Source organism: Pinus tabuliformis, chromosome 3_2 (assembly GCF_031772625.1).
Source record: "Pinus tabuliformis cultivar Carrire ecotype Pingquan chromosome 3_2, CPIR1, whole genome shotgun sequence".
NCBI classification, from domain to species: Eukaryota; Viridiplantae; Streptophyta; class Pinopsida; order Pinales; family Pinaceae; genus Pinus; species Pinus tabuliformis.
In genome coordinates this window covers 136,838,633-136,982,811 of record NC_142302.1, presented here as the reverse complement: position 1 = coordinate 136,982,811, position 144,179 = coordinate 136,838,633, and the positions used below count along the sequence as shown (strand labels likewise).

General features: G+C 38.0%; 1 protein-coding gene across 1 annotated transcript; it reads left to right on the top strand.

Moving 5' to 3' along the window:
* The first annotated feature begins 30,439 nt into the window (after window positions 1–30,439).
* LOC149180198 (uncharacterized) lies at window positions 30,440–101,836 on the top strand. The gene is made up of 9 exons (XM_089415944.1): window positions 30,440–30,771; window positions 30,903–31,045; window positions 70,771–70,792; window positions 75,391–75,447; window positions 75,576–75,657; window positions 100,466–100,561; window positions 100,729–100,853; window positions 101,048–101,066; window positions 101,165–101,836. The coding sequence occupies exons 2-9, from the start codon at window positions 30,946–30,948 to the stop codon at window positions 101,432–101,434; spliced, it is 771 nt and encodes a 256-aa protein (XP_089272070.1). The 5' UTR covers window positions 30,440–30,771; window positions 30,903–30,945; the 3' UTR covers window positions 101,435–101,836.
* The last annotated feature ends 42,343 nt before the right edge of the window (window positions 101,837–144,179 follow it).

The following is a 144,179-nucleotide window of genomic DNA, read 5'->3' as shown; positions in this document are numbered from 1 at the left end:
TATATAACATGGTAACAAATTTGGTTCCCATACTTTAGGGATTGGGTAGACTTGATACTTTTAAATAAAGTTCAATATTTTAAAAAAATATTTTTATTAAAAAAATAATTTATATATATTTTATAAAATTAAATTTCATTTAAAATAAAAACTATTAAAAATAACTCAAAGACATTCATAAAAGCCTCAGAGACAATTCATCCTTTATAAATGGAAAGGGTTAGATGGAATGATATTTAAAGGAATATATTTGTCAAGGCAAGGATAAAATTGAAGGTGGAAAATTTTAAAGAAAATTTGCAACTTTTAAAGGTGTTAGGAAAAAGTTACAACAAGAGGTTTGTATGCTTGTATTTGATAAAATTGAGTCATGTCATATGATTGCAGATAACATGGATAAATGCTCCACCTCATGAGCATGATCAAGAGAAAGGGATCTCCTCCCTTGGAAGGATGCATAAAGGCATAGTTCATATATTGACTAGATGAAATGAACATAATGAGTCCTCATATGGAATATGAGGTGGTTGATAAAAATGAAGGAACTATGAATGGAAGTTTCTGAGAAGAAATATGTGAAGAAAGTGAGGAGAGATCGTGAAAGATGCAACTATTGTCACATAGAAAAGGAAATCGACTTCTAATAACTAGAAGAATTGACCATGACATCTCCATGGAAAAGGTATGAGGACTCTGAAGAAGTCTGGAAAGGAAGATGACCCTTGACATTTAATATCTTTTTGGAGATGTGTCAATATGAATGCAGGATGTTGATACAACAAGAAAATGTCATCTACAAATGATACTCATGTGGTGGGATGATAAGATCCTGAAGAAAACATGATGTGGAGAAGGTAGTTGTAAGAAGGAAAGCTAGATATGGATTAGTGAATCACTTTCTGATGAAAGAAAGGATGACATGACTGATGTGATTCATGAATGAAAGTGATGGATGGTCGATTCCCTACGAAGAAGTCCCAAAAGACGTAGGCTCCAAAACAAAGAATAAATTCATGACATCGAAAGAGGAAGTCCTACAAGCAGCTGGTTGTCCCATGATCTCCACCTAGAGAGCTGTTGGAAGCAAGCCCCTAGTTGAGGGGGGGGGGGGGCTTGGTCAAGCCCCTGGTTAAGAGAGAGCTTGAGTACATTCCTTTTATAGGAATGGATCCATTCCTTCATTGGAATGGGTATTACTCCCTAGTTGAGAGGGAGAGGTGGACACATTATTATTGTCTTCACTTGGGAAGAAAGAATGGAGGATTAGGTAAGCATCTGACATATGATACTCTTTTGAGGATGTGGTAGGGCATCCAAGATAAGAGTATTTGTATAAGACCAATATTCTTTTAGGATTGGGAATCCAAGATAAGAATAGTCTTGGTGGAACATACTCTGAGAGAACCCAAGTGGGATATGTTCCGAGAGAGACAATGATGAGGGTGTCTATAAATCATTGGTCTAGCCAAACTTGTGATCTGACCTTGTGGAGAGATAGAGCTGTTAGTCAAGGCTTTACTGTGTGAAAATGTTGGATGATATGATGCTATACAGATGGGTTACCAATCTGATTCTTCTTATGAGAATTCTTCATATTGAAAATATCCAAGTACCTTGTATGGATTATGAATACCTCCTTAGTTAAGAGGGAGTGTTGAAATATGTCACTAGGTTCGGTCTTCATAATGGAAAATGTAATCATGATTTTATGTATTTAATGAAAAGAGAAAATTAAATTTATTATTTGTGTTCTTGAGGCATGGGTTTCATGCTCAAGGGAAATTTATTTTTAAGTCAAGCACCCATTGAGTGCTTCTACATTTGTCATAAAGTCAATTGAATCATTGCCATGTATCGAAGACCCATTTGGGCATGTTACATATTGTAAAGAAAAAATTATTGAGTCAAAATAGAGTCAAAATACCCTCCAAGACCTTGACATGGCACAAAGATCAAATCGAACTACATGAAGGGACAGGTTGGCCTCAAGATAGCAATTTGTACCCCTCACAAGCCTATAAATAAGAATGAGTTTGACCTCATTTGTATACTAACTCAAGCAATTTCGATCTCCTCAAGATAGAAGGTGGAAAAGGATGAAGAAAAAGAAGAAGATCAAGATTGAAGTTTTTGGGCCTCTCTCTCTCTCTCTTTCGTTAGGGTTTCTACAGTTCCTAGGCTAAAAGAAATTTTAAAGTTGCATCAAAGTTGTGAAGTTGTAAGGTTGAAGTTGTGAAGCTATATCGAAGTTGTGAAGCGACATCGAAGTTGTGAAGTTGTAAGGTCGAAGTTATGAAGCTGCAAGCTCGAAGTTGTGAAGCTGCCTCTAGATCGAAGTCGTGAAGTTGCTAGGTCAAAGTTGTTGAAGTTGCATCAAGGTCTAAGTTGTGAAGCTGCTAGGTCAAAGTTGTTGACGCTGCTAGGTCGAAGTTGTGGAAATTTTTGCTAGGGTCGAAGTTGTTGGAAGGTCGAAGTTTGTTGTTGGAAAGAAATCTCATCAAGAAGGAAGGATGACTTAGTCTTGGAGGGTCTTGGTCAAGGGTCATAGGCCTTGGAATTCGTCAATTGAAGTTCTATAAGAAGAGAAGGATTCTGGTGGGGTTTCCTCTTAGTTGGAAAGGTTTTGGCCCTAGTTGATTTCCTATATCTTGTGTCCTATTGTGTCATTGTTCTTTATGATTTGGTATTTTTTTGATGATATAGAACACTAATAATAATAAAGGAAAGAAGAAGTTAATCAAGTAAAGTAAAAATACATCACAAGCAGTTATCAAAGTAAGAGAAATCACCTACATTTGTTGCTCCCTAGAACTCTCAACATGAATAACCAGAAAATAACCAACATATAAACCATGGTAGATTAGCCATAAGATTACCATCATAATCAATACATATACTCATAGATCACCATAGGAAATGTCTAATATTAACATGTGAAAATATCAACCATGTCAGGGACTTCCATGTACCACTGAACCATAGATTGGGCCAAACCAAATCTCTCTTTCAGCCAATCACACCCGTGCCATATTCCAAGCATGAATGTGGGATCTCACTGAATAATCAAAACAAAACCAAACCAAGGCTTCCGAAGGCCACACCACCTCAACCCTTAACCACAGTGATTCCACCTCCACGGTTGGACATCACTAACACTAACCATATCAGTTTCTACCTAGATTTTTCAAGGCTCCAAGAACTACAAACTCAACCCACAACCTTTTAGGACTCCAAAGAATTTGTCCAACCCGACTCCAGGGACTGGTAACTAAACCCACCAAGGGCTCCAGAGCGTTTGTCCCAACCTAAGCTCCAAGACTAGTAACTCAACCCAATTTGTTCTAGGGCTTCCAAAGCGTTTGTTCTCACCCACAACCATAAGGAATTATGAGAACCAATCAGAAAACAAACAAATGGAAAAACACACACAAACCACACAGCTATCCAGGAAATGACAAGGCAAGGCTAAAACCACTATCAATATAGGAAAAGCTCCATGCAAATTACAACACATAACCAGAAAATCACATGCATATATCATGCATCCATAAACCAACAAGGAAATCACACATGCAACATGTTACCTGCAATGCAATCCAACTGTAGTTGTTGATCCACTTGTTCCCTTGTACTTTCCTACTTTCCTATGCCTTCTTTCTCCAAATCCAATGTATGCCAAAGTGATCCAAGTACACTCTAAGTGTGCAAGAGTATGAGAGAACGAGAGAATAAAGGAGAGCTCAAACACTGAATTGTCAACAAGGTTAACAATTGATCCTCATAAGCCTTTTTATCATTGAGGCCTCTATTTTCTTCATTTTCTTTCATTTTTCCTTCAATTTTACTCTCATGCAAATATATGTCTCTTCACCTTCCTTTTCTCCTACTTTCCTTTATTTTCATAAATAAAATGCTAATTAATGCCACTTTACCTTTGCCAATGTCGTTTCTAATTTCCATAGCCATTAATCATTATTAGTGATACCCATCACTCTGTTTTGCCCAACATTCAACTTGGAATACGTGTCCCATGATGTTAATTTTAGGCAACAATGGTATGTTCTATGCTTTAGAGCAATTTTACTTTAATTTCTTTATTAGGCCAATATCAATATCCAGTTTAGCAATCACATCAACATGATAGTAAAATGTAGATAGAACATTAAACATAAACAGTAGAAGCCAAGCCAAGACAAGAGGACACAAGATGTGGCACCAACTAGGGACAAAACCTAATGTGGGGAAACCCTTGATCAATTCTTTGTATAGTCTTCAATAGTTCAGCAAAGAGAGATAGTATAATTTACAAATATGATAATTTATAATAGCAGCAAAGAGCCCTAACCAGAAAAGTCAATATTGATCAATTGGGCAGATTTGACCCTCAACAAATCAGTCAACTTTAGCCTCCAAACAATAAGATAAAATAGTCAAATTCAGCTCAGTCAAAGTCTAGTCAAACAGACCACCTGTGGTCAGCCCTAGCTGCAGTCAACGCTTGGTCAAACTATCCAGAAATTCAGTCTCCTGAAATTTCAGCCTCCTAAAATTTCACTCTCCTGAAATTTCAAACGTGTGGAGAGAGAGAGATCCAGAAATCCGTACCCAATCAATGAGGGGAGAGAGAGAGAGAAGTGTGAAGATGAGTGTGTCCAAATGAGACTAAGTCACCTTCTATTTATATGCAATGTTGAGGGTGAATAGACGTGACTGTTGGGCTTCTGAGCCTACATAAGTTTGTTGGTTGACCCTGACAATTTGTCCATAACATAAATAAATTCATATCTTCATTTGTACATGCCAGAATCGAATGATCTTTAGATCAATCCTACACCTCTCGGAGAGAGGAATCCAAGAAAAATATCAGCTATCATAAATAAGATGACCCATGTGGAGTTTGGCCCTAGTTGCCAATTTTAACACTCCCTCTCAACTAGGAAGAACTCCACCTACTAATCCATCTGCCAATCTATACTATCTATGCCATCAATGCACTGCTCTACACTGCTCTACTCTGCTCTATTGAACTATGAAGAAGAAGAAGTGATCGAGAATGTTTCATACCATTCTCTACTGACTTGAAGTCAGTCCCAATCAAAAGAGAGTGCCTCATACCACTCTTACTGACCTGAAGCTAGTTCCAATCAAAAGAGAGTGTCTCATACCACTCTTATTGACCTGAAGTCAGTTCCCATTGATCCTAGATCAATATCGGTTATCCTAGCATAGGGAGTACGGTAGTACACAATGCATCCATCGGTAATACTCTGGTCCCTATCTTCATTTCCCTACTCATTGGCTAGATGAGAGGTACTTCCCATGAGTCCCAAAATGCATGGGTAGGATGTCTCAGCAGGAGAAAGATGAATCACTCATCCTTCCTACATGTCGCCAAGGGGTATCACAGGGGAAGGCTGAACCACTCACCCTATATGCAACAAACCATTAGGGGAAGGCTAAACCACTCACCCTATGGTTGCTTATCGCTCGAAGAAGTACCCCAAGCCCCCAGAGCTCTGAGAGCTTAATGTCCATCTCATACAGGACCCTCATAAAAGGGTCTCTCCACGACTCGAAGTCGTTCTCGAAAGGCCAAGAACTTTACCTTCCCCAGGGGCTTTGTCAGAGTGTCAGTGACCTGCTCATTAGTCTCAATGTGATGGAGCCTTATTACTCCTTGTTGTACCATGTCCCAGATAAAGTGGTACCTGATATTTATATGCTTGGAGCGATCAGGAAACACGAGATTCTCTGATAATCAGGTCCCACTCTAGTTGTCGCAGAGGATCACGGTGGTATCAAACACATGTCCAAACAGCTCAATGAAGAGCTTCCTCAACCAGACAACTTCATAGGAGGCCATACTAGCAGCTATGTATTCAGCCTCGGCGGTGCTCAAGGAAACCAATTTCTGCCTCGTGATCATCTAGGATATCAAAGCAGAACCCAAAGAAAAACAACATCCAAAACTTCTCTTGCGATCCACCACACAACCAGACCAATCAACATCAGAATAACCATGCAACGTCACATCTCTAGCAGTGTATCTTAGTCCATGAGTGATTGTGCCTTACAGATATCTTAGAAGATTCTTAGTACCAATCCAATGTATATGATGAGGCTCGGCCATATATTGGCTCAATGTGTTAACTGCAAAACATATGTTCGGACAGGAGTTCAACAAGAAAATCAATTCTCCTATAAGCTTATGACACTCAGAAGCATTTCCCAATTCAGGTCGAACAGGACTACCACATAACTTCTTAAAGTTAAGTTCCATCGAAGTAGTCATAGGCTTGCAGTTCACCATCCCAAATCTTTCCAATATCTTCATAACATATTTTCCTTAAGAGAGGAAAATTTCACTTGGATTTTGCCAGACCTCCAATCCTAGGAAATAGTGCATCTGTCCAAAGTCCTTCATCTGAAATTCAGAAGCCAACTCCCTCTTACATTTTTGAATGAGAAGTTCTACACCTGTCAGAAACAGGTCGTCCACATAAAGTACTAGAATGAGAGGTTTATCATTTTCAACCTTAAAGTAAAGGTCTGGATCGGCTTCACTTCTAGTGAATCCCAGCTTCATCAGATGGCTATCAATCCTCTCATACCAAGCCCAAGGTGCTTGCTTCAATCCATATAGAACTTTCTTCAACCTACATACATGATATTCCTGATCATGAACCTCAAACCCCTCGGGTTGTTCCACATAGACTTCCTTTTTTATTGAACCATGCAAGAAAGCAGTCTTGACATCCATCTGATGTAAGTTCCATCCTTGCGAGGCACCAAGGACTATGATCGAGCAGATGGTGGTGTATCGGGAAATAGGTTCAAATATATCATCATAATTTACACCTTCCTTTTGAGAGAAGCCTCGAGCAACAAAGCGAGCTTTGAACTTTTCTGCACTTCCATCAACTCCATGCTTGATTTTGTAGAGCCACTTAGAGGTGACAACCGATTTGTCCTGGGGTCTAGGGACAACATCCTAGACATCATTCCTCACAATTGACTCATATTCTCCATTCATAGCATCCTTCCATACTTGATACTTCATGACTTCTTCGAATGATGAAGGCTCATTTTGAATGATAGTGCTCATGGCAGTCAAATATCCTTTATACATGTTCGGCTTCTTACTTTCACAGAAAGTCCCCCTTGGTGAAATGTATCTCTTGGCATCTTTGAGAGTATCCCTAAGCCATGGAGGAGGAGGGCTCATGAGGAGGAGGATCAATAAGATCCATAGGTTCATCAACATCAGGCATCGTTTCGTCTTCTTTTGCACCTTGATTTCTGGTGTCAGCTTCTTTGTCCTTCCTTAGGATAGGAAGGTTGTTGATATTCCTAAGGGCCATATCTTTTTCGAAGGTGACATCAGACTTTGACCAGCCACGTAAATTCTATATCCCTTAGAATTTTCACTATAGCCCACAAAGATTCCTTTCTTCCCAGATGCACCCAATTTGCTTCTTTTCTCTTTCGGCGCACGAAAATATACGTGACTTCCAAAAATTCTAAAATGAGAGACATCAGGTTTCTTACCAGTGAACATTTCTTCAGGAGTCTTGGAGTCCAATGCTTGATGAGGGCATATGTTTTGAACATACACAACGATATTTGCAACGTCATCCGATAAGAACTTTGGAAGGTCTTGATCATGAAGTATGGCACATACAACTTCTACAATAGAGCGATTCTTCCTTTCAACGACACCATTCTTCTTGGGAGTGTATTGTAGTCTCCCTCTTAATGCTAGCTTCTCTACTTCATTTAGCACATCTGGATATACACCTATGTGCTCTACTTTGAACTTGGGCATACCTGTCACCATCTGTCTCGCATTAGTTAGGGCCTTATAATGAAGATGGGAAAACCTCTGGTGCCATATTCAAATTGTAGAGATGTGTCGCAAGACATGGCTCCCAATGGACTTCCTCCAACTTGATACAAACTGTCAACCCTGAACTCAAGAGTAAAAGTATTTAAAATTTATTTTCCAAACACGTACCTTTCCATCGATGAATGCCACCTTGAATCCTTTGTCCTCCATGGCTGAAATGGACACCAGGTTCTTCTTGAGATCAGGTACATATAGTACTTCTTGCAAATGAATAGTGTTACCTTGATTCAATTGAAGGGTAACATTCCCTACTCCCTTTATGGGATAGGTGGCATCATATCCAAGGATGATCTCCAATTTTGTCTCCTTTTCTATCAGATTAGAGAGGTTTCCTTCTATTTGGTGAAGTCCCTTGAGGCACCATTATCAATCAACTAATTTCCCAAAGTGTTCAGAGGAGAGGCAGTGGAGAGGGATGATATAAAATAGTACTCTTTTTGCTTATTGTTAACAGCATTTTATTCTTCATGCCTAGAGTTCCTTGATTTCTTTGAGGGTCAACCATTTCCTTGATGTCCCGCATTCCTTTTTCCTTTGCCATTGGACCTGCCATTCCTTTGATCGTTGTTGTTGAAGTTTCCCCTGGAGTTGTTATGATAGTCATCATCTCGAGGTGTATCCATTCTATTAGGAAACTCCCTTTCATAGTGGCCAAACTTATTGCAAACAAAGCATCTTCCCTTCCTTCCATTTTTGAATCTCGATCTTCCTTGACTTTTCTTCTTTGAACCTACATTGTTCTTCCTCTTTGCATGAGCGAAGAACGTAGTGGGGTTGCTTCTATTACAATGAATTTATTTCTCCACCATTCTTGTTTCTTCGTGAATGCATCTCGACATCAATTCTTCAAACCCTGGAATTCAATCATTGTTGAGTATAGTGGTTCTGAACACATACCACTTAGGTGGGAGTCCTACAAGGGTGGTGAGAGTAAGTTCCCTATCAGGAATGACTTCTCCAATCGAGAGTAGATCATTCTTGATCTCAGTAATCCTCAAGAAATAGGATTGAATGTCCTCATTCTCACCCTTATTAATATCCTTCAACTTATTCTTGAGAAATAGAATTTGGTTAACATTACTAACCTTGAGCATGCCGACTAACCTGTCATAGATCTCCTTGGAGGTCTTCAATTCGGAGATGTAGGCCACCATACGCTTGTCACCGGAATCCTTAATAATCTTCTTCACTTTGACTTCAGCCCTATTGTACTTAGTCTTTGCAACAACCGATGCATTTGAAGGAGGCTCGAGGATTTTACCCTGCACATAATCCATCACTTCTTTTTCTTCCAAGGTCAAATCAAGAGACGTCTTCCATCCATGATAGTCAGATTTATCATGGAGCTTGTCTTCAGCCGGGAAGTAGGATGAGGAACCCATTGAACCTTTTGTCCTTGTCCAACTGTCTTTGGTGATTGCTCTTTCACTCTTGCTTGGGCTTTGTCTTCACCTCAGCATTGATACCATGTTAATTTTATGCAGCAATGGCATGTTCTATGCTTTAGAGCAATCTTACTTCAATTTCTTTATTAGACCAATATCAATATCCAGTTTAGCAATCACATCAACATGATAGTAAAATACATATAGAACATTAAACATAAACAGTAGAAGATAAGCCAAGACAAGAGGACACAAGATGTGGCACTAGCCAGGGACAAACCCCAATGTGGGGAAACCCTTGATCAATTCTTCTTATAGTCTTCAGTAGTTCAGTAGAGAGAGATAATACAATTTACAAATTTGATCATTTATAACAGCAACAAAAGAGCCCTAACCAAAGTCAACGTTTTCCAACAGAGCAGATTTGACCCTCAACAAATCGGCCAACTTCAGCCTCCAAACAACAAGATAAAACAACTCTCAAAATAGTGAAATTCAGCCCAATCAAAGTTTGTTCAAACATCCCACCTGCCGTCAGCCCTAGCTGCAGTCAACGCTTGGTCAAACTGTCCAGAAATTCAGTCTCTTGAAATTTTAGCCTCCTGAAATTTTTCTCTCCTGAAATTTTGGCCTCCTGAAATTTCAGCCTCCTGAAATTTTGGCCTCCTAAAATTTCACTCTCCTGAAATTTCGGCCTCGTGAAATTTCAGACGTGTGGAGAGAGAGAGAGGCCCAAAAATCCGTACCCAACCAATGAGAAGAGAGAGATAAAGAGAGAGAGAGAGAGAGAGAGAGAGAGAGAGAGAAGTGTGAAGATTAGTGTGTCCAAATGAGTCTAAGTCACTTTCTATTTATATGCAACGTTGAAGATGAATAGACGTGACTGTTGGGCTTCTGAGCCTACGTAAGTTTGTTGGCTGAACTTGAAAATTTGTCCATAACATAAATAAATTCATATATTCATTTGTACATGTCAAAATAGGATTATCTTTAGATTAATCCTACACCTCTCGGAGAGAGGAATCTAAGAAAAATATCAACTGTCATAAATAAGATAACCCATGTGGAGTTTGGCCCTAGTTTCCAATTTTAACACATGACCTTGGTCTTATTTTATTTACACAAATCAACCAGAGGTTGTTATAACAAACCCCTCCCCCTTGGGAGAACACCATCCTCTGTGTTCAGTGACACCTATAACCAGAAAACCACTGAAAACAAAACATACAACCCATGGAGCTTTATAACATATCTCAATGCAGTATTTACATTGACATTTTGCAAACCATGACCAACATAACAAACATGACAATCATACCGCTTATTGGAGAATTATAACAAAGCTCATTGTGGTATTTACAATCAACATCCATATACATACACATATACCAAAATCTCATTTGCTCGATAGCAAATAATGAAAGATATAAAGTCTGCATCTGATCAACCATCTCCCATGTAGCTTCATCGGGCCCAAAGTGCTTCCACTGCACTTTAACCTACTCGATTTCTCTGTTCGAGACCATGAGCTATTTCCGCTGCAATATGCATTATGGTTATGGCTGAAATTCTCCCTCTGGTTCCACCTATAATATAGACAAGCAATCACATGATCAACATCCTGCACATATCTCTTAAGCAATGAATCATGGATAACATCGTGGACTTTTACTGTCAGAGGCAGTGCAAGTTTGTAGGCCATTAGTTCAATCCTATGAAGGATCTCAAAAGGTCTGCAATAACAAGGTGCTAGCTTGGCACATGATCCAATCCTCAAGGAGATCTTCTTGGGCTTGATGTGAAAGTGTTATAAAATTATATATTACGGAGCAATGGAACACATAAAATATTGCAGAAATATAAACACAAAAAACGCATAAAACAAGAGAGACATAGATATACGTGGTTCACCCAGTTTGGGTTACGTCCACCCCGAACAACCAATCCTTCCTTTCTATTATCCAGCAAAATGAAGAGACACAACCTATAGCAGATCCGCTATAATATCCTCTATTTTCTCTCACAGTCTCACCTCTCTGTTTCTCGCTCAGAGAATACACTTCTATTACACAGCCTCAAATACAATACCCTCATACAAAGAGAGGGGTTGCCTTCTAGGGCAAAAAACCCTAAACTAAACATAAGTTCTACCATCAGATCATTCGCCTAATGAACATCCCAGATTGACTAGAAAATAAAATACTTTTACAAGGCAATTTTACATCTAATTTTATCTTCGGGGGCACTGCCCCTGAGCCCCCACCGGGGGACCGCTGGCCCTCGTACCCCCCAGCCAGGGGGGGATCGGCCCCCCCGGACCCCCGCGAGGGGGACAAGTCCCCCCCCGCACCCCCCTGCGTGGAGGGGTGTACAAACTTCCTGGGGTATACAACCGGCTAAAACAAAGACCTCTGAATAATCATGCTCCACACACAACAGAAAGTACACATGTTCCCCAACCTGAAACTCCTTAAATACCCTGTGTTGATCTGCATAACTCTTCTGCTTGTCATGTGTTGCTTTCAAATTCCTCTTGATAACCTACATTTCATGTTCCATCTCTACTAAAATATTTGGTCCAATCAATACCCTATTCACTAGATCACTCCAGTTGATAGGGGTATTACAACTCCACCCATAAAGCACCTCAAATATACTCATATTCAAGTATTCCTGATACCCATTATTATACACAAACTCTACTAGTGGAAGATACTCTTCCCACTTCCATTGTTGATGCATGGCATACATCCTCGACATATCCTCAATAATCATGTTAATCATTTTTGTCTGTCCATATGTCTGTGGATGATAAGTTGTACTAAAAGCTAACTCTCTCCTCAAACCTGCAAACAACTCCTTCCAAAACCTGGAAGTGAACTAGGCATCTCTGTCGGATACAATCTTCTTAAGAATACCATGCAAACTCACTATCTCCCTGATGAAAATTTGAGCTACCTCAATAGCTAAATTTGTAGACTTAACTGCAATGAAGTGAGCTACCTTACTTAACCTATCAACCACAACCATGATAGAACCGTGTTGCTTAGATGATCTTTTATGGGTCCACTGCTATACCTTCCATGGAAACAACATGTCCCAAGTAATGAACTTTAGTCTGAAAGAAACTGCATTTGCTATACTTGGCATACAACTGATGCTCTCTCAACAATATTAACATTGTTGTCAGATGTTCTGCATGCTCTCCCTTATTTTTAGAATATATTAGTATGTCATCAATGAATACTATCACAAACTTGTCCAGATAAGGACGCAACACACTATTCATCAAACACATGAAAGTAGCTGGAGCATTAGTAGGACCAAAAGGAATTACTACAAAGTCATAATGCCCATACCTGGTACAAAATGCGGTTTTGTAGATGTCCTCTTCTTTGATGTGTACCTTATGATATCTTGATCTCAAGTCAATCTTCAAACATTGTTGCACCCAGGCCTTTTCATGCATGCAGTTGGGGGTCTAGGTCAGTGAAAAAGAGCCCCCGCTTAGGGTTTGGTCATCTGGGGTGGTCCTTTGGCCCCTGAGTGTCCTATAGGCCTAAGGGATGTTGTAAGTTGCCAATTTGTGGTCAGTTATAGGCCCCACTTCCTTAACTGGAGCATGGAGCTCGAGCGATGTTATAGTAACGCTTCATCTTATGTTTACCTTGTTAGGCCAGTGAATTTGGGTAAATGTGTGAGGGGTGGTTACAGGGTTGCATTAGAGTGAGGTTGCAACACTGGACCTCGGTGTAGATGTGAATGTTATGTATGCATGTCTGATTGTTTATGTATATGTCATGCATGCATGTCGGTTATTTCTTGTGATAGTCATTGTTGCAGTTGTGTCGTCATGTAGAGGTTGATGATGTTGGTATGTTATGATGATTGATATGTTGACGTTATATATATGCATATATGTTGTGCTAATTCATATTCCTTGTGTAGATGATATAGCATCCCCTGAACTTCACTAAGGTATGTTGTATTATGTGCATATTTGGTTTATCTAACATGGTATGTTTGCAGGAAGTAGAAGATCATAGATGATAAGCAAAGTGGTGGATTATAGTTCACTTGACTCTCCTTATAGATCATATGAGCAACATAAAGATGAGTATTATCTTGACATAGAAAATACCTTGAGAAGTTTAAAGGCAGAGATCAAAAGTTGTAAGGTGGATAATGATAGGATCATTCAGTCATAGGAAAAACTTCCTAGAGCACAGGGAAAGCAAGCAGAGGTCAATGTAGTGATCCTTTAGATTTTGTCAAATTTACAACGACATGGACAACCACAAATCAATTATGAATAGGAGGGAATGAAAAATGAGGCATAGGGTAGTAGGTCTCATGGAGGACACATGTCAGACAAGGATGACAAAATCAGAGGTGGTAGATGGATGGAAACACCTGACATGAGAGGTAGTGGTTATGGGTTATATTCTAGTTCTGGATCAAAGAGACAAAATGGTCATCATCGTTATCATCCTTACAGGTAAAGTGAGTAGAAATACTTGTTGAATGAGTTCAAGAAAGCCAAGCCTCCTACCTTCGATGGAGAGTTAAAGAAACCAGAACATGCAGAAGCATGGTTACTTGGGATGAAGAAGTTTTTCGAGTTGCATGATTATACAAAGAATATGAAAGCGATGATAGTTATTTTCAATCTCAAGGGAAAGCACACATCTGGTGGGAAGATGTGAAGCGTGTCATAGGTATCATGTTAGAGGAATTGAGTTGGCATGAGTTCAAAAGTCTTTTCAAGAAGAATTATTTGTTATAGAGATATTATGAAGGTAAGGCTAAGGAGTTCTACGAATTGAAGATGTGATCGATGAAACATGAATAATCCACAACTTCGAGTTGTCGAGGTATGTGCCATATCTTAAGGATGAGAAAACGAAGGTTCAAATATTTATTAGTGGATTAACATTAAAATTTAAGGATCGGGTTGAATAAGATGAGCCTCAAACATTGGAGGAAGTAATTGGGAAGTTGAAACATTGTTATGAGTATACTAAACGTAAATCTAAACCTAAGCAGGGTCAAAAAGGTAATGACAAGTGATCCAGGTCTGGGTGTGACAAAGGACCCTTCCAAGACCTTTTACTTTCATGATGTGTTAAATTGCATTATTAAAAGAACATAAATGATTACATGTGCATATTGTAAAGACGAAGGAACATGACAATCATCAACACATGAAAACATAAGCCGTTGATAATAGAGTTCGTCCAGGAGGGACTACGTCTCCGGGCCCCGATGTCAAGATGGTGTAGGCCGCTACATTAAGTGTTGTCAATAGTGATGATGTACATAAGAGGTTATGTCGCTATCATATAAGGAAAATTCCCTCACGTAGGAGTGGCACCAAGAGATGTTCTGCTACAGGAACTCTTAGTCAAAGGACTCCTATCAATATGACACAAACTCATGCATGATGATAATGAGCATCCTGTCAACATGGCATAAAAGGGATCTCAATGCAAACATACATGGTGACACATGAGTATCCCATCAACATACAACAAAGGGATCTCAAACAAAACATGACGAATCACGACAACAAGTACATCACACAGATGATTCCGCGTCACAGCAAGCAGGAATCATGAAACAAGTACGAAAACAAGGTCCCACATCAAACATCAAACAGGGATCTGTACAACACAACGTATAGAAAAAGAATTACATGAACATACTGCATATACCTCAGATCCAGCGGCCATCTGAAGAAGAGGATGTCAAGCTGTTGACGCTGTTCAGACCATCGATCTCACAACATCGAGTCGCATGGAAATGACTGCTCACAAATGAATGCTGACACCTACACTCCACTTAGAAAAGTGGTAAATGAAATGAGAAAATAGAAAATCTGAACACACCATCAGATTTGTGGCATCGAATAGTACAAAATTGACTGTCAAATTTCTGAATTTTGAGAAAGTGGAAATCTGGGGCTCAAGGAATCTTTTAGATTCCCCCTAGATTCCTTGAATATTCCCTCCTCTTGGTCCTCTGCAAATTTGTTGCGCAAATAAGGAAACTGACTGCGCCATTGGGTTTGTGTCGCTGAGAGGTGTAAGATCGACATAAAATTTGTCCAATTTGGACAATGCAAAAATTTCACTCCTCCTGTAAATTTTGCTCAGTCATGGTTCCACCTGCATTAAAAATTAATTAAAAAAATGTCGCCTTGAATTCTATGCCCACTCCTGGTTCTTCCATCTTCCTGGGTGCACTGTGCAAATGGATGTTTATATTAATTCTCGGGCGGATTTAACCAAGAAGTAGTTTAGGTGGATTGGTAATATTAGGCATTAGTTGAGGAAGGGTCGGGTGGTCAAACCCTGCCCCTCCCATTTTTAATATGTAATGCTTTTTAAACAACAACAAACATTATTGTTGGGGGTCGGGTCTACATTGGGCGATCCGCCCCCATAACCTCTGTAATGCCATTGGCGCGCGGTGCTGAGTTATTAAAATGACGCATTTAAATGTTGAGGTAATGTATCATATGGGAGGCGCATTAAGCGTGTTTGGATCCGTATTAAGTGGTGTGAGGTTGGTGAGGGTGCCCAGGAGGCGGGCCAGCCATGCTGGCTGATGAGGTTCAAGCCTCGCCACCCTCGGCTTATCGTTATGCATTGGTGGTGTTTTGGGGGGTGTGCCCACCCCATTTAATGTTATGTATTTCAATATGGAGGCTGCAGTTGGAGGGTTGGCCAACGGGGGTCATGGCCCGTCGGCCTTTTATTGATTCAATGTGTAATGTGGTTTGGGGTGGTGGGGTGGTGGCCTGCCACCTCACACACACACACACACACATATATATATAATTCCATTTTTAAATATTCGGATTTTAGGCCGAAGGAGACAAATTAATCAGGCCACAAATTCGCTCGGAATCTGGCCCAGGTTGGTTGGAATCCGGTGGCCGAATTTTGTCCAAATCACAGCCTCCTTAAGCCTGCCCAATCACCAAAGTCAACCTGAACTTTAATTGCTCCTAACTTTTGCATACGGACTCGGTTTGACGAACCATTCACACCGTCGTGATTAGGACGACGAGATCTACGCTCTAGTCCTGGTTCGAAATCATTCTGATCACTTTGATTTTTGAGCTTTCATAAGCCCTCTTTGTCATGTGTGTGTCTCTGGAGCCACCTGGATCAATCCTCTCCACTGAGGAGCTTTTGGTCCTCCAAAAGCATGAAAAATAATCTGCAACTTCTCTGTACCTTGTCTGCATCACAAGCATCCTGAAAGGTCTCATTTCCATCTCCTTCACCTTTGTTCTTCGGAGCCTTAAGCGATGAGCCGACACCTGCAACCTCTACAACCTGTAGTACACTGTTTTGCAAATTACATGCTTGACTTTCATGACCAATGAATGACCCAAGCATCCCACACTTGCCACGAGTTTATAACACATACTCAGTGGTCAAGTTTACATCAAGATGGACACAATACCCCAGCTACGACAACCAAGCCAACATACCATTGTTGCTTCAACAAGTGATGGAAAACACATCATCACTACAGCACATGATTTACAAACATAAGGCCAAACACTATTGTTTTCTTTGACAAGAAAACACGACATCACTTTCAAAGTGTAAAATGCAACACAAAATAAGACCAGACATCATTGTTGCTTAATAAGTGATGGAAAACACATCATCACTTTTACATTTTAAAATGCAACAAATGATATACAAAAGCATGACCATGAGATGCTAACATATCTAGAAACCATTTTTCACTTATCAATGTGAATGGGTCGCTTCCTTGTAGCGGTTTTTCTTGTCGAACAATCGTTTCACCTGGTTCATGCACCGACACTTTGTCTTTAAGGCGTTGTTCTCGATGGAGCCTCCAACAAGTGGCTCTTTGATGGCCATTTTTGTCGCAATGACTGTAATAAATCTTCTTTCTCCAGATATGTTTAACCTACTATTGAGAGGGTCTTTCACACCTCATCCTTTTGTGTGTTGCCATTCTTTTCCAACACTTAGAAAATGTATGGTTATGTAATCCACAAAAGGTACATTTTTTCGATTCCATGTTTTACGTTCATCTTTATCAACATTATTATAATCGAAATGAAAATTCGAATGTCGAGAGTGGTTATACCTTTCCTTGTCATCTCTGGTGTAAGTATGGCAATGAGAGTTGGCCTTAGCTCTTTCCTTGCAATGGAAACTGGCATGGGATGATGGGGATGTTTTCCCATCATTCTCTTTCCTTGACGATTTTGACGATGCCTCAAAAGAATCTAACACCTTCAAGCATTCTCCTTTGGTGTATCTCGAGCCTGCAAATTGATGTCTTTGCACAACCTCCAATGGTTGAGTTATGCCTTGGTTATTAACACCAAGTTCTTTTTCCTCCTCGTGCCTCGTCCTGGTAAGGAGCCTCATGTTTGTCCCTGTAATCGGGATCTCCACATCTCCAACATAAATCATACTATGTGACGACGAAACCTAAAGGAAATCGACATCTCTTACCTCTTCTGTCGATTTGGAAAGAATTGATGAGGACTGCTCATCATCTGTTGTTGGTGGATCGCTAGTTGTCTCAGTGCATTCCCCAACTTCCTTTCTGACATACCCAAGTCTTGTTCGACACGACAATTCTTCTACTTTGATGGGGTTGACAATGCCTTGACCATTAACACCCAAGCCTTTTCCTTCATACCCCATTTTCTTCAACAGTTTGGAGCCAATTCCTGTGGTATGATTTTCAAAAACAGCGAAATCATCATCAAGAAACATACATGAATTTGGAGAACTACTTTTTACCTCACATGGGTCACGTTGCAGCTTTTCCAAGGCCTCGTCCTTTGCTTGTAACTGTCGTAGCAAACTTTGTTTTTCCTCTTTCTCTTCATGTAGACGCATCTTTAATTCAACGTTCTCTGTTTGGAGATTATGTTTGTTGTGCTTCAGTTTTTCCATGGCCTCTTCTATGGCTTGTAACTGAAGCTGCAATCACTCCTTTTCCTCTGTCTCTTTCTGTAGAGTTTCATACATTATTTCCACTCTTTTGGAAATTTTGAGCATGGTCTCGTACATCACTTTTTCATCCTTTGTCGCTGCACGTTCCATTGTTCACGCTGCAATTCACATCCACGCAAAGACCACTCTGATACCACTTGATCCAGATCCAGGTGTGACAAAGGACCCTTCCAAGACCTTTTACTTTTGTGATGTCTTATATTGCATTTTTAAAAGAACATAAATGAATACATGTGCATACTATAAAGACGAAGGAACATGACAATCATCAACACATGAAAACATAAGCTGTTGATAACAGAGTTCGTCCAGGAGGGACTACGTCTCCAGGCCCCAACGTCAAGATGGTGTAGGCCTCTACATTAAGTATTTTCAATAATGATGATGTACATAAGAGGTGATGTCGCTATCATACAAGGAAAATGCCCTCATGCAGGAGCGACGCCAAGAGATGTTCTGCTATAGGAACTCTCAGTCAAAGGACTCCTATCAGTATGACACAAACTCATGCATGATGATAATGAGCATCTCGCCAACATGGCCTAAAAGGGATCTCAATGCAAACATACATGGTGACACATGAGTATCCCATCAACATACAACAAAGGGATCACAAACAAAACATGACAAATCATGACAACAAGTACATCACACAAATGATTCCGCGTCACAACAAGCAGGAATCATGAAACAAGTACGAAAACAAGATCCCACATCAAACATCAAACATGGATCTGTACAATACAATGCATAGCAAAAGAAGTACATGAACATACTGCATATACCTCACATCCAGGGGCCATCTGAAGAAGAGGATGCCAAGTTGTTGAAGTTGTTCAGACCATCGATCTCACGACATCGAGTCGCATGGAAATGATTGCTCGCACATGAATTCTAACACCTGCACTCCACTTAGAAAAGTGGTCGAAAAATGAAATGAGCAAATAGAAAATCTGAACGCACCATCAGATTTGTGGCGTCAAATAGTGCAAAATTGACTCTCAAATTTATGAATTCTAAGAAAGTAGAAATCTCGAGCTCAAGGAATCTTTTAGATTCCCCCTAAATTCCTCAAAGATTCCCTCCTCCAGGTCCTCTGCAAATCTGTTGCTCAGATCAGGAAACTGACTGCACCATTGAGTTCGTGTCGCGGAGTGGTGTAAGATCGACATAAAATTTGTCCAATTTGGACACTACAAAAATTTCACCCCTCTTGGAAATTTTGCTCAGTCATGGTTCCACCTGCATTAAAAATTAATTAAAAAAAAATGTTGCCTCGAATTCTATGCTCGCTCTTGGTTCCTCCATCTTCCCAGGTGCACTGTGCAAATGAATGTTTATATTAATTCTCGGGCGGATTTAACCAAGAAGTAGTTCAGGCAGATTGGTAATATTAGGCATTAGTTGAGGAGGGGTAGGGTGGTCAAACGCCCCTCCCATTTTAATATGTTATGGTTTTTAAACAACGACAAACATTATTGTTGGGGGTCGGGTCCGCATTGGGCGGCCCGCCCCCATAACCTCCGTAATGCCATTGGCTTGCAGTGCTGAGTTATTAAAATGGCGCATTTAAATGTTGAGGCATCGTATCATATGGGAGGCGCATTAAGTGTGTTTGGAGTCGTATTAAGTGGTGTGAGGTTGGTGAGGGTGCCCGGGAGGCGAGCCGGCCACACTAGCTGAGAAGGTGTTGAAAATAGCAACAATAAATGATAAAAATAGAATCCATATATTCCAATTTTAACTTGTCCTTTAATTAAAATTGTGATTTAAAATTGAATTTAGTCTCACGAGCTGTTAGGAAATAATTAATTAATTCATTATGGATTAATTAGTTGAAATTCAAGTTAGAAGTCTTTCTAAAATCATGCAAGATTTATCCCTTAACTTAAGGAGATTATGCCTTAATTAAGGAGATAAGATTGAGTTATATTTGAGTTGTAATTAGTTAGCTCAGTTTACTAAGTTAAGTCCAATTAAATTAGTTCCAAACTGTTTGAGGAACTAATTGTGAGTTATCAATGAGTTGATGCATGCATGCACTCAACCAGTGTACTCTAGATAACAGAAGATTCCATCATTAGAAACTCATGCATGTCTATTTTGAGAAAGACCCAGTTGAGCTAAATATCAAGGACAGTGTACTATCAGTTGCATGTGTTTTCCTATAAAGGAAACTCATGCATGCAATCAAGGTAAGGTTCCTTGAGGATTGTGCAGTTTTACAGTGTGTAAGAGAAGTCTTCCACTTGGTGAGGTGAGAATCATCCACTAGGAACAGTGCAAGGAAATAGGAGCTTGGAGGGCATAGAGGAGAAGGCTTGTGAGAAGCTTTGATTACCTGTAAGCATCCAAGAGGATTGTACTCAGAGCTAACTAGCTAAGAGAGCTAAGGCTTTGTATAATTCTTATGTATTTCCACCTTGTATGATAATACAGATAGTGGGGATTTTTGCGGAGGCTTTCCCCAAAGTATTTTCATGTGTATTGTGCATTGATTCTTCTTCTTCTGGTTATATGTGTTCAACTCGATCTTGCTCAATCTTTAAGCTTCTGCAAATTGATAGTAGAAGTAGGTTATAGTATTTTGCTTTGGTATATTGCATTATCAGGTTAATCTATAGTCAGATTTTCTACATAGGCCTCAGAGCGAGATTTGTAGAGAATTTGCGGAATTTCTACATGGTATCAGAGCTAGCTGATCTATAGAGAAATTTCTACGATGGGTTCAAGCCTCACCACCCTCGGCTTATCGTTATGCATTGGTGGCGTTTTGAGTGACCTTGGATTTACCTATAGTTATATTAGTCCTGACTTGGTGGATAAGTGTTGCTTGAATAAATAAGTGCATGCAGAGTCTTGGTTGGTGCAGTTGGCTACAGGTACCAAGAAAAACATTCATCATTGGGTGAGATCTTGTGCATTTGAGCTTAATGGTATGTCTACAACAACTCATCTAAGTGTACTTCTGTTGGGATCGTACAATATGTTGTTGGGTATGAATTGGTTGTACATTCACATGACTAAGGTAGATTGATATGACTGTTGAAATATGGCAACAAGAATATTCCAATTTAATTTGTCCTTGAATTCAAATCGAATTTAGTCTTAACAACTACTTGGAAATAATTAATTAATTAATTTTAAATTAATTAGTTGAGAAATTCAAGTTAGAAGTCCTTTTGAAGTCATGCAAGAGTTATCCTTAAATTAAGGAGATAGGATTGAGCTATATTTGAGTTGTAATTAGTTAACTCAGTGAACCGAGTTAAGTCCAGTTAAATTTGTTCCAAACTGTTTGAGGATCTATTAGTGAGTTAATAGTCAGTTGATGCATTAATGCACTCAACTAGTGCTACTCCAGTTAACTGAAGATTCCCTCATCAGAAACTCATGCATGTCTATTATGAGAAAGACCTAGTTGAGATTAATGTTCAAAGACAATGTACTATCAGTTGCACATGTTTTCTCATGGAGAAAACTCATGCATGCAGTCAAGGATTTATCCTTGAGGATTGTGCAGTTTTGAAGGTGAATCATCCACAAAGAACAACGCAAGGAAATAGGAGCTTGGAGGGCAAAGAGGAAGGCAAGAGAGAAGCCAAGATTGCCTGTGAGCATCTGTGAGGATTGTACTGAGAGCTGGAAAGCTGTGAGAACTAAGGCTTTGTATAATTCCTATGTATTTCCACCATGTATGATAATACAATAGTGTAGGGTTTTTAGCTGAGGCTTTCTCCAAAATATTTTCATGTGTATTGTGCCATTGATTATTCTTCTTCTGGTTATATTGTTCAGCTCAATCTTTAAGCTTCCGCAAATTGATAGTAGAAGTAGCTTATAGTATTCTGCTTTGTTTTATATTGCATTATCGGTTTAACCTATCATCATATTTTCTACAATGACAAGGCTATTGAGTGTCTGGATGATGATGGAGAGAGAAGAATATTGCAAGGTAAGAAGAAGCCTACATCGGTGAGAATTGTTACAACTATGCGGGCAAAGCGCAATAGTAGGAAATAGTGTGTATTGTTTGCAGTTCATATTTCTAGTGACAAAGGAAAGGATGTTGAGGATGTTGAAATCTTGAAGAGGCATATGGTTTTGCAGTAGTTTCAGGTTGTGTTTCCAATAGAGATTTCAAATTTACTACCTCATAGGGAAGTGGACTTTTCTACTGAGTTGAAGTCGGGAAAAACACCAACATCTAAGGCACCGTACATGATGAGCACTCCATAGTTGGTGGAATTGAAGTTGTAGCTTAAGGAAATGCTTGATAAGGGATACATTAGGCCAAGTGTATCACCTTGGGGTGCACCAATGTTGTTTGTAAAGAAGAAGGATGGTACTATCACATTATGTATTGATTACAGGCAGTTGAACAAGGTGACGATCAAGAATATGTATCCTTTATCATCGATTTATGACTTGTTTAATCAGTTGAAGGGAGCAACAATGTTCTCGAAGATCAACTTGAGATCAATATATCATCAGGTATGCATCAAAGAAGAGGACATTTGCAAAACCACATTATGTACCAGCTATGAGCATATGAGTTTGTAATAGTTCATTTTGGTCTTACTAATGCTCCAACTACTTTCATGTGTTTGATGAATAGTGTGTTGCGTCCTTATCTAGACAAGTTTGTGACAATATTGATTGATGACATAATGGCATATTCTAAGAATGAGGAAAAGCATGCATAACATCTAACAACAATGTTAATATTGGAATAGATGTCTTTCGGATTAATCACATAATCAGAATTTGGACGACATTTCAAACCAACTAATGTGGTCCATCCTCAGGACAAGGTGAAGAATCAATCGATGTCAAGGAATAAATAGTGTGGATGCATCATTGCCCAGAACTAGTCGTTGATAAATTAGTTACTAAGGTAAGTCAAATATATAAAAATAATAAAATATATTTGGTTAAAAACTAGTTGTTAGGAAGAAATAAATATAAATTATCAAAAATATAAAATAAAACAATTACCATATTATATATTTCTTTAGAAACTAGCCATTAGGACTAACTAAATATTATATTAATTTAATAATTAACTAAAGTGTTTGAATATTATATATTTAGACACAGTCGATCCTGTTCATCAGCCCTAGCTGAGCACACAGAGAGAACAAAACACCATGTATGCATAGAGGAGTCCAAAGTCATTGCCAGGGTTGATCATTTCCACCATAGGAAGCTTCGGGAATCTATTGAGATTGAAAGGCATGCCAAAAATCTTAATAGGGATGACGATTGGAAATTAAGTAAGAGTTGGATTCCGGATCTCATGTCTTGATTCCTCCCGCTCCTCTTCAGGGTTATTTTTATTTCTATTGTTTTCATGAATCTTTTTTGTGTTTTCTCCTTTTCTTTCGTTTTATATATCTACCTTGCTCCCCTCTTAACCTTCATTTTTCTAAATTTTATAACTTCTGAGTCTTTTCTTTTATTAGGTCTCTTATTATTTCTAATAAATATATATAACTTTTTACACTTAATTTTAATTAGCAACCTCCTTTTAATCATTTCATTCTGACTGCTATAGCTTGAGTTCTCTTCCTTGATCTTAATTATATAGTTGGATTAAGTTAACCCCGTATAATTTATTTTTTTTATATCCAATTAATTATTAAAGCATTAAAATAGAATATTTTCTCAAAAATGGATTTAAAGTCTTCAATATAATTTTTCACTTACCTTGAAATAGTGGATATAAATATTTTATAGCAGTTAGCTTTAAATATATACTATTCAAACACTTTAATTAATTATTAAATTAATATAATATTTAGTTAGTCCTAACGGCTAGTTTCTAAACAAATATATAATATGGTAATTATTTTATTTTATATTTTTAATAATCTATATTTATTTCTTCCTAACGGCTAGTTTTTTAACCAAATATATTTTATTATTTTTATATATTTGACTTAGCTTAGTAACTAATTTAACTAATTTACCAACGGCTAGTTCTGGACAATGATGCATTCACACTATTTATTCCTTGAGATCGATTGATACTTCACCTTGTCCTGAGGATAGACCACATTAGTTGGTTCGAAACATCGACCAAATTCTAATTATGTGATTAATCGGAAAGACATCTATTCCACACTATGGATCACAAAAGTCTTAGATCTAACAGTGTTAAGATTGTTGGGAGAGCGTTAGTTGTATGCCAAGCTTAGCAAATGTTGTTTCTTTTAGAAAAAGGTTCATTACTTAGGACATGTTTCCAAGGAAGGTGTAGCAGTGGACCCGGAAAAGACCAAAGCTATCATGGAGTGGGCAACTCCTAGGAATGTGGATGAGTTAAGATCATTTATGGGACTAGCATGTTATTACAGGCAATTCATCGGGAACTTTTCGTGGATTGCCTATCATATTACATCTTTGCAACAAAAAGGGAAGAAGTTTTAATGGACTGAGGAGTGTGTAGCTAGTTTTGAGTAATTAAAGCATTTGCTTACAAATGCTATGGTTTTGAAGATTGTGGATCCATATATAGAGCTTATGGTATGTACAAATTCTTGCAAGACTGGACTTGGTGGAGTCCCGATGCAGGAAGGATAGATAGTATGCTATGAGTCAAGGAAGTTGAATGAGCACGAATAGAACTATGTGACTCATGATCTTGGGTTGGCCGCTATAATTCATGCATTGAAGACATGGAGACACTATCTTCTTGGCAAGAGGTTCATTCCGATGAGCTATCACAGTGGACTAAGGTACTTATTTGATCAGCGTAATCTGAATGCCAGACAAACTAGATGGTTGGGTACTCTCAATGAGTTTGATTTCGAGATTAGGTACATTAAGGGAAAGGAGAACAAGGTAACATATGCTCTTAGAAGAGTATAGGTGAATCACATTGCAACAATAAGTTCTTATGGGGCAGACTTGCAGGAGCAGATATTGCAGGTAGGACAACATGATGATAGGTACCAATAATTGAGGCACAGGTTACAACAACATAATACAAGTGATCAGGATGTGGATTATCATCTCAAGACAGATGACTTGGTCAGATTCAGGAACATGATTTATGTGTCGGATGACAGTGAGCTCAAGAAGCTTATCTTGAGGGAATTTCATGTCAAGCCGTATTCAAGTCACCCGAGATATCAAAAGACATTGACAGTAGTTAAGAAATTCTATCATTAATTGAACTTGAAGAAAGAGCTGGCTGAGTTTGTTGCAAGTTGTTTGGACTATCAGTAGATAAAAGCAAAGTGTAAGCATCCAGGTGGTTTATTACAACTGATTTTGATTCCTGAGTGGAAACGGGAGGTCATTTCCATGGACTTCATTACAGGTTTTCCAAGGACATCTAAGCGATATGATTCTATCATGGTTGTGGTTGATAGGTTAAGTAAGGTAGCTCACTTCATTGCAGTTAAATCTACGAATTCAGCTAGTGAGGTAGCTTAGTTTTTCATCACAAAGATAGTGAGATTGCATGGTGTCCCTAAGAAGATTGTATTTGACAGAGATTCCAAGTTCACTTCTAGGTTTTGGAAGGAGTTGTTTGCAGGTTTTGGGACAAAGTTAGCTTTCAGTACAACTTATCATCCGCATATAGATGGACAAACAAAAAGGGTTAACAATGTTCTTGATGATATGTTGAGGATGCAGAGGATGCATGTCATGCATCAATAACGGAAGTGGGAAGAGTTTGCGTATAATAATGGGTATAAAGAATCCTTGAATATGGGTCCATTTGAGGCGCTTTATGGTAAAAGTTGTAATACTCCTATCAGCTGGAGTGATCCAATGAACAAGGCATTGATTGGACCAGATATGTTGGCAGAGATGGAACAAGAAATGCAGGTTATCAAGAGGAATTTGAAGGCAACACATGATAGACAAATAAATTATGTAGATCAACACAGGGTATTTAAGGAGTTTCAGGTTGAGGAACATGTGTACTTGTGCATCAAGTCCAAGAAAAGCTACTTGAGGATTAGATCATGAGCCAAGCTAACACCTCGGTATTGCGGTCCTTTTGAGATCCTTGAGAGGATTGGACCAATGGCCTATAGACTTGCACTGCCTCTGACATTGAAAGTCCACGATGCTTTCAATGTTTCATTGCTTAAGATATATGTGCATGATGTTGATCATGTGGTTGAATGGTCTGTAATGCAGGTGGAACCAGAGGGTGAATTCTAGTGATAACTACAATGCATATTGCAATGGAAATAACACATGCTTTGGAATAGAGCAATCGAATAGGTTAAAGTGTAGTGGAAGCACTTTGGGCTCGATGAAGCTACATGGGAGATGGATGATCAGATGCAGCCTTTATATCCTTCATTATTTGTTGGTTAAAGCAAATGATCTTTTAGTATGTATATGGATGTTGTTGTAAATTCCGTAATGAGCTGTGTTATAAAGCTCCAATAAGCGATATGATTGTCATGTTTGTTATGTTGGTCGTGGTTTGCAGGATGTCATTGTAAATATTGCATCAAGATATGTTATAAAGCTCCATGGGCAATATGTTTTGATTTCAACGATTTGCTGGTCATATGTGTCATTGAACATTTAGGACAATGTTCTCCCAAGGGGAAAGGGTTTGTAACAACCCCTGGTTTATTTTCTATGTAAATAAAATAATACTAAGGTCATGGGACATGTATTCCAAGCGGAATGTTGGGAAAAACATAATGATGGTTATCGCTGGTAATTAATTAATGGCTATGGAAATTAGCAAAGGCATTGACAAAGACAAAGTGACATTAATTGACATTTTATTTATGAAAATAAAGGAAAACAAGAGAAAAGAAAGGTGGAGAGACACAAATTTGAATGAGAGATGAAATTGAAGGAAAAACGAAGGAAAATGCAGAAAATAGAGGCCTTAATGATAAAAGGCTTATGAGGATTAGTTGCTAGATTTTTGACAATTTAGTGTTGGAGCTCTCTTCTATTCTCTCATTCTCTCATAATCTTGCACACTTAGAGTGTTCTTGGAGCTTGGAGCATTCTTGGAGCACCTTCGAATACATTGGATTTGGAGAAAGAAGGCAAAGGAAAGTAGGAAAGCGCAAGGGAACAGGTGGATCAACAATTACTGCTGGATTGCGTTGCAGGTAACAGGTTGCATGTGTGATTTCCTTGTTGGTTTATGGATGCATGGTATATGCATGTGATTTTCTAGTTATGTGCTTTCATTGGCATGGAGATTTGCCTAGATTGAAAGTGGTTTTAGCGTTGCCTTACCATTTCCTAGATAACCATGGTGCCGTGGGTTTTCCACTTAATTGTTTTCTGATTGGTGCTCATAATTCCTTATGGTTGTGGGTTGGAACAAATGCTCTAGAAGCCCTAGAACAACTTGGGTTGAGTTACTAGTCCTAGAGCCTAGGTTGGGACAATTTCTCTAGAGCCCTTAGTGAGTTGAGTTACTAGTCACTAGAGTTAGGTTGGATAAATGCTCTGGAGCCTTAAAGGCCGTGGGTTGAGTTACGAGTCACTGGAGTTAGGTTGGACAAATGCTCTAGAGTCTTGAAGGCTGTGGGTTGAGTTATTAGTTCTTGGAGCCCTGAACAACTTGGGTAGAGACCTATTTGGTTGGTGTTAGTGATGTCCGATCGTGGAGGTCGAATCACTGTGGTTGAGGTGGTATAGCCTTTGGAAGCCTTGGTTCAGTTTTGTTTCGGTCATTTCATGAGATCCCACATTCATGCTTGGAATATGGCGCGAGAGGGATTGGCTGAAAGAGAGATTTGGTTCAAGCCAATCTATGGTCGGGTGGTACGTGGAAGTCCTTGACTTGGTTGATATTTTCACATGTTAATATGAGACATTTCTTATGGTGATCTATGAGTATATGTGTTGATTATGATGGTAATCTTATGGTTGTTCTGCCATGGTTTATATGTTGGTTATTTTCTGGTTATTTGTTGGTTACATGATGTATGTTATTTATGTCTCTTATCATGAATGGTTTAGCTATTGATTGGTTGATGATTGTATGGACTAACAAGTGTTGTTGCAACTATGTGGAGAGGGCACATGACTTTCTTGGTCATTCTCAGATGAATGTTAGACTATTATGATCATATATGCATTCATGACCTGTAGCTTACATGTTTTCCATGTGTTTGACAAAATGTCTAATGTGTCCTAGGTAGTCTAGGTCAATTTCTTGATTCGAGTTTGAATATTTGGCTTTGTTGTCATGTATATTATGACTTTGGAAAGTCTCAGGCAGTTATGGGTAGAGGTTTGGAGGCTGGCTTGGAATTGTAGCTTATATCTCGGGATTACATCCTCTGAACTGGGCAAATTGGGTCACAACCGCACTCAGGCAGTGTTGTGCATGCAGTTGGAGGCCTTCAACCGCACCCAAGCCTTGTCATGCATGCGGTTGGGGGTCTAGGTCAGTGAAAAAGAGCCCCAACTTAGGGTTTGGTCACCTGGGGTGGTCCTTTGGCCCATGAGTGTCATGTAGCCCTGAGAGATGTTATGAGTTGTTAGTTTGTGGTTAGTTATAGGCTCCACTTACTTAACTGGGGCTTGGAGGTTGGGTCATGTCATAATAAATCTTCATCTCATGTTTACCCTAATAGGTCGGTGAATTTGAATAAATGTGGGAAGGCATTCTTGTTCGATAGTTTAAAATTGAAAATTTCCTTAAGCAAAATTTAGGTTCACCAAGTTTGAATAATTTTGCAATACTTTTTGGAGTTTATCTATTAGGCATAAAATGGAGATTCACCTATACATTACTCCTAGAACTTACTTGGTTTGATTCATACATGGAGATTTGATACAAGAAGGGATTGCTCACTCAGTAAAATCTACCAATGACTAGTTTTGTAGCTCAAGCCTCTTATTTGGTATGTTTAGCCTTAATATTTACTAAATCTTGTCCAGTGTTTCATTACTAATATGCAATTATAATAGTTTTTATTTTGTTGTATCAACATAATTGATAGACTTGTCACTTATCACCGAAGAGGTCTGAGGCCAAGTCAGAGGCACTGCCCCTATACTCTTGAGCCCAACATAACCACCCACAAGCCGCACTAGGCATGTTAAGTTTTGAACTTAGGAAAGACCCCAATATTGGTTAGCAAATGTTTTCCGATGCACGATGTCCATTGTTCAACTGGCTTGATGGGTTATATGATTACAATAGTTCACCTCTTATTATCTACCTTGAACAAGTCTCTATAAAAGAATCAGTGGGAGATATCTATTGCCATTTGCACATAAACATAACAATAAAGCGATGTAGCATGTTGAAAACACATACGTTTAGGAAAGACATGAAAAATTGATACGATAAGATAAGACCTTGAAAAATTGATACGATTTTGTGCTTAATTTTTTGTAGATGTGTTCTTCTAAATTTCCCATATTACTTAATCAACAACTAGAATTGAAACTAGATTTTGATATGAAATGTATATTCTTGAAAATAATCTTTGGAATTGCAATGATGAGTAGATTTTGATATAAAATATATATTCTTGAAAATAATCTTTGGAATTGCAATGATGAGTAAATTACATGGGTGATTGAAAAAAAAAGTGTATTAATTTAAAAATTACATGTAAAAGATCGCTACTCAATTCAAAATTTGTTATCATTTGTAATCTCAAACCTAAATTAGAATACCTCCTCGACAAAATCAATCAAGTAATATTAAAATAAAGACTAACAAAATAAAGACAAATATCACCTCATTTGAAAATAATAACATAAATAAATTAAATTTTGTAATGTGCAATGTGCAACACTCATTAAAAAAAAATGCAATACAATATATGTCACTTCATTATGAAGTGAAATCACTTAAAAAAACATAAGACCAAAAAAGTCACATCTTATATCTTAGTGAAACATAACTTAAAAATCAAACGTATAAAAATAATTAATTTTGATGGATTAACATTGCTGGATTAAATGTGAAGGCCTGATATAAATATTAGGATGTCATGGGCATGGCACATGCTGTGAGCAAAACGGCGAAAGGCAGCTAAGATGTGGGCCAATGGCAAGAAAGAGTGAGAGTGATTTGTGGCCCAACCAACAACTTGTGGTTCGAAAATCTTATAATAATAGCTCAATCAAATGTCAATTCAATTTTTATTATGGTCTCTGTTATTTTTAATTTGCCGCATTTTCCGCGAGGCGCCCAAGGTTCGAACCTCATCCCCGATTCCTGAGTTTCAAAATCAGTACATATCCGTCGTTTTCGTTTCCAACTCATCCATGATCCATCACTAGTGACAGACACCAGGAAGCTTCCCCCTTTTCTAGTTCCTCTCCCTTAGACCGAGTAAACACAGATAGCGGATCTATTTTCTTGCCGTTCGCCTGCAGTTGAAAAGTCAATTGGCCCGGGTTCAAGTCTGCCACGAAGAGCCACTAAGCCAGAAGGATACGAAGCTCCTCCGGTCAATATTCTTTGGTGGACTTGACTTTGGAGGTAACTATTTCTTCTTTTCTTTTGCTTTAAATTAAAACCCTGGTTTTAATTTGCATTGTAGATCAGATGCGCAGGCCTTGGATTAGATCCACAATTTCCTACTTTAAATTTCTCTGGGAATTGGTATACAGGAAATTTAACAGGGCATTCATTGTTAACTTCACATCGGCCAAGATGGTGTCGAATGAGTATGTGGAGAAGATGCAACAACGCCAGCAATATCGCAACCTCTGGCACACAGATCTCTTGAGCACAATCACAGCGGATACACCCTGTACGTTTAAAAATTTGAAGTACTTTATCTGATCTTCAAGAATTACGTGTTTAAGACCCTTACATTTCGTTTTTTTGGACAATAAATGCTGAATTCATGGTTTCTCTACAGATTCTGTAAGGTAGAGCCATTTATTGGTATGAACATGAATTGCTGGAAATATATACTATATATGTATGCATGTTCTGTGTTTACCCGTGCAGTAGTGCTGAGCTTCTTTATCTTGTTTCGGCTTTGGCAATCTCCGGGGAATTACTATCATTCTGGTCGCCTTTTTGAATTCTCTTCGTCCTCCCGAGAGCTTTGCATATGGCGGTCTTGTAAATTACTTTCAAGAAAATAATCTTTAGGAATTGGCTAAATACTGGTAGTGACATATTTATGAAAATTAGAGGGTTTAACGAATGAAGGATGTCCCCGAGAGGAGATCGGCTGAAAAGTGTGTGACACAGTTGCGGGGATCAAATCTGAAGTACAGGTTCGTCCTGTAGATTGCCTGCTGAAATTGTCAAAGTTAATCAACCAGTCTTATAAAATTAGGTGATGGTCAAGATCGTGCCCTTCTCTTTTATTGTGAAATTTTGCTCACTAATCTGAAAGCTTGCGACATGTGTGAGTTTCTCAACACTCGCTTTGTTATCCTATGCTGTGCGTGCGTATTAATCAATAAACAATCACTGTAGGAAGTGAGTGCCAGATATATCCTCTTTCCGTAAGAAGTTAAAATAGTTGGGTTTCGGCTTTATTCCCCTCGGAACAGTTGCAAGCAGGGGAGTTCAGACACATCATTGACAAGGAAGGGATAGGAAGGGCACTGTCTTGATTCCTTGGATTGTCTCTTCCATCATAGGAAGTGGAACCAGTTGTCACAATGTTGTTGGGCATTTGATTAGTTTTGTACAGGTAGGTGCCAGGTCTGAATCTTCCTCCGTTAGGTGCACTAGTATATGCTGATGCATTTGAATCTTCCTTGATTAGGTGCACTAGTCTATGCTGATGGGTTTGAATCTTCCTCAGTTAGGTGCACTAGTCTATTCTGATTGGTCTACTAGAGATGCCATTCATGGGGAGGCATCCCTTGGGTTTCCCTGAAATATTTTCTTTGGAAAAGAGGTAGTGGACAAGATCCATTTGCTCGATGTTATTAGATGACTGTTCTGCATGGTGGAATAGTGTGGGGCGTTCTTTCATGTATACCTTGAATGATATACCTGAATGATGGGTTTAGTAGCGATGTCATTCATGATTATGGGGAAGCATTCCTTGGGTTTTCCAGAGAGGTTTTCTTGGAAAAAAAGGTAGTGGACAAGATCCATTTGCTTGATGTTATTAGATGGTTGTTCTACTTGTTGGAATAGTCTGGGGCTTATGTTTTAGGTACATCGTGAATGATCCTATGCCACGAATTCTGCATGGCAATGAATGTCCCAGTTCTTTCCACTCACCAGTCCCTCTCACTCCTTGAGTATATTAATAGATTTGCTTTTAATACATTCAAGTGGGATGGTGAGAGAGTTGGGAGGATATCTAGTATATTTGTGCCCACTAAAAAACAAATGTGGCCATACCTTAAAGTTTGTTTTGGCGATATCAAACATTAACTCAAATTGTTAAACCATGAGCCTTTTGAAGCACCTACGTGGTAGACTTGGTTCAATTGCCAAAAGGAATTGAGTAGAATTAAGCTTGATGTGACAAATTATATATAAAATCACTAATGGCTACTTTCACAATCAGATCTAAAATCTTTGTTTTAGTGGACTAAAAAATAGTTTAAAACGACTTGTCCATCCTTACCACTATAGTACTTGGTGTGAGTTTGGCCATCCATCAAAGCTCTCTTATAAGTCGAATGTTAGCATAGGAAGGAAATGATTTTTGCAGTTGGAGACAAGGTGTGGTTGTACCTCAATAAAGAAATGCTTTAAGGATAAGAAAGTGAGTTGAAAACCATGAAGCATGGACCATTTGAAGTGTTTAACAAAGTGGGCAATGATGCCTCTTTATATGCATATCTATATAGCCATTACTAATACCTCTAGTTGTGCCCGTCATTGAGTTATAGAGGCTACTTGTCTACTTTAGTAAGTTTGTATCTGAATAGGCCACCTCATTTTGTTTAGATACTCTCTTGACACCTTTGGTCATGTAAGGTTCTAGGGAAATTTTTTGCCCTATAGTGTTATTAGACTACGGGGGTTTCAATAATCTTTCTTTTTGTTCAATTAATGGCAATCAACTTTGACTTTTTGTACTCTCTCTCTTTGTTGAACATTTGATATAATAATAAGAAGAATTGATCAAAGGGTTTCTCTACATTGGGGTTTTCCCCCAGCATCTGCCAAATCTCGTGTCCTCTTGTCTTGGCTTGTCTTTTGCATTTTTGTTATTCATGTTCTATCTATAGTTATTGTCAATGTGATTTACGGTTAATGTGATTGCTATTGGAAAACTAAATTGAAATTGTCATTAGGCTGCTAAAGGAACATTGAAGTAATTGTGCTAAGCATAGAACATACCATTGTTAACAAAATTAACATGGTTTCAGAGCACAGGTGAAGACAAAGGCCAAGCAAGAGAGAGAAAAGCAATAACTAAGGGAGATCTGTTAGACAAGATTATTGGACTAGTCTCAATGGCTACTACATTTTACTTCAAATTTGAGGATAAGCTCAAGGACAAATCTGACTATCATGCATGGAATATGACTTTGGATTTGACTTTGGAAGAGCATGATGCCATGGACTATGTGCAGGAAAGAGTGGTGGAGCCTCCTTCAAATGCACCTACTGTTGTAAAGACAAAGTACAAGAAAGGTAAGGTCAAAGCTAAGAGAATTATCATAGACTCCATTCAAAAGCATTTGGTTGCCTATATTTCTGATTTGGGAACATTTGGTTCAAAGCAAACAACACAAATCAAATCCTCTTTCTCAAGAACAAGTTGATGGACATCAAGATGGATAAAAGGGAGTCTATCGAATCCTACTTTATGAGAATAACACAAATCAAGAATGACCTACTATCTATTGGAGAAGTTATTGCTGACAGGGAGCTCACTCTCATTGCACTTGGAGGTCTTTCAAGAGCATGGGATGTGTTTAACACCACCATTCTCAACAATGACAAGATTCCTAGTTTCGATGAATTATTGGCTAGATGCACTCAAGAGGAGATGAGGATGATGGAGAGAGACAAGCCTTCAAATGGAAATGAACCTATTGCTTTCTTCGCTCATGCTAAGAGGAAAAATAATGCTGGTCCAAGGAGATAGGGTCAAGGATTCAAGCAGGGATTCAAAGAAGGAAGAAAAGGAAGGTGCTACAATTGTAACAGGTTCGACCCCTATGCTAGAGGGTGCCCACAAGAAGAATTCCCCAAGGGAGGACAACAACAAAAACAATTTCAAAGGCAATGGCAATCAAAGGAACAATAGATTCAACAATAAATGAAAGAGGAATGCTCTCGCTGCTCGATATGGAGATGGTTGACCTCCCAAAAGGACGAGAAATTCCAGGTATGAGGAAAGTAATGTTGTAGAAAAACAAAAAGAGTTTTATCTTATTTCCGCTCTATCTACTGCCTCTCCTTCGGATACTTTGGAACATTGGTTGATTGATAGTGGAGCCTCAAGGCACTTCACTAAGTACAAAGAGATCCTCTCAAATTTGATTGAAAAGAAGACTAATTTGGAGATCATACTTAGAGATAATGCCACCTACCTCGTGAAAGGGATAGATGTTATCACTCTTGACTTGAATCAAGGTCAAACCATTAATCTACAAGAAGTATTGTATGTGCCCGATTTGAAGAAGAACTTGATGTCTATTTCTGTGATGGAAGATAAAGGCTTCAAGGTGGCATTCATTGATGGCAAGGTACGTATTTGGCAAAGAAACCCTAAAGATGCATTCATACTTGGATTTAGGGTTGATGGTCTCTATCAAGTTGGAGGAAGTCCTTTGGGAGTCTTGACTTGCGATATTTCTCTTCAATCTGAATTATGGCACCAAGATTTGTCCACCTTCATTACAAAGCCTTATCCGGGGTAAGGAAGATGGTCACAAGTATGATCGATTTCAACATGAATCATGAAGGAGTTTGTCAGGGTTGTGTAGCTGGGAAACTTACAAGGGAACCATTCCCTTCAAGTGAAAGCTAAACTACATATATTCTTCAATTGGTCCATTCTAACTTATCTGGTATGTTGCCTATAACATCATTCAGAGGATACTTATACTATGCAATTTTTGTGGATGACTTCTCTCGCAAAACATGGATCTATTTCTTGAAGAAGAAGGATGAAGTTTTCAAATGGTTCCGTTCTTTCAAAACCTCGGTGGAGAATTAAACAGGGAAGAAGATCAAAATATTAAGGACCGATAGTGGAACTAAATATGAATCAAATGAATTCAATGACTTCTGTAGAGAGGCATCAAGAGGGAGACAACTGTTCCATACACTCCTGAGCAAAATGGAGTTGCTGAAAGAAAGAATCAAACAATCATGGAAGCCACCCTTGCGATGCTCCATGATCAATGTCTACTGAAGTTCTTATGGGTAGAAGCTGTAACACTACCGTGTATGTTCAAAATAGGAGCTGCATCAAGCACTGGATTTCAAGACATCTGAAGAAGTTTTCAATGGTAAGAAACCCGATGTTTCTCATTTTAGAATATTTGGTTGTCCCGTGTATTTTCATGTGCCTAAAGAGAAAAGAAACAAGTTGGAAGCATCTGGGAAGAAAGGTACATTTGTGGGCTACAATGAAAATTCAAAGGCATATAGAATCTATGTGCTTAGTCAAAGAAATGTGGAAGTAAGCCATGATGTCACCTTCGATAAAGACACTGCCCTTGGAAAAGCCAAGATCTCCCCATTCCAAGGAAGGATAATGATGATGCTACAGTAATGCAGGATGAACCTCCGACAAATGAACCTATGCCCGATGTTGAAGGCTCGGTGGATCCCATTGATCCACCTCCTATTGATTCCTCTGCCTCAAGGAAAAGACATTTGTGGCTCAAAGATACTCTTGAAGATATTGAAAGACATATTGCTCCAAGAGGGACATTCCGCGAAAGTAAGAAGCCAAACAGGTATCAAGGGTACTTAGGTACTATGAGTACTATTGTTCAAATCGAGCCATGTACGTCCGAAGAAGTCGTAAAGAACCAAGTCTGGAAGGATGTGATGAATGAGGAATATGAATCTGTAATGAAGAATGATGTCTAGGACGTGGTGCCTAGACCCAAGGACAACTCTGTGGTCACCTCAAATGGCTATACAAAATAAAACATGGAGCAGTTGGGACTGCTGAGAAATATAAGGCCAGGTTTGTTGCTCGAGGCTTCTCTCCAAAGGAAGGAGTGGACTATGACGAGATATTTGCATCGGTTGCACGATATACCACTATCTGATCTATTATTGCTCTTGCTGCCACTCAAGGATGGAGTCTACATCAAATGGACGTTAAAACTGTTTTCTTGCATGCTCACTTAAGGAGGAAGTCTACTTGGAACGACCTCAGGGGTGCGAAGTGCAAGAACAAAGGACACACGTATGCAGGTTGAAGAAAGCTCTCTATGGGTTGAAGCAATCCTTTAGGGCTTGGTATGAGAGGATTGATAGCTATCTTATGAAGTTGGGATTTACAAGGAGTGATGCTGATCCTAACCTATACTTCAAGGTTGAAAAGGACATGCCTCTCATTTTGGTCATTTGTGTAGTGTTCTCTTTCTGACAGGTTCAGACCCTCTCATTTATTAATGCAAGAGGGAGTTGGCTTCCAAGTTCGAGATGAAAGACCTAGGAATGATGCACCACTTCCTAGGCCTGGAGGTCTGGTAAAGGCCAGGTGAGATTTTCCTTTCTCAAGAAAAATACATTGTGAAGTTGCTCGAGAGATGTGGGATGGTGGATTACAAGTTTGTGTCTACTCCGATGGAATTCAACTTCAGGAAGCTATGTGGAAGTGCTGCTGGGCCCAAATTTCCAAACCCTTCCAAATACATAAAACTTGTGGGGACCTTGATGTTCTTGGTGAACTCCTGTCCAGACATATGTTTCGTTGTAAATACGTTGCGTCAATTTATGATTGAGCCTCATCACATACATTGGATTGTTGCTAATAATCTCTTCAGATATCTTTGTGGCACAATCAACTATGGACTAGAGATACACTGTCGAGAATTTGAGGCTACATGGATATACTGATGCTAATTGGGTTGGCAGTGTGGTGGATTGTAAAAGCACATCTGGATGTTGCTTCCTATTGGGGTTTGATTCAATTTCTCGGATAAGCAGGAAGCAAAAATCGGTTGCTCTAAGCATCCTCGAGGCCGAATACATTGCAACTAATATGGCTTGTTGTGAGGTTGTTTGGCTGAGGAAGCTCTTTAGTAAGCTATTTGAGCATGTGTTGGATACCGCCGTGATCTTCTACGACAATCAAAGTGGGATTTGCCTTTCAGAGAATCCTTTGTTCCACTATTGCTCCAAGCACATTGATGTTAGGTACCACTTTATCCAGGATATGGTACAATAGGGAGCAATAAGGCTCTAACACATCAGGATCGATGAGCAGGTTGCAGACATCCTCATGAAGCCCTTAGGGAAGGTCAAATTCTTAGCCTTCCGAGAGAGACTTGGAGTCGTGGAAAGACCCTCCCATGAGGGTCCCGCTTGAGTTAGACAATGAGTCATGGGAGCTCCTGGGGGCTTGGGGTACTTCTGGAAGCTATGAGCGACCATAGGGTGAATGGTTCACTTTCCCTTATTGGTGCGCTGTGTACAGGGTGAGTGGTTCACCTTTCCCTACGATTGACATATGCATTGGATGAGTCGTTCACCTTCTCTTATGGCATATGAGCAAGATGAGTGGTTCACCTTCTCCTGCTGATGCCCCCACATACATCCTACCCATGTAGTTCGAGACTCATGCGAAGTACCTCTCATCTGGCCAATAAGTTGGGAAAAGTGGATAGGGACCATAACACTACTGATGGACGCATCGTGTATTGTCGTACTCCTTGTTGAAGAATCTAGGGCAATTAGAGTTAATAAGATTTTTCTTAGCATGATAACTATTTGTGAGGTTTTCTTATCAGTACAATCTTTCCTTATTATTAGAGTGTGCCTTCTTTAGTTCATCAAATAGCTACCAAAACAAAGAGACAAGAACACAAGATGTTTGGCTTTCTGCCAGGGCCAAAACCTCTCCCTCTTGGAGAGGAAAACCCGCACAAAATTCTTCTTATAGAGATTCCAATTGATGAATACCAAGACCATGACCCTTGACCTATGAGGCCACTCCAAGACCAAGACACCAATCCTCTTCTTTGACATTGTTGAGATCATCATCATTGCTGCACCATTACCAAGGTCTTCATCAATGAGATCTTCATATTGAGATATGTATAGGAGAGCTGCATGTAGATCCACCGATATTATGACAGTCTCATCATGACTGTTCCTTCACCGAGATCATAACCTTTGTGACTGTGTCTTCATCAAGAACGAGATTGTGACTGCACCTTAATGTATGCCGAGATAGTGTGTCACTATGAGATCCTTCTCTCATAATCATGCCGAGACTGTGTGTGGTATTGTAGTATTCTTGAGATCATACTTATCACTAAGGTTATGACAACACTGAGATCTTTACCGAGAATGAGATTGTGTTCTCTTGACACCTAGTCACTGTTATGCCGAGAATACCTCACTGTATTACCCATCCGAAATCATAGTGATACCTCTCCATCCGAGGTACTTAACTGCTGCCTTGATCCGAGATTCCTGCACCTCCTGTACCCATTCGAAGTTCAGAGTAGAATCCGAGTTTCTTGCTTTTCTGTGGTGACCCTAACTGCGTATATATAGTAGTTATGTCTCTGTATTTGAGCCGACATGACAGTGTGAAGTGTTGTGTCCTTTTATTGAGCCGACATGACTTTCTTTAGTTTATTTAATTCAATTTGAGGCCGACATGACTGCTCTCTTCATCGTTTTGCTTGCTGCCTTCTTCAAGAGGATTGTGCTTGTCTTGGAGGGTTGTTCTAGACCTTGTATACATTACATATAGGCTCAAGAAGAGCATGACATTGACTCTTTGACATCCTAAGGCTCTCAATGGGAGCTACTAAATAAATAAACCTCTTGCTCATGAAACCCATGCAACAAGGAATAATAATAAATTCATTTTTCTTATTTACAAAAATCATAATTACAATGTCATGAAGATCGATCCTAGTTACACTTTCTTCAACACTCCTTATGTCTAGGATGCATGGTGTTCAACAACTTGATCTGGCATCAAGTCAGATTGAGGTTCTACCTTTGGACTGACTTTTGTTAGTGGAGAGTGGTAAGGTCTTGTGACTCACTCTCGATCGATTCTTCTTTTCATATTAGTGTTCAACAGGGCAAAGATGAGATGAGATACAACGACGGTACATGATGACAGGATGGCATGATGATTGATGATGATGGATGGATTGGCAGGTGGAATTCCACTTTGGACAACTCATTTGATGGAGATGATGATTGCATTGAATTCCTCTTTTCGAGAGGATCAAAATTAATCTAACGATCATCAAATTTGGACAAGTAGAAATGTGTTTTTGAATTTATGCGCACATGTGTAAATTGCTCAGGTTGGCCACATCATCATGTAGCCTCATGAAGCCCAAAAGACATTTCACTTCACCCTCAACGACTTGTATAAATACAAGTGTCCTCTCACCTCATTTGGTATCATCATCACTAATTATTTTGTCTCCTTCTCTCATTGGTTTGTACAACTATGGGGCATATTCTCTCACTCACAGATGTGGCAGAGGAGGACGAATTTCAGACAAAATTATAGGGCCGAAAATTTTAGATTTTCTTGCAGTTTGACTAGTGTTGACTGTAGGCCATACACCTTGGCATAGAAACCGAGGCATTCTGGGCACTTTGACTGCAACAAAAAATTGTAGGTTGATTGCAGACTTCAGTGCATAAGGTTGACCAAGTTTGACCATTGACTTTGGGACTGTTTGGGCTGATTTTGACCTCCTATTCAGGCCGAGTTTGACTGGGTTTGACCAAGCTTCAAAGGAGACATTTTGCTGCTGTTTTGACCACCGTTGACTTTCTAGTTAGGGTTGAATTTCATTGCAGTTGATTGCAGATTTGACAGGGTTGTTTTGACTTTGATTTGGCAAGTCAACTTTGACATTTTGTACTCTCTCTCTCTGCTGAACATTTGATATAATAATAAGAAGATTTCATTAAAGGGTTTTCCCCACATTGGGATTTTTCCTTGGCATCTGCCAAATTTGGTGTCATCTTGTCTTGGCTTGTCTTCTGCATTTTTGTTATTCATGTTCTATCTATAGTTACTGTCAATGTAATTGCTATCAGAAAACTAAATTGAAATTGTCATTGGGCTGCTAAAGGAACATTGAAGTAATTGTGCTAAGCATAGAACATGCCATTGTTAACCAAAATTAACAGTGAGCCTTCCATGCTTGATGAGTAGGAAGAAGAGTGGCATGTACTTTCTTAAATGGAAGACTTGGCACTATAATCACAAGAAGAGTTGGAGGATAGTGTTCTTATTCAAAAGGTATTAGACCTACTAGGAGGGGACAGCAAGAATCATGGTTGATTGGAATTCAAAGTCAACTTCCAAGATAAGCCAAATGGTATATTGTATGCCAAGAGGAGGATGGTGGAGTTGTTTCTTCATCTTCTTCCAAGTAAGCTTGCTTTTGGGAACCAAAAGATTTATAGAAAGGGGAGGTATGATCCATAAAGAGTTGAGCAATTTTCTAGTTTGTTCTATGGAATTTCCATTGCTGAATGAGCTTGAGGTGCAATTATTGGGATTCTAGAATCAACCCATATTTGAGAATAAAAATGTGTAACTTGAAACATTTCATTTCTTTTGGTAAGTGGAGGAAATCAATAACTAAGAGAGGGTCAAAAAAATTGTAGAGCAAAGTATTAGTGATCACTATAGGAGGGAGAATTTGTTGAAAATAGTACCAAGGAGAGGTGTTAGGATTTTATCCCTTTAGCCTAGTGAGCACATTAATGGCTTTTGTCTTGATGATGTTTATGAGTTATATTAATGTCATGGTGGGAAAAGGTACTTAGAAGTGTTGTACCATGTACTTTTTCTAATATTAAAGTCACTTGTACTTTATAAAGTGACTTTATGTTTAAAAGTACTAAGTGTACTTTTCTAATATTAAAGTGAGGAGAAAAATCACTTTATGAGAGAAATTAAAAAGGTACACAACTTAAAAAAGGTACTAGGAGACTTTTAAGTGATGGGGCCAATGTATGAGGGGGGTCATTTGGGAGAAATGATCTCAACCACACATCTTGAGATTTGAGGATGAAATCTCAGCCATTGGATCCTAGGTTTAGGGATTCAATCTTTTCCAAGGAGACAAAAGAGGAAAAGGGAAGCTCATTCTTCACTTCACACTTGAGAGAGCATGAGGAGAAGAGAAGAGAGGAGAAAACTTCAAGGAGAGGAGGAGAAATTGCAGCAGTAAAAGAGGGGCTCGAATCCCAAGGAGAACCGTACAACAACATGAATTTCAAGGAGAAACAGACATGATTTTTTAGGAAAACCACAATTTATTAGCACAAAATTCGAGGCAGTTAGGGCACACATTTCGAGGATGGGACTGTGCTGTTCTGGCCTAAAATTTGAGGCACGAATTTCGGGATTTTGCTTGTTATAGACCATGAAAATCAAGGGAGATTTTAGTAGTTCTCTGGCACAAAATACGAGGCAGTATAGTCAGCTATTGGGCACACAGTTTGAGGTAGATCTGAGCACAATTTTCAAGGTTGTTTTTGTGCACAGATTTCGAGGAGCTGGGCAGAGAAGAAATGCAATCCACTTTCTCAGTGGGCACAAATTTCCAGAATGTGTGCATTTAATGCTAGAACAAAAGGGCGATAAGTACTGTGTATTTTTTATGTACTTATTTATAGTTACTCAAGCAATAAAATCCTCCTTTGAAGACTGGTTTTCCCCAAGAGGCTGTGGGGTTTTTCTAGGGTCAGATTGACCAAAAATAATTGTCTCATGTGTTGTGAATGCTTGCATTTAATGTGCTTTTAATTATCATTTGTTAGGAAAGAGAAAAAGAGTAGAAGCACTCTTTATGTTTGCAATTAATGCATTCTGATTTTATATCAGCATGACAAAACATGTGGGTTTTGCCTAAACAAACATATGTAAACAGGCTCAAGGGTGCAGGGCATATAAATTTTCTACAGAATTTGTCTTCCATGGTGGTCCATTAGCTTCATTGAAGAGACAAACTTTGTAATTTGCCTTGGACATGACCACAAGTTGATCGACATAAAGAAACATATGACAATCTATTTCCATGTAGGGTTTTTTTGAAATTGCTTTTCTCTTGGGTAATATAATGTCTTTTGATGTGGTTGCTTGTGTTTCATGATTCATTTGTAATTTCTTTATCATTCTGTTGTTGTACTTTGAATTTAATCCATTGGAATAGGGAAATGTGTGCTTTCTTGCTATAAATAAGCATAGTCTTAGTATAGTAATAGGAAAGCAAGTCAACCATTTTATTCATCAAAAGGTTTGAGTTGGTGAACTATAATTAGCATAACTAGTGAAATTCTATATCAGGTGTTCTTTGAAATATGTTGCTCTATGATGAAGCTAATTTGTTTTGGTGAATAATCTTGGCAAAATGTGCTCCAATTTTAGGGCCTTTTCTTAGGTCAAGATATTGTCAAAACTATGTAGGAGCTTAATGGATCTCCATTTGGTAACTCACCAAGTTTGGGAGCAAAATAGATAATTCTTTTGTTGATTATGGTTCACAATGATTTCTTTTCACAGTTTCCTTGTAAACATGGAGTAGGTTTAGGGTAACAAAATTGCACGTCACCTTGTAAAATTCTCATGGGAATCCATTTAATGTAGGGAATAAGGCAATTGTAAGCTCTTCTAAGGTTGGTGACTGCTTGCTCAACCTTGTCTAGGTTTTAAAAAGTATATGCCTGAACACATTCATGCAAATTTGCAAGGACACTTAGCATTTTGTTGATAAGTTCATAAGATTGAAAAGCCATTTTGTAATGAGCAACAAACTCTTTTCATTATCCTCTTACTATGTAAGTCTCACATTTGGTGTTTTGGTGGCATAAATTATCTCCATTTTGAAGCTAGAGCATTGAAAAAGTATTTTTTTGATTGATCTTCAATATCGCACCAATGAAGCTTGCATGGCATTGAGCCCCCTTGGAACTTTGGAATGGTGTCGAAGGTTGTTCGCCATAGTGATATAAACACACAATGCCAATGCACATAATCATGTATAAGAACAAAAACCCAAGAGATCAAGCATGCGAATAGAGAGAGGAGATTATTGTGATGTACACATATGGTACTCTTGTAATTGTATTATCTATTTATAAAAGTACAAAAACGGTGGAGTGATCATCTTTGATCAAGTGTCTTAGGGTTACAATTAAAACATACTTACCTTTGTGGTTGATGAAGTACAACCAAGCTTCGTATGAATCATTTACAATGACATGGAAATGCAAAAGATAGGGAAAAATTCAATTTTCAATTAGAAAACATAGTTGAACTAAGTCCACTAGGAACTTAGGGACCATGCCTCACCAATTCTTTCTTATTGAGAGGAAATTTATCACCAATTTTGTTGTAAGTGGGGTATGCCCCTTTCAACAAAATACAAAATAATGCTTTGGCCTTGTATAGTTGGGGTTTTGGTACAAACCTGTTCCCATGCTAAAAATGGAGTGCTTGAACCAATGGAAAGATGCTTTGTCAAAGAAGGTTTATGGAGGAAAACCATGGGATGTCCTCCTTGCTTGAGAACAAACTTAATAAAACTATGCTGGAAATTAGGTGGGGGAAGCGTTGATGCAAAATATAGTGTTTTTGTGTAACTACAAAAGGAACTACAAAACTAGTGTTGTAAAGTGTGGAAGTTACTCATGTGTAGGTCCCATGAGCTATTTCTCATTTTGTTAGAGAGAATAAAAGATTGTGAATGAAAGGAGAGATTTTTGTTGAAGGCAAGAATACTTCACAAGATTGCGTGGAGACAACTTCTTGTTTATTCTTCAACATGATAAGCTCGTCATGCAATGGAGTTGTAAAAATGTTGTTTGGCTTAATTGTTTGGGCAACTAGATAAGATAAGATATGATAAATATATTAATGGCCATCCAATGACCACAAAAGTAGGTGAATGGGATTGTGATAGGTGCAATAACGTCAATACACAATGGGAGCGTTAGAGTGGCTCTTAGAGAATTTGATAATGAAGTTTGTTGTGGAAAGTAGTGGGCATAAGAATGAGTTGTAGTTGAGGTTGCCTTGGCTCATGAGATGCTTCATGTGTTCTTACATTTGTAAGAGGATAGTTAAACAGAACAATAAATGTTGGAGCATGATGATCAATATGGATATTGTAAGAGGAAGGGACATTGTTTCAAAAGGAGAGGTGAAAATTGTTAAATAGGTGAAAACCTCTTGATTTTAGACCCATGGTTGTTGGTGAACCGGTTGTAAGATTTGGAACATGGCCTTGACATCTTTAATCATTTTGGTTTGAAACTCTTGTTGCTAGCACTTGTAGCAAGGATATGAGGGTTACATATGTAGAATATGGGCGACTCTAGAAAATTTTGCAAGTGTTTAAACCTTTCCATGGGTTTTTTCCTTTGAAGTAGGGGTACACGAACCTAGGCGTGGGCTTCGCACACCTGTACCCGATTTGCACACCCAAGCACCATAAACGGGTTCAGGTTCTTCTCAAATGCACCCATCCAAAACTGGTTCAGGCATGGAGAACCCGATACTCTAAAATTTAAAAATGGGGTCTTTCTTTGTGACAAGTACTTGGTACCCCGTAAAAGGGTGCGTGGTTTCCTCGAAAATGGGTACGCCATGGTAAAATAAAATCATGACTATAGAATATTCATTAAATTCCCCGTCTCTCCCATGAGGTAATTGATTGGGATACTATGTGTGGGAATTAGGAAATCACCCCTGCTACCATGGAAGTAACAAAAACAAAGGAATTGCTGTGTTGAGGCAAATCATGACAAAATATACCCATTGAAGGAGTACATACAAATACCAAACGTCTGCTATGTGATCTGGACGCCATCCAAGAAAACAAATCGCCACATATCATTTACGTCACCACTGCCTGTATTAATCCTTTCATTTTATGTGGCTATCTTGGGTGAATGCACCGCCACAATTTCCTAATTACCAATGTGACCATTTTAAATTGCCTAATTAGAGGGAGTAAACTTTGTTTCGAAAGGATTGGAGGTGCATAAATTAAATCCAAGTGTCCTAGTTTAATATATTTAACAAACACAATTGTGGTTTATTATTTATTAGCAAAATCAAAAGGAAAGAAAAAAGGTAGTTTCTGTTAAAGTAAAAAAATAATTATTATAAAAAGGAAGGTCTAATAATTTAGAAGGGTGGAAGAATAACATTACAAAGAAGAAAGAAATAGTATAAGAGGTAACAAATATACATTTGGTATTGTCAAGAGATATAAAAAGAAGATAATAGAGATATTCTAAAAAACCTAATTAAGAAGCACAAAGCACAAAAGTGAAGGGAGTCATTTCAAGTGAAAATATTCAAGGAGTTATAAGAAAGCAAAACAGAGCAAAGGTAATTGTGGATTTCAATTAAGGAGTTATAAGAAAGCAAAGAAGAGCAAATGGAATTATGGATTCCATACCATTTTGACGAGAAGAGCAAAGGGAATTATGGATTTCATACTATTTTCACGACGAGATGACTTTTTGTGCAAAGGAGTCATATGTAAAGAGTCATTTAAAATCACATTTTCTCAAAATTATGAGAGACCCCCTTGTCAAAGTGACAAAAAGGAACATGTGGCTCAAGAATCACATTTCAAAATTGAAAATTCATAATTTGAATTTCATATATATATATATATTAATTTATACCTTTGACGAACCCACACACCTTGTTTCAAAAAGTGATGTACCCATCCCCATCCCCGTACCTGTACTTGTACCAGAACCCACGTTTCTTGGCAACTTAGGATTTTTCAACAAAACTGACAAAACATACCTTCGAGTAGGAAAAAAAACCCAACCGAATGGACAAAAAAAGTGGAATGGGCCTAAGAGAAGTAGTTGCTTGAAGAATTCCAAACGAGACTTGTTAATGTCATGGAAATAAATAGGGGGAAAACCTAAATAAGGAGGGCATCTAGAGCAAAAATATGTTACGCTTGTGCCGATTGTTCAAGGAATAGGAATTGGTGCTGTTGACACACGTACAAATTTCTCTAACCTCGGTTAAAGGAGAATCTTGGGCATGAAGAAAATACCTAAACATGATAAAATTGTGGTGCCCTTGAAAGTATCTAATATTAAGTTTTTGATACTAATTGATATGAGCATGAAACAATAAGGCACATGATGTCCCCACTGTATGAATTTTGATGCCATACTGTGGTGCTTTGGTTAACGTCCTAATTGTCAAGGTTATGGGCTCACATACAAGAATAGAAAACCCAAGAGAATCAAGCATGGCAGTAGATAAGGATATCGTTGCAATGTACATATATTATTATTGATTATTGATGTACCCTTCATTGTATTATTGATCTATAAATGTACAAAGTAGCCTACCTTAGCACCTCTACTGACTTACACATTTTAGTAGCTCCACATGGGATGTATAAATAGATAGCTTGGTAGTTTGAGAAAGTAGCATACCCTTATAGTTGGGTCTATTCAACTTTTCCGCAATTAAAGCAAGAATATATTTTTCTTATAGAGTTTGGCACTATCAAATCTTTTAAGGACTTGCTCATTGCTTTTGTGGAAATTCAATTAGGTTCAACTAGAGCTCCTTTAACTCATTCCTCCTAAATTGTTTGGGTCGTACAAACCTTGTCGGCTTTTAGGAGTAGATAAGGATTCCTTCTCTTGTTGGGTGTGTTTGATTAGAAGCATGCCATCTTTGTCCTCTTGAGTGTCAACTGTATTGAAATCCCAACAAACAAGCCAATGACTTTCTAGAAGTTTAACCATCTTCTTCCATAAGTTTTCTTTTTCTTTTGCATTATTGGTTACATAAATATTTGTTAATTTTTTAACCCTCACCTAGTACCATCAAGATTAAGGTTAATTTGCACTAATCTCTAACGTGGCTATGCCCTAACTCTTAATAGGAGTAATAAGCTCAAGAGAGATGGGAGTCACAACACAATTTTTCCTTGATCATGGGTGGAAGTAGAAATGTTTACATTTGACCAAATGAAGATTAGTGAACTTTTCAGAAGAAGAACCAAAATCTAAAATTCTGCAAACAAAAGACATTTAGATTTTGAAACATGGTTCTAAGCTTCTAACCCTTCTAACCACAACTTATTTTTAAGGATCAATAAGCCACCGTATGTTCCATGATGCAACTTTCTTCAGGTTATAATAATGGAGCCTATATTACCCATCTCAACATTATCATCAAATATAGCTAGAGCATCGAATGTGTTTGAGGGATTTGGAGAACATGAGAAAAGTAGTTGTGCTTGGTGCAACTTTTAGGTTTCCTCTGCGCCTCCTTATGGTTGCTAGGGTATTGCGAGCTCCAAAGGGGAAGTCTAGGGAGCACTTCTATATTGGGGGTCATGTAGGTTCCTTAACCATGATATAGGTCATTGGCTTGCTAGTAGCTAGTACAATCGAGAGTGAAGCTTTACTAGCCTAAGCCTTTTGGGCCATTGCAATCTTATTGGTTATGTTGCACGAGTTTTTGGAAGTATGGGTATGGGTGTCCAAAATGGCGAGAGGTGTCACCCAAATATGTGGGAAACAATAGGGTGAGAATGGAAATAATATATATTAAAACACAAAAATAGGGGAAAGAAGTGAATTAGGTGCATTAGGAAGTTCTTTCTAATGCTCTTAAAACAAATGTGACTCGTAAGACCTACTAATATTAATATGCATTAACTAAAGCATCCCTGGGGAGCTCACTTGCCAAGCTTGTGAAAATGTAAAGTAAATGTGTGTACAAGGTCCCATGTTGAAATCCGGCGCATGCTAGGGGACAATGCTGTTCACCCAGCGGTTATAGTGGTAGTAGTCGGAATCAACCTTGTGTCACGTGAATACGTGATCAACTAGTTGCCAATTCCTCTCAACATTTAAAAAATTAAAAAAAATGCATAAAACGAATAATACTAAACATTGTATGTATAATATTGATATTGTAAGACAAAATTCGAGCAAATAGTGAGTTCCTTTTTAGTTTTTTTCCTTCATTTTTTTTTTCCATGGAAAATGTCCTCAAGAAAACCCTGCATGAGCTTCCTCACTTTTTGTGAATGCTATTGGAGTGCATATACTCCTCTTAACGACTTGAACCATCCATCTTTAACATGATTGCTAGCTTGAATAACTAATTGGACTTGATAAGCTCAAGTCCCCAGTTGGGTTGAGGTTGAGTAAGGTCAAGTTTGGATATCAAAGGGTAATTTTGAATCTTATGGTGTGAGATTTGGCATCTAAAATACATGTTTTACATATTGACATAGCTCATAGGTTGTTTAAACCAAATTTATCATAACTGGATCTGGTATGCCCCTAAATTATGAGTTGGATGGGAATTGACCAAAGGAGCTGCATAAAAATCAATTGAACAAAAGGTACATAAAATATTTGTTGGAATGTCTAAGTTTAACCCGTTAGAAATTCTTCCTGCGCTATCTGATTTATTTCTTCCTACTTGTTCAATTACTTAACAAGTTATTTATCATGTAAATACTGAAAATAAATACAAGCACAGTATCAACACATATAGATCAACAACTGAAAGTAAACAAGCACACAAGTGACACTGTTGTTTTTGGACTAATGTCCCCGGAAAAACCCAATGCAGGAAAATCAGTGCAACTATTTAGAGGGTTTTATTATTATGTAGTTTCAGAAAACAACCTGGGTGCCAGAAATGGCTGACCCAACAAAGAATGCCCTCGGCAGTATTACCTCTCAGTTGGAGACAGATATTCCGGCTAAATCACCGGATAAACATTCCCACAACAATAATGCAGTGTTTGTTGCTCTACGTCACTCTGATAGGGAATGCGTCACCATATCTAGATCTCCAGCTCCTAGTCTGTCCCACAAAATTCTCCCAATGCTACCTCTAGGCTCTATGTTAGCCTCTCTGGCCTAGCATCAGCTTCTTTGGGCTCTGCGTCAGCCTCTGGAGCCTCTGCGTCTCACATGCTGGCCCTTTCTAGCTCTGCACAGCTCTTGGCTGCCTTTGCGTGGCCTTTGGCTACCTCTGCGTCAACCTCTCCCGGCTTTTGCGCTGATCCTCCAAGTACTAACTCTACCTCTCTGCTATGTATTCACTGCCCCTCAGCTGCAACTCAGATCACTGACTCAATTTCCTTAGCAAACCCTGCCCCAGAAAATCGAGTTCTTGATCTCTCTTGGTGTGTACTCCATCTGATCCTCAAGCCTCCTCTTATACTTTTCTCGTTGGTCCATCAACGACCGAGATTAAATCTCTAATCAATGTCTAAGATTAGATTTGGCTTGATCCATGACTTTTGGACCATTCTAACCTAGTTTTTTATAAACAGTGTAGCATAGCTATCTTTTGATGCATGTGGTGACACAGGTTCAAGATTTTGATCAACAATAGGAGTGAGCCTTCAAGCAGGTTTTGATACCATGTTTGACAAAACAAGGCATTTCAACATAGGGTGAACACCTTAAATAATCACTCGCACAATCATCTCAAAGATCAATACATTAGTGTTTTACGTGCGCCAATTAAGGCAAATGTGTTAATGCAAAATAAAAATTTGTGCAAAAGAGTTTCTCACATTTGATCTTTAGCAAATGACCCTCCATGCTCTTTAAATATATATCATGGATCAATTGAGTGTCAAGCCATGGATCAATATAGTTGTAGGTATTAAGGAGAATACGAGTAACTACAAATGCATACTGAACAAAAACACTAAAGAAACATACTTTTATTTAGTGACACATTAGACCAAGACCTTGAGTGTCTGAATATCCAACTAGAATTTGGATTAGATTATTTGCTTTTGGGTTTTGATTGAGTCATCAAAATCTCTTAGAGGCCTTGTAGCAGGAAGTGTGGCAATGATGGTGAGCACAAGCTTGCTAATTAACGTGGCGACTAGCAAATGCAAGAAAACGATTATGGCTGCAAGAAAACACATGCACCATAAACACCTCAAGCTCCTCTCCTTTCCACTTTAGGTTATTTTAGGACATAGTATTTTGTGAATAGGTTTCCTTTAACAATGGCATTATTTGAGTTAGTTCTTGGAAGCACCTGTTCTAAACCTTTGTAAGCTACTTTGGAAGGAAAGTGACACAATGAATAATACAAGTGACCTATTGCTAAAATTTTGTCCACAACTATATTGTGCCCATCAAGTGGCAAATTGAGAAGAGACCAAGCTAGAAGTTTCTCTTCAAATTTCCCCATGTTCTATCTCCATCAATTTGCTAGAGAAACCTATGTGCAAAAGGGGATGCCCAATTACTAAATGATCGCTCCATGTTTGATACACTTCTAATTCAAATTTAACTAGTTGTAGGAATCTTTCTTTGCACAATTAGAAGAATATCTCTTTTGTCCTCACTAATGACTGCGTCAATGACTTCGACTATAGTATCCAAACATAACAACATGCCCTCTAAAGAATGTTGGGTTAGTTAAACTGTAAGTGTTGACTCATTTGCAGAGTGGATATTAAGAAGATGATTACCATTAGGCAAGTAGATACCTTTGATTTTGCATTGCATTTGTGTTGCCTCCAAAAAAATATCTAAGAGCATTGACTACGACATAGATATATGGCATCAATACACATCCCTATCGGATGGAGTGTTGCAACATAAAAGGCGTTGAAAAGCACATTGTACACATTAATGCATGTAGAAGCTTGCATTAGGAGCATTGCTACAAATTGATGATACATAAAGTGAAATGTTAGCCAATCCAACACGTGGAGGATGAATTCCCCTTCAATTTTGTCATAGCTTTTATCCAAATTGGTCCTTGTAAGGAGATCCTTTTTACTCAAATTCTCAAGCTTGTTGAAGCCCTACCCAAGCGGATTAGTTTATCTATAATGAATCTTCCATTTATGGAACCTACTTGTTCCTTACGAAAAATCCAATCCACAAATGTTTGAATTTCTTTTGACAAATATGTTATAGGAGACATTCAATAGAGTGATAGGTCTCCAACCACCCACCAAATCCCGTATACCATCTTTAGGAATGAATATGAAGACCCCAACTTTACCCAACTCCCATACCACCTCCCTTGATATCTTTGTAGCACAACTTTAGTTAAGTAGGGCCCAACACATGTCACATTTTCTTATAGATTTCATTTGATAATCCATCAGGACTAGGGATTTCACATTCTTGAGATTCTTCACGATAAAATTTATCCAATGTAAGCTCACTAAAGAGAAAGGTCCTAAGGGTCTTAACCTGTTGGTGGTCAACTTGATGAACAAGCTTCATGGTACCCTCTCATGGAGGATCAACACCAACAAAACTAAAATGAAAATGATTTTCAAAGTTCTTTTGTATCTCCACTTCATCTTTTGTAAGGTTATCACTAAAGTCTTGTAAGGCAAGGATCCTCTTCGATTTGTGTTGTGGCTTGAAGCTGAAAATAACAAGTAGGTGCATCGCCTTCAACCAACTAGTGCACACACCCCTTGATCTTGGCCCTTTTGCCTTTAAACTCTTCAAAACCATGTGTCTACAATTCCATCTCTGCGACCTCTTGTTGACATTGCTCATTAAAAGGGTCCAATTCCAACTGTTGTTGCATAACTTGAAGGTGAGTATGGACTTGGGTTTCATGACCATCATAAGTTGTACAACCATCTTGCCTCAACCCCGAAGGACACAGCTATGTGGAGAATAGTTGCCAACCACTAAGAAATCAAACCACACTCTCCAACGAGGGCGGGAACCAAAAGCTAGACCTGTGTAACTCTAAGACACATGACACAAGACATGGAGGACACAAATATGAGTGTTTGACACGAGACCCAACGATTGTGGAAACAAGACACACAAGACACATTATATATGTGTATGTGTGTGTAACAAATTAGTGAATTATCACATACAAAAATGAAATATGGAGAGATTTAAATCTCTTTAGAATTTAAAAACTAAAACATTTACAACTTTACATGATGATGATACAAATTCATTCCTACAACTAGTGCATATAACCAAATTAGCAACAAATGCAATCTATCTCTGAACCGAAAATACAACAACAAAGAAGCTCTAAATGGCCTCTAGAGTCCAAAAAATCATGCCACAATAAATAAATAGTACTATGTATCATTAAAATCGTTGCCTATATTGGGATCCCCATCATCAATATCAACCTCTAAGCATTAAAATAAGATAGAAAAAGCTTAACATGTCAAATCGAGATTTTGTTTGAGTGATGGTACAATTTTACTAGGGCCATGATAGAGGAGTTCAACTATCACTGCCACCAACATTGAGGTATATAGAGGGTTTGGTGCTCTTGATTAAATGCTAGTTCGATACCCTCATACGTGACAATTGAATGCAAATGTTACAACCCCCCAAATCTTGAAATTCCGAGAACTATTAGTCTGCTCGATTTTGAGTGGGATCTAAAAGTCTACTTTCTCCATATCAAATCTAATGGGGTTGGAGCCACTCTCAAACATATTGAAACACTTAATGGTAATGTTAAAAATTTATGTAAAAGTGACATTCTCCTTGGGAGAATCTCACTTTTACTTTAAGAAATTAACATTACCATTAATTACATAACATTAATAGGGCCTGGACAAATCCACTTCCCAACATTTGAAATCCCTTCTAATGCTTCTTAATCACCCTTAGCTGCACTCCAAAACCTTTGAGAGCTCTAAACTAGTGACTGAATTGTGTAAGAATGAGGCAAAATATCGATTTTAAGAAGTTGTGGGCTACTTTTTCGCTAGACATGTATCCAAATTTTAGGACACGAGTAGGGCTCGTGTTTGACATGAGTAAACTTGTGTTGGACACATGTCGCACGCATGTCATGTCCGACTTATGAAAGTCGTGACACGAAGGGGGTAAGAATGTGTCAGGTAACTTTGGTGTAACTATAACCCTATACTTGACAGTCTAAAGCAAAGAGATATTGAGCTTCATAAGGGCAGTGACTACCAGTATCTATCCAAATGGAGATGCGGAAGTGATCAAATCAAGTATTAGTCAAGTCAACATACACTAAATGTTTGCTCATGGAAGAAAGAGTGGAGACATGCGAATTTACAGAAAACTTGTCCAACTTAGCGTATATGTTGTGAGTACCACAACGCTGATTAGACCATGTGTACCACCTTGTTAGTGCAAGATTGTTCCAACTACGAACAATATTTGGGACACCCAACTATCTTTCGCAATCAGTCCAGGCTTGCTACTTATCACCACTGGTCCCTGTATCACATCCTTCAACATGGCCATCATCCCACTCAACCATATTAAAATCTCTCCAAGTGACCCACTCAGCTGATGGGGGAGACTATGCCAACCAATGCTACCAGTTGGTGTGGCCAGTGGGATCATTGGCAACATAAACTGAACAAACATCATGGTCACCTAGCAACAATGAGACATGTTGGAAAATCGGGAGGCTTGTAGTTTAAATTTAGATTTTCCTTTCCATAGTAATTGCTTGTGAATTTAGTTTACTTCTTTGTTAATCTTTATTCTGATTCTTTCATCAAACGATTACCATAATGAACATGAAGATCATAGAAACAAAAGAACACAAGATATGGGCTCCAAGCTAGGGCAAAACCCCTCCAAGGGGAAAACCTAGAAAATCTCTTCTTATAGAATCAGATCAAATGAGATATCCAAAACCCATGACCACAAAAATCTTGACCCTCTAGATGCCAAGTCAGACCTTCCTTCTTCCCAGCAGATCCATCAGCAAGAGACCAACGATAAGAGATGTACCAAGGTAAATCTTCCACAAATTCTAGCTCAAGAAGATATCCTTCCTTTCAAACTTCAACCCTCCACTTCTTCTCTACCCTCTCTGCGATATTGTAGATCACAAATCATCAAGTGTGTGTCCAAATGAGCTCCATCTTCCCTCTATTTATATAGTTCAGAGGGGTTGTGAATAGACACGTCCATTGGGGCAGGGCCGATTTGGCACCTAGAGGAGTTTCTGACCCAAACTACATATTTAAAAGTTCTCTTCTTCTTTTTCTTTTACAATAGGTCCAAATAGGACTTTGACTCAAAAACCTAGAAGCATGAAGAACATGCTTATATAGAATAATAATAATACTTTTCCTTTATCTTTTCTTTTGCATTTTACATAAAATACATAAGGTACAAATTATGAAGACCGAAACTAGTTACATTCTCCAACACTCCCTCTTAACTACAGAGGTATTCATAATTGTACTCCCAGTACATGGATACTCTCAAATTGAAATATTATCATAAGAAGAGTCAGATTGATGAGCCATCTTTAAGCATTGACATCATAGCCAACATTGCCTTCATAGTAATGCCTTTAATTGACAAGGTCTATTTACATCAAAGCATAATGCTAGGAGGCTTTACGTGAGATGCCACACTACCTCTGAAGGCACATAACCCATGTGGATGTTCACTAGGTATGTCCTTTTTGGACTATTCTTATCTTGGATTTCCATCCTCAAAGAATTCATGTCCTCTTCGACCACTTTTATCTTTGATACCTGTCTAATCCTCAAAGAGGGTCAATCCACTTCCTGTCTTGATTTCATTTCTTAAGGAGTATCAATCTCATATGCTTATCCAATCATTCGGATTCCATTCTCCCTTCATGGCCTTCACTAGACGTCAATGTTTCAAATCTTGGACTCAGAGTCAGAACCGGCCTAGGGTCAACTTTGACTCGCACTTCGACTCGATATCGACTTAGACTAGTTGATTCCAATGACACGGTCTTTGTCAAAAGTACATTAAATATTTTTTTTAATGAAAAAACATATTACATATTTTTAAAGCTTTTCATTGATGTTTCCAAACTCAGCGTTAAAATAATAGAGAGAAGACAACATATGATCAAAGTATGCTCATGAATATATTTATTATATCAAAATTGCACCCTATGCAATGTCCAATACATGTAATATACAAAGATCAAAACGAAAACACATAAGCAAGGAGCCTCTAAATGGCCTCTACAACAAAACAACACAACCACAAGACTACAAGTCACTAATATAGAATATTATCTAGTGATCACTATTTCTAGACAAGGCAACAACATCTGGCTCAGACTCTGAATCAGAGTCAAATGGGGAAATCCATGGCTCCTTTTCATCAAGATATCCAACTGCAGCTGTAGAAGTAGTAGCACTAGCACTAATTGCACACTGAGATAAACGAGCTATGCACCTCCGTCGTGGCTGAGTAGAGGAAGTGCCTGCAACTGGAGGATTTGGGGCTGGTACTAGTGGATTTGCATCTAACTGATCAATCCCTAATGCATCCAACTCCATATCAACATCAAGATCAATATCCTTGTCAGGGTCAAACTCTGTTGGTTGAGTCTCCACTACCCAATCTGAGGTTGGATCAATATCTTCCAACACAATGGGATCTGTATTAGGTCTTTTGTTCAACAATTGGTTGCGTCTTAGCCAGAGGTTGTATTGGACGAAGACTAGATCATTTAACCGTTTTTGTTCTAAACAATTTCTCTTGTTCATGTGAATCCTTTAAAAAATAGACGAATTGCGCTCACACCAAAAGCACTGCAAGTTTGACTTAAAATTTAGATTGCAAACTTATGCAATTGAGGACAGTGGCTACCAAATGCCTCCCACCGGTGTGTTGCAAAAAACATAGTTGCGTAATGAGTTAGTTCAACAAATTATAACCAACTTTAAAATTATAAACAATTTAACAAAATAAGAATTTGAAAATTGAAATTGTTTACTTGGCTCATCTGCTTCCCTTGCAATCCTTGCTAGGTTTTTGCCAAAGGTACTTGTGGCGCACGTGGCTCTACTGAAACAAGTGATCTATTGGTGTATCTTCAATTGCTCACCCTCATCAGGGACCATGCGCTCAAGGCACCCATACAATCCATCTTTCAATTCCCCGGTCAAATTTTCTTCTAGCTGAGCTTTATAATGATACCTTGAGTTTAGGAAATACCCAATTGCATGTATAGGGCGATGGAGTTGATTGTTCCATCTTTGATCAATGATCTCCCAAATAGGCCCATACTTAGCCACTCTATCCTTGTATGCTACCTTTATTTGCTCTTTTGCCTAATCCATAACCTCATAAATGAAACCCATAACCAATCTTTCCCCATCCACCAATTGCAACACCTTAACTAGTGGCTCAACAATTTTCACAATCTTTGCTACCTTTTTCCAAAATGTGTCATTGTTAACTTTCTTCTTACGTCTTTGCCATCCTATTTTTGGGCCCATTGACATCCATTCCATTCATCACTAGAAAACATCTTCTGCAAGTTTTTATGTTGGGAAAGCATAGATTGCAATGTCAAAAAGTGAGTTGCAAATCTAGTGATGGCAGACCTAACAAGATCCTTGCTCCCTTTGTTTTTCCTCATCAGGTTCAAAATCCACGAGTGATTGTAGATATACTTTGTTATGCTTTTGGCATGCTCTACAGTGTTCTTGATCCAATCTATTTTACCAATATCCTCAAGCATGAGGTCAATGCAATGTGCAACACATGGGGTCCAAATGATGGTTTTGTGTTTTTCCTCTAACGTTTTACTAGCCAAGAACATAGTTAGAAGCATTATCTGTGATGCTTTGAACAACATCAGCCACCCCCACCTCTTCAACAACCTCATCCAAAACATACCTGTAGCCTCCTTAATGCTGCTCCTCAATCCTGCTCCAAAGATAGCCGAAGAACCTCCTCAATGCCGCTCCAAAAACCAACTCCAACTGCTCACAAACTCCTCATAAATTCCCACACAAATCCAATGAGATCGCTGTGAGGAATTATGAGGACGTTAGGTCACCTTTATAGGCGAGAGAGGGGCTAGGAATTAGTTAAACAAAAAAATGATTTGAAGTCCATGCAACCCACCTTTTTTTCCTGTTGTTGAGTCGACCGGTTTATATTGGGCTCGACTGGTCCGTTACCGAACTTGTTAATTGGCCGAGTCGGCCTGGGCAGGGGTATGAACAGGTCAACCAGGCCGAGTCTGATTCAGACCAATCTAGTTTAAAAACACTACTCGACGTACGACTGTTAGTCCTGGCCTAGTGCATGACACATGAAGAAGAGAATATAATGTCCATCTCACTCTCAACCAGAGAGGAGATCCTCATTCCCCCTTGATCAAGGAATAGATCCTTTCTCCTTTTTAGACATTTAAGGAGACTTCTTATTCCCTCTGAAGCACAGAGGAGATTCCTTACTTCCTTTTAATTGGGAAGTCATAACCACAAGTTCTTTTTGCGTGTCTTCATCAATATATCAACTACTAGGCCTTTGTGGAGATCTTCAAGTAGCTGCATGGTTCCTCCTTTTCTTCACATCTCATCAAATTGAGCTTTCATCTTCTTGGAACCAAACTGTGGTAGGATTCAGGCCATCAACCTTTCATGTCAATTTCCTCTTATTATGACGGCCTCTCGTCAAGATAACATATTTTGCTTGTTTCCTTTGAGATCAACATCCTTCCACATATCGTACAAAAATCTCTCTCCATGCTTTTTCACTTTTCAATCAAAGTACCCATGGAACAAATTAATCAACAAGCTATATTATCTTATTCCTTGGAGTTGTCATTGTCAACTATCTCTCTTTCTTTAGGAGATCATATTCTGATGTTGATCAATATCATCATACAAATTCTCCTTCCAGCCTCTTCACATGCTTTTGCAATATGTCCTACCGGGGATCCAAGTCATTATTAGAATAATGCTATTTTAGTGTTTAATGCTCATTTATGTAGATAAGATCGTGTGTGATCTTATTAGCAGTTTCTTATTTGAAACTTGCTATAAATACTTTTGTATTATTTATTGAGCTTCATTGCTCATTGTAACTCAATTCATTCATTGATTATGGTATCAGAGCACAAGTATTTTTTCCGAAATAATTTTTCACTGTTTGAAAAATTTCGTGTTTCATTTCAAAATTGCTCTCTAGGGGTTTGAATTTTTTTTACCGGAGGTGTTGATGTCGAAGATGGAGTTTGAGATCGAGAGCATCGTGTTGCCGACGCTAATTCAGGAGAGGGAGACATAGTAGCAGGTGTCAAGGCCGCTGTTCTTCAGCATCGGCGTTACCACGGCTCCGTTGGGCACTGCGGCACGTCCGAACTGTAGAGTGCTTAGACAACGCCCCTTGTTATTGTGGCCACACTCGGTACTGTTGCCCCCTCGAGGGTTAGTGTCTTCGTTGCGACTGCGGACGATTTTCTCCGCATAGCAGCACTGACGTCGGTTGACTGGATTACCGACGGAAACTTGCACTCGACCTCGGGGCTCACCAAGCTCAACACCGTCCCGTTAGCGCTGCGCCCCTGGCAGACGCTCACGGCAACGGACGAGTCGCTGCAGGTGGGCGTGCAGTCGGCCACCGTGCAAGGGCCGCCCGAGTCAGTGAGAATGCTGGCGTTGACGGCTAGAATGTAAGCCATTGTCAGAAACGTTGCCGTTCCCGCCCGAAGCTCTCGTGTGAAGCACGAATTCCGGGCGTCCAGCTTGAAGTATCGACCCACCGCGCTCTTGCCCACAAAAGTGTTCAGTTTATCGATCCACGACTGGAATCCCCGCCCAACTTTTGTCATTGCCATTGCAAAGTAGCAGTAGGCCCCTTGGCAGTTTCTGGGTTTATTTTTTACAACGCATGCCAAGCACGTAGAGGATGACGAGTTCTTGTTACACGTAGCACGATAAATTAACAGTGCGGAGGGTGGATTTTATAAACCTGTGCGTGAGGCTGCATCCCATTTGGATGTGATCTTCTGCAACAACGTCTTCACCTGAGGCTACAAACGACATTTCCTGCAGCTGTGTAGGGTATTTGGCACTGTTTGGGCAGCAAAGTTATTCTCTAAGCCAACAACCCTATTCTCAAGTACTTATACTTACCTGTGGCAGCAGAAGAAATTTGAGGCCTATTTGTGATAACAGTTCACCTTTGTAACACTGCCTGAGGCAGTTCTGTGGCACAAACTCTAGTAGCGTTGGAGGCTCTGTTGGTGACAGTAAAACCCTCTTGAAGTCTAGTTTGAGCAAGCAGAGGATTGTTTGATAGCACAGTGCTGTTTGGACAGCAGCGGCTCACCTTGTGACCCTTTTCCTAAGGAATCTATGGCAGCATGTCGAGACTGAAGCTTGATCTGGGCATTAGATCACCGCTGTGCAGGTCTGTGGCATCAAAGAGACAGCAAGAGGCAGAAATTACTAAGGCTGGTTGCAAGGGCCGAGTTTTTCATTCTGGTTCTCTTTCATATTACATCAACACCTGTCAAATTTTATCAGGATCAACCGACATCTACATTGAAATCCGTGTTGGATTCCTTTGTTGTTTTTTTTGTCTTGGGAAACGTATAGATGGCCTCGCTAACCAACTTGACGTTGGAAGGCAGTGAGCGCTTTAATGGCACCAATTAGAACATCTGGAAACAGGGAATGTTGACCATTTTTGAATATAGGCATCTTGACCAGCTCGTTTTGGTAAAAGAGCTCACTCTTGCTACACCTGGTACAGATCAAGATAAGTTTGATGATCGAAATCGAGAGGCTGTTATGCTTCTCAAACTCTTTGTAACTGATGATTAGTTACCACAAATTCCTTCCGGCAAGACAACTGTCGATCCGACAAGAGCAGAGCTTTCTTTCTAAAGAATCAGTTGTTCTCCATCATGATGGACGAACGTATGTCTTTACAGGAACATCTTAACAAGATGAAAGACATTCGAGATCAACTCGAAGCCATTGGTCGGACCATGGAGGAAGAAGATATGGTAGTCATCACTCTGAAAAGTCTACCACAACCTTATGAGCACTTCATAGAAATACTCAAGATTACCTCCACTAATGTTGATCTGAAGTTTCAGGAGTTATGCACCAAACTTATGCAGCAGGATCGTTGGAAACAACAGTTTGGTAGTGGTGCTTCATCAGACTCCTCAGAAAATGCTTTTGCTGCCAAATATCAGTCCTCTCAGTCCTTTCAGCAGAAAGGTTCTTCTTAGCCTTTTGATCCTGCTAAGAAGAAAAATGTGCAGTGTAATCACTGTCATAAGTTTGGCCACATAAAGAAAGATTGCCGACAGAGAATTGCTTCTGAACAGAAGAAGCAGGGAGGGTCTCATCAGCAAGCGAATGTTGCAGAACATTCCGAGCAGAAGGAATTTTCCTTTTACGCCTTTATGGCTAAGAGGTCCTCAGATCATGCCTTGTTTTTACCTGGTACATTGACTCTGGTGCATCACGTCATTTCTCTCACAGGCGTGACTGGTTTACTGACTTCTCATCTTTCAGTGATTCCGTGGTATTCGGCGGAGGTGAAGAGTACACAGTGCTTGGCCAAGGTACAGTTCAGATCCAGTCTGATGGGCGCACACTTATCTTCCTGAATGTGTACTATGTTCTGGTATGGAAATTAATCTGCTGTCTGTCAGCCAGATTATGAGGAACTCTCCTCAGCTTGATGTAGTGTTCAGTGCGCACAAGTGCTCCATTACTAACGGGGAAACTCGTCTTATGGTTGCTGTTGGCCTAGAGGATCATGGTCTATATAGGGTTCTTGACATTGGTGATTCTCCAGAAGTGGCTTTAGCAGCTCGTGTTTCTCCCATCAGCACTCTGTGGCATCAGAGATATGGGCATCTAAACATTCAGTATCTCTCTCAGCTATCTCGGGAGGGACTTGTGTCAGGGTTACTTGATATTCAGACTCAATAGTTGGGAGTGTGCGGCGCCTGTCAAGCTGGCAAGCAACATCGGTCTTCATTCAAGGATGGAGAATCTTGGCGTGCATCTGAGGTACTCCAGTTAATTCATGCTGATATTTGTGGTCCTATGAATACATCTTCAGTTACTGGTTGCAAATATTTTTTGCTTATTGTAGATGATTTCAGTAGAAATATGTGGGTGTACTTTCTAAAACATAAATCTGATGTATTTAGTATCTTTCAGAAGTTTAAGTCCTTAGTTGAAAAAGAGTCTGGCTGTAATATCATAACTCTTAGGACAGATAACGGGGGTGGGGGGGGGAGGGAATTTTGTTCTTCTACTTTCTCCAACTTCTGTGATACCCATGGCATCAAATGCCAGTTAACTACACCCTACACTCAGCAGAACAGTGTTGTCGAACGTCGCAACCGTACGTTTGTTGAAATGGCTCGTTCCATGTTACAACACAGGAATGTTCCGAACAAATTTTGGGCTGAAGCAGTGTTTACTGCTGTTTATCTTCTTAATCGATCACCTACTCAGGCTGTTAACGGGAGGACTCCAGAAGAGGTTTGGTTTGGCCGTAAACCTAAGATCAGTCACCTCAAAGTGTTTGGCTCGGTTGCATATGTTTGGATTCCAAAAGCCAGAAACTCATGATGACAGGGTACAGTGATCACCACAAAGCCTATAGGCTGATAGATTTAGACACTGATCGTCTTATCTTCAGTCGGGACGTAGTATTTGATGAAGACAGAGGGTTCTTTCAGTCCCCTCCTTCTGAGCAATGTTTTGAGGGTCAGCCTCACAGTATTCTTCTTCCGTTAGGTCCACCTGATGGGAGGGATGATGCATCATCAGTATTTGATAATACACTCCATGAGTTCCCTCCGGAAAATAATCCTCCTCTCACTGCTCCTGTTATCCCTGAGCCTCCTCCATCTACTCCAGATATTGGTTCTTCTACTCTCCGACCTAAATGGTGGGCTAAAACTATTGGTGATCTCCGGGATAATGAGCTCCTTGAAGGTAGAATTTCCAGAAATAAGAGCAACAACAGTGTATAGTAAATTTTGCTAGCTAACCTACATAGTGTTTTTGAGCCTCAAACCTATTCAGAGGCTAAGGGTATACCTGAGTGGGAACAGGCTATGGAAGTTGAATTCCAGAGTCTTTAGAAGAATCACACTTGGACCCTTTTTGATCTTCCTGCAGGGAAGAAGCCCATTAGCTGCAAATGGGTGTATAAAGTGACATACAAAGCTGATGGAACCCTAGACAAGTATAAGGCTCGCCTTTTTGCTTGAAGGTTCTCACAAAAGGAAGGCATAGATTACGAGGAGACCTTTGCTCATATAGCCAAGATGAGTACCATATGGCTCGTCCTTTCCTTAGCAGCTCAGTTCAGTTGGAAAGTCCATCAGATGGATGTGAAGAGTAATTTTCTGAATGGTGACTTGCAGGAAGAAGTCTACATGACGCAGCCTCCAGGATTCAAGGTTGCCAGTCAAGAACAGAAAGTCTGGAGATTAGTCAAAGCACTCTATGGTCTGAAACAAGCCCCTCGGGCTTGGTACATGAAAATTGATAAGTACCTAACAGATCATGGCTTTCAGCGGAGTCCATCTGATGCAAGCCTGTATATCAAACATACTGGTGATGATATTCTGTTTGTGGTTGTCTATGTGGATGTCCTTATCATTATTGGCAGTTCATCACCTTTGATCCATGGGATCAAACAAGATTTGTGCAACACTTTCGATATGACAAATTTGGGACTTCTTCATTATTGTTTGGGGGTTGAAGTTTGGCAGACTGAGAACAACATCTTTCTCTCTCAGTCCAAGAATGCCAGAAATCTTGTGGACAGGTTCAGAATGCAGGATTGCGAACCTGCCACGACTCCTATGGAAGAGGGCTCAAACTTTCAGCTCAGTCATCCTCACCACTTGTGGATGAAACTTTATTCAGGCAACTAGTGGGTAGCCTCATCTACCTTACTGCCACTAGACCTGATATCAGTTTTGTAGTGAGCTACGTTTCACGCTTCATGTCAGCTCCTAAGGCTGATCATTGGATAGCAACGAAGCGTGTGCTGCGTTATGTGAGTGGCACTTCTGATTATGGACTTCCGTACACTCGGAGTTTAGATCCTACACTCAGTGGTTACACAGATTTTGATTGGGCAGGTTCGGTTGATGACCATAAATCTACAGCTGGGTATGTGTTTAGTGAGTCTGGGATCTGGTGTTGTCACATGGAATAGTAAGAGGCAGCAGGCAGTGGCTCTCTCCTCGATAGAAGCAGAGTATCGAGGAGTAGTTAAGGCATCTTGTGAGGCAGTTTGGTTTCGACGTATGCTTGCGGATATGCATGTTTCCCAGGCAGGTCCTACTCCCTTGTTCTGTGGTAATTAGGGAGTGCTCAAACTCTCCAAGAATCCAGTCTTCCATGAACGAACACAGCACGTGGAAACCCATTGTCACTACATTCGATAGCTTGTTGAAGACGGATCCATTCAGTTGTTGTATGTTCCCACAACGGAGCAACCAGCAGACATCTTCACCATGCCCCTTGGTCCTGATAAGTTTGTAAAATTTAGAGGGTCTATAGGTGTTGTAAATAGATTGAGCATTAAGGGAGGGTATTAGAATAATGCTATTTTAGTGTTTAATGCTCATTTATGTAGATAAGATTGTCTGTGATCTTATTAGCAGTTTCTTATTAGAAACTTGCTATTTCTATTTTCTTAGTAGAAAATTGCTGTTTCTGTAAATACTTTTGTATTATTTATTGAGCTTCATTGCTCATTGTAACTCAATTCATTCATTGATTAGTCATATCCCAAGCATATCATCAATATTAGAGTTGTCAAATTATAATAGCTTCTTAGACAAGGTGTCAAATTCTGCTATTTGCTTCCTCTGAAATCAACATTTCTTTGCAGGCTTTATCTTTATATTGCAACAAGATTTTGCTTTATCTTTCAATCATCAATGTGTAACAAATTCATTAGCTGGAAGTTTCAACATTGCCCAACAGTGTCCTTACAGTTCCCTCTTTCCATCATGCTCATCATTTTCAAGGAGTCATCAACAAGCACGAGTGCTGCTTTGCTTTATTCTTCCGTCCTTCGCATCTTGCTTTATTTATTATGTACCTGCAATTCTTACTGACAAGTACAACCAAGAAAAATATGCAAAGACACGAGCATGCTATCAATTTTTGTTAATCTAGGGTTTCTATGGTTTCTTAGAGGGTGTACTTTTAGTTTTCTAGATACAAACCCTAAATTACTTGATCTAACCCTTATTAGGGTTTTTAGCAGAAACATCTGCCCTAGGGTTTATTTAATTCAACCCTCACTAGGGTTTTACCACATACCCTAAGTTCTTCCTGCAAACCCTAGATATCATTACCCAAGAGCTAGGGCTTCTTTAGAATGAGCAAATAGGAGAAAATAGTTAGGGTTATGGTTTTTGTTCCTAGGGTTAGTTTAATTTGGGGTTCAAAAACCCTAAACATCAATAGTTCTCAAGACTTCTCAATTTTTGCAAGTCCCAAAAACCCTAGATATTTAAGATCAAATGATTAACTGCAAAACCCTAAAGACTTTACAGACCCTTTCTAACGTTCATAGACACATAGCAAGAAAGAACATTGTACATACCTCTGCGCTAGTTTCATACCTTTCTTTCAGTCTTTCTTCATGTGTCACCACTATTTCAACAAGTGTTTATCTTCAATCTTTTCTAGCTATGTCTATCAATACAAGACTGTTTCTAATTGTAAGGATAAACCAATCCACTTAGACTTTTGGCCATCAAACATTGTCTTCTTTCAGGTTGGCTTCATGGTGACCGCTTCTCATAGTCGATACCCATGCTTTTATAAGCCATCATGCTGAACAATAGATCTCTGTCATAGATCATTTGTCACAACATCAAATTTGCTGCCATGGCAAGGATCAAAGATTTGTACTATCATTGACTTTGTAAGTCATAGTTTCACTCTTCTCATTGTTCCGTTCTTACTTCTAATAATTGTCATAACAATTTTTTTATGTTATACGTGACTTTCCATGATAGTCACTAGTCATTGTCCATATAACATTGTTATTATGCGGACCTCAAACATATAGAGCGAATTCATAGAGTCGTTCTACCATAGGTGTCAAAAGCGACAATGATGATGTCGTATAATTCGAGCCTCAGAGTTTGACTAACTACAATTGATATATGTAGGCGAGTTCTTTAGAAAAGTGTCATAAAAACGATCCACCAGAAGGACTTAAAAAAAGTGATCCTTAGAACACATTGAACTATTGTAGCTCTAAGCCACTAATCTCGAATCATTGTATATGTCAACAAATTCTTACGATCATGGATGCAAGCCATGAACGATGCCAAAATTCAAGCCATAACCACTTAGAGTCACTGAGACTATTGAAACAATATCACTGTGTATAATTATTGTAATATGGTCAACCCTTAGACAAGAATGTGATAACACTGTATATTTAGTCGAGCCATGAAACTTCTAGAAACTTTAATTGAGCAATCCATAAAATCATGATACCAATGAGTCACGATGGAAATGCAATGTTTGATTCACAAGATCCACAAAACTTTTTCAAACCACAAAGTCAAAGATATCATGGGCCATTGAGAAATCTGTGAGCTTCAAAATAAACGAACCATGGTGTCATCAGGTGTGATCCGATCCACATGCCATAAATGAGTCACAAAAAATATGAGCCTATGAGAAAATCAAGGTGCGAATTTTTTTCAGCGATGCCACCACAGTGAAAAAACAAGATCCATAGAGGGAGTCACAATAATATGAGCCATACTGTAAAATGTACAAGCCACAGGTACATTGATGAGATACTACAAGTGTAATGTATGCGGACCAATTAGAGCGAGCCCTAAATTCATACGTGTCTCCACAGATTCAGGTGAGTGTAAATACCAAATCCAAAGCCATGCGATCTATATTGAAGGTCTGTTCAGAGTATATGAGTCACAATAGATTGATGTATGTGTTTTGTGCCATAAACTATCCTTTATTATCCAATGCGAGCTTTAGGATAGTCACAATGAATTATTTGCTTGCCACAGAGATGTAAATTAGGCCATAAACAAAGATTATAGAGGAATCCGAAATTTGTCATATGTAGCTTGCATTCCTCAGAATAACGAACTTATTAGAGATATGCCAATAGGTAGTGATCTTAAAGCCTACAACTTCAAGCCACCTAAGCTATGATACAATATTGGAAAATCGGGAGGCCTTTAGTTTAATTTAGATTTTCTTTTCCTTAGTAATTGTCTGTGAATTTAATTTACTTCTTTATTAATCTTTATTCTGATTTTTTCATAAAAAAATTACCATAACATGAACATGAAGATCGTAGAAACAAAAAAACACAAGATATAGGCCCCAAGCTAGGGGAAAACTCCTCCAAGGGAAAACCCAGAAAATCTCTTCTCATAGAATCAGATCAAATGAGATATCCAAGACCCATGACCACAAAAAACTTCACCCTCTAGATGCCAAGTTAGACCTTCTTTCTTTCCAGCAGATCCATCAGCGAGAGACCAACAACAAGAGATGTACCAAGGTAGATCTTCCACAAATTCTAGCTCAGGAAGATCTCCTTCCTTTCATACTGCGGACGTCCACTTCTTCTTTGCCCTCTCTGCGATATTTCAGATCACAAACCATCAAGTGTGTGTCCAAATGAGCTCCATTTTCCCTCTATTTATATAGTTCAGAGGGGGTGCGAATAGACACGTCCATTGGGGCAGGGCCGACTTGACATGTAGGTTGACTTGGCACCTAGAGGGGTTTCTGACCCAAAATTACATATTTAAAAATTCATTTTCTTTTTCTTTTACAATAGGTCCAAATAGGACTTTGACTCAAAAACCTAGAAGCATGAAGAACATGCTTGTCTCTAAGTCACCTGACACGTGGATTCAGGATTTGACAGATACGGGGATTCGAGTGTCAGATACGGACACGTTGACCCCCAGAACAAGACACGTTCAGATACATTATATATATATATATATATATATTAAAAATTAGATATTTTTTACACAAATTCTCATTCATGATACAAATTCATTGATTTCAAACATATATCTTCATCTATATGTAAGTTTTTCTATTTACAAAATAACATTATGCATAGTACATACAAAATTCAAATGCAATTGTAATTTGTGACATGTCACATAAATGATAAATCATAACTTCATTATACATATTCAATTCATCAATGATCCAATAGGAGAAAGACAAGATAATAAGATAAAGATATTGACAACTATAGTTTTCTCATTAAGTCATCAAAATCAAAATGTGTTACATAGGTAGTGCAATGCCAATGGAAAATAGAAATAGAAAATACAAAACAACTATAAGTATACAAGCCTCAAGGCAATAGGTAGCTCATGACTCATGAGTCATCAATCCTAATAGTCATCATCAAAATCAGCATCACTGCCCTGATCATCATGGTCACCACTGCTCTCCTCTGTTGCATCCTCCTCCCCTGTATCCAAGGTCATCTCTTCATCTGCTGGTGTGGAGGATGACCCCTCTACAGTATCACCATCATCAAATCTGACAGGCTTTAGCACTGGATCATTGAGATCCATGTTGGCCAATGCCAACGCAACACTGATGTCCAGACCCATATCATTAGGAAAAACATCCACATCTTTGTCTTTCCCTTCAAACATTCATCCCTTTGCCTGTAAATAAGACGAGGTTGGTGTGCACATACACCATTGTCTCTGCCCTAGACTGCTCAAGCCTGCTCATCTTAACACTATACAAATTCCCATATGTGCTCCAATTCCTCTTGCAACAAGAGGATGAAGTCACCTGAGAGAGGAGCCTCATGGCTAACTGCTGTAGAGGAGGGCTTGTTCCCCATGATTTGCCCACCAAGAATAGGGATTTTTAGCCCCCTGTCTCTAATAAGATCATATAGTGCAAATTGACCCATGCCAGTGGAAAACTCTGCAAAGGCATCCTCCACCTCATCAAGCAATGCTCTATCTTGAAGAACCCGCCTGAATGCATCTTTCCTCACCTGTGATATTTCACCATCCATGTGAGGAGGGAATTTGCGGGAAGGTCCACCATTCGACCACTCATGGCTGTAGTATTTTAGGTTCAATGAGTGAGCCAAACAATGTAAAGGTGTGCAATTCTTGTTCCATCTGCTGACAAGAATATCCTGTATACTGGTGAAGAAGGCCTCTGGTGATGTCTCATACTCGGGGCACTCACTCTGTAAAATAATGCTCCTCACAGACTCAATCATGTAATCCCATCCCTCATAAACCTCTCCTAGGATGGGTTGGTTTGTATCTGCAAATCGAAGCAAAGAATGATAGGGGCCATGATCTGAATAAGTAGATCTACCCTCTCCCACCAAGCATCATCTAGCACTATGTCCTTCACTCTTTCAGAGGCTACTTGATCTGTCTTTCTCCAAAAAGACCAAAACTATGAAATAACCATGGTCCCAAGAGCAGTCTTGACCTCCCTCAACGTCTTCAACATGATGAATGAACAGGCAAACCGTGTATCCACAATCTTCAACAATGATAGATTGCTGTACTCCTTGTAGATAGTGAGGGCATTTGTATGGTTTTGTACAAAGTTACCGATATGCCGTGCATCTTCAATAATTTTACCAACCCAAAGCACATAAGAAGAAATGGATTTCAGTGCTAAGTTTAATGAATGGACAATGCAAGGTGTACAAAATACTTGTGGATATTTAGCTTCCACAATCATGCCAACAACCTTGCAAACAGGTGCATTATCCGTAATGATTTGCACACAAGAATCAACACCTACATCTTCAATAACTTTAATAAACAACTCACCCATATATTGTGCATCCTTGTATTCTCCAAGTGCATCCACTGCTTTCAAGAAAACTGGACCATTCAAGGAAGACACCATGAAGTTGATGAGTGGGTGCCATGTTGGATCTGTCCATCCATCAGAAACAATGCTAACCCCAGATGTTGTCCATGATGCTTTAATGCCTTCATCAACAATGTGGTTCTAAGCTTCTCTGAACCAGGAGGCACATACGTTGATGGAGTCCCTTGAGTTAGAGCTCGACACATCTCAATAAATATAGGTGAGTGTGCAACATTAAAGGATATGAAGTTTTGATAGAAAAAAGAGGCAATGGTGAGATCAAGCTCTTCTTGTTTCTCCTTTTGAAAAATCTTGTCCATTGGACCAAGTGAAATTGCCTTTCTTTTTGCTGCTTGTCCCCCACTAGAACTCTCAAATGGGAATTTGTTGCTGCCTTTCCTCAAAAATGGAAGGGGGTCATCATTATTGTTTGTTTGTTTGTTTTTTTTTTAATTAATTTTGCAGCCACATTTGCCATACCAACATTGGACTCTCTTTCCAATTCTTTCCTCTTTTGTAAATCCACTTTTGCACAAGCTCCAACTCCACAACCTGGTAAAGCCAACAAATGGCCTTTCACACGGAAATATGTGCTCGTGAAAGTATTGTGGCAAAAGTTGCATCTCCAATTCACATTGCCTCCTCCCTTCACCTTGCTGCTTGGCCCTTGCTCTCTTGTGACATATTTCCACAAGGGATATTTCTCAATGTTACATTGAGGAGGAAGTCTTCCTTCAACATTACTTGCAATAGAGGGAATACTTGCAGCAAACTCTGATGAAATTAGGAGAGGAGGAGCATTTTCAATGGGGACATTCTTCTCCTTCCTTTGCCCCTTCCCTGCTACCTTTGATTGAACCATGCATACTGTAAAAAAATAAACCAAAAAATGCACAAATTTGTAAAAGAAATGCATATGCAAACTGCTGTAATAAAAATGCAAAAAAATAGAGAGGAAATGCACTTACCTGTTTCTTGAATCTCCTTGAAAATGCTCCCACATCCTTTGCTTCTTGCTCCAAAACACTCACAGCAAACCCACAACAAAATAGAGAAGTGAAATTGAAAGAAAAACAGCAAATTCACCTTTTAATGCCGCGCAGGTAACTTTTTCCAGATTCGTGTCTGGAAATCGGGACACGATCCGGATTCGATCATGTCTCAATCGGACACGATGTGTCCCGATTTCCGGACACGAATTGGCACGAATCGTGTTGGATTCGACGGATTTGCTACACGTCGGCCCTTTTGAATGAAAAATAATATTAATTTTCCGTTTTTTTCTTTTGCATTTTACAATAAAATACATAATGGTACAAATTATAAGACTAAAGCTAGTTACATTCTCCAAAAAGACATGGGGTCCACTTTTGTTTCAAGAAACTGCAACTCTTGGGCTGGAATGTTAGGGGAGCATCTGGGCATCACGTATGCATGACAAATAGGCTAACGTGGAAAATGCTCCTAGCTTTGTTTTGAGTTTTTATTTTCTGCTTTAGACCATGGCAGACTTTTGTCAAACAATTATGGTAAGCTATTTTTTCAATTGAGTCACCATTAATGCTACTAGAATTCAAAATCAATTTTGGATTTTATTTATTCTGCTTTGCATTTAAAAAAAAATCTAAATCATAGATTATTGTTTTACATAATTCATTTTTAGAAGGTGACTGAGCTTCTTTCTTTTTGTTGTTCTTGTGTGCAGACTGCTGCTTCTCATTATTTTGGTGAGTATTGCAGTCCTTCACATCCTATTTCATATTAAAAGAATCGATCATCTCTAGAAAGCTGGCAATAAATTTTTAGAAATTTATTCTCATTTGATGATTTTCGTTAAGAGTTTGAATGCCAGCCACTTTATATCCTCCTTATGAGAGAAGGATGACTGCAGTGATAATGGAATGAAGGCAAGGTCCATGCCTCAAGGCGAAGATGTTTTTATTAATACATGCACAAAGATGATTTATTTGTTATAAGCAATGCATGAACTTTAAGCATGAGAGCACATTGATGAAGTGTCAATGAACTTTAGTTAAGGCATGTGCCTAGATAATGCACATGCTGAAATCATTAAATAGTCCTAAAGTTGAAGCACGTTGATGAAGAACACTTTGGAACACTTCTTGCAGCATTATAAATGACTAGCATTTTGGTTTACTTGGTTGCCTGGATGCAACTCATTTACATATATACTACACTATCTACTCATGAAAACTAAGAAACTGAAACAACAAAATCTTTAGTGTTATAATAAGAGCCGGAGGTGAGTTGAGGGAGTGCAGGATAACATCATTTGTTTGCAAGCAATTCTTTTTGATAGATTGCTGGCCCCTCCATACCCAAGCCTAGGTAAGCGTTTAGTCAATTAGCATACATTTGTATTAGAAGAATTGTACTATACACAAAACAATTGTCACTGACAAATTACATGCATGTTGGACATAAACTTTATTTCACTAATTAAGAAAACAGTAAGCACATTATTAAACAATAGGAAGTTCATTGACTTTCCCACTCTCAAGCATTCAGTATTATAATAGATTGGCCTTAACCATTGAAAGTATAAATTCCTGCCTATTTCTGATATTTTTGTGCACTGAAAACACCTCAAGGGATGGCTCTCTCCACAACGGTAAAAATTAACAAAGATAACATCTGGAGTATTTACATGGTTTGTTGATTGATAAGTTATCATATCTATCTATCTATATATGTTTTTAGACTTTATAAGGGAGCTCCATTCACATGTTTCATAACCACTCTAGTACAAAATTGGGACCATAACTATTGTCCCTACACTCAGATAATTACACACATATATAGATAGAAGTACCATAATGGATAGGGCATGAAAATTTGACTATATTCGAAACAAACAAGAAACATTACTAACATATATAGATATGTATCATATCGGTGCTTTGTTTGAGCAAATCAACTTGCAATTTTGGTTGTTGGCCATTCTCAATTGTTAGTGGATTTGGTATTTCAGTTTGTTTTCTTCAATAATGACTAGTTGCTGTCTTTGTAGTACTTCGTTCATGATCATTTGCATATAGAGCACCACCTTTTTCTTGAAGGCAATGTCCTCCATCTTCTTCTCATCCAACCTCGAGCCTGCAATGATCTAAAAACATTGTTGGATATGAATTTTTTCTCATATTCAAACCTTTGCTTCATGCGAAGTTCATCTTGTTTCATAGTCCCCAAATCCTACAAGTGCATGGTAGATCTTTTCATTTGTAAATTTTTTCTCAAGCTTTGGTTTCTTTGCACTTGAGGAGCTCCTATCCTGATTAGGAATTGCTATTCCTTGTCAGGTCTTGAAATTGGCATTGGATTCCATAGTGCATCCATCTGCTTTATAAAAGCTCGAGCTTCTTACATGAGGCTCTGGGATGGCCTCTGGGCCTTTTCCTTTGCTCATTCGTAATTGCCCCACCAAAAGTACAACATTACAGATCATAGAGCAGTCATACTTTGAGTTGCTATTAGAGCTGAAATCCTTCAGTCTCTACTTAAGCACGCTCCTGCCATTACTGCAAATCATGCCACTTGAGGTGGTGGGATTAGTGAGTGGGATTTCATCATCTCTCAATTCCCGTGGGGTACCAAGCCTTATACCCAAGAAATATTTTCTTCATTTCTTGTGAAGGTAGTGGATTCTTCCCATTTATATGAACTATGTTTAATATCAAGTCAAGTATGATAACTTCTTTCTTATACCCTTCTTAAGGTGCTTCCTTTATTCCATGACCAAACCTTCAATCTTAGATTGGTTGTTGCTTTTGGCCTGTAATATTTGTCTAGGACTCCTATGATTAAACTGTGCTTGTTTCTGATCACTCCCTCCTGATTGGATCTGGATGCAGAGCCATTAAAATTAAACATCAGTTATCCTTGTATAATTCTATAATCCATTAATATAAAGCTGTTAGTAATAATTGACATAGGCATATGATTTCAATTTGTGCCATTAATCTTGTGTTGGGACTCTAGGAGTTGTTATTGTCAATCTTGCACATGCCCACTAAGGATCTTGAATTTGTGGAGCAATTTTGATTATCACTTAATGCGTTTATAAGTTAAAAGTTGATTGCTCTACTAATGTTAAAGGATGTAAAGTTGCTTTCTTGCCAATTATAGTTTTCAACTTCCCCTAGATGATATTTTTGGTAATTCCCAAGTTCCTTTTGCGAGTTTAGCCATATTTGGTGAAAAGTGTATGGGGCACCTCTCTTTGACTTTAGGAGAGCTAGTTACCCCTACTTAGCACTCTGCTTCTCAAAGGTCCTTGCCTTGGATTGCCCTATAGACTGTGCACGTGGTTGGTTTTTAGAGGCTTCTCAACTTCTTCAATTGATGACCATCTCTGTTGAGCACTTTACCCCCTTTTAGGTACTCCCTAGATGCATCAGGCCATCTTTTACAGATTAGGCATGAACTAAATTGGGACATCAAAGAATTCATCTATAGATTGTATATCTAGGCAACTTGGACCTCACTTTCAAATAGCTTGAGTTCGAAGATGTTTTCTATGTAGACCACTTCTTGGAGTTGAGGGATGGCGTCATCATCCATCATCCATACACATATAGACATTGGATGCATTTACCTAGGATCCATCTAGGCCAACTTTGGGTTGGCTTTCATAGAGTTGAGTGGAGACCAATCACCATAATCCATGGCCAGAGAGGATCTACTGGATGTGCCATCTTTAAGAGTTGGAGACAAACATGCACCTCATTTTTAGGTGTCCCTTTTGCTTCGAGATCAGAGAGCAATACCACCTGCCTCTATAGGGACTCAGGGAGCTTCCTCTATACTTTCGATATAACGATTAGAGATGCCTAGCCCTATTCGTTAGGGAATTACGTAACCATACATACTAGTTTTTGCGTGCCTTTGCCCTACCATGAGACTACTAAGAGGTTCACCTGGTACTTTCATATTGTCACACTGTGTTAGCACAATAAGAGTTAAGGGGATCTCTAGAGTATTCTAGATCATAAAGTGGTGAGATGTTGTGTCTCTCCTCCCCGAGAGGTTGGTAGATATCCTCGAAACTGGTTTGGTTTGAAGATGTCAGACTAGACCTTCAAGCACACATTATCATAGTGACAGTATGGTACTATGGCGCCTCCCACCCTTCAGACTACGTCCCATTTTCAGTGGAGTAGCTAGAATTCTATCTAGAGCTTCTTTCCTTTGACCTTCAATGGTTGGAGAGCAGGGCTCCCTCGCTTCTACACATCCTGATCCAAGGATCTTATAGCCAAATCCCACTATGGTGCCCAATGGCTCTGACAACGAGTGAGTGCCCTAGTTGTCCTCTTTGCATTCGATCATCAGGACCAAGAGACTTTGATGACATTCTCATTTCGCTCTCTTTCTTGATTAGCACTAAGATGTCAAATCTCATCTTCTATCACTGCATCTATGATTTGCCTACAATCATCAAGACCATGATACTTTGACATCATTGTCATTTTTCTCTCTTTCTTGATTAGCACTGAGATGTCCAATCTTGGACTCACTTTGTATCACTACACCTATGACACTATTATATATCTTCTGGTTTTGGCTTTAGTTAGACCTAGTGATTAGCTTAGCTAGACACTTTTTTTGTTCTAAATATTTTTTCGCATAATGCATTTCTTGGGGAAACCCACCAGGCATTAACCATCATTCTGAGGATGGTACCCTGGGTAAACTGGATTTCGTAGAAGCTAGAAGCTTTGTCACGTCACTAGTGAGAATACAAGCTGGGTGGGAAGTATAATGCCCCATCATACAACCACTTTGGCTAGACCCAATTGACAGCTTAGTTAGACAGTGGACACTTGTCTGGGCTGCACTTTCCCTTTCACTTTCTTTATGTAACTTTCAGCATTATCTGGGAGCTGCTTCTGCACTTGCACATTATTTTCACTCTGGATGTATCTTTTAATCCCATTGACCCACTGTTGAACATTAATAAAATTATCTATCTTATCGTATCTTGTGGACCATGGCATATTTGGTGCTAGTGTATGGAAATTTTTTGCTTTGTTGTCTCTCCAACCGAATTTGTAAAGTCTATCCGTTGATTGGAAGCTTCCTATGACTTGAGGTCCCAAGCTAATAGAATCTGTGGCTTCTGTCTGCTTTGCGGAAGCATTTTTATTATTTTATTTATATGTAATACTTGATCAGGATGTCTGTAATGTGATTTATGTGGGATATATGATTTCGGAAAGATATCTGTGACTGCCCTTTTGAAAACTGTTATTTGATCTGCACAATTGGCATTTTATCTAGAATATTATATGTTTTCTTGTTGTAGTGGACCATGCGCCTCTTATTTACTGCGGAAGCGAGCACTATACAATGACATGTCAAGGTAATTGTCCTATTGAAAATCATATTTCTTCAAGGAAACTTTTTAAATAATAGAAAACATGCTGCTTCCCAAAGTTATGAATTAGGATTTTGACAGCAGTGTTTTACTAACAATACAATCTTTTGCAGATATGTTTGCTGTGCTGGTTACATGCCCTGCAGTGGTAGTTGTGGTGAAAGTCGGTGTCCTGAGTTTTGTCTGTGCACAGAGGTTTGGTTTCAGCTTTTATGTAGAAGTTTAGATCTTTTGTGAATACTTTACTGTGTGATTTATCTGGGTTTTGAACATATTGATATATAACTAAACATATATGATGTAAGCTGCGCAGTTTGCAGTTTACATTTTATTATTTATTTGAATGATAATACAGTATATAGCATACTATCTATAGAATAAAAAATATAATACAAATAATACCAATGTTCCACCATGTTTCGGCAATGTGGAAATGGAGAAATGGTCCAGGGACGTGTGGATACACCCCACAAATATTAGGAAACATAATGGGGGACATTGGAGTCCCTGACATAGGGAATCCAGTTTGAAATTTAAAGAAATAAAAGTCTAAATATATGAAAAACAATGACAAACACAAATGATGAGAGCATGAAATAAATATTCACATTTGCATGTAAGTTGTAACAATCATGATCCAGTACCATTGGATTAATTTCAAGGGGCAGCACTCAAGTGTCCCCCTTTTGTTTTGGGAAGTGCCTAGGTGTTGCACCTTTTGTTAAAGGGAGTGCCCAGGTGCCATCCTTCTTCAAAAAGTGTCTTGGAAACCATCCTTTTGTGGGAAAATTCCCACAAAGAGAAACATATCCTTTTATAAGGGAAACATGTCATCTTGCATTTCTCAGAAAGGGGATGCGAAACATTTCCCGAAATGTTGTCTCAGAAGCGTGGAAAGCTTGATGGGTGCCACCCCACCCAGGGGTATGCGTCCTTGAGTAACAATGATTGAAGCTGTATGTATACTTATAATATCTTTGTAAATACTTTACTGTGTACACCAGGTTGAACTTTGCAAAATATTTCTATTTATATAGCCATCCCAGTTCATAATGTTTACACAGTACATACAGTGAAAGTCTACTGAAAGTGTGCCTTGGCCATATTGGATATAGATCTTGCACATATTCAAGTCATATCCATACAAAATACTGTTAATTTTTCATCAAGAATTGTTCTATGCTGCAACTATTACTTCAACAATTTCCAGTAGCATCCAATTTTCCAAATTACAATTTCACTTCTTCAATTAACCAATGACAGTAGAGCAATAGTAGATAGAGCAATTATACAAATGCACAATGAAAGACAGCCAAGAGACAAGAGACAAAATATCTGGTCAATGACTAGGGAATAACCCCACAAGGGGGAAAACCCTTTTAAATTCTTCTTTTACTAGATTGCCATAAAATGTTCAGCAGAGAGTACAATGAGCACATACAAAAATTTCCAACAATATCAACCAAACAATATCAGAAATATGATCCCAGCAACAATACTGATCAGAGTTAGTTTTCCCAATCTGTGGTCAACTGCGGTCAACTGTCAAACTGAAACTGTAGATCCCAACCGCATGGAGGGAGAGTTCTGTGTGCAGTTTAGATGTTCCAAATGCACGGATGAGCCTGCATGCCTGCGGCTGGAAACCAAAACCCTAAGCATACGTGTGAGCTTCAGACCCTACAATTTCAGACCTGCACAAACCAAATTCTACGAACTCACTTCAGACCTATTCGAACCAAATCCAAAAAAGAGAGAAGAAGATGCTTGATGATGATTTCCAATTGATGGTCACTTGACTTGTATTTGCAGACTAACAAAGGTATCCAATTTGTTTTTAGGGCCGATCTGTCCTTTTGTGCACATGTGGGCTTCACTTCAAAATTACATTTTCCCTTGTCCGAATCGAGTGCTTCAAAGGTCAAAATTGGTCCTCTCGGAAAGAGGAATCTAGTCCCATGATTAGAATTTGTCACTAAGCTGCCAAATTAACACTTCCTCATCAGCTAGGGAGAAATTCCAGTTGCATCATATGATCATTATAAGTATCTCGTCATCACATCATGTGCATCCTTGTTCATCTCTGCTTGTCTTTGCTCATCTCATGCTGAACATTCTCGAATTTAAAGAAGAAGAATTGGTACAGGGGAGCTCCAACTACCACCCTGATTCATCACCATCGGGGAGACGAGTGCTTCAAAGGTCAAAATTGGTCCTCTCGGAAAGAGGAATCTAGTCGGATGATTGGAATTTGTCACTAAGCTGCCAAATTAACACTCTTTCTCAGCTAGGTAGAAATTCCAGCTGCATCATGTGATCATTATAAGTAACTCGTCATCACGTCATGTGCATCCTTGTTCATCTATGCTCATCTTTGCTCATCTCACGCTGAACATTCTCGAATCTAAAGAAGAAGAATTGCTGCAGCGGGGCTCCAACTACCACCCTGACTCATCACCATCTGGGAGACTCAGCTACCACTTGTAATCATCATCATCATCATCGGGGAGCCATAGCTACCACCCAGAACTAAAGACGATGGGCGAGATCAAACCTACCCCAAAGCGTAGGCATCACACTGTATCCCAAAGTCCTTGACAATAAGTGAGATCAACTTCCGGAGGTAAGGATCACACTCTACCCTATTGTCCCTGATCATCCATCTTAACCCTAAAGAGTCAGATGGTAGAACACTTGCATCCACCAACTTGGGCGAGATCCACCTACTGCAAGGGGTAGGGATCACACTCTATCCCAAGTCCCTCATCCCATTGGCCAGATGGGGAGGTTATCCCACAGAGTGGGTAGGACGCTAACTGGGGCATACTCTGACTAGGGGAGATCTCAGGTCTCTACACCCTATCGGTCAGAGGTCCCTCATCCCCAAGAGCTCATCAGCTCCATTCCTCACCCTGGGAGCTCAACCAAGGGGGAAGAGCACTGCTCAGTGTTCTTGATCAGCTCAGATCCTTATCTGAAAGGGTCATCTCAACCAGTCCAAGCTTCTCTCTAAAGACCAAGCATCTCATCCACATCATCATTCTTCTTCTCATGTAGAGGAGGTGAAGGAAGGTCTCTTGCTTTCCCAAGGGCAACATCTTTATCGAACGTTACATCCCTGTTAATTTCAATCTAGGAATATATACTCTAAATGTTTTAGAATCTTTATAATATCCAACAAATGTACCTTTTCTTCACTTGGCTTCCAGCTTGTTCCTTTAATCTTTCGGCACATGAAAATATACTGGGCAGCCAAATATACGGAGATGACCAACATCAGGCTTGACACTTGTGAATACTTCTTCGAGAGTCTTGTTGTCTAATGCTTGATGAGGCACCTTGTTTTGAACATATACAACTGCATTAGTAGCTTCTCCCTAAAGAAACTTTGACAACTTTTGATCATGGAGCATGGCATGGGCAACTTCTACAATAGACATGTTCTTTTTTTCGGCTACTCCATTTTGTTTGGGATTATATGGCACAATCATCTCCTTCTTGATACCTTCCTTCTTGCAAAAGTCTATGAATTCATTTGAGATGTATTTCCCACCATTGTCAGACATAAAGATCTTAATTTTATTCACTGTATGATTTTGGACCAAGACCTTGAAGTCTTTGAACAAATCGAAGGCCTCATCCTTATGCTGTAAGTAATATATCCAAGTCTTTCTTGAAAAATCGTCGATGAAGGTAATGTAATAGAGATGGCCACCAAGTGAGTGTACGGGCTTCAGATCACATATATCAGAATGAATGAGATGGAGGATGTCTTTCGTCTTATTGTCACCCTTGACATACTCCATCATGTTGAGCTTGAACATCGGGGACTTATAAGACTAACTTCTTTAATTTTGGAAGAGCATCATAATGTAGATGGGCCAATCTTTGGTGCTACAGCTCGCTTTGATGATTAGTATCATAGACCAATGCAATAAGAGGGCTTCCAGTTGTTGAAATATGTAACTAGGTTCGGTCTTCATAATGGCATATGTAATTGTGATTTTATGTATTTAATGAAAAGAGAAAAATAAATTTATTATTATTCTTGAGGCATGGGTTTCATGCTCAAGGGAAATTTATTTTTAGGTCAAGCACCCATTGAGTGCTTCTAGGTTTGTCATAAAATCAATTGAGTCATTGTCATGTATTGAAGACCCATTTGGGCATGTTACATATTGTAAAGAAAATTTATTTGAGTCAAAATAGAATCAAAAGACCCTCCAAGACCTCGTCATGGCACAAAGATCAAGTCGGCCTACATGAAGGGACAAGTCAGCCTAAAGAGAGCAATTCGTACCCCTCACAAGCCTATAAATAAGAAGGAACTTGACCTCATTGTGACTCACTCAAGCAAGTTCGGTCTTCTCAAGATAGAAGATGGAAAAAGGGCAAAAAGAAAGGAGAAGAACTAGATCGAAGTTTTTGGGCCTCTCTCTCTTTCTCATGTTAGGGTTTCTACATTTGATAGGCAGAAGAATTTGCTGGGTAGAAGAATTTGCTGGACAAAAGAATTTGCTGGGTAGGTTGAAGTTGCAGAAGAATTCACTAGGCAGGTCGAAGTTGTAGAAGAGTTTGTTGGGCATATCGAAGTTGTAGAAGCATGTGTTGGGTAGGTCGAAGTGCCAGGAGAATCTGCTGGGCAAGTCAAAATTGCAGAAGTTGCTGGAATCAAGGTTTGACTTGGTCTTGGAGGGTCTTGGTCAAGGGTCATAGGTTTGGAATTCACCAATTGAAGTTTTGTAAGAAGAGAAGAATTCTTGTGGGTTTTCCTCTCAGTTGGAAAGGTTTTGGCCTTGGCTGATCGCCTACATCTTGTGTCCTATTGTCTCTTTGATTTTATTGTTTGGTCGCTGTTTGATGATAAAGAACACTAATAATAATAATCAAGTGTAAGAAGAAGCTAATCAAGTTAAGTAAAAATATATCGCAAGCAGTTATCAAAGTAAGAGAAATCACCTAATCGAGCTGCCCCAGATTTTTGAACACCAATGACTCTATAGAGTCCTTCAAATCTAGATCCCAATGTGAATGCATCTCTCATAGGGGATCCCACCGTTCAAGTAAGTACTTTTTCCTTGATGAAGACAACCCTCATCCCTTTGTCTTCCAAAACAGATGTAGATACCAACTTCTTCAACCTCGACACATACATCACATGTTAATTTTTGGTATGTTCTATGCTTAAGAGCAATTTACTTCAATTTCTTAATTAGCCCAATATCAATATCCAGTTTAGCAATCACATCAACATGATAGTAAAATGCAGATAGAACATAACATAAACAAGAGGACACAAGATGTGGCACCAGCTAGGGACAAACCCCAATGTGGTGAAACCCTTGATCAATTCTTCTTATATTCTTAAATAGTTCAATAGAGAGATAAAGATAGTACAAATATACAAATCTGATATTTTATGACAGCAGTAGTAAAGTCTTGACTAGAGAAGTCAATCCTGGTCAAACTGGATGGAAATCTTTCTCTAAGTGGCTTAGTCAAGCCCAATCAACTTTAGCCTCCAACAGTTAGCTCAATCAACCCAAATGCTGCTCATAATACTGATTTCATTCCGCTAATGATTACTGTTCTAGTTAGGGCAGTTGATGTAGCCCTAAATTCTTATGACAGTCTTCAGACTGTCCCTAAGAGTGCTATGGCATACCCTTTAAGAGTTCATCAATCTAGTAGTCCTTCACAAAACACTGCTGCAACATGTTAGCACTGTGGTTTGCTGCATTACTAGTTAGGGCATGTCCTGTAGCTTTAGTTCCACCACACAGTCAGGAGACAAGTCCTTTAAGGATTGCGGCTTACCTTGGAGACCCTTCTCTCATGCCATGCTGCCTTCTAAAGGCGTTGTCCACCCTTGACAGCCCTTAACAAAACCTCCAGCTGTGTGCTATGGCTTGCGGCCTAGCACAACAACTTGCTGTAGCTTTCAGATTCACAAATGTTTGCCAAACAGTCCCAAACAACAACGTTAGCTTCCTTATGAACTCGACCTAGCTGAATGCACTTGCCAGCACCCAACCGCATGCATATCTAGCCCTACACTGACCTGACTTCAACAAATTTCTCCTCCTTGTGACCGCGGCTTCCCTGCCTAGCACACACACACCTAAACCAGATCTTGGTTCATGCATTAGGACAACCTTATTCAACGCTGTCAATACCGACACTGTCTTCTAGGCTCCTTCACGCTATGATAAGGCTCCTTGCTGTGGCTAGGGCTCCTTCTTGTTGCAGATAGGGCATCAGATCTTTCTTTCCACCACGTCCTCCTTGTGAGAAGACATAACCAAACAAGTGGAGAGAGAGATCATGAGATGATGTGCTTCTAAAATGACTTGAGGTCTCCTCTATTTAAATGTAACGTTGAGGATTAGCTGGGGGTAAAAGTGCTTGTTTTGCTTGCTGGCCGAACTTGACAAATTGTCCATAATACAAATAAATTCATATCTCCATAAATACATGTTGGAATTGGATGATCTTTAGATCAATCCTATACCTCTCGGAAAGAGGAATCCAAGAAACATATAAGCTAGCATAAATAAGGTGACCCAAATGGAGTTTGCCAATTTTAACATCACATCATGAAACAAAACAAATTCGCCAGAGTCCAAATGAAATTTAACAGACCCAAAGCCTATAACTGGATGAGTGGAGTTGTCTGCAATAATAATTTTCAAACTTGACTCCCCCTCCACCAAATTAGAGAGAATTTCTTTATATCCAGAGAAATGATGGTAGGCCCCACTATCAACCAACCAACTATCCCAAGCATCCGGAGGAGATGAACTAAAAAGAGCAAAAATAAGGATATATTCAAATTGATTAGTAGCATTACTTTCATAACTGGAATTTGTTGACCTCTTTTGTGAATGATATCCTTTTCCTTATCATCGGGAGAGTCTATTCCACTTCTGTCGTTCCTTCTTCCATCTCTTCTATCATATGACATGTTGTTGTTGTAGCCACGATTATTGTTGTAGGACCTTGAAGAGTTTCTTCTTGGAGCATCTCTCTTCTCTGGGCAATCTCGAGCATAGTGTCCCTTTTGATGACAATTGTAGCATTCAACATCTCTATCTCGTCTTCTTGAGTCCTTGGAATCTCGGTTGGCTTGAGGAGGTCTTCTTGCATTAGATGGCTTTCCCTTTCCTTTCTTCTTCCCTTGAGTAAATGAAGGCAACGAGCTCTCCTTCAATTGGCCCTTGAATTCTTCCCCTAGGTATCATGAATCTTCCCTCTTGATTGCATAGAGCAAGTAACTCATCAAAAGTAGGGATCCTTTCTCTATTGTTGATAGAAGTAATGAACATGTCCCATGATGAAGGAAGACCACCAAGGGCTCTCATCACTAATTCCCTATCAGGTACAATTTCTTGAGCAGTCTGTAGTTGATCCCTAATTTCAGTGATTCTTATGAAGAATGATTGTATAGTTTCTCCTTTGCGCATCTTAGATTCTTTGAGTTGATTTTTCAAATCCATAATGTGGCTCAAATTGTTAACTTCATACATGCCCACAATCTTGTTGTACATTTCTTTGGAAGTCTTCAAAGATGAAATATAAACAAGTAGATGGTCTCTTAAAGAATCAATAATAATCTTCTAAGCTTTAATCTGTAATGAACAAGGTTTGTATACTCAGAGGAATGCTTTGATACCACTGTAATGAACAAAGTTCATATACTTGCAATAATCTTCAGAATACCTCGAAGATAAATACATCTATTGTAAGACAAGTAATTATATATTGAATATTGTATAAAAGAATTGGTGAGATATGAGATGATTACAAATGAGGGTGAGGGCCTGCTTATATACCTCTTCACGAAAGGTCATGTCTTTAGAGACATGCCTAATCATTACTAACTAATCATTGTTTATTATTATTATTGTTTTGCATTATTTATATTATTTTATATATTTTGTTGCCCTCCTTTTCAAAAGGTTTTGTCCTCAAAGCTTATTGACGAAAGGGCTTGATCTCTTTTCTTATTTCGAATATTTTCTCATCTTAGTACTTTCATTTTCGTTGATACAAGACGATATGATCCTTTGAGTGATAAACAAAATTGTCAGAATGAGAATGGATACGTCCATCCTAGATTAATTTTCTGTGGAATCTTCTGATCACTAGAATTTTGAAATAAATTGTTATCATAGGACTGGATTATGCAAACCTTAGTATTCCTTGGAAAATAAATCTGTTGTTTCCGTTTTGAATGATTCAAATATATAGACTGACTTAGTTGTCTGCAATTATGGTTCGAATGTTGATAAGGAGTTCTTCTGGTTGGGATTTCCCTTATCATGTGTGTGTTAGTTTCCTCATTTACTTTAGGTACTGTTGTTGTTGAGTTGGATATGGAATCATCACTTGGAATTTCCATTGTTTGAACTGCAACATCTAAATATGTTTTAACTTCTGTTGGTTTCTCATATTCTTGAGTTATGATATTGACTGGATTGGTATTTGTTCCTTTATCTTCAACTTGGACTATTACGGTTGGAGACTTCAATACTTCTTCTTTAGTAAGTTGTTCTAACTTGTCATTTAGTGACTTCTTGTCACTTTTAAGCTTCTTTATTTGCTTAAGTAGGGCTTGGTTATGATTCCTTAGACGTAAAAGCTCTTCGCTTCTTGGATTGTTGACCTTATTCTTAGTATCTTTTTCATCTTTTAAATTTTTGATTTGTTCTAATAACCTTTGATTAAGAGTTTTCAAACGCAAATTTTCTTCTTCCTCTTCTGATAGATTTTTGTTGAATTTCTTCTCAAGACATTCATTTTCTTCCTCTAATTTTTTTCTTGTATCTTTAGACTTCTTGACCTTATCAAGTATTTTTTTATTATATTGCCTTAGACGCCAAATTTCTTTATTACTTTCCGTTGATTCTTCATGAAACCGATCTTCGAGGTTCTTATATTTCTTTTCTGATGCCTCATTTTTTCGCTGAAGTTCCATGAACTCTTCTTTTAATCTTTTAATTTGTGTATGTGGATTACCTTGATGCTCCTCAGTACTAAATAATCTTCCACATGCTGGACAACTTCATTGCAATTTTTTTTGAATATATGTATATCCAATTTCGTTTAGACAAAATGGACCTTTAGTCCAAAATGTGCACTGGTTATAGGGCTCATCTTTCCTTCTTTCATTTGCTGATTATAATTTGTTTTTCTTCTTCTTCAGTAATTGACTCCATATTGCCTTTTTCGAGATGAGATTAGGGTTTAAAAATAACCCTTTTTAGTCTTATAATAATACTTTGTACTTTTGATTTGAATTATATATATATATATATATATATATATATGTATATATTTTTTTTTAAGTAATTTTTTTTGTATTTTTTGATTTTTAATTTTTTTTTATACAATTTGTTTTATTTGCTTTTTTTTAATATATATATATATATATATATTTCTAATTTTTTATTTCATATATTTTTTTGAATAACCTCTTTTTTTCCCTTGATATTTTTTTCAATTCTTTTTTTTCTTTATTTTTATTTTTATTTTATTTTTAATTATTTTTTTTCTTTTATGGCCAAGGGCCAATTGGCGAAAATGGAGAAACTCCACTTGTGTAGTGAAACACTTCAGTTGCGATGACAACAAGGTTGACGAATGGGTTGATGGCCAAAGGCCGATCAGACATGGCTCTGATACCAATGTAACGAACAAGGTTCGTATACTCAGAGGAATGCTCAGATACCATTGTAGCGAACAAAGTTCGTATACTCAGAGGAATGCTCAGATACCACTCTAGCGAACAAAGTTCATATACTTGCAATAATCTTCAAAATACCTTTGAAGATAAATACATCCATTGTAGGACAAGTAATTGTATATTGAATACTGTATAAAAGAATTGATGAGATATGAGATGATTACAAATGAGGGTGAGGGCCTGCTCAAGGTTACTTGGGAGCGGGAGCGACATTTTCAGAAGCTCTCGGTTTGGGAGCGATTACGAGAGCGTTTTTTATATAATATATATATTTTTTATATTTTGATGCATATATGTCAACAAAAGCATGTAGAATGATGAATTAGATATAAAAAAACATAAAAAACATAGATTGAACCATATAACAACAATCATCTAGAAGTTATAGTCTTCATCAACCACGTACACAAGTTAGTAACATACAACATATTGAGTCTCATGATTCATCAATCTTAAAGTTTCAAGCTTTCAAAATTCAATATATAGCATTTGTCATCATTGATCACCAAAGTTGTACTTGTAAGCTAAGTGTGACCATTACAACAAATAATATCTAACATGAAATGAAATGTTATAAAATGAAATGAAATGAAATGAAACAACTTTCAACTTTCACGAAGCATCATATTCATAATTCATTACTAATGAGTTATAATTGCCAACTTCAAACTTCAAACTTAAATTGTCATATATTGTTTACAAAAAATATCATAATAAATATGAAAGAGTCAATAGTTATAAAAACTACTAGAAACTAGAAAAGACAAGTAAATCTATTATCTATTGCTAATGCTTGGGCCTCTTGCTGCCACGAGAAATGTCTAATTTTTTAGTCTTGTTGGAAAATCAGGATCTTTGTCATTAATATCACCCTCTAAGCATTAATATCTAGAGGTATCTTTGTCATTACCTCTGGATTTGTATAGGGATCTTTGTCATTAATATCACCCTCTAAGCATTAACATACGATAGAAAAAGCATAGCATATCAAGCCAAGATTTTGTTTTGAGTGATGCATACATTTTTAGGAGGGTCGTGATAGAGGAGTTCGACAACCAATGTCACTAAGATCAAGGTACATAGAGTGATTGGTGTTCTTGATTAAATACGAGTTCCATACCCTAATACATGACAAAATCCAATGGAAACATTGCAGTCCCCCCAATCTTGAAAAATTGATAAGTCTGTTGGATTTTAAATGAAATATAAAATTCTATTTTCTCCATATGAAATCCAATGAGGTCAGAACCAATGTTGTGAACATTGACATGGGGATAAAATCAATAAGGGTCTGGAAAACCAAAAAATCGTAAAAATCAGGAAAATATCGGTAAAAATCGGCAAACATCGGCAAAATCAAGATACCATTAAAATATCAGTAAAAATCGGCAAACATCGGCTAGGCCAAAAAATCGGCAAACATCGGCTAGTCTAAAAAATTTTGATTTCGAGATAAAATCAGGATGTTATCGAGATGTTTGCAACACTGGTCGGAACCACTCTCAAACATTCGGAGTCATTTTATGGTAATGTTAAAAATTTAATTTAAAGGATGAAAATGAAGATTAAGGAGAATGACTCAGGAGCAGGATCGTGGGGGGGCACTCCCCCGCAAACTTGGGCCTGCTTATATACCTAGGCAGGTACCTCTTCACAAATGGTCATGTCTTTAGAGACATGCCTATTCATTACTAACTAATCATTATTTTTTTTTTCTAAATAAGACTATTCTACTATTCACATTAAAAGTGTAAAATTACAACATGACGAGCAAAAAGAACCAGCTGGCCAGAAGGGAAGGCAGCATGATACAAAAAGTGTCCAGAGCACAGATGTTGGACAAGGCCATGTTTTGCAGTCCCGCGCAGGGGATCCAGAGGAACACAATTTAGCCTTCCTGAGCTTATCAGATTTACAAACAAAAACAAACAAGATTGACCTCGACACAACAGCAGATACAAAAGATTGAGTTTTGACAAAAAAGCCCTCGCTACTGGGCCGCATAACCTGTTAAGAAGCTGCAAAGCTTGATTAAACTTCCGGAGTCTCCTCCACGATCCTGCACCATCCACCGTCAGCCAGGTCCTGGGCTTGGGCCTCCTCATTCTCATTCGAAACCGGAGGCGCAGGCGCCATCATTGTGTCATTGACGATGCTGGCCGGCGTTTCCATGTCTCGCGAGGAGCCTGCAATTGGCATCGGAACTGTTCCCTGGTCCTCCCGAAGAACACTGGATTCGCCCTCTTCTTGGGCTTCCTCTAGAAAGAGCACTGAAACATGGGCAATGATCCGAGGATGGTTAAGGGAACAGTTGAAAGTGAAGATTGCTGAGCCGAAGGAGGGCGAAGACGAGGAACCTGGGGAGTTGGGTTCAAGAAATTGGCTGGGCCTCAGAATGCTCCCTCTTTCGCTGTGGGAGCGTGGGTGCTGACTCGAGGTAGCATCACCAGAAGAAGGGCGAGAAGGAGCGCCCCGAGAGGTGCCTCTGCGGCTGAGCATTCTTTGGCGGAGCCGAGGCATGACAGCAGAGACAACACCGTTATGGATTACAGAACAGAACACCAGAGAGATATATCTCAGTCCAAACACATAGGCTAGCGGACGGGAGCCCAAAGCCGCAGCGAGAGTCAGAGAAGTAGAGCTAGAGCCCAACCAACATGGAGGCTTCGAGCTAGCTGAGCCAGAGCCCAACCAACACAACACAAGGAACAACAGAGTAAACCCATGGCGGAGTCTGGTTAATAAGCATTTTCCCTTGTCTCGAGACCCTCCCGCCATAACTGTGGCATTCATGGGAGCCAAGAGCTGATACCAGCCAGCGCATGCGGAGATGGACGACATATTAATGTTACCAGCAAACATTCCCTTACACCAAGTTAAACCCACCTGCATGTGATCCTCCCTCCACATGGATCCGGCTCCGCCGTACAAGGCTGGCAGGTGGCGGCTCTGCTCCGCCCACTCCAGTCCCATCGCAATGAAGGCAGCCTTAGATACCCGCATCCGGGGAACTAATCATTATTTATTATTATTATTATTGTTTTGCATTATTTATATTATTTTATATATATTTTATTTATAACATAATCTCACCTTTCTTGTACTTGGACTTGGCAGCTTGAGATGCATTTTTTGGTGGTGATGAAATCTTTCCTTCCATGTATTCCATGAAATCATACCCATCTAAGGTGACATTGATCCTGGTCTTCCAAGCTGCAAAGCCAGATGCATCAACTAACTTTTCATTATCCTTGAAGTATGAGATAGATACTAGAGGATGGATGCTCTTGCTCTCTGTCTCTTAGGCTTGTCTTCACCTCAACTCTGTTACCATGTTAATTTTTCATCAAGAATTGTTCTATGCTGCAACTATTACTTCAACAATTTCCAATAGCATCCAAATTACAATTTCACTTCTTCAATTAACCAATGATAGTAGAGCAATAGTAGATAGAACAATTATACAAATGCACAATGAAAGACAACCAAGAGATAAGAGACACAATATTTGGTCAATGACCAGGGAAAAACCCCACAAGGGGGAAAACCTTTTGCAATTCTTCTTTTATTAGATTGTCATAAAATGTTCAACAGAGAGTACAATGAGCCCATACAAAAATATCCAACAATATCAGAAATATGATCCCAACAACAATATTGTTCAGACTTCAGAGTTAGCTTTCCCAATTTGTGGTCAATTGCAGTGAACTCTCAAACTGAATTTGTAGATCCCAACCGCATGGAGGGACAATTATGCATGCAGTTGGGATGTTCCAATCGCACGGATGAGCCTGCCTGCCTTTGGTTATAGCAAAAAAATCCTTGAGACAAGCATGCGGTTGGAAGCCAAAACCCTAATCACACGTGTGAGCTTCGGACCCTGTAATTTCAGACATGTACAAAGTTACAAACTAAATTCCACGAACTCACTTTAGACTTGTGTGAACCAATCCAAAGAAGAGAGAAGAAAAAGATGCTTGATGATGATTTCCAAATGAGGGTCACTCTTGTATTTATAAGCTTCCAAAGGTATCCAATTTGCTTTTACGGCCGACCTGTCCTTTTGTGCACGTGTGGGCTTCGCTTCAAAATTGCACTTTCCCTTGTCTGAATCCAGTGCTTCAAAGGTCTAAATTAGTCCTCTCAGAAAGAGGAATCTAGTCCCATGATTGGAATTTGTCACTGAGCTGCCAAATTAACAAATGTGGCTATGTTGCCATATTTTGTAACATGTGTGTATACTTTATCCAGAGAAATAAGTTCTCATCGCTTGCATATTAAGCATTCCAAGTGAGGAAGTTGGTATCTTTCTTGTTTCTTCTACCAGTCATTGAGGTCCTCGGGGTAAGACAACTTTTTTTAATGTTTATGGTAGTTCTTGGAGCCCAGAATCAAAATTTAGTTTTGAAGTCTTCATATTATTTTTTTGCAGACTGGCACTCCCATAAAAATGACATAAAAGTCTATCATTACTCGATCTTCATTTAATTTAAGGAATCAGTTAAAAAGCTGATGTCGGACTCAGCATCAGTCATCGATACAGAGTTTGTCTAAAAGAATCCTGTCCAAACTGGTTGTATCTCAGATAAATTTTATTCTGATTTAATGACCAGTGAGAAGTGGGAAGTGGGCCTTCAGCAAGTACACTTGCAGGAATGGACTAACTCTAGCAAGAGTCACATGAAATTAGATTACTTTGAGCGTTACCGCCATAGGGAAAGTGGTTACTTAAATCTGCCGAAGTTTTTCCTCTGACAATGTTGGCCCAAGATGATTAATTGCTGCATGTACCTCATATGTTACATTTTTGTTGCTAGTCTGGAAATCCAGCCTCTTTTACATGGAACTCAGCATTCACAAGGGTTTCTGGTGATTTAAATATTGTATTTTCATCGACAAAATTACAAGCAGCAAAGCCTCCATGCCAAAATAAATATGAAAGACAGCATTTCAAAAGGGTGAGCCTTGTGGTTATTTCTCTTGTTCTTTCTCATTTGTCATCTTAGCTTTTACATATTGCACATGGGTTTCCAGGAGTCATTCAGGGCAAGTGCTTTCACCATCCCAACCTCAAGTATTGAAGAATCAAATAGTAGTGAATTAGATTGGGTATTAAATGTTTGAATGCTCAAAATTTCTATCACCTTGAAGGCTTAATTTGAAATGTAAATTTAATCTCTTTACTGAACCAAAGTATGTTATAGTGGTTTCAGCTGTAAAAGTTTGTAAAACCTTTAATTCAATGGAAAAAAACTGTAATTTTATTTCAACTTGTGAAAAAAGAAACAAAATTACATTTTGTAGATGCTATCTGCATTCAGTAAGAGCAGCCTCTTGGCTTTAATATGCATAAGAAAATTTGAAAATATAAAGGAAACCTGAGAAGTTAAGTGTGATAGTAATCATTTAACTTATCTTTCTTTCCTTTCTTTCTCTGGACCTTTTGCTGGAACCATTGCCAAATCACTCACAGTTATATCTGGTGGGTGTTCTTTGTCTGAATCTGAACTTTCCGGAACATTTACTCTCTTGTGCCCGCTATCCCATCCTCTTTGTGTGCCACATTTTTCTGCTGTTCTGGTTCCTGGATCGCTTCTGATTCTGTGTCCTGCTGCTTGTGGGTTGCATTTCCAACATGTACGTGAGTACTCCCTTCTTGGTTTGATGAGTTTTCTATGATTTCCATAGGGATCAAAAGGCTGCCATCCCTTTGTTTTGCGAGCCCACCCATTTTTCCTTTTTGGGTATTTTTTTACTTGAGGGCATCTGAATGCCATATTTTCATAATCCATAATTTGGGCCCACTGAAAGGTTTTATGTTTCAGCTGAATATGGTCAGGTAGACCCTTACTTAGGTCTATTTCTACACAGGATTTAGCGAAGGTAAATACCCTTTCTCCATTCTTTCGACATCTGTCTTTTTAAATGACCCCAAAGGGTTTCCAAGGGAAGATTCTGTAGCCTCACCCACACTGGCTTTTTTGAGACCACCATTGTTGTTGAATCAAAATCGGGAAACCAAGGGATGATGAAAAGACATGCTCTTCCCCAAAACCAAGGCCCTTCTTTCAATACTCTCTCCAGATCGTCTCGAATATCAATCTGAATAATGAAAAAGCCTTTCTAGCATATGTATATGTCGCAGTTGTTGCTCCAGGTTGTGAAAACCCACTGATTCAAAGCATCAGACTTGGACCAAAACCATTGAAACTTCAAATCATTGTTTTGGATTGAAGAGCATAAAAATGGTAATTTACCTCTGTTAGGTTTACCTCCAGGGTGAGCGCTTGTTGCAATTGTTCGACAATGTAAAGTCCTGGATTGTATTGTGGCAGATCCGATGGGTTAGATCCCTTGCCTTGCGCCGCATCGTTATAGGAGACTAAACCTCCTAGGTTCCTGGATCCCGAAGCACCCGCTCACATCCTCAAAGTCAAGACAATGGTGGAATTGCTTCAAATGCTGTAATCTTGTAGCTGAGATAGATCCTGAAGCTGCTTCCCTTTGTGAAAATGATGCTATATATTTGCAGGAAAACCCAGCGGATTTTCTGTACTCTGCTTGAGATTCACCACGTAATCCAAATCAGAGACCCAAAAAAGGAAGGACTTCCCATTAAGGGTCTTGATAAAAATTTGAAAGTCCTCGCCTTGTTCCAACTCTTTCAACCCTCCACCCAACCCAGACCGATAAGAACAAGTGGTTTTTTCTGGTGGATCTGCGTCATTCAGAGAGCTGCAGAGGTTGTGTGCACATGGATCTAAACTTGCAGCCCGAAAAAACCAGAGGAATGGGGCAATACTTGCCTGATCTGATTCGATAGCATACATGGGCTCAAAAAAGGCACATATCAGGAAAACTTTTACCTTGTTCTGCTCAACCTCGACTAGATCTGGTTCTTCTGGCATTTTTTCAATTTGATCGCCATCTTCTTGCAAGAGATTGATGATGCCCTCGACTTGTGAACCCCCCTTGAGCATGATGACGACCTTCTTGGCCTCTGCGATAACGGTCAGCGGTCGGGCTGCAGGCGCAAAGGAATATGCCCTCTTGAGATTCAAACCACTGATCCCTTGAACTCGGACTCAAATGGATGGTGGCCATTTGATAATGTTAAAGGAAGTGCCATAGACGCAACAATGATAGTTTGGGCCGCCATCAGGGTTTCTCCAACCATGCTTGCATATAAAAGTTCGTAAAACTTATTCAGAAGGGAATGCCTTTTATGTTTAACATAATCATCATTAAGAAGAAATATGAGGAAGAAAAGCTGCTATAGAGAGAATTCTTTGCCTCATAGACCCTTCATGGATGTTATTGCAAATTCAAAATAGTTTACATCTAAGTTTCTTAAAGCTAAACTACATTTTGCTTGTCTCACAGCCAATTTTGGAATGTCACTCAGCCCATTTTAAATTGCTAAGATTTTTCAGAATGGGAAAGTGTAAAGGCTGTGCATAATACTATATAGTATAACTTGTTTTGCTTAAAAGCTTGAAGCAGCTACAAATGTTAATAGTGAATTCTGTTTTTTTAATATTCTTTATATATATATATAAAATTGCTGTCCCATGAAAAATTTGGTGGTGCGCTTCCATTCTCCGCCATTCCCCCATCCCGAAGACTAGTGCAACATAGGGTTTTCCATGCATAGTTTCATCTACTAAGAAACAAAAGGAGCATGTTAATATGCACACTTTTAAAATTCTGTATGTAATGCTTTATTAAATAAGATAAAAAGCTATACATTCACCTTTAACCTATGGATATATAACTTCCAGTTTATCTGCTTTTCCTGACCTATTTTCTAATTTGATTTAGATTCTTTGCAATCCAAGCACACAATCAAAGTTACAGAAGAAATTATGAACATGCCCCCCAATTTGCAGAGACAGGAAGGAACTTTGAAGCAATTTTTATTCAATTGAATTGGTCAAATGCACTGGGCCTCGTTGGACTTACAATGCCAAATTCGGAGAAGTCTCAATCTGTCCACCTCAATTTATTCTTCTAATGGTCAGCAGCACCTTTTTACTATGCCTCTTATTTGAATTAAAAAAGGGTCAGCAGGGCCTGTTTACAATGCTTCTTATTTGAATTAAAATTCCATAATCATGAACGCATGCAAATGTTCCAAGAGCCAGAGAAGTCCCCTTAACATCCTTCCAAGTTCTTATCATGATTTTATGCACCATCTCTAGAGGTCAAGCTGTCACAACTGTTCCAACCGCAGGGAATTTGAACTGTTTGTTAATCAACTGTTGGTCTTTGGAAACTGATTAATCAAACTATTCATAAAGACCGATGTAAATACAAACTTGAATTTGTAACTGACATGGCTAAAGGCCAGATTGTTAAATTTCAGACCATGGTAAGCATATTCTGCATTTATATGAATTAATTTAATCCTAAGTAGCTTAAAAAGGAAAACTTCAATCAAAACAGCGGCCTCTGAATATGTTAATCTATGAACACACACTGATGCAAATTATGAACAGCAGATACACAATGTGAAACACTCAGTATCTTCTATCTACTAAAAGAAGAAAAGTTGTACTGCAACAGTTCAAAAATTAAAGACTTGTCAACCCACACAATGGTGAGCCCTAAATTTCTTTTATGTAACAAGAGAGGGGGGAGATACTATGTCTCTAATCATGTGCATTAAGTGCCCAAGGTGAGTCAATGAAACACTAACCTTGGTCTCTTGAGCCAGTGTTTCTGCATGGATAGAAGTGCCAGATATATTGCAACCTAATTGGAGGATAACTGTGGCATACATGCATGCACACTTTTCATTGGGATGTGCTCCTTCCTCAACTTCTCATGCAAGTGCCTGGTGTCTTAGGGATCTTCACCCTCCTATAATGATCAAGGCTACCTGGGTGTGGAAGTGAGAGCGAGGAGTGACAATTTCAAAAGCTTCCGGGTCGGGAGTGATTTTTATATAATATATATTTTTATATATTTTGATGCATATATGTCAAGAAAAGCATGTAGAGTGATGAATTAGTGATAAAACTTAAAAGCATGGATTAAACCATATAACATCATTCATCTAGTAGTTATATTTCATCAACCATAGGTCCACAAGTTGCAACATCTCGATTCTAATTTTCAAAGTTTCAAAATTTAACATATAACATTTGTCATCACTAAAGTTGTACTTGTAGCCATTACCAGTAACCAAACTATAACAAAGAATATCAAAGTTTCAAACATGAAATGAAACGTTTCATGAAGCATCATATTCATAATTCATTACCAATGAGTTATAAATGCCAACTTCAAACTTCAAACTTAAATTGTCATATATTGTTTACAAAAAATAACATAATAAATATGAAAGAGTCATTAGTTATAAAAGGTACTACAAAGTACAAACTAGAAAAGATATGTAAATCTATACTCTAAAATTTCTTATTTCCACGAGAAACTTCTTATTTCTTTTCTCATGATCCATGTGAAATTTGAGTCTCCTCCCACATAGTGGGGTGACTACGGCCATAACTAGAAGGCACATGACCTCCACGTAATGCTGCAGATGGAGGTGGCGACAAAGGCAAAGCTGGTGCAACTTGAGCACTCCTAGTGGTTGATGGGGGTGGCATGGCTGTTGCTGTTGCTGCTTGATCATCATCTTTCAAAAGCTCTGCTTCCAATTCTTTTAAATGTATAGCTCCATCCTCCAAATTATCCTCATATGGGTTGTCGTCCCAAGTCATACATGATCTATTAGCCCGAGCCTACTCACAATAATGTGTCAACAATCTCAAGTTGTAGTGCACAAAAATCAAGCTTTCGACCCAATTTTCATTGAGGTAGTTTCTTCTCACATTATGGATGAAGCTATAGGTGCTCCAACACCTCTCTATAGAAGAAGTATTAAGAACCTGTGAAAGCACTATCACTGCCAATTTTGTTGAAGGTCCCCCAGAGCCATACGTGTTCCACCGTTCAGTGGGATTCATTTTGTCCCTATCTTCGATTGCATGCAAAGAACCAAACACTCCAGTTTGACTAACGTATTTGCCTAATTCTCCATGCAATCTAGCACACTCCTTGTTAGGGACCAACTTGTCTAATGCTGCCATATACCCTACTTGTACCTATGGATTTGTAGGGGGTTTGATCCTAACCCCACTCCCAGGTGTAGGTTTGTCCAAACAAGATGGAACGTAATATTTTGGCATAAGGATATACGTCAAGACATGTAGTGAAACATTAAGTTTATCCCATTGTGCACACACATATTTGTGAATATGATCATACAAGATGGGATCTTTCGGCTGAACAATATCTTTTATTTTCCCCAACATGTTATCCATCTGCTCATACACCTCCCCAATCACTGGTGCATCTGTATCTGCAAAATGAATCATGTTATAAATGGGCTTGGTGTATTGCAAAACATCCCTCACATTTGCCCAAAATTGACCATCAAGAGCGGTGTGCTCCACCTCTTCAAAATATCCCCTGTCAGTTGCAGTTGCAACCCTATCCTTTAATACCTGCCAATGTGGACTTGATACCATGCTAGCCAATGACTCTGTTACCTTCAAAAGGCACCTGAAGGTGAGGTAATTGCTAGCAAATCTAGTCTTCGCAATCTTCAATAACTCCAACCTTGAGTGACTGCGGAAAAGGCCATGGGTATTGCTATGATTGGTAATAAATTTTATAATTATCTTGCCTCTCTTGTACAATTCACCAATCCATCTGTATTGAGGTTCCTTCATCTTAATAATGTCATGCATCAAAAGGTTCATTGTGTGAACCAAACACCCAGACCAAAATATGTTAGGGTGTTTATTCTCAATGATTGCTCATATTGCCTTACAATTAGAAGCATTATCAGTGATGACTTGGATGACATTGTATGGCCCAATACTTTCAATTGTTTGAATTAATTGTTGTGTGATGTTGATGGTAGTCTTGAACTTTTCTGAGTAATCATGCGATGAAAGGAAGACTGCGCCAGTGGCAGACACCAAGAACATTTATCAATGGCTTTCCTTTTACATTTGTCCAACAATTAAATACAATGGATACCCCATATTCATTCCAAGCATTTGCAAATTTACCCAAAGCATTTGTTATTTTGGCTTTTTCACGATCAAGTCCCACGATTCTAGCTTTGTCATACCCAGAGCTCTTGTATTCTTTAGGGGAATCGTTGATTGTGGCAATCATTTCATGCCAATAAGGTGAGCAAAGAACATAGAATGGTATCCCACATGCGAAGAGAAACTGATTTTTTTTGCATCCACGTCATCCCTACACCCTTGATCAAGGAATTTTGATATTGTTCTACGCCTTAAAGAGATGTTTGTTCTTGTGGCTCCGTATCCACTACCGTGGGTGGATGCTGATGGAGTTCTTGCTCTCTGTGGGCTAGTGGTGTCGTGTTCATCTTCACCCTTTGATCTTTTAGATTTGTATTGGGCTTCCTCTTCCCTTATGTATTTGGCTCTTTGTTGTGTTGACACATATACAAGTTTTGATTCCTATTTGTTTAGTTCCATCCCATGCCATTTTCCCACAAAGATGCTTTTTGGCATGGGTATATGAACTTGTGTAAGTGATTTTGCAATGGGGGCATGTAAATTTAGTGGTTGCACCCCCTTTCCCTTCTGCAAGGCTAGTAACATATTTCCACAAGGGGGTTTGGTCTACCTTGGTTTTCTTTCCATCATCATCTCCACTCTCATTATCCTCCTGCTCTTCCTCTTGGTACTCTTCCCTAGGGTTTCTTAATCCACCACTACCCACTTCTTCATCATCTTCATAACTTCTTCTGCTCCTCACCATCATCATCATCATCATCATAACAAAAAAAGGAACCAACAAGAGAAGGCTAAGCCATATACCCATCATGTTTGGTGAAGTTTGAGTTTCTTGCCTGCAATAAATTAAGGAGGAATGTGAATTGGGAAAGCGTAGGAGAAGAGAACATCTTTCATTCAGCATATAAAAAACACAAATGCTACATGGAAAAATAAAGAATGGGATTAGACCCGACCTCTTTGGCTCTCTAATGGAGGTGCCTTCAATCTCCCAAGCTCTCTCAAATGGAAACCATCAATCTCTTTTGCAAGCTCCTCAAGCTCAAACCTTCTCAATCTTCCTTTCTCTCGAGCTCCTCAAGCACAAACCCTCTCAATCTTCCTTTCTCTCAAGCTCCTCAATCTCTCTCAAGCTCATGAAAATGATACAATGTGAGAGGGGAGGAGGTCTTTTATTCTTTTAGCCCCTCTTTTTGCCTCCAAAAAGAATTCTCCTCTAAGTATGCTGTGCGCCTCTCAGCAGGGTGGGAGTTTTTTGTTTGTTTTTTCTATTGGGTTTTTTTTTTCTTCTTTAATTCTTTGATTCTTTTTGTTCTTATGTTGTAATTAGTTAATTTTAATTATTATCTTGCTGGAGCGATCACTCCATATTGCTCCCCACACTTTAAATTCACTCCTAGAGCGATATGGGAGTGATCGCTCCCTCTATCACTCCCCAATTGGCAGGGAGTGCAAATTTTTTTAAGGAGCGTGCTCCCGGGGTCGCTCTCGATGCTGTCCTGCTCAGAGCGTGCTTCGGGAGTGGATTTGGGGGCATGGGGGTTGCTCCCCTGCAGCCTTGATAATGATAGTCAATGCATTTAAATTCAAAATAAACTCTAACTGTAATGCAAAATTTGAGCAACGATTTAATTTGGAAAATGTTTTATGGTTGGGGCATGTAGGCGATCTCTCCATCTCTCTCCTATATAATCACTGAGAGCTTCCTTTATTCCACTAATGTTGTGCCCACATGCACACTGACCTGTTTTTGCTGCAGCAGAACCAAGAACAATGGCACTGGAGCCCATCACTGTCGGAGAATACGAACTGACCCACAAAGGTCAAAAAATTAAACACTCTCTTTCTGAGGAGGTGTTCTCCAGCAAACCTAGTGTTTTCCTCAGCATCTCAAACTTCCCCTTAGCCAGGGGCTTTGTAAAGATACTTGCAATCTTTGAATCTGAAGGAACATATTCTAGGATTACTGTACCCTTATGAACTTTATCCCCGAGGAAATGGTACTGGATATTTATGTTCTTGGGGCAGTGGTGAATTGTTAGATCCTTGGAGTCCAATACAACTTTGATTCTCAACCCTGCAATCAACTGAATAAGCCAGAGAGCTTCATAACTAGCACAGAGATGGCTGTCATGTATTCTGCCTTTGTTGAACTAAGTGCCACTGTTTCTTGCTTTTTATTGAACCGAGATATCATACTTTAACGCAAACTGAAATAGAGTGCTGAAGTGCTCTTCTTGACATCTGCATCACTTGCCTAGTCAGTCTACAAAATCATGCAGCACCAACTCACCGTCTCAACATACCTCAGATCAATTCTAATCTGCCCCTCTAGCATTGGAGCATGTGTTTTGTAGCAACCCCATGAATCTGCCATGGCTCAACCATAAACTGGCTCAAAGTGTATATTACAAAACAAATATCAGGTCTGGTATTCACCAGGTATATAAAGGAACCAATCAAGTGCTTGTACACAAATGGATCTACCAAATCTTCTGATAACAGAAGATTTTAGATGATAGGAATAGCCATGGGTGTACGATACATCATCTGAAATCTTTTCAGAATTTTGATTGCATGCTTGCACTGCCTGAGGAAGACCTCACTTGGAGTTTGCCAAACCTCTAGACTGAAGAAATAGTACGGAAGGCCGATGTCTTCCATGTTGATTATTGAACTTGGATGCCAACCATTTCTTGTACCATGCTATGAGCTTTTCATAACTAAGATCAGATACATGCAGGAATAAAACGAGCAGATCAACTCTAAAATAATAATAATGATTGGGATTTGCAACTGTTTTAGTGAAGTCCAAACCTAGTAGGAACTCTTCAATCCTTGAGTACCAAGCATGTGATGTCTGTGTTAGCATATGAAGAGTGTTCTCCAATCTGCATGCGTAGGTTTTCTGCCCATGCATCTGAAAGCCTCTCGAATGATTGATGTATACTTTCTTTTCAATCAAAACCATTAAGGAACACTGTCTTTGCATATATTTGATATAATTGACAACCAAAAATGATGCTAAAACATCATGTTCCTGATGAAAGTAAATTTGGCAATTGGAGCAAAGGTCTCCTCATAGTCAACTTCCTCTCTGAGAGGATCCTCTTTCTATTAGCTGAGCCTTGTGCTTTTATATGTTGTCATCTACTGCATTGTTCACCTTGTACAACCCTACTTGGATTCAATCCCAAACTTCTCCATTGGTCTTGGCGCATACTCTTAAACACCAATCTTCATGATGGAGTTATACTCCACTATGGCATTTTGTCATATCTTCTGCCTCCTTATATCTAGAAGTTTCTCCAGCAATGATGCTAGATCAGTGCAACATAATTCAGGAACTTTTTAGTAGGATGAATCACCCAAAAGGATGTATCCAAAGCTCCAACTTGCTCCTGTGCATCCTGCAGTGTCTAGGCAAGCCACCAAGGCTTCCTGTCAACTAGAATACATAAACTGAAACTATTGTTTTTAATTGCCTATCACTATAGAAAGTGTGTAATATGGAGGACAAGGTTTTATGCAGAAATGTCTGGCACGTAGTAGCTTAGAAATGTGTAGGCATCGTATTCTATGTGGGCTTTGCAATTTTATAGATTTTGATGCAAAGGCCAAAAAATACTTATTTTCTGAAAAAGTTGCAAAATTTACAAAATGATATGGAATGTCTATCAAATTGCGATTGCTGAAGCATGAGATTCAGTATGTTTTTGTAATAGGAGAAATGTTCTGTATGGAGAGGAGAACTATGCTAGAAAAATGGAGCCTTGGAAATTTTCAGTTATATATTAAAGTTGTACATAAGAATACTTAAAGGCGGCATTTCAAATGTCAAAGATAAGGTCTATCTTATTGCCTTTTTTTCTCATCCCTTCCAGCTTGATATTTTCATCAACACACCCAGACGATGGGCTGTCTTTCAAGGATTATGCAATTGTGCTCCTTTGACAATGCAGCCTTGTTTTGTTTACTTATATTTCAAAACATGTAAATACTAAATACTAATGGCCCCTAGCAGCCACACATTAATTTCCTTTTGCAAATACGTATCTGGTGTTCTGTTTTGGTAACTAAGTCCCTGTGATATGCATTGGCTTTCTGCTTTAACCAGTAAGTTTTATAGAATTGTATAGATTCCCTTTTTTGGATATGGATTTTTATGCTCAACATTTTTCTGATTTATCAGGTTTTCTGCTGCTTTGGAAATTCTGTTGCTTCTACTCGGTTCCTTTTGCAAGATGAATTCAATATCCAGACAACTAAATGTGACAATTGCATCATTGTAAGTGGGAAACATGTCGTTCATGTTTATAACTTCAACAATTAATTCTCAACAGTTGAATTATACTGTCTTTATTTTTCCTCTTGTTATAATCGTGCAATGATTATTTAGTGATTAATTGCATTTTTCTAATTGAATAGAGAATGGTCTTTCTGATGGCATTGCAGGGCTTCATGTTTGTTCTCCAACAGCTGGCTTGTATCTTCTCTATTATTGCATGTATTGTTGGCAGTGATGAACTTCAAGCTGCCTCAAATTTGTTAAATTGTTTGTCAGATGGTGTTTACTGCACGTATGTTTAAATCTGAACCATAGCACTGATAGATTCTTTGATTTGTTCAATTGTTCATTATTAGTTAAGGAAAAAGTGTCCTGCATCAAGTCTTGGAATATCTTTTGGACGGTATTTTGTTTCTTGGCTAATTATATCATCTTGTTCTTATCAATGTTGTAAATCTAACTGGAAATTTATAATCTATCCCGCAGGGTTTGTGCATGCATGCAGGTAAGTGCGTCCTTAAATAGCTGGTGATAAAAAACATCCTGTCTTACATTTGTCTTTAGCAATTGTGTTTAATTGTTTCTTTGGTTGCAACTCCACAGACACAACACAAAGTTGAACTGGACAAGCGTGATGGCAAGTTTGGACCAGTTGAAAGGGTAATGCAAGCACCTGGTATGCAGCAGATGTCTCGCATTGACCAGAATATCCCACCAACTGTTGGATATGCGCCCTATCCTGCCCAGCCTCCATATGGTCAGCCAGCATATCCACAGCCATATGGTTACCCAACACAGAGTTATCCCCCTCAAGGATATCCTCCTTCGGGATACCCTCCTTCTGGATACCCTCCAGCAGGCTATCAAAAATAGAGTTAGAAAACTCAATATGAATATTTTTTCTTTTGGCTGAGCAGGAATGGTGGCTTTTTGTATGAATCGTATGTGTGGTTCTGCCAAAGGAATATGGTTAGGTACGTGGCTTGGTCTAAACAATTTAACATGTTTCAAACAGCTTGTGTTAGCTACAGGGAGACTATATACTGTTTTGTTGTGCCACTGCTTTTCTGATTATGAAGGTTCATACCATGCTTGTTAGAGTATCTTTGACTACAGAGGATAAGAAGGTTGCAAATCTCGTTACTACTTTGTGGTGGAAGTTCAGTGCATGTAGATCTTAGGCATACATTGTTTTATTGATAAAATGGTATTATGAAACACTTGTAATTAGTAGAACGTAGTTTTATCCTTGAATACAGAGAACTCTCATTATAACTGTGGTGGACGTTCAGTACATTTGGATCTTAGGTTTGCATGTTTTACGGATATTATGGATGTACACAGTGGTTATTTAGAAACACTTGCAGTTATAGTAGATATAGTTTGCAAGTTCTTTTAACGTCTACATTACTTTTCCCTAACACTGAATATTGATTCGTAACCTTCCTAACGTTGAATATTGGAGGCTTAACTATGGAACAAAATGTTATCCCATACAATGGCAATGAAAATTTATACTGGTCATGATTATCAAATATATCTCTTAGAATTTCAGAAATGTAGCTTTTCTTTTATCTTGTATTCTTTGGTTTTGCATACGCCTAGCAGGTTTTACTTGAAAACCTTGAAAAATGCAATACATATGCAGTGACTTATCATTAGTTCAGGTCAAAATTTTATGGAATTGTCCACAAATATTTCAATGATAACCCCATTTTATAGCTTCTCCAAAGAAAACCTTGTTATGTATCTCCAAGCTACGACAGTCTTCCAAGATTCAATGTTGTTCTTCCACTGGAGTAAAATACCCGAGTTGAACCCAATACTCCGTTCACTTGTTTATTATCAAGATTTCTATCCTATTGGTACAAGTTTCTTTTTAGCTTGTTGAAGGATAATGTGATAAAAACAAACCAGAAGGTAAAAAAATGTCCCTCTTAGTTTCTTAATTTTTAGGAGCCTGGTAAGATTGGGAAGGGGGATGGAGTGGGGATGAAGTTGCATAACAACCCTGCCCCTTGCTCAGTGTGAGGGAACTTCCTCACTTAAGAGGTATTTGTGGTTTGAAGTCAAAATTCCAACCCTGCTCCTTGCTTACTATGACGTAAGGCCCTCTCCCTCCCTCACTGTGAGGGAAGGGTCTTATTTCAGTCACTTAGGGAGGGGGAGAGGTGGCAGATGAAGTTGCACAACTCCAACCCCGCCCCTTGGTCATTGTGAGGGAAGGGACTTATTGTAAGGCTCAAGCCTTTTCCTGGTTCTGGTTATGAATTTGGGCTTAATTATATTGTTTGTAAAGGGGAACCCAATTTGGATTTTGTATCTTCGAAACACACAAGGAAATAATTAGAAGTTTGGATTATTGGTAAAGGATGACCTATTATTATCTTGGGTTGACAAAGAGGTCACACAACAAGTGAGTGGTAGAACGATATGGACATCGTTGGTTTCCAAAGACTTAAAGATGAATGATGATTTGTATGTGGCCATATAAATTTATGGGATGATGCACATCCTTGGTATAGATCATATTCATTGCTATAGATCATATTCTTTTATAAAGATATTATAATGTTGGAGTGATGAGTCAAACTGTTACAAGAGCTTATGCAAATTAGAATGCTTATTCAAATATTGCACGTTGCATGAACTCTTGAAAATTGGTCTAGAGTTATTTGAGCATAAGAGAGAGGTTGCAAAAAGATGGGGAAGGAATTCACAAAGAACTTATTTTGATGTTTCTATTTTAAAGATGTTTAACAATTGCCATTGTCTTCACATGCTCCAAATGCAATTACCATGTTGCAAACTGTAGATGAAGGGGGTGGATTAGGGACCCAATGTGGTTAACAATTGCGATTGTGTTGACATGCTCTAAATGCAATTGGTATGTTGCAAAAGTTAGAGGGTGGATTAAGGATCCATGTCACATTGGTATTTGTTGTCTTAAATGTCTTTTGTCCTTTTATTAACTTGATATAAAACATTTGACATTTATCCCCGCATATTGTTGAAAAAAGCCAATGTTATCCTTTTCTTGTTATTTTAATGAAATGTATGAAGTTTCCCTAAGGACTTTTTACTATCACCTTTTTCTTCTATTCAACAATTTACTTGATTTACAAATTATTAGGGAGTTTTTAATATTTGTTGACGTTCAAATGTTAATATTTTGGTGGTTAATATTTAATTGATGATTAGTCTTTACATGGCATTGCCTATTGTTATTTGGGATGTAGCACACTCGGTCCCTTAATCCTTGATTAAGGATATAGGGTATTCAGACCGGACATCCAAGGATACTTTATGAAGATGGGGTTATCAAAATTTATTGTTTTTCAATCACTTTAAACCTCTTCTTTGAGGTTACCATCATCCTTTCATTGCCAAGAGCTTTAGAACAAAATAAATTTCATCCCAATCCAAGCTTTGTGTCCAAAGTTATGGCCACTAGAAGATTTGTCCTTTTGTGCCATGTCGACATTTGTACCATCCACATGTCACCACCTTGATGGACCACATTAGATTGTCGAGCAACAAAGGTCTATCATGTGATAGTCTTATCAGGAGAATATAATAGAATGTGAAAGGCTCGACACATCCTTTCCTTGATATCTTGTAGCATAGCCTCGATATCTGATAACCTAATATCTTGACATTTGATATCTTGGCAAGCCGATATTGGGATAAGGCATGCTGTTGTTACTTAACTGATATCTTGACATCTTGACATTAGAGGTTTCCATGATTGATCAATTGATATTCGATAGCTTGATCTCTGTGATATGGAATTTTTTGTCATCCACGTCACCTCTACATCTTTTGCCACCTAGCTTCCACTTCAACGTCTTTGTGCACTCTTGTCCACATCACCCCATGCCATGTCATCTAGCCATGTTGACATGCCACGTCAACACCACTTCAACATGTCACAATATCCAAGACCCACCTTCGTTCCACATCATCATGACATGCCTGCATAAATCGACTTGCCACACCAACATGCCATGTTAGAACATTATTAGGTTTTTTTCATAGCTGGTATCTGCACCTCTTGATTCTTTATCACGTGATAATCCAATACATAATGTCTTGACACTCTATACCTTAAAGGCTGATAATGTAAGGTTTTGATACCTCTCACCACATCCAATATTGGAGTGTCAAGTACTATAACTCCACCATTTTCCATAAACTGCAATTTTGTCCCCCCAGTGACTGGTCCATCGAGCTTTGCTCATGACTTGCACTTGATTTGATTGATGAACATCAATCAACAAGAATTGTATTCGTTAATTGACGAATGTTTCGGGGTTTGTCAGTGTCGAGGTTTGCATTTGGAGGTTGTTCGATAGGTTACAAACACTCGATAAATCACTATCTTGACAACCCGACTTTTTATCCTAGAGGTCCTAAGCTCCTTTTAGCGAAGCTCTTGGTCATGGATCCTTTGGTTGGACCATATCACCAGGGGCTAGGGCCATCACTGTCAAGGTTTGCATTTGGAGGCTATTCGATAGGTTACAAACACTCGATAGCTCGATACCTCAACAACTTGACATTCTGTGCTTGAGGCTTTATGCTCCTTTTAGTGAAGCCTTTGGTCATTGCTCCTTTGGTTGGACCATATGACCAGGGGCTAAGGCCAAAGTGTAATGTCCCCTAATAATAATAAAAATAAAAATAACATAATATAATATTAAAATATAAAAAAATAAATGATAAAAACAATAAAGAATAGAAAATAATGGTAAATAAATAATGAAAAAAATAATAAATAATAATAGTAAAGTTCTAAATTAATATAAATAAAAATAAACTGTAAAAATAACAAAAATAAATAAAGTTAACAAAAAGTAAAATAAAATAAGAAAGAATTATATTAAGAGAATTACTAAATTAAGTTAAACTTAAAATAAAGAAATAAAAGTTGCATGTTGACACATGAAGTGTGTGCATGTGGTTCCTTTCCCAATGTTTGCTCTATTTAATAGATAGTGAGGAAGATGAGAGATTATTCCATGATTTCATCATCCATTCTCTTGGGAAAAAAGTGTTGTGAGACAAAGGATTCCTTGGGAGTAGTACGTTGATTGAGGGCTCGGGGGTGGCCAGTAGTAGCAAGATTTTGTGCAATTGAGCCTACGGTTGGGTGGAGAGTCGTCCCCAAAACTTTGTTGCTGTTACCAGGATTCAAATAGCGTTCAACTTTGAAATCACAAGTAAGGAATATCATCGCCAGTTGTCTTTGCTCATATTTCTCAAATTCTATGTTAAATAGTTGATAAATTACGTGTTAATTATAAATCACACGATTAATCTAATTATTTAATTTCAGAATTGTTACATATGGTATCGCGCAAGGTTTCCACACTGTGTGAATTATCCATGATTTTGTTTCTGGTAAAATTAAAATCAACCCAATTTCAAATTTTAATAATTGCCCTTCCATTCAGGTGTGAGACGTATGTGGTTCCATTTTCAAAAATGCTTAAGGGAAAGCGTTTAACACCTAACGGTTATTCCAAAACAAATTCTCGAAAAAGGAGGATATCTCTCAGACTCCATTAGAACATGATCCAACGACTATCGCGTCCGGATTATTATAACATATTTTTTATGGTATTTTATGGATTATTAGACTAATGTTTGATGCTTCCGTTGTGACGCACGACTCCACAGATCTCCAAAATAAATAAACAAAATTGGGAAAATATCATTTTCAATAAGTTGAGGAAATATTATTAAGAGAACACTAACTGTGATTAGAGATGAATGGAGGAATGAAATCCATCTGGTGATAAAACTTCTGGTGGACATGAAGACATTCTACATCATATTGAGAAAATCGAAAAGCCAAAATTTATATCAATTGCTTATTGCTATATTGCTCATTGGTCCTATTGATGGATTCTCGCCCTAAAAGATCGTTCGTATTGTCTTTCGTCGTTAGCGAGTGTTAAGTTGGTGAAAAGCACATGCCTTTGCCTGTATCTGGATTTTTATATTCTCTTAATATAAATTATGAAGCTTTTTCTTTCTGAAAAAAAGTTGGTGAAAAGCACAAAATTTCACATATTTTATTTTCAGAAATAAGAAATAAAAAAATATACATATAAAAAAATAATAATAACGAAATTTAATGTGAACACTACCCGTAATATTTCTATGCCAGACTTGAATTTTTATGAAAAGAATTAAATTTATAAAAGATATAATATCAACTATGATGTCTACGATATTTAAGATGTATGGTGGTGTATTTTGTAAGGGAGTTGTTTTTGTGCGATTTTTTGGAAATTGGAATTTGGTAGAAAAAAATTGAGGTTAAATCTTGATTTTTATTATTTAAAATGGTTTTTTAACTGTACATTTGGATTTAGCACCCTGAAAAACCCCTAGGACGTTTTGATTGTGTAGAAATTAGCTATCAAACTTGCAATTTGAGAATGAATTGCTACCGGATTTTAGAGAAATTTTCACTGGAAAAACCCACCGGGAAAGCTTCCAAAAAGTCTCACTAAAGACAACTCCTTTTGTAAGTTATCAATTTCAAATATAATTTCAACTCGGGGGTTACTCAATTTCAAATAAATATATATATATATATATATATATATATATATATATATATTAATTATTGTAATAATTAAAAAAAGGTATATAGAAATATGCCAAGATAAACTTGTATTGTAGGATCAAAACTAAAGATTATTTTATTTAATATAATATTGTGAAAATAATAATATTGTGGAAATATGTGACATAATTATTAGGTGTAGCATCAAATAATTGGCATATTATGGTTTGTAATATATAAAACATATAATAATACAATGTTATAAATATGTATAAGTTTGAATTATATTTTAAACTATTAATATAAGATGATGTAGTTAGTAAGTTTCTTATATTATATTATGTATATAAAGTGTGAGAAAGAGAAATTTATACTTTTAAAATATGGGTGTGAATTAAATGAATTTATGGAGTAAATTTATAGTCATAATAGTTTTGCAAGATAGTGATATAAAAAAAAACAAGTTGTGTTAGGAATTGAAGGAAGATATCTGGCATATGGAAAAAAAAAGATGACAATGGTATTCACAATTCCTAGAAAATCAAAAGTTAAACCAAAGAGAGTATATGACTAGTTCCAATAGTGAAGGGGAATAATCTAGAGTCCAACTAGAAGAAATGATCATCATGTGATAAAAGAAATGAAGGGTAGTAGTGAGTGATCAAAATAATGGACTTAAGCGCCCATAGCACACTAGGAATTACATTGAAGAAACCATGATAGTGCATTGTATTAATAGATCATTATTCTAGAAGTAACCCATTGATATCTTATTATTCTGAAAGGAATAAGTTATACCAAGTTCATTCTCAAGAAAGTAGACTTCCAAATTAATCCTTTAGTTGTAATAGTTTTGTGTTTATTGGATGTGTCTAATTTGGACCATTATGTGACAAGGAAAATTAGAATACAACCAATTAAAATTAAATTGGGAGAGACATTTAGTTGTAAATTTTGGGAAAAACTAAAACATAGAGGATGCATAATAAAGTTGACTCCCAGTGATAGTGATATATCACTGAGAAAGATACCTCACGAAAGAAGAGAAAATGATGAATTTGCAATTTTCTAATAATGATAACCAACATGGAAGGGTGAAATGGGCATAAAAGAATAATATAGTGAATGACAGTCACAAATGAGTATAGGAAATCAACAAGAAGTAATACCTTATCCTAGCATAGGATGGAAGAGTTAGGATTGGAGAAGAATCATGGTTAAGTAACTTAGCACTCTTGAGGTATTTGTGAATAAATAATATTGTGGAAAATGATCAAGAAATCACAGAAGTATTTAATTAATAAAGATCACTATAAGATCTAAATAAGGACGATGTCTTACAAGGAGTAACAATGGCATCCAAGTGGTGTGGATATGCCTTAGAGAATGATGGATTTCTACGAAATGGGGGTAACAGGTATGTGCCAACTGATGATGAACTTTAGAATGTTTTAATGAAGGAAGCCAACCAAACCCAATATGTTGCAAATTCTGGAATCATGAGTTGAGCAAGTCAAGGTTCAAGGGACCCAATATAACCCAAGGTCAACTATGTTATTTTTCGTGATTTTCCTTATCTTTTTTTATTAAATTATGTGGTGAAATAGATATGATTGCATAACTTAGGTTAGATAAATACTTTGCTGGAGCATTTAAACCATGTTTTATTGTTTAAATTTTATGATACATGTAAATCGTACACTATGATATCAGTTATAGTTTAATTCACTGTTATGATGTTGGGTATAATGTTAGGTGAGGTTTCGTGATATGATGGTATGAGGATAATGATGCACATGTGGTTATTATAGTTGTTACAATAGTGATGATGTATGCTTATGATGATTATGATATGCATAGGCATTATGATGTTATGTTGAGGTATATTGACATGTTTATTTACTATGTGATGCTAGGTCTTTAATGTTGAATGTTGATGTTATAACATTGGATGGATATTATGATGTGAAGCATGTGGCAATTGTATTTAGAGTTATGACCTGCATAATTTTGTGATAACAATGATGTTATGTTCTCATGATGACATGTAAGACTTGACATGTGGATTATTTTCTATGATACTATGATTATAACTAATGCAGTGGTTGCATGTTGAGATGTGGTGACTGACAGGAACTCCACAAATGGGCCGAGAGGAACGATTTATTTCATGATATCGTGTGAGCTCATACTAGCGAGGGAGAATATGTAACACCATATGGGCTGGGGACAAACTCAATCAACACTACATATGCCAGTGGTTTCTTTGTCTTATATAGCTCTTGATGGATAGCTCTTGAGGGGCTATGGGACCATCTTGAGGAGGCCAAATGTCTGATATTGTAGGCTAGGTGCCTAGTTTTGGATTGGGATGCCAAAGTCTGGTGGGGGTGTAAGGACTTCGATGCCTGGAGTTGTGCACTTTAGTAGTTGTGGAGGGAGCGGGCCAGCCTTTCGAGATGCCCGGAGTCATTGAGTACCATACCAGATGCCTGCCTTGGAGAAGATAAGGTCTAAGTCAGGCGCGAGCCTTGGGGCCAACCTTGGACTAGGATACAGACCAGGGAGGCTTATGCCTAGTTTCGAAAGTGGGAAAAAGGACTGATTCTTTGAGATTTCCTAGGTGTTGTGAAAACTTTTGATGCCTGCTGGTTATACTAGTTTAGTAGATGGTGTAGGGCAAACATGAAGTAATAAATAACTAAATAAATAAAATGTTAAATAATTCAACTTAACTTCGGGACGAAGTTCCTTAATAATAATAAAAAATAAAAATAATATAATATAATATTAAAATATAAGAAAATAAATGATAAACAATAAATAAAAGATAATAATGGTAAATAAATAATAAATAATGAAAAATATATAATAATAATAAATAACAATACTAGAGTTCTAAATAAATATAAATAAAAATACACTGTAAAAATAAGTAAAGTTAACAAAAAGTAAAATAAAATAAGAAAAAGTTAAATTAAGAGAACTATAAAAATAGTAAAAATAAGTAAAGTTATCAAAAAGTAAAAATGAATAAAATAAGAAAGAATTATATTAAAAGAATTACTAAATTAAGTTAAACTTAAAATAAAGAAATAAAAGTTGCATGTTCACACATGGAGTGTGTGCATGTGGTTTCCTTTCCAATGTTTGTTTTATTTAATAGACGGTGAGGAATATGAGAGATCATTCCATGATTTCATCATCCATTCTCTTGGGAGAAACGTGTTGTCAGACAAATGATTCCTTGGCAGTAGTACGTTGATTGAGGGCTTGGGGGTGGCCAGTGGTAGCAAGATTTTGTGCAATTGAGCCTATGGTTGGGTGGAGAGTCGTCCCCAAAATTTTGTTGCGGTTAGCAGGATTCAAATAACATTCAGCTTTGAAATCATGAGTAAGGAATATCATCGCCATAGGTAAGTTGTCTCTGCTCATATTTCCGAAATTCGATGTTAAATAGTTGATAAATTGTGTGTTAATTATAAATCGCATGATTAATCTAATTAGTTGTATGCTTTAATTTTAGGATTGTTACATATGTCCATACCCCAAATTTGCAAAACTTCTGCTATTCAACCCTGAAATTCAAAGGGTCCTATTTTAAAACTTCCATTAAGCTCTCAAGCCGGTTTTAGAGGACTAAAATTGACTTTAATAGTGCACAAACCTTGCTTAAAGACTTATGAAGACTCATAAATCTTCTCCAACCTTTGAAGGCATTCCAAACATTGTCTTCAACAAGACATTCCACAATAGAAAGACATAAAATGGCCAATGGTGAGAGCTTCTCAACATCACCCAATTGAGATGAAATTACTCTCATTCCTTCCACTGCAAACTGTTGCAAAATATAACTAGGTTCGGTCAAGGGTCTTGGTCTTGGTATTCGTCAATTGGAATCTCTATAAGAAGAATTTGTGCAGGTTTTCCTTTCAAAGAGTGAGAGGTTTATTGCCCTTGCTGATAGCCTACATTCTGTGCCTTTTGTCTATTTATGTTCATGCATTAGTTACTGTTTGATGAAGAAGAACGCTAGTAATTTAAGAAGAAGAAGATCCTAATCTAAAGAAGTAAAAAACATTCACAAGAAGTTACTAATCAAAGAGAAATCACCTAATATTAATGCCCTATATTTCTCAACATGGAATCAGAGCTAAGGTGTCAAAGTCAAGAAAAGGGAAGACAATTGAGAGTCACTCAAGGATCGAGTTTCAAGAAAGACATAAAAGCAAGATTGAAGAATATCAAAGTAAAGACGAGATCTACTTTGGAGAATCAAACCCTAGATCATAGAAGAAGGTTTACTTTAGGAAAAATCTTGGGATTATCAATCAAGGCCAAAGCCTTATTCCTACTCAAGGCAAATAGATCTACGCATTAAAGAAACTAGAAGTCTACTCCAGCAAAAGTGTTGGATACTATAGTCATAATCAAAAGACCACAAAGATCTTCATCAAGTTATCTACAAAGCAAGGTAGCTAGAAGTACTTTAAAGTCAAAGATCACATGATCTTGGAGAGAGTCGAAATCCTAGAAGCATTTCTAATCTACACTACAAGAGAAGTCGAAGTATGTTGGTGGCGAGAAGGCATTGTCACGATCTTCAAAGCTATAAGGAAAGTTCCCTATCACTGCAACAAGGATCCCCTCCTTATCCTTGGAAGCAACAAAACATCCTCATCTATCACCATCAACAAAGGAAGTTAGATTTAAAGGCGTTGACATCATAAAAGGAGAAATCTCCTCTATTGAAGAAGGGATTTTTCATTTGGGATATCATCCAAAAGGAGCACTAATACATCTTCTTCAACCACCATCAAAATGATCAATTTTAAGATTTCATCTTCATTTGTCAAGTAAGTATCTTTCATTCTATAATCAAATTTGGTAAAATGACTTTGTTTTGCAAGGAGATCTATAAGCTGGATGGGTCATCGAAATTCCTCACATGGAAAAGGAGGATAGACATAGTCCTCGAAGAAAGTGAAGTCATTGAACATATCAATGGAAAGGTCTCATCTGAATATATGGAAAGGGATCAAAGGGCTCAAGGGATTCCTATGTAATCAGTCAAAGATCCCTCATCCTTATATAGTAGTATTGGAGACATTAAATAGATATATATGATAGGTTGGTAGAGCTATTCTCTAAAGATGTGATAAAGAAGGTCACATCACTTAGATCTGATCTACACAAATTGAAGGTATCAAAGGATAAAGGGTTATCTTCATAAGATCTCAATTGAAAGGTCTAAGAGAGATAATCCTCATTGTTCTAAATGCACTAACTGATGAACAAGGTAACAATGTCTATGAGGATAAGAATGCTATCCCATTCAACAACTTGTGGTTTCTATGCAAGATAGAAGAAGACAGGTTGAGGGAAAAAGTGTTGAAGGATCAAATGAAAGGATTCAGACATTTTGTCAAAAGAAAGGAAGAACATAGCTAAGATTCAATGCTATGTACATTACAGGAAATATTGTGCTTTGATTAAGAAGGGCAATATCAATAGAGAAGAAATCCATTTCAACGAAGAAGTAGAGGAAGCTGAAAGAAGGAGGTCCAAGGAAGAGGAAAAGCATTAGAAGTAAGAGCTCGTGACATCACCATAAGAAACATGAAGGATGTCTGATAGTCAACTTTGAAGGATATAGCTCTTGGTGACCTCATTGAAAGATCAAAGGAAGAAGTCATCCAGGACAAGTCTCATCATACATCAATCAAAAGGGAAACATATGTTGAATAAGGATATGTGAGATCCTCAAGATTCTCTGATGGAATCCTCATTAGAGGATTCATTGATCTAGAATGGAAGCAAGTGTTTCATCAGGAACTCCAACTTGTGGAATTCATGGGATGATGGTATGATGACATAAGATATGAAGCAGTTCAGGGGTTGAAGATCTTGTCAATCCAGGAGGCTGCCAAAAGAAGCCTAGATGACCCAAAAGTAAATGAAGTACGAATGATTATATTTTATTTTATAAATTCATGTTGTGTGGTTGCAGGTAACTTGAATCATTGCTTTATCTCGAGAAGCATGATCAAAGGAAAATGATCTCCTCCTCTGAAAAGATGCAGGAAATCATAGGTCACACTAGATGAAATCAACATAATATGTCCTCATATATAGTATGAGGTGGTTGACTACAATTGAGGAACTCTGATTGGAAGCTCCTGGGAATGAAATGTGTGAAGAAAGAATGGAAGAAATCGTGAGATATGCAACCATAGTAAAGGCAATCAACATCCGAAAGACTAAGAAGATTTGACTAGGAAATATCCTGGAAAGATATAAGGCTCTGATGGAAGTCTGAAAAAGATGGAGACCCTTGGCAATGGATATATTTGGGAGATATGTCAACATGTATGCAGGATGCTAATGCACACTGGAAGATGTCATGATAAAAGACCATCACAAAGGTAATTTTGATTTAAGTGTTCATTTTTTATTTTTAAACAAATATTTGGATGGGTTTATGTATGTATGTCAAGGGAAGGATTGTGGATGTCTTCCAAGAGGACCATATAGAAGGATGTAAGATCCTTTCGGAAAATATGGCATGAAGAAGGCAACATGAAATGAAGCAAAACCAGATGAAGACTAATGGATCACTTTATGATGAAAGGAATAACGACATGACTGATCCATGGATGAAAGTGATGGATGGTCTGTGCCCTATGAAGAAGCCCCAAAATATGAAGACTCCTTAACAAATAAATTCATGACATCGAAGGAACGAGCTCTTCAAGCAGCTGATTGAGCTATTGCAGGTCCCTAATTAAGATGAAGTCTGAAAACGAGTTTCTTACTTAGAAGAAACTTGGAATTCCGAAGCCAAAAGCGAGCTTAGGTACATTCTTTCTATAGGAATCAATACATTCCATTGTTGGAATTGATATATCCTCTCTAATTGAGAGGGAGAGATAGACACATCATTCTGTTCTTCACCTAGGAAGACAAAATGGAGGATTAGGTAATCATCTAACATCTGATGATGCTCTTTGAGGATGAGATAGGGCATCCAAGATAAGAGTAGTCGTAGTGGACCGATATTCTTTAAGGACTAGCTACCCAAGATAAGAATAGTCCAACAAAGGTCATACTCTATGAACACCTGGGTGGAGTATGTACCTTGAGAGACAATGATTATGGTGTCTATGAATCATTGGTCTCGCTAGCATTGTGCTCTGATCATGTGGATAGAGTTGTTAGTCAAGGCCTTGCTATGTGACAATGCTGGTTGATATGATGCTAGATAGATGGGTTACCAATCCGAATCTTCTCATGAAAAACTATTCAGATTGAGAATGACCAAGTACCATTATGAAAACCTCTCTAGTTAAGAGGGAGTGTTGTAAAATGTAACTAGGTTCGGTCTTCATAATGGCATGTAATTATGATTTTTGTAAATGATGAAATAAAGAGAATAAAATTATTTTTGTAAAGCTTGCTTCATGGGTTTCATGAGAAAGAGCCTTAGAATTTATTAGTGGCTCCCATTGAGAGCCTTAGAATTTATCATTAAAGTCAAAGAGTCAATGTTATGTATGATGAACTCTTCTTGGGGATACAACAATGTATATGAGACTATGAAAATGTCTAGAAGCCCTCCAACGACAAGCACTAGTCCTGCTCTTGAAGTCGGCCTCAAAACAGAAAGGAAACTCGTGTTGGCTCCCCTTATATGGAGACACGTCTATTCGAAATATCAAGTCGGTTTATTTATGGAAAAAACACTATAAATACGTGGGCATACTCTTTACATTTCCATAGTGAAAAAAATTGGATCTGCCTCTGAGATTTTCGAATGATATCTACAATCAAATTTTGGGGGTCTCTCTGTGATTTTGGAGGACATAGGCAGAAAAGGAAGGTTCAGATATCTATCAAATTCGTGTGAAGAGGAAAAGCATTAGAAGTAAGAGCTCATGACATCACCATAAGAAACATGAAGGATGTCTGGTAGTCAACTTTGAAGGATATAGCTCTTGGTGATCTCATTGAAAGATCAAAGGAAGAAGTCATCCAGGACAAGTCTCATCATACATCAGTCAAAAGGGAAACATCTTCTGAACAAGCATATGTGTGATCCTCAAGATTCTCTAATGGAATCCTCATTGGAGGATTCACCGATCTAGAATGGAAACAAGTGTTTCATCAGGAACTCTAACTTGTAGAATTCATGGGATGATGGTATGATGACATAAGATATGAAGCAGATCAAGGGGTTGAAGATCTTGTCAATCAATGAAGCTGCAAAAAGAAGCCTAGATGACCCAAAAGTAAATGTGGTATGCATGCTTATATTTGATTTTATAAAGTCACGTTGTGTGGTTGCAGGTAACTTGAATCACTGCTCTATCTTGAGAAGCATGATCAAAGGAAAATGATCTCCTCCTCCGAAAAGATGTAGGAAGGCATAGGTCACACTAGACGAAATCAACATAATATGTCCTCATATATAGTATGAGGTGGTTGACTACAATTGAGGAACTCTGATTGGAAGCTCCTAGGAATGAAATGTGTGAAGAAAGGAAAGAAGAAATCGTTAGATATGCAACCATAGTAAAGGCACTCAACATCCGAAAGACCAAGAAGATTTGACTAAGAAATATCCTGGAAAGATATAAGACTTTGATGGAAGTCTGAAAAATATGGAGACTCTTGACAATGGATATATTTGGGAGATATGTCAAAATGTATGCAGGATGCTAATGCACACTGGAAGATGTCATGATGAAAGACCATCACAAAGAAAATTTTGATTTAAGTGTTCATTTCTTATTTTTGAACAAATATTTGGATGGGTTTATGTATGTCTTCCAAGAGGACCATATAGAAGGATGTAAGTTATTTTCATAAAATATGGCATGAAGAAGGCAACATGACATGAAGCAAGACCAAATGAAGACTTATGGATCACTTTATGATGAAAGGAATAATGACATGACTGATTCATGGATGAAAGTGATGGATGGTCTGTGCCCTATGAAGAAGCCCCAAAATATGAAGACTCCTTAACAAATAAATTCATGACATTGAAGGAAGGAGATCATCAAGCAGCTGTTCAAGCTGTTGTAGGCCCCTAATTAAGAGGGAGCCTGAAAACAAGTTTCTTACTTGGAAGAAAATTGGAAATTCCTTAGCCAAGAGGGAGCTTAGGTACATTCCTTCTGTAGGAATGAGTACATTCCATTGTTGGAATTGATATATCCTCCCTAATTGAGAGGGAGAGATAGACACATCATTTTGGTCTTCACCTAGGAATACAAAATGGAGGATTGGGTAATCATCTGACATTCGATGCTCTTTGAGGATGAGATAGGGCATCCAAGATAAGAGTAGTCGTAGTGGACCGATATTGTTTGAGGACTAGCTACCCAAGATAAGAATAGTCCAAAGGAGGTCATGCCCTGTGAACACCTGGGTGGAGTATGTACCTTAAGAGACAATGATTATGGTGTCTACGAATCATTGGTCTCGCTAGCATTGATCACAAGGATAGAGTTGTTAGTCAAGGCCTCGCTATGTGACAATGCTGGTTGATATGATGCTAGACAAATGGGTCACTAATTCAAATCTTCTTATGAAAAATTATTTAGATTGAGAATGACCAAGTACCATTATGAAAACCTCCCTAGTTAAGAGGGAGTGTCGTAAAATGTAACTTGGTTCGGTCTTCATAATGACATGTAATTATGATTTTTGTAAAGGATGAAATAAAGAGAATAAAATTATTTTTGTAAAGCTTGCTTCATGGGTTTCATGAGAAAGAGATTTTATTTATTAGTGGCTCCCATTGAGAGCCTTAGAATTTATCATTAAAGTCAAAAAGTCAATATTATGTATGATGAACCCTTCTTGGGGATATAACAATGTATATGAGTCTATGCAAATGTCTAGAAGCCCTCCAACGACAAGCATTAATCCTGCTCTTGAAGTTGGCCTCAAAACAGAAAGGAAACTCGTGTTGGCTACCCTTATATGGAGACACGTCTATTCGAAATATCAAGTCAGCTTATTTATGGACAAACCACTATAAATACGTGGGTAGATTCTTCACATTTCCGTAGTGAAAAAAATTTGGATCTACCTTTGAGATTTTCGGATGATATCTGTAGTCAGAAGTTCGGTAGTCTCTCTGTGATTCCGGAGGGCAGAGGCATAAAAGGAAGGTTCGGATATCTCTCCAATTCACGTGTCAAAATAAGAGACAAAGTCAAGTATATTGTAAGAATACAAGAGCTCAGATAAGGAGATGACTTTTCATAAATAATATGAATGCTATCTCTGAGATTCGAATGATAATGAAAGTGACAAATTTGGTGTCACTTCATTTTGAAGCTGCCACAAGTGAAGAAGAGCTTGAAGGGCTCACAACTCAGTTTCTTTACAGTTTGATGCTCCCACAGTGAGAAGGGTTTGCTGGCTCTTCGCTTAAGTGCCATCATAGTTCATGCAGTGAGGAGGCTCTCGATGAAGTAGTGACAAGAAGGAAGAGGAATCATGAATAAGATGAAAGAAGCAGAAGACAGTCAAGAGAACTAGTGTCTTGATCTTGGAGTGGCTAATAGGTTAAGTGTCTTGGTCTTGGTATTCGTTAATTGGAATCTCTATAAGAAGAATTTGTGCAGGTTTTTCTCTCAAAGAGTGAGAGGTTTTTGGTCTTGGTTGATATCCTAAATTTTGTGTTTCTTGTCTATTTATGTTCATGCATTGGTTGCTGTTTGATGAAGAATAACACTAATAATTTAATAAGAATAATATCCTACTCTAAAGAAGTAAAAATCATTCACAAGTAGATGTTAATAAAAGAGAAATCACCTAATACTAATACCCTAGATTTCTCAACACAAACTAGCAACATCACACTGTCAACTCCAACACTTACACAAAGGGGTTAGTCTTCTAGCTTACCTCTAGATAAAACAAGGTCTCCCATCACTGAAGAAATATCAATTCTTCTCATTCAAAACATGAATACAATCACTACTGTGGTAAACCCCATTCATATTACATAATATATGAAGATCCTTGAGCACAAGTCACCTCATATACTCTTGCTACTAAAATACACATCACATATTCATTACAGGTAACTTGCTTAAGGGAACTCTATATACATAACATTCATTCATGAAGGAAGTAATAGCTAGCACCCAAGCAAACTATATAATTCGTTCAATGCATCACTTGTACATATTCAGTAAACTAGCATAACAAATTTCAACTTATCATTACAAACATACACAACGACAAACATAACAAAAATGGTGAAACACTGAACACCAATTTAATTTCATTAGTAGAGAAATAAATATACTTATCTGATTCACTCAATCTTGTTGGAAGTTGAAAAAGGGAGAGCCACTCTCCACCCAACCGTAGGCAAAACTATACTGTAGATTTCTTGCAACTAATCATCCTTGAGCCAGATTCAAATGTCTTAGGATGAAGCTTCTCTGAAGCTTCTATAGATTTCAAATCTGGGTAGATAACGTGAAGGCCATTGTCATTCACAGACAAGAATCAAGACTTTTCCTATCAATTACTGACCTATTAACACAACATGGTATTGCCATCATGGGTCAACACAACAAAGAGGGGAGTCCCTCACCGATTTAGTAGTCCCTTAGTGTTTCTCCTTTTCTCAGTGTCTTACATGCTTGAATAAAACAAACCATCTAGAATCACCCCTGACCCTCAGACTTAGATTGAAGGCTTCCTCACTGATTTCCTTAATCAATTAAATCAAAATCACAATTCCACATAAGATTGTTGTGACTTAAAAGACTTCCTATCTCCTTTTGTTCAGATTCACACTCATAGCACCAGGATATGGTTCTATTTCATTCACATGGGTTCTCTTGGGTTCATTTGAATTGGGTTCCTTGAATGCTCTCTCCTTGATGTTTCTCTCTATTTGGCTTCTACTTGTCTCTTTGTCTGTCTTTCTCTTTCACCCCAACAAGTGGCCCCCCCTCATTCATAAAACTTCCAGTATGATAAATGGGGTCCCTTTCTTGGGCTGTGTGGTCAATCCAAATTCTCCAGATTGTGTATGTAGCCCATACCTCTAGAGCAGTTCATTACCACTCCCCAATTCTTCTCATAATTGCTGGCAGTTGGGTAGTTCAACTGTTAAATTAGAAATCACAACAATTAATTTCGGGTTATATAGGGGAATTCCCCAAATCCCAATCACAAATTTCCTTTCTCAAGCATTGAAATCTATGTTGGTTGCTTTCTTCTTTAGCTTTAGTAATATATTAAATACAGATAAATATTTACATTAATTGAAATCTGACAAAATATCCATACTAATCATCCCAACATTATAAGTTTTAATTACATATTACAAAATTTTAGGATTAAAAAGAGTGTTACATAGGGTTAAAATATTTAAAATTTTAATACAATGCTTTTATTATTAAATAACTATAAACAATGTACGAATTTATAAATGAAAATACAATGAAATTTGTGAGACTTGAACCAATATTAAACCAAGAGTAGTAATGTCCTCCATGTGATCTATGTTTTATGTTTTAGAGAAATAACAAAATTAGAACCTTTTGATTGAAAATGATCACCAAATGCAACGCATATAAACCCTTTTTGTGAAGTTATGTAATAGGTGCTTGTTAAAGGTGAAAAAAACTTTGAAATTTCCAAATGAAGCATGTGACCATTGTGAATGATGTGACCTATTTAAAAAAAGAACTGCAAGCAGTCGTAGTCCCTGCTGGTTTGATAGGAGAATCAAGAAATTTGATATGAGATATACCAATTGTATTTGGTATGAAATAGACGATTTGATTCATACAATTATTAAGATAGTGCGTGCCGGATGGGCCCTGAATGGTGAAATCAATGTCGGAGATCAACCTAAAAATTGGTGAAATGTCCCCGTCCTTCCCTTGGCCAACCAGAGTAGATCTCTATTGTCTTCCCATATCGATCTTGACCTACCTATACCACCATCTCGGTAAGTTGGATCATTCCTTAGAGATTGAAAGTTGACTTCACGCTGTCGCGACATCTCCAGCAAACATGCGTATAGGGTATTGATGTTAGTCTAAAATGAACTTGACCTTTCAAGGAGGGTGTTGAAAATGCGCTCACATCGTCGGATTGCTATCACCTCCTCAAGAAGATAAGAATGGAGGTCTCTAGATCTCACCTCGACAATCAAATAAATGGTATATTCCGGCAGCTGAAGGAAGTCTATTTTTGGTCAAAGTGGTATTTACACCGAGTCTCAAGGTCTCTACAATTCCCCCACTCTTAAGTATGTGTGTTTTATATCTGCTCCACATTTAAGATGCCCTCATATTTTTGGGTGCATTTTTGATATGATATGGGTTATGGGCAGACCTTCCCCAATCAATAGGTTGATTCTCAGGGTTGTGAGCATAGCTAAAACTGTTCCGCATGGTACATGAAAACTTTGAGGCACAGATGGATTTATTGTTCGAATAAAAGAGGTAGAGTCCACCTACAAAGGTAGAGCTCCTTTCCCTATAATTCTCTCGAACAACATAAGATGAATTTGATTAAACGAGACAATTTTCCATAGCTAGATAAGGGAAATTCCATTCATTTGCCTCGCCCGTAGATTCAATACACTACATTCCTAAGGCACTCAACCTATGAAATATTGGTAAATTTCGAATATACATCCAATAGCTTCAATGTTCGAAGGTGAAATGTCTACTATCAATCTTCTTTCGGGGTGATCTTCTATGTCAAATTGGGTTCAAAATACACTTGTTTTTTAACGACATATTAATAATCATTCAAGATTGCCCAAGCCAGTGAGAGAAATGATGGAACGACCTGCTAACTCTGGAAATCAAGAGATCCTTTGGAAATACGTGAATAATAGTCATATATGAGTCGAACTTCCTAACAGGTGAAGAGCGGGCGAATATGGGACGGGGTGCTCGACCGCCTTACGAAAGATCCAATCCTAAAGCTCAATAAGAGGAAGAAGTAAACCAAAGATCCAATCCTAAAGCTCAATAAGAGGAAGAAGTAAGTAAAGCAGCTGCCATAGCCCCTAGATTAGTACCTCAAAAAACTATTGTTTCCTGATCGATTGATGGTTAGACAAGGTACTTACTACTCGGTAGCCACTCCTTGAAAATTCTAGCATATATAGATGTCATTCTTTAATCCATAATAACCAAGGACTAAAAGTGTTGTTAAACAGATTCATGCGTGCACAAACCATGGTTATTCCATTCATGCCTACCTTCTTGATTGGATTGGGTGGGATTTTCGTAAGTAATCTTATTACTTCTTTTAGCATGCAGGATGAACCCGTTCCCGGCTCAACGGAGGGAGTAATGCCACCCGACAGGTGGGTGAAACAGTCATCATCAATGAGGACCTCGACATACGATGATGAAATAGATCAATGATATTTTCCTTCTTCCTGTTGGGATCATTAATTTAAGTTGGTTGGTCGAAATATTAGGAGTTTCATTATAGGGATAGTAGCCGTAGCGCTTGGAAAGTGGTAAGGTGGCCTGAGAAATTCTATGCCTTGGTATTTGGTCGAAATATTAGGAGTTTCATTATAGGGATGGCAGCCTGTAGCGCTTGGGAAGTGATAAGGTGGCTTCTCAGTGAGAAATTCTAGGCCTTGGTATCCGTTAAATTCACTACGGAAAAATGGTCCAAGTTCCGAGGAAGCACATGGAAAAGAACATATAATAATATTAATATTCAACCGCTAATTTTGAATTACTCCGCACGACATTGGAATAAATGACAACTCTAGAAACTTTTGCATGCACTCCACGTGGTTGTGGCTATCATGAAAGGCTCCAAGTAATTCCAAATGTTCATGTACAAACAATAAAAAGGATGCCTTTATTTCAATGGTGCCACCTTCATCATGTGCTCTCTTTCTTGGATGTAATGCTAGATCGAGGATTAGATGTTGATATCCTCATGAGTCAATCCCCGGAGGTCATGGGGCCTACGGAAGCTAGTCTATTCTCCCTTCCATTTGCGCATGGAAAACTAGTACAAAAAAAACCCTCTTCTCCTCGTTTTGCAACCAAGACATAAATGCTCTCAACTGTTGGAGACTCGACCTCTGCTGTAGAACGTAGCTGTTGGAGACTCATTCTCTGCTGTAGAACGTAGTTGTGAAAATAAAACTCCAGATGAGATTTATTCTTTCTGTGGAAATATAAAAATATTGCTCACATAATTTGGGTTCTGGAAATCAATTTTAATCTGCAAGACCTGGGTACGATAACTTGAGGTATGAGATTGAAGAAAAGACATGATTATATGAATGACATTGAAATGGTTTGGGTAGAATAATGGATAGCTTGGACATTTCCCACCATCATAGATACCATTAAAATATGTACAATAGCATTAAAGCTTACATTCTTGTTTATGTTATATACTATTTAATAAGATTAAATTTGCAAGCTCTCGTTTATAGTAGAAATGTGCTTTCCTGAATGTAATATATTATTTATAAGATTACCTTTGCATGCTTTGGTTTATAGTGTTGGAAATAATACTGAGAGGAGGGGGGGTGAATCAGTATTAGAAATTTAACAATGTTTTCATTTCCATAAACAAATTGATATACGCTACTTCTGTTAATTAAACCTGCGTATATACGCAACTGTGTTTAGAGAAAACCACGTATATCTTGTAGACTTCTAATTTAGTTAGCTGATCTTAATCTATGTATTAGAACCATAAAACAATAATAAAGTGCAGAAAACAGTACAGGAAATCGCACACATGGACACAAGATATAAGGTGGAAACCCAATGTGGGTGAAAACCACCTGCTGCAATTCGTCTCTATATTCTTTTAATAAGAAACTTATTTTTACAATATTTCTGTACTGGTGCAATCTTATACCAGTACGCATGCTTCTACTTGCAGAAGGCTACAACCTTCTCTCGTTCTCCAGCTTCTCCTGGAAGGGAGATACAACCCCCTTAGCTCTTGTACTAGCTGATGTATTAGTACGTAGGTGCTGACCTACAAAAGGCTACAACCTTCTCTTTTCTTCCAGGGACCACGTTTCATAAATTTTCAGACTGGATCCATCAATAACATCAATCAAACATCAAATATATTTGCATCAACCAATCTCCTTTGCACCAACCAAAAACTGAATCAAACAATCACTTCTCTGAATGCTGTAACCAGAATACAGTAACAGTAACCAGAAACCAATCCTGAACCCAGAACACTGCAGCAATAAACAGAAGTAGCTAAAACATATTTTATGATATGTACGCTACTTCAATATGTAGAACCTGCGTGCATACACTGCTATATTAAGGCAAACCTGTGTATACGCCGTTTTGAATTACCGAACCAGCATGTATACGTGCCTTTGCTATGCTGAACCTGTGTATAGATCTATAAAAGATAATTTACCCTTTTCAATTATTCAGACATCAGTTATACCCAGATCATCAGATTTATAGATCAAGTCATGCACCAAATATAACGTATCAAAATCACACAAAGATACTTCTCTTTAAGCCTTAAGATCTTGACCCATCAATAGAACTTATCCTTCTTCTAGCGCTCAAGTTCCTCCTTGATTCAGATCCAGCTATGCACCATATCCCAATGACCAGTATTCTAGATCTTTTACATAAGATATTCAATCCTTGAGTGCTCTTTCCTAATGATCTCCTTCCCCTTTTATAGTCTTAGGCCTTACTCAATACCATGGTCCAAAACCATTTAGAACCAATACCTGGGTTCAACACTTCAGACGAGATACCATGGTCCAAATACCAAGGACCAAAAACTGTACGTGCTTTTCTGTGCATGAAAGTGCGTGTATATTCATACGCGCCTTTTTGTCTGTGAATCCGCATGTATATGCAGCTTGGTCAACGGGAACCTGCGTATTTTCATTTATTCTGAGTGCCTGTGAGCCTGAATTGTCATCTGAGTGATTTGCCATTAAGGACAATACCTGTGCCATAATGCAAACAATCTACCCCTTTGGATTTGATGGCAACCCCAAGTCACTCTCCCCCTTTGTCATCAAGGGCAAAGGGTTATGCTCCCCTGAGTACATGCTGAAATCTCTGCTCTGTTGTGCTGTCCATGCTCCCCCTGACTGTACGCAGTGTCTGTAAAAAGATGTTCTACAAGAAGAACATGACTCTATACATCATAAATGACCTTCCTATCACCACAGACTTATACATAAATCCATCTCCCAACTAAATGGGGATATACCATAAATTTATACATGATAAAACAAGAATATTACATCATCCATCCAAGGCATAGTGGGGAAACAAAATAGGTCGTTACATGACCTTGATAATAAAAGAAATACATGACATAGAGACCAAATATCTAAGACAAGACTATGATAGTTATTAGCAAATATCATCAGCAACATCTGTCAATCACCATCCGGACCATCAACCATGATCTCCCTCTCCACCTAAATAAAAAACAACTGTGAAGTTGTACCAAGATCTTCTAAGATAATGCCAACTATGCATTATTAGAAGTATATGCTCTCCCTGAACCTGTGCCAGATGGTCTCTATCAGACCCATATCAGACTCTTTTTATCCTGAGTCTGGCCCACTGTTTTTCTTCAAACCAAAATATACGCGACTGTATCCATAGAAACATGCGTATGTACGCGGATGCTCTTCATGAAACTCGCATACAACCACTTTTATTTGAAGCAGATAAGTGTCAACAGCAAGATGATGCATCAACTACTCCTAGCTTCTGTTTGAGGTATTCAAATGTCTCCCTGGGCAGTGGTTTGGTGAATATATCAGCAACCTATTCCTTTGAGGGAACATACGCCAATTTGACCTTTTGTTCAAGCACTCGTTCCCGGAGAAAATGATATTTGATAGTTATGTGATTGGTCTTTGAATGCATGACTGAATTCTTTGAAATACTGATTGCACTTGTATTATCACATAAAATGGAGATAGGTGGAGTACAAGTAATTTGAATTTCTTGCAATGTTTGCATCATCCAAAGGAGTTGTGTGTAGCAAGATGCAACAGCCACATATTCTGCTTTAGTTATAGATAATGCAATTGAACTTTGTTTCTTGCTGAACCAAGATACTAATCTGGAACCCATAAAGAATGCACCACCACTAATGCTTTTTTTGTCATCCACGCTTCCTGCCCAATCTACATCTGTATATGCATGAAGTGTGAGATCTGTATCTCTAGGATACCATAAGCCATAGTTTTGTGTTCCTTGAAGATATTTGAAAATCCTTTTAACTGCCTGAAGGTGTGCTTCTTTTGGATTTGCCTGGAATCTTCCAACTATTCCCACTGCATGCATGATGTCTGGTCGGGTACCTGTCAGATAGAGCAGACTACCAATCATGGATCTATAGGTTGGTTGATGTACTGCTGCTGATTCATCATTTGCGCTGAGGCTGCATCCTGTTACCATAGGGGTACATACTAGTTTCGAATCTTCCATGCCATATTTCTTCAAGATTTGCTTGAGGTACTTGGTTTGTGATAGAAAGATACCATCTTTGTTTTGTTGGACTTGTAAACCAAGAAAATATGTGAGCTCACCAAGCAGGGACATTTCAAATTCTTTCTGCATCACCAAGGCAAATTTTTGACTCATGGCTTCTTCATTGCTACCAAAGATGATATCATCAACATACACAACAAGTATTATCAATTTATCATTGTCAATTTTTATATATAGATTGCTATCTGCTGATCCTTTTGAAAAACCTTGTTGATGGAGGTATTTGTCCAGACGATAATACCAAGCCCTTGGAGCCTATTTAAGACCATAGAGAGCCTTTCTGAGTCTGCATACAAGTTTTGGATCATTTCCAAGGATAAATCCATCTGGTTGCTCAATATACACTTCTTCTTCTAAGTCTCCATTTAGAAAGGAAGATTTCACATCCATTTGATATACTTTGAACTTCTGAAAGCTAGAAAGAGCAAGAAACATTCTTATGGCTTCAAGTCTGGCAATTGGTGCAAAAGTTTCTTCAAAGTCTATACCTTCTTGTTGAGCATACCCTTTACAAACAAGTTTGGCCTTGTTTCTAATAACATCTCCATTTTCATTCAGCTTGTTTTTGAATATCCATTTGGTTCCTATGACATTCTTATCATTAGGTCTAGGAACCAATTCCCAAGTGTTATTCTTTTCAATCTGCTCAAGTTCCTCATTCATGGCCTTGACCCAACATTCATCTTTGCATGCTTCACTTATATTTCGTGGTTCGACGGAGGAGAGCAATGCTAGATAGCTTGAAGCTTCTGTAATAGTTCTTCTTGTTTGTACACCTGCCTCTTTCTGCCCCAAAATTTGAGTCTCTGGATGGTTCTTCTGGACATACCTGGATGGAGTCTTTTCTTCTACCCTTATCTGTTCTTCTGGTGCCTCATAAGTTTCTTCTTCAGCATTAGTTTGATTTGATGTTGAAGGATAGTCCTCATCATCTTCAAAATCTTCGGTTTTTATCTGCTTTGGATTGTTGCCTGCTTCATCAACCACCACATCAATACTTTCAACAATTTTTCCAAGTCTTTTATTGTAACACTTATATCCTTTACTTCGGGAAGAGTAACCAAGGAGAATGCCTTCATCTGCTCTAGGTTCAAACTTGCCAAGCTTTTCATCAGTCCTTTTGATGTAACATTTGCTTCCAAAAACTTTGAAGTATTTTACAGTAGGAGTCTTACCATACCAAAGTTCATGAGGAGTTTGAGTGCTATTTACCCGCACGTTTGTTTTGTTGAGAATAGTAACGACAACAAATGAAGCTTCACCCTAGAAGGTTGTAGGAGTTCCAGACTCATCAAGCATAGCACGAGCCATTTGTTGAACCGTTATGTTCATCCTTTCCACCACTCCATTTTGCTGAGGAGTCCTTGCACTAGAGAATTCCCTTCTTATTCCATGTTCTTCACAAAAGTTAAAAAATTCATTCGAGATAAATTCCCCTCCTCGATTAGACCTGAGGCATTTGATTTTGCGATCTGATTCATTTTCAACCAAGGCTTTGAAAGCTTTGAACTTTTTGAAAGCTTCATCTTTATGCTTCAGAAGTCCTATCCAACACATCTTGGAAAAGTTGTCAATGAACAATATAAAGTATTCTTCTCCACGAGGTGACCTTTTCCTTGATGGACCACATAAATCAGTATGGACAAGTTCAAGTGGCTTACTAGCTGATCCTTCCTTCTCAGGGAAATGTGTTCTGGTTTTCTTACCAAACTGACATGATTTGCATATTGTATTGTCTGGAATTCTAATGTCAGGAAGATCGCGAACAACTTGATATTTGCATGCTTTCCTTATATGATGGAAGCTTAGATGCCCCAATCTTCTGTGCCATAGCCAGTGTTCATCATTTTTGCTTAGATAACGTTGTTGCTGTTCTCCCTTGAGTATGTATAAATTATTTGGTGTTCTTATGCCTTTGATCACTGTTTCTCCTGTATCAAGCTCACGAAAAATACATCCATTTGATCGAAATACTACCTCATTTCCTTGATCACACATTTGACTAACACTCAATAAATTATGCTTTAGGCCATCAACATACATAATATTTCCAGCTTTGATATTTTCTTTCAAAAGAACAGAGCCTTTACCTTTTATGAGTGCAGCGGTGTCATTTCCAAGTGAGACCTTCCTTTCCTTTTCTAAGGCACTATATGACTGAAGTTTTTCTTTATCACCTGTCATATGTTTCGAGCATCCACTGTTGATGTACCACTGATTTTCCTGCCTTCCACATATAAGGCTATACCACATATTTCTGGTTGCGGTTCTTTCTTTCTCCATGTTTTGGGACCTAATGAAGCTTGCTCCTTCTGAGATGTTTGCCAAAACTTACTCCTGCATTCAGAATCTTCATGACCGAAGTTGTTACAAATAGAGCATTCTGTTTCATTTTCAAGAGCAGAAAAGTTATTGTAGGTCCTCTTCATGATCCTAGTCACACTCCTTTGATTTCGTGCTTCTCTAGTCATGATGGTCACGTAGGAAACACATTGAGCAGCTTTGTGTCCAAAGTTATGACATGAGAAACATTGGCCATTAAAGAAATTCCTGCGATTATCAAATCTACCGACCAAGTGATTGTAGTTTCCATTGACATTCATTCTTGAGGCAAATTGAGAATGATTTACCTGCGGTTGGTTGTAGCTTCTGTTCATCCTTGAAGTAGATTAACCCCGATTTACCTGGTGATCCGCTTTATGCCTTTGCGTACGATTGTCATCCTGTTCACTTCTCCTTGCTGCATCAAGATAACTTTTGGAGGTGGATGGCTTCTGTGCTTGAGATGTTTCTACAGTATATCCAAGACTTGTCTTGATTAGAGGAGAACGCTGCGCTTTGATAATCTCATCTAAAGTTTCAAATCCTTTAGCAAATCTAAGATTAAGAGTTTTTGTTTTCTTAATATCTTTTCTAAGTCCCACAATTTCACATTCTAACTTTTCATTGTGTTTTTCCCTTTTAGCAAGTTGGAATGTCAGAGTATCTATAATCATACTCTTTTCTTCTAAACAAATTTTTTGTTTAGAAATTCCTTCATAGAGACCATCTTCATCTATAGCATCCAAGAAATCATCATCTTCAAGAGCCATCAAAATTCTATAATAATTACCATGTTCATCTTCATCACTATTTGAAAATCCATCGCTGTCTTCATGTGTATAATAGCTCTTCTTACTTACGTTTTGTTTTCTGTTCCATTTAATTGGTTCCTTACCTTTATCAAGGTTATCTTTATGAGGACATTTGGCTGCATAGTGACTGACTCTTCCACAAGCAAAGCATTTGAAAGGTAGATTACCTCTGAATCTTCTAGAGCCCCATTGAAGGTTCTTGACAAAGTTTGATTCTTCCTCTCCTTCTGACATATGTCCTGACTCATTGTTTCTCCTTTTCCTGAAGCTTTGAATGCAGCTTCTCTCATGTCCGATGGACCCCCTTTTCTCATTTTGAAAGCAGTTAGGATTCCGTGCAACTGTGACATGGTAATACTCTGAAGATTCTGCTTTTCTTCTATGGCAGAAACCTTTGATTCAAACTTAGAAGACAAAGATCTTAGAACCTTTTCAACTAAAGTAACTTCTTTTATCTCTTCAACCAAGTTTTTCATGCCATTAACAATCTCATCTATACGTAAGAAATAATTAGCCACACTTTCATCATTTTTGATTCTGAGAGTTTCATATTGAATTCTGAGAGATTTTAATTTTGCACGTTTTACCTGATCGTCTCCTTCATAACTTAGAATGATCTTGTCCCATATTTCTTTGGCGGTTTTGAGCTGCATAACCTTGACGAATTCTGATTGAGATAGACTCCCCAATAGAGTATTGACAACCTTTGCATTTGTTTCATACTGATTTTTACTAGCCGTATCTGTAGGAGTTGCTGATGGAAATGTGTATCCTCCTTCCACGATATCCCAAACTTCTGTACCAAGAGATTGAAGATAGGCTATGGTTCTTACCTTCCAATAGACGAAGTTGCTCCCATCAAAGATTGGTGGCCTGATGGATGCCTCTTTTTTGTAGTTGCTCATGATGATAGATCTTCCTTCAAGCGATCAAGCTTCTTCTGAAGGACCTGCTCTGATACCAATTGTTGGAAATAATACTGGGGGGGGGGGGGGGGTGAATCAGTATTAGCAATTTAACAATTTTTCATTTCCATAAACAAAATGATATACGCTACTTCTGTTAATTAAACTTGCGTATATACGCAACTGTGTTTAGATAAAACCGCGTATATCTTGCAGACTTCTAATTTAGTTAGCTGATCTTAATCTGTGTATCAAAACCATAAAACAGTAATCAAGTGTAGTAAACAGTACAAGCAATCACACACATGAACACAAGATATAAGGTGGAAACCCAATGTGGGTGAAAACCACCTGCTGCAATTCGTCTCTATCTTCTTTTAATAAGAAACTTCTTTTTACAATATTTCTGTACTGGTGCAGTCTTATACCAATACACAGGCTTCTACCTACAGAAGGCTACAACCTTCTCTCATTCTCCAGCTTCTCCTGGAAGGGAGCTACAACCCCCTTAGCTCTTGTACTAGCTGATGTACTAGTACGTAGGTGCTGACCTACAGAAGGCTACAACCTTCTCTTTTCTTCCAAGGACCACGTTTCATAAATTTTCAGACTGGATCCATCAATAACATCAATCAAACATCAAATATATCTACATCAACCAATCTCCTTTGCACCAACCAAAAACTGAATCAAACAATCACTTCTCTGAATGCTGTAACCAGAATACAATAACAGTAACCAGAAACCAATCCTGAACCTAGAACACTACAACAATAAACAGAAGTAGCTAAAACATATTTTATGAGACATATGCTACTTCAATATGTAGAACCTGCGTGCATATTGCTATATTAAGGCAAACCTGCGTATACGCCATTTTGAATTACCGAACCAGCGTGTATACATGCCTTTGCTATGCTAAACCTGCGTACAGATCTATAAAAGATAATTTACCCTTTTCAACTATTCAGACATCAGTTATACCCAGATCATCAGATTTATAGATCAAGTCATGCACCAAATATAACAGATCAAAATCACACAAAAATACTTCTCTTCAAGCCTTAAGATCTTGACCCATCAATAGAACTTATCCTTCTTCTAGCGCTTAGGTTCCTCCTTGATTCAGATCCAGCTATGCACCATAGCCCAATGACCAATATTCTAGATCTTGTTCTTCATAAGATATTCAATCCTTGAGTGCTCTTGCCTAATGATCTCCTTCCCCTTTTATAGTCTTAGGCCTTACTCAATACCATGGTTCAAAACCACTTAGAACCAATACCTGGGTCCAAATATCTGGGTTCAACACTTCGGACGAGATACCATGGTCCAAAACCATAGATCTAAATACCAAGGACCAAAAACTGTACGTGCTTTTCTATGCATGAAAGTGCGTGTATATGCATATGCGCCTTTTGGTCTGTGCATCCGCGTGTATACGCGGCTTGGTCAACGGGAACTTGCGTATTTTCGTTTATTCTGAGAGCCTGAACTGTCATCTGAGTGACTTGCCATCAAGGACAATACCTATGCCATAGTGCCAAGCCTGTGTCATAATGCCAACATATAGCATAAATGTGCTTTCCTGAATGTTTGAAAGAAATTTAAAGCAAAATTGGACAGATATCTCCCTTTTCTAAGCTTTAGGTCAGCACAATGTGCATCTCTCCTACTTCTACAAGATCTTCATTTAGGATGGTGCTAACTCCCTATTCCTTTTTATTCAGTGGGAAATCCACACTAATTACGTCTCTTATTAAGTGGGAAATCTCTTCAGACCAATTTTTAGGATATTAGACCTGGGCAGGAACCACCACTTCCTCGTTTTTCTTTCAATTTGCTTGTTCATTTGGGATAATGGAAACATAACTTTCAAAGTGATAGCAGTGGTAGGTTTACATAACTACCTACCAACCAAAGCACACTAATGCACAAAAAAATTCGGAAATGTAAACATAAATATTCAGAAATTTAGGGAGAAAATGTATAGTTGATATTATTTTGGGAGAAAAATGTATAGTTAGTATTAAATAATAAAGCACAAACTTATCCACTTGTTTTTTCCCTTCTTGATGCCGTTCTAAAGATTGGAACAATGGGCTTCAGACTTGTTTTTTCCCTTCTTGATGCCGTTCGCAGAATTGGAACAACGAGCTTCAGACTTGAACTTTGTCTGGTGCTTGGAATAGACGTTTGCAGAATTGGAACAACGGGCTTCAAATCTAAACTTTGTCTAGTGCTTGGAATAGACAACGTTATACCCTGATTTTTGGGCAACGATCCAACAGAATTTTGATGTATTTGCTTCCTCCACTGTGTAAATAACTGGAAAAAGAACCGACTTCTCGAGTTTCTTTGCTATAAAGATGGGAAGCAATTTCCACATGCAGCTTGCCACCAGGCTATGGATATGTGATGTGGTGGCTTGTGGACTGCGTTGGATATGAAGCTGTGAACTACAAGGCATACATACATAATGCAATGTTCTTGAATATATATTGAAGTGAGAGAAAACATTAAATGCTTCCCAACTAATGCTAACTATAATCTAGCATTAAACAACTATGAAGTGAAATTTTAAGCGGATTATCCTATGTTTTAATAAAATGATACTCTTTTGCATGCAATAAGAGATCCAAAGTAAAACTTTGGATAAAAATTTGTTTCATCCCATATTTATAATAATAATAATATCCATTTTTAAGGTCACAGCCAAGCCAGACACCAAATTGGTGTATGAGACCCCTTTGTTTATGGGACAAGGGACCCACCTCCGCGCAACGATTTGATTGCTAATTCTATGAAGGCACACATACTCTACCCCTCTCTGGTTTTGAACCTGTGACTTCTTAGGAGGAAACACATGCTCTTAACCATTAGGCCCAATCAAGTTGTATGTTCAAACATTGGTTAAAATGACGAATATGGTGGTTGGTCAAAACAATTTAATGTTCGGTCAATGCACATCGATGGCTATAGTCCCTGCTATGTCGAAGGCAGGGACTAATAACTATGAATTGATATGTAAATTATTACGACCATGTCCACTAGAAAGGAATTAGAATTTCTTCTATGAGACATGTTGCTTCATAAACTTTTTAAGTAAAAGTTGCAAATTCCAACCCTACTCCAACCCTAATGCGAGGGAAGGGATCTATTAGAAGGCTCAAGCATTTTTCTTTTTTGGTTTTTGAATTTAAGGTTAAGTGCCTTGTTATTTAAGGGAACTTCAATATGTATATTTTATCTTCAAAAGGAAATAATTAAAGTTTGAATTATTGATCAAGGATGCCTTTGTATTATTTTTATAAATAGGTCATAATACAAGTGAGTGGTAAGATAGGTGGTAATGTAAATTGATGGGAAAATATATATCTTTACTTTGAGATCATATTTTTTTATAAAGATGTTTTAATATTGTAGTGACAAATCAAACCAAGGAAATATTTTGGGAAAAAGTTTTCCGCTGCACTAATGTTCTATTTATTTTTCCAAAAAAAACTTTGCCCATTTCCTTTTTCTTTGAAACATTACTTGCCCAAATTCTATAGGATAATTTTATCTTATTCTACAAATTGCCATTTTTTTTAAAACCATATAAAAACCTTTAAGAATTTGAATATTTTTACAAAAATATAGCTAAACTTTTTATAGTTTTCATCTTAATAATTTGTATGATTTGTGAAGTTTTATAACTTTTTTTTTTTGATCAGGTAAGAGTAGGACCTTCTATTAATCTAGTTAAAAATACATAATTTACAAGCTGCAGCCCCGTGAGAGTTCAACAGGCATCTGTGCAGTCAGAATAACGAACCACGCATCCAGAACCATGCGAAGTCCTAACAAAACAACCGGGGAGTTACCTCTGTTTACTCTGGACAACAGGCAATCAGTAGACCATCTGGTCATGCTGTCTAGTACTGAAAGAATTCGAGCCCTCAAAAGAAGTTTCAAGTGAGGGTCCACCAGACTTCCAACAAAGAAGATCAACTAGAAACTTCATAGAGCTTGTAGAGCCGCGCACCCTCCGAACCGACCTGTCAGTATCCACTGGACCCGCACTGAACGCGGGCCCACAACAACCCATACCAAACCATTCTTACGGACCCAACGTAAACTTTATAGATCTTTAAAAATTTCAGACTCAAATTGTTATATGGGCACATGGAATAAAGGGAATCAAAGTGCTTATTCAAATGTAGCACTTTGCATGAACACTTGAAAATTGATCAAGAGTTCTTTGGGCATAAGAGATAGGTTGCAAGAAAGGGGGTAAAGAATTCATAAAAAAATTAGATTAATGTTTCTATTTCAAAGATGCATGATAATTATGGATGTGTTGACATGCTCAAAATGCATCTAAAACATTGCAAAATGTAGATGAAGTGTGGGTTAAGGATCCATGCCATGTTGCAATTTTTTGTCTTAAATATGTCTTTCATCTTTTTAATTAATTCAATATAAACCATTTGACATATATGCTTGTATGTAGTTGAAAAACTTCAATGCTATCTTTTTCGTTTTGGTTATTTTATTGATATATATGAAACTTCATGAGGACTTTTCAAAATTCATCTTCCATGGCCATTATTATTGTTTAAATGTTAATGTTATGGTGGCTAGTCTTGGACTGATAATTAGCCTCTTCATTACCTTGTTTATTGTTATTATGCATTAAAAGCATTAAATTGTTATTGCAATGCTTTTAATCCGAAATAACTATAATAATGTAAGGATTTGTGAATGAGAATGCAATGAAATTTTGTTGAAAAATGGCAACAAGGAATTCTAGTTTATTTTGTACTTGAATTAAACTGTGAATTAAAATCGAATTCTATTCTCATAGAAACTTGTAAATAGTTAATTAAGTTTAATTGACTTAATTAGCTTAGGAATTTAGAATTGGAAGTCTTTCTGTATTCATGTATATGTTATCCCTCAATTTTAGGGGTCCAGGATGAGTTTATTTGAGTTGTAATTAGATAACTCAGTTTGACGGAGTTTTAGACAGTTAAACTAGTTCTAACTATTTGTGGAACTAGTAGAGGATTAGTAGTGAGTTGGTGCACTAGTGCATCCTCAGTGCTACTCCAGCTAACTGAAGATTCCCTCATGAGAAAATCATGCATGTCAGTTCAGAGAAAGACCTAGTTGGGACTAGCGTGCAGGGACAATGTACAATCAGTTGTAGAATGATCTGAGTTGTACAAATCATGCATGCAATCAGAAAAAGACCTAGATTGGATTGCGCAGTTATGGAAGAAGGAATTCCCAATTAAATATGGGCTATTCCTCATAGGAATTGCGCAAGGAAGTAGGGCTTTGGAGAGCAATGGAATACGCTAAGTGTTGGTCAGCGCGGGCTTGTGAGGCAGAGAGTTGATAATACTTGTGCGGAATTGTTCTTGTGAGAACAAGATTTGTATTATCACCCAGATTTATATTTAATGCAACAGATAGTCAAGGTTTTGAGTAGTGGCTTTCCCATGAGTAACAATTGTGTTATGTGTCATTGATTATCTTCCACTTGTCAATTATTATTTTTCATCGATCATTGGTTTCCTCTGTTTAAAGAGTAGAGTAGATTCTTGTCTTGTGTTTGAGTACATTACATGAGCTGTGAATCTATAGGAAAATATACATGGTATCGAAGCTGAAGACAATATACTAGAGGAGATTTTGAAGTTTTGAGTTTCGGGTTACAGGTGAAATTCGAACTTGCAATACATACTTCATGATTGACAGTTGGCATTCTATGGTTTGCGACTTGAGTATGCCTTGGAAGGGAGCTTGAATTATATATCCTGGAAGGATAGAATGGAGGCTCAGATAGAGGAAAATATCTTGAAGTAATTCGTTGATCAAGACATTCCTAAGCCAACAACATCGGATGCACATAATCTGATCGAATGGAAGAAGTGTGTGGTGAGGACGAGGTGGGTAATCCTTGAGGGAGTTCGAGACCAAATGGTCTCGAGTATCCATGGGAAGGAAACTTTGCATGTGATGTGGAAAGCATTGACAGACCTATTCCAGAACAATAGTGACCATAGGAAGTTGCCACTAAAATAAAAACTTCGAAAAATCAAGATGGAGAAAGGCGAGACCATTCCAAAATACTTGACCAAGTTCAATCACTGTCGTGATGAGCTTGGAAGTGTTGGAATAACCATTACCGAGGATGATATGGTGAGCCTAGCTCTCCTAGGCCTTCCTAAGAGTTGGAATAGCTATCAAGACTCTGTTAATGGGAGGGAGAAGCTTCCAGATTAGGAACGAATGTGGTCAGATTTGATGCAAGAGGAGATCAAAAGGAACACCAGAGATGGTTCCTCATCAAAGACTGATGATGAGGAAAGCTATGCCTTAACAAGTAAGGCAAGGAAAGGGAAAGGGAAGGCATCCCATTCCAAATCGGATTCTTGCCATGGAGGTAAGAAGAAAGACATGACAAAAGTTAAGTGCTTTCATTATCACGAGCTGGGCCATTTTGCTACAAATTGTCCGCTCAAGAAGTCTAAGAAGAAGTCCTCAGGAGGAGCGGCGGGTGAGGCTTTGGCCTCTCAATTCAAATTGGACTTTACTCTCATTGCATGCATGGTGTCATCAATGATGGGTAGTGTATGGTACCTTGACAATGGAGCTTCATTCCACATGACTAGTGACAAGGAGTTGTTCAGTGACCTGGAGGAGAAGGATCTCCAAATGCATATCGAGATGGGTGACGATGGGAGGTATAGTGCTACTAGATTGGGCATGGTTACTTTTTAGAGGGAGAAGGGTTCTCCTCTCACCTTGAGGGATGTTATGTATGTGCCCGGGTTGAAGAAGAACTTAGTATCGGTCGCCATGCTTGAGGATAGAGGTTATGATGTGATTTTCTCGAAAGGAAAGGCGTTCCTTCGACACATAGCCACGAGTCAAGTAAAGAAGATAGGGATTTGAGTTAAGAATATCTATAAGTTGGAGGTAGAGGATTGTGCTGCTTTGAGAATGAAAGTAGAGAAGGTGCAGAGCTGAGACATTGGCAAGTTGTGGCACAGGTGATTGGGTCACTTGCATCATGGGGCTTTGAAAATCATGCAACAGATCTCTACTAGTCTTCCCAAAGGTACACTAGAGCAAGTTGATACATGCAAGGGGTGTACTTTAGGAAAATACACCAAGGATTCCTTTCATGATAGAGACAGTCGAGCATAGGCGATTCTAGAGCGAGTACATTCAGATGTGTGTGGACCATTCTCGACAACATCCATAGCCAAACACATGTATTATATTATATTTGTTGACGAATTTTATCATAAATGGTGGATGTTTTTCATGTAGAAGAAGGATCAAACTTTCACAAATTTTTGTGAATTTAAAGCATTGGCTGAGAAAGAGTCTGGAAAGAAGGTTAAAGCTCTGAGGAGTGATAACGGTGGTGAGTATTTCTCAAATGATAAATGAAATTTTACGACACCCCATAATCCACAACAGAATGGGGTGGCCGAAAGGAAGAAAAAAACCATTGTAGGGGCAACATGAGTGATGTTTCATGATCAGGGCCTACCATTACACTTGTGGGCTGAGGCATGCAACATAACGGTTTATTTGCAGAACCATAGCCCGCATCAGATACTTGGAATGAAGACACCAGAGGAGGCTTATTATGGTAAGAGACCAAATGTTGGTCACTTCAGGATTTTTGGGTCATCGATATATTTCCATGTGACCAAAGATGCACAGAAGAAGCTTTAGCTGACAACAGAGTTGGGGATATTTGTGGGGTACACTGATACACCTCACAACTATTGGGTGTACTTTCCGACCAACAAGATGATAGTGGTTCACAGGGATGTTAGATTTGATGAGGAGAAGGCCATGCGAATTTCCCTTGAGAGGGAGCTTGAGCTACATGCAGTTGAGGACCCTCAGATTGATGTGGAGAAACCACATGCAGAGGATCCAGGAGTGGAGACATCCACTCAGGGAGAGTCTTCCAGAGATGGGAGAAAGCGCACCAGCGAGGCTGATAGGTTATTACATGATGCATGGGAGAATGTGGGAGCACCCACATCTTAGCACAGGTAGAGGAGGTAACCTGAGAGGTCCACTGGATACATGAATATTATGAGCGGATGTGTTGAGACAAAGCCATATTCCTTTGAGGAGGAAGTGAAACAACTGATTTGGGTTGATGCCATGGTGGAGGAGTATGACTCCATAGTTCGTAACAGTGTTTGGGTTGATGCCATGGTGGAGGAGTATGACTCCATAGTTCGTAACAGTGTTTGGGTTGTGGTAACGAGATCGGAGGACAAGTTAGTGGTGAGCTCCCGATGGATTTACAAGGTAAAGCAAGTTGCAGATGGTATTGTGGAGAAGAATAATGCTAGGTTTGTGGGGCGTGGCTTTACATAGGTAGAGGGGATTGAATATGATGATACCTTTGCCCCTATTGCAAGGTACTCATCGATTAGATCCATTTTGGCACTACCAACACATATGGGTTCAAAGATACATCAGATGGATGTAAAGACAACCTTACTTAATGGCACAATTGAGGAAGAGGTGTACATAAAGCAACCTGAAGGTTTTGAGACCTTCGACTATGAGTCACATGTGTGTCGACTCAAGAGGGCATTGTATGGGTTGAAGCAAGCACCCTGTGCTTGGTACACCAGGATCGATATCTACTTCACTGGGTTGGGCTTCACCAAGAGTGAAGCAAATGTGAACCTATACCACATAGTGGTGGAAGGTAAATTGTTGATCATTTTGTTATATTTCGACGATTTGATTTTGACAGATGATGATCAGATGATCAAGTCTTGCAAGGAGGACCTTTCAAGAGAGTTTGAGATGAAGGGCACGGGGCTCATGCATTACTTTATGGTCATGGAAGTATGGCAGGGCTATGGGGAATTATTTTTGTCTCAGGGAAAGTATTCCAACGAGATACTCAGGAGATTCCGTATGGAGAGCAGCAAACCCATGGAGACTCCTCTAGGAGGTAACTGGAGGAAGGAGGATGTTACTTCAGTGGAAGTAGTGGAAGCTACTACTTACATGTAGCTTGTGGGTTCACTCATGTATTTGGTGAACACATGGCTGAATATGTGCTATAAAGTTAACCAACTTAGTCAAGCGATGATTAGGCCTATGAAACTGTATTGGAAAGTGGCAAAGCATATGTTGAAACACCTCAACGGGCTCCTCTGAGGCCTATCGTCAACACCATTGGTGGTCTGACCTACCTTCTAGCTAAGTTCCTTGCCCTTAAGCTCAAGCCCCTAGTTGGTCGTACAGAGTCCTTCGTGAAAGACTCTCCATCCTTCGTTAAAGAGCTTAAGGACATAAAACTTAACCCTGAGGACATTCTCGTAAGCTTTGATGTGGTTTCCCTTTATACTTGTATCCCTATAAAGGAGGCCTTAGAAGTGATCTATCGCCTGACAGATCCCGATACCGCGCATCTGGTTGAGATCTGTCTCACTTCCACTTTTTTCTGTTTCGAGGGTGAGTTCTTTGAACAGACCTGTGGCGTTGCCATGGGCTCCCCCCTATCCCCTATTGTTGCGAATCTTTTTATGGAAGATTTCGAAGCCAAAGCTTTAGCCTCGGCCCGTCTCCTACCCAGGCTATGGAAAAGGTATGTAGATGACACTAATGTCATCTGGTCCCATGGCCAAGAGGAGTTGGATCTCTTCTTCAATCACCTCAACTGTCAGTCCTCTGCCATCAAGTTCACCATGGAAAAAGAGGTCAATGGTTGCCTCCCTTTCCTGGATATTCTTATATCTAAGAATAAGGACGGTTCACTCTCCCACTCAGTGTTTCGAAAGAAAACACATGTTGAGCAGTATCTTCATGCCAATTCCCATCATTTCCCTGCTCAAAAGTTGGGTGTTCTTAACACCCTCGCTACTCGTGCCCTTAGGATTTCTAATAATGAGAGCTTCGATAAGGAGAAATCCCATCTCCTTAATGTCTTCGTGGAGAATGGCTATAGTAGGCGCCTAGGTCAGAAGGCTTTCCTTAAAGCCTCTAGAAATTCGTTAATTAAAAAATAACCTAAAGAATGCCTACTAGGTGTCAATCTTCCCTATGTCCAGGGAACCATGGACAAGATTGCTTGGATCCTTAGAAAGTATGACATTCCCTCAACCTTTAGGCCCCTCAACACCATTCGTAAATCCCTCCAGTTGGTGAAAGATCCCATTGACCCTAAAGACATGAAGGGAGTCTACTTAATCCCTTGTTCTTGTGGGACCCCCTATATCAAGGAAACAGGGTGCTCCATCCACCAAGGATCAACGAACATGCAACTGACCTAAGACATGGGAGAACCAAGTCTTCAGCGTTAGCAGAGCATGCGGAAAAGACCAAGCATCATGTTTGCATAGAGGAGGCCAAGGTTATTGCCAAGATTCTGCAGTTCCATCACCGTAAATTCAGGGAAGCTATTGAAATTGAAAGAAGGCATAACAATCTCAATAGAGATGACGGCTGGAAGATCAGTAGCTATTGGATCCCTGCCCTTTCTTCTTAGTCTTGCTTTCCTTCCCCCCCGCTTTTTTAACCTTTTAGAGCTTTTGAGGTTCCCCTAAATTTCCCAAATCCTTCTCGTTTGAGCCTTATATTTTCATTCCTCCTAGGGTTTCTCCTTTGACTCAGTGTTTTACTAATGGTCCTATTCTTGACCTTCTTGTTTTTTAAAATGTTGTAAGTTAATAACCATAGAATATTTAATAAAAGCAAAATAGAATAACATTCTTGTCGCCAGGGAATTAAATAAATTAATAAACAAAGAAAAACTTTCTAAAACCCCCCTTTACTTATCCCTGGTGATTTTAATTGAAAAAAAAGGGAATTAAATATATTAATAAAAAAAAATAAAAATAAAAAAATAAAAAAATAAAAAAATAAAAAAATAACCCTTGAATTCTCTAATATTAAAAACTTTTTAACTATTAATTGAAAATTGATTTATTTTATAATTAATTTATGTTAATATATATATGTCCCTTTAACTTATAATTTAATCAAAATATATTTAACTAATTTTAGATTACTTTTATAACTAACTAATATTTATATATTATAACTTTATAACTAACAATTTTAGATTAATTGATTTAAAATTATTTTATTAATTTATTTTAATATATATTAATTTAAAATTAATTTATTTCAATATATATTTATAAATATATGTCCTTTTAACTTATATTTTGATTAAAAATATATTTTAACTATTTATAGATTACTCTATAACTAACTAATATTTATAATAACTGTGATAACTAACAATTTTAGATTAATTTATTTTATGACTTATTCAAATTTACTTATTCTAATATATATTTATAATTATAAAATGATCCATTTCGTATTTTAATAAGAATATTAACTTATTTAATAAAGTTTTTAACCCTTATCTAAGTCAACTAGTCGTTTCCTGGTCAAATCTAGCCGTTGTCATTATAGCCATTACCTGGTCTAGAATGTTCTGCTATCTATTTAATATGAAAAGCGAGATTTGTTCATTCAACTTGTCATGACGATCAACCACACTAGTTGGTTCGAAGCACGTCGACAAAGGTTTTCTTCATGTGATTTATGCCGAAACTCTACTTAATAAATGCTATGGATCACGGAAGCCTCAATACTGTAATAGTGAAATCTAATTGAAGAAATTTATCCTTTTCCTTACATAGTGATATTGACATCATTCAAAATATTGTATCATTTTAATAGATATTCGCTCTGCGAATTTTATAATTATAATAGTTATATATACATTTTATTCATATTTCATTTTACCATTATCCCAAGGTTCTACTCGCCAACTATATATGTACTCCTATATTCCTAAATAGACATCCATAAAATTACGTAGAAAAAGTAAGGCATGTATAAATTCTTTGTTCCTTTACATATACTTCTGCCACTTTTCTATTGATTTTTTGTTTATATTTACAGTATTTTCCTCGGTATCAAAATATATGTATATGTATTTGTAAAATCTGTTTTATGGTGACATAGCTTCTGTGTAAAAACACTTTCTTTATATTAAAATCGATAAATTAAAATAACATTATGGGTATAAATTCTATTTCAAGTTATCATACAAAACAAAAAAATACTTCGAGTCTATATTCTATATTTAGTCTTGTTAATTCCTTCCATAAACATCATTCCAGAGTGTTTAACGATAATGCACAGGAAGTAAATTATCTAATTCTCACACAAAGCAACAAACTGCTCTGTTTAATTCCTTTTAGAAACTTATCTCCAAACCAAAACATAATACTTTTTTTTGCATAATAAAATAGAATAAGAAATACCGACTTGAAAACTTTCTGCTGGGAAAACTAATGATTAAGCACTTGGATCCTCCCAACCTTGACATAACTTCTGCTTGTCCCCCCAAGTAACCAAGCCTGCAATTCTTTTGTAGATTTTTTTTGCTTCTCTTCAATCTCTCTCCAATTTCTTCTCTTGGAAATTATGAGACAAAATCCAAAAAAATCAAGATATTTTTACCCATCTACCACTTTTAGGTGGTTATTAACTTCCTCCACCTCATCAACAGATGATAGGTGGTTAACTGCTCATTTATAAGCTCTCGTTTCTCACTTTTGGAGACAACTTCCTGTCTTCTAAGAAACATTAAATTGGCCAAAACATAATGTTCAAAATTAAATTTAATCACCCAGATTAGATGCCTAGGACTTGCTCATAAATAATTGCATCCTTTTTCCTCTTTCAACCATCTGTACTTTAACCATTAATTTTCCTAGTTCTTTTCTTATGTTCATAAAATAAAACATGATGCAACTTTTTAAACAACAATTGTACATCAATTATTATCAGCAAATTGCTAATAATTAAATATCTGTTTGTCACTTAAATGTAGCATGCTAAATCCAAACTTAAACATATATACATTTAATTACAAAAATATTTTCAAGATGAGGGATATCACATACATGCCATTAAGTGCGTAAAATCAGGGTTAGGGAAGAATACATGTAGGAACTACACATGGTTTCGTGTGGTTGGAAACACACAATTTAATTTAGTTGGAAACCCTTGGAACCCTTGTTGGTATCTCTTCTAGTAGTACCACATGAAACAAAGCTTTACACAGAACCTCACTTCCATGTACCATCAGGTATATTTGAAGTATTGTACGTATCTTGAAATTGACCCTAGATCAACCACTTGATCAATTGACTACTATAGTGGCACCATTGACAACATTTAGGAGGATACTCTCATGTACTAGGGTAATTGGGTAACATAGGTAAGGGTATAACTGATCCTTCTTAGATCTTTGATATATTGGGCTGAGTACTACTATTGGAACTTGTTGGTATATTAGAGAGCTATAACATAGGGAAAACCCTTCTTAATAGGACCCTTCAAGCCTTATTAGTAAAAATGCTTACTTCTTCCATCATCAAAATTTAAAAGATAACTGTTCAACAAATGACATCGACCAATAGTCTAGGACAACCTTAGTGACCAATTTTGACAAGTAAAAATTATGAAATTTGGTCACTCAAGATGAAAAATTTCCTTCCTTCTTAGGATTGTTTCGATGTAGTTGTAAATGGATTCATATAACCAAATCAAGTAGACATAAAAGCGATGACAAATTCTTAAAAAGCTCAGTTGAATAAAAGTAGAAAGAGGGATTCAAAGACACTATGGCTTATTCAACATGGATTAGAAGACTTAATTTTTGGAAAGTTACAACAAAAAATTATTCCAAGAAAGCATGGGATAGTTTAGATATTTCTTATCAAGGCATAGATAAAGTTAAAACAATGAAGTTGTAGACTCTTAGGCACAATTTTCAGAATACGAAGATGAATGCTTTTGATCCTATTGATTAGTTTATGACTCAAATGATGAATGTAGTGATTTAGTTAAGAACACGGTGAAGATGTAACAAACCATAAGGTTGTTGAGAAGGCTTCGAGAACCTTGCTAGGAAAATTTGATATTGTAGTGGATTTCATTGAAGAAGCAAATAATCTAGCCCAACTTTCCATAGATGAACTAATGTGACCCTTCCCCTCCAATGAGACAATGATGAAGAGGGATGATGATTCCTTGGATAATGTTTTCAAATCATAGGCATATGTCAACAAAGGTAGAGCAAGGAATAATAGAGGTAGGGGCATATATAATAGAGTAAACTTACAAAGAGATGAAAATTCAATCTTAGATCAAGGAGATTTTCCACAACAAAACATTTAGAGCTTAAGGGGGAGTGGCAAAGGTCATCAAAAAAGTAGATAGTATAGAAAATACAAATCTCAATGCTATTATTGTAAGAAAATATGGGCATTCATGCTAATGAATGTATATAGCATCTTGTCATTCAAAAAAAAAAAAAACTGACTCACCTATGAGAGTATATATGAGTCTATGGTTATT

What these genes read in the sequence shown, in the direction of transcription:
- LOC149180198 (XM_089415944.1), top strand. Translation starts at nt 30,946, where the DNA reads ATGGTGTCGAATGAGTATGTGGAGAAGATGCAACAACGCCAGCAATAT. An exon ending in AATCACAGCGGATACACCCT is followed by an intron (nt 31,046 to 70,770) that starts GTACGTTTAAAA and finishes TCTTGTGTGCAG; the next exon opens with ACTGCTGCTTCTCATTATTT. An exon ending in TGCTGCTTCTCATTATTTTG is followed by an intron (nt 70,793 to 75,390) that starts GTGAGTATTGCA and finishes TTCTTGTTGTAG; the next exon opens with TGGACCATGCGCCTCTTATT.